The following is a 144,179-nucleotide window of genomic DNA, read 5'->3' as shown; positions in this document are numbered from 1 at the left end:
TAGCCAGAAACCGGTCCTAGGATGCTTGATTCCGGTCCAGGGAAGACATGGCTTGGCAGTTCGGGCTGGACTGTTCCCATGAGGCACAGGGTCAAGACTGATTTGCATATGGCCATGTCTAAACTGGGGTGGTGTAGTGGGCAAAAGAACGATGGATTTAACCCAGATCTCTTGACTGGGGGAGAATGTCTGCATTGTCAGCATTCCGTCCATCATTTGTTTGTTGTAACATCAGATATATCTGCGACAAAAAGAACAGTGTGCAGAAAGACGCAAAAACTTGTGTTGATGGATTGCAACTGACATCTCGTAAATCTACACCTTCTGAAGAGCCCATGCAAATTGGAATTGTGCGTAGATGTTTGTCCCAAAAAAAAGAAATCAGAGAAGGAAGAATGTCTTATGTATTAACTACAGAAAAGCAGGACACCTTGTAAGAAAATGACCTCAACTGGAAGCAGACGAGAACGACCAACCTTAATTACCAGCATGGGTGGCTCCCCTGTTATAGGGGAGGAGCATCACCCCACTGGTCAGTGGCAGGTGATAAAAAAAAAAATGATTAAAAATACGATTTATTATAATTTTATTTTTTGCTGGCATTGCCGAGTAGCCTGAGTGTAGGTAGGGCTGGGTGGGGCCATCGTCTTTCACAATAGTAGCAGGCTGAGCAGGGAGGATGAGAGTTGCACATTGTCAGTGCGCATGTCTGTTTGGCCGGCTCCCAGACATTGTCTGAGCGGCAAACCAGGCCGCTCAGACCAATTCTGGCACTGCTGTCATGCTAGGTGTAGCATGAGAGCAGTGCCAGATTGGGTGGGAAGTCTGGGAGCTTTGTGCAGTGCGAGCGAGGAATAAGCTGGACTCTGGCAGTGGCAGAGCCAGGTAAGTCCTTTTTTTATTATAGATTATGCCCCCCCCGCATTGCCCCACCACTTGGTTTTGGTAGTAGCCATTACTGATTACCAGCCTAAGGTTGGGTGATTCATCGTTAAGAGGGTTTACTGAGAGTGAAGCCCTCTTTTTGTTAAAAGGCATGCTAGCTGCTCCTTCTCTCCTACTTCAATGTTAGCAGGCTGGTTTATGGACACGCAAGTTGCAAAGCAATATGATAATCTTACAAGACGAAAGATTAAACCCAAACCCTTTAAACGTCAAAAAAGCATGTTTTTGCCCTGTGGCTCGATGTGTAAATAGACATTAGAGTGGCTACCAAATTAAGACACTGTGAAATAATTAGTTTAGATGTGACACTTCCAACTTTCCACTTTGTCTTTGGCACTTCTAGGTTACGCTAATATAACCCAGTAATAGATTGGAAATATTCTAAAATGCAGGTCACCTCAGAAGATTGCAAGAATCTTTGCTTCCCAACAGATTTGTCCATATAAATACATCCCTTACCGGGTTTCTTCCTAATTTTGAATACTAATGAACTGGACAGTACTATTCCGAAAGCTAATATAGAATTCAAGGATGTATTCATTGGGAAGATGCTGATTCCTTGCCTCCACGTAGTGAATATGATTGTGCAATAGAATTAGTTCCAAATTCCAAAATCCCACATGGCCCGATTATATGAGTTGCCTGTGAAAGAAGATGAACATTAAAACATATATTGATGCGACCAAAAAAATGATTACGGTAGTAATGTTTGAGAGGGCGCACATCAAAGACAGTTAGTATGATCGGATTGGGTATACAGTAATAATTGTCAAAAAATGATAATTTAAAGAGCAAGATCAGTTTATGGTGCCACTCGGGATAAGAAAGCACCCTACTACCTAGGTGCTAGAATACACAGATCATGCAAGGCAATCCCCGTGATGAACAAAGTTTAGACAAAGATATCCCAGCACTCCAAAATAACAGTTGTTGTTCGTATTGGTTATTAGCCACAAAAGCAGAGAACAAAATATTATCAGTAAGAAACTGGCTACAGAACAGATTAGGTCCTCACAGTAATATATGACAAAGAATAATTTAATTAAGAATTTTACATGAAAAGGAAAGTCGCAATCCTAAGCACAAATCAGAGTTCCCTAATACATTTGGTTCTAATCATCAGTTCGTAGAGTAGAGACTCATAGTCTCCAAATCTTGATCCAAATGGATGACAGCCGACACGTGTTTCGTCACGTATAGTGACTTCCTCAGGGCTGTAGAAAAAATATCAAGATCTTATTTGACTGAACAGGATATGTGTTGCGATTTATATATTTTAATTTTTAATTATTTCAAATGGTTAAAAAGTTGTTGTGATAAAGAATAAAAATTGCGGAATAAAGAATGGGAAAAGGAGAAAAAGTACTAACGGAGAGCAGAAAAAGAAAGTAGTGTATGTTACTCCAAACGAAGGAAAGGGCAGTGAAGAAAAGTTTTATTTATCCCATCACCATACCAAGTGTTAAAGAGTCAGTCATTGAGCAAGAATAGCTAAGACAAAGTCCGAATGCCCCAAATACGGCATAGGTACTGACCTTTTCTTGTCAGTCTTGAAACGGTTTGAATATCAGTTATGCATTTAAGCTTGTGCCAATGATGTTTCGATTATTTAATTTTCAAAACCGCGCTCACGAATTCAAAAAGATTCTATAAAAAGATGTGAAAGAGAGCAAAATTAAGAATAGGCAACGGACAGAAAATCTTTTTTTTATTTATTATATATGCTTAACAGAAAAGTTTTGGACGCTTAATAGATAAGGTAAATACCCGTAATTGTTACCCGTGTAATTGTGGGAAAGTGATGTGTAAACCACGAAAAATGGTCCTGATATGTGTACAGCTTACGTTGAGGAATAACAAGTCTCCAACAATTGGTCTAATAAAAAACAATAAGAAACATTAGAAAATAGTATCACTTGAAAGGAAACCTGTGTTGGTCCGAAGGCGTATAAAATATCAAATACTATACCTAATGTTTAGGAAAGGTTGACCATATTTCAAATTGTTGTAACCCAGGGTACTCGGCTATACTGTCTGTGGTAATTGGTCGTTGTGACGATCTTCGTATGGTCTTCTAAATAGTGGTCCCTAAATAGTAAGACAAATAATCAAATAGTCTTGTGTTTCGTTAATTTGTTTGGTTAAGGAAGTGCTGTATTGTTAAATGACCTCAGGAAGGTGAGATCCCCAAACGATATATCCATTTGAGTTAAAATAAGATGTTAATGCCTTCTTACTTAGTATGATTACTAGCTCCGCCATGATAAGTGAAGTCGGAGGACCGGCTATAGTAAGCCCTGAAAGGAATAGATCAAAAAGACACGTGTTTTAAAGTTCAAGAAGGTAATTAGTCTCGAGAGGACATATCAGGCCAAACGTAACTTAATTACAAAAAAATACAATCCATGATTTTTATAGAGATGAACGTAAAGATAGGAAGCAATTGCCAAAATCTAAATGAAAATAGCCATGTTTTTTCAAGTATCTGCGGTTTAAAGTATTTCGCGCAAACATTGTGAAGATGGATGTTTAAAGACTCAAAGAGGTAATTGAACTTAAGGAAAGAAGATTCACAACTATATTTGTGTCTGAGTTTAAGAAAAACAAATAGCGATATAGCCTCCTGAGGCATAACATTACGAGCAGATATTAGTCCTGAAATAAGCTAGTTCCCCTTGACTCGGTCGTTGTAAAAAGCCATTTTATATGACAGCATGGAGAATTACTGAAAGCGAGTAACAAATGTCACCATAGGTAAAGTATGTTGCGACGTGATCATCCCACTAAAAGGACGATCATTGGGGTTTTTACACGAGAGCAGAGACTTACCGCGTGATATAGTTGGTGGTAACCGAAAATTGGACTCCCGTGTTTTCTTCACAACGATAGACAGTTACTGAGCGAGTGGTTGTTTCTTTTATGCGCAAATAAGGTGGCGTAGAAAACCCGGAAATGCTTAGAAACAAATGGGCAATAGTCAGTTTCTCTATGATTGGCCGATTTTTGTTAGAGTGTTGACGATTGGCTACACCGAGAAAAACAAGGCAGCCATCTTGAAAAGGTAAAAGTGCCCTCGTATTCCAAATAGGAATATGTCATACTATACTGGGTCAAGTTATATAAAATCCCACAAAATATAATTTAGAAGAAATTAAGATAAGGTATTCTGGTGATTGTGTAGCAGAGAAAATTTCTATTTGGATATAATATAAAGTATGATCAGTTCGACACAGATGCCATATTACAGTCACCTTCTCTATATGGGCCAATTATAGTAAGAGTATTGGTCTATGGCTGCAACGGAGGAGCGTGGCAGCCATCTTTAAAGAGTAGAAAGGCTCTCGTTTCCCGAATAAGAATAGACCTTTCAGTATTTAAGTGTTCTCCAAAATCATAGTTTAGTTTTTCGATTTCTGAGAAATAGTTAGAAATCGTTATCTGTTAGTTAAAGAAGAATTCGTATTTGAGTAACATACGAAATAATATCAATCCACCACCAATATTTATAAGGTGTGTACAATAGAAACAAAGTAAACACAGAGAAGAGCATGAGAAGAAATTAGAAAAGGTAAGTAGGCGAGAAAGACAAAAGAAGAGTAAAGGAGCTTGTCTGATGCGTGTACAGCACAAGGATAAGTACTGTGTACAAAAAATATTTTACACAACTGTACATCTTAAAAACATTTCATTCATTTGACAGGATAAACATGATACATAGTATGTAACCTCAGAGTAATTGTTAATCGTAGTTACAAAAAGGAGATCAGCATGTTGACATCATAGTCAAGGTTGTTTGGCGAAGTAGGAAACCAAGGGGAACAAACTCTTAAAACATATTTGTTTCGACAAAAGTACATATTCCTTATTACGAAGTGATGGTAAATTGAGGTGTGTTACCAACGGAAACGTATCTCAAGTAAATGATTAAGCAAGGAAAACGTGTAACTCTTTGTCGAAATTGATACCCATTTCCACCGCTCGTAATTTAATAATCCATTGGGTCTCTGTTCTTCTCAGGTTTAGAGTCCTATCACCACCCCTTGGACCAGTCATAGTGTGGGAAATTCCATGGAACCTAACTTTTGCCATCTCTGCTGACGTATGGTTGTGATTGAAATGTACTGCAAGTGGGTAACTACACAGATTATTGCGTATTGCCCTGAAATGTTCTTGAATTCTAATCCTAAATGGGCGAATTGTGCTGCCCACATAGATTAGCCCACAACAACAGATGATACAGTGTACCACAAAGTTGGTATTACAATTTATAAATTGTTTTATGCCATATTTTACTGTGGTGTTGTATTGGAAATCAGTTGTTCTATTGGCTGCAAACTGGCACATGTTGCAGTTAGCACATCTATAGAAGCCAGTAGGTTTAGAAGGTAGCCAAGTGATTTCTTTCTTTTTAGGAGGCAAGTAGCTAGGACAGAGAAGTTCTCTTAGGGTGGTACCTCTTCGATGAGATATCATAGGATTACTGGCCACATGCTTTTCTATTGCTTTATCTAATTTTAAGATATGCCAGTGCTTCCGAAGAATGTTGTAAATTTGGTGACTGTGTGTGTTATAATCTGTCACCATAGCAATTTTGCGTTCCCCGTTTTTGTTTTTTTCTTTCCGTCCTGCTGATAGTAATTTCGATCTTGGTATTTTTTGTACTTTGTTTTTAGCACGATCCAGGGGAGTCCTGGAATATCCCCTGTTTTCAAATCTGTGTTGTAAGTTATCCAGTTCTGTCAGGAATATCCAGACCAAGTACAGGTTGGCATATGAAGGTGATTTTCGCCTTCATATGCCAACCTGTACATGGGCCATTTTGAGCAGAACCATCTATGGAAACTGCCAGACACACGTCTTACAGAACACTTAGTTTATTGGGGTCGTTATATAGACGACATCTTTATTCTTTGGTCTGGTAGTGATGAACATCTCTCAGACTTATTAACACATCTCAATGACAACATTTACAACCTTAAATTTACATATAAGATCAGTAAACGAGAAATAGAATTTTTGGATGTAATTCTGTATGTAAAGGAGAACAAAATCATCTCAAGGATATTCAGGAAACCAACAACCTGCAATGCGGTACTACACGCTAGCAGTGCACACCCTAAATCTCAAATTAATTCTATCCCTATGGGAGAAATGACTAGATTAAAGAGAAACTGTAGTGAGGGATCAGTATTCCTGACAGAACTGGATAACTTACAACACAGATTTGAAAACAGGGGATATTCCAGGACAACCCTGGATCGTGCTAAAAACAAAGTACAAAAAATACCAAGATCGAAATTACTATCAGCAGGACGGAAAGAAAAAAACAAAAACGGGGAACGCAAAATTGCTATGGTGACAGATTATAACACACACAGTCACCAAATTTACAACATTCTTCGGAAGGACTGGCATATCTTAAAATTAGATAAAGCAATAGAAAAGCATGTGGCCAGTAATCCTATGATATCTCATCGAAGAGGTACCACCCTAAGAGAACTTCTCTGTCCTAGCTACTTGCCTCCTAAAAAGAAAGAAATCACTTGGCTACCTTCTAAACCTACTGGCTTCTATAGATGTGCAACATGTGCCAGTTTGCAGCCAATAAAACAACTGATTTCCAATACAACACCACAGTAAAATATGGCATAAAACAATTTATAAATTGTAATACCAACTTTGTGGTATACTGTATCATCTGTTGTTGTGGGCTAATCTATGTGGGCAGCACAATTCGCCCATTTAGGATTAGAATTCAAGAACATTTCAGGGCAATACGCAATAATCTGTGTAGTTACCCACTTGCGGTACATTTCAATCACAACCATACGTCAGCAGAGATGGCAAAAATTAGGTTCCATGGAATTTCCCACACTATGACTGGTCCAAGGGGTGGTGATAGAACTCTAATCCTGAGAAGAACAGAGACCCAATGGATTATTAAATTACGAGCGGTGGAAATGGGTATCAATTTCAACAAAGAGTTACACGTTTTCCTTGCTTAATCATTTACTAGAGATACGTTTCCGTTGGTAACACACCTCAATTTACCATCACTTCGTAATAAGGAATATGTACTTTTGTCGAAACAAATATGTTTTAAGAGTTTGTTACCCTTGGTTTCCTACTTCGCCAAACAACCTTGACTATGATGTCAACATGCTGATCTCCTTTTTGTAACTACGATTAACAATTACTCTGAGGTTACATACTATGTATCATGTTTATCCTGTCAAATGAATGAAATGTTTTTAAGATGTACAGTTGTGCAAAATATTTTTTGTACACAGTACTTATCCTTGTGCTGTACACGCATCAGACAAGCTCCTTTACTCTTTTTTGTCTTTCTCTCCTACTTACCTTTTCTAATTTCTTCTCATGCTCTTCTCTGTGTTTACTTTGTTTCTATTGTACACAACCTATAAATATTGGTGGTGGATTGATATTATTTCGTATGTTACTCAAATACGAATTCTTCTTTAACTAACAGATAACGATTTCTAACTATTTCTCAGAAATCGAAAAACTAAACAATGATTTTGGAGAACACTTAAATACTGAAAGGTCTATTCTTATTCGGGAAACGAGATCCTTTCTACTCTTTAAAGATGGCTGCCACGCTCCTCCGTTGCAGCCATAGACTAATACTCTTACTGTAATTGGCCCATATAGAGAAGGTGACTGTAATATGGCATCTGTGTCGAACTGATCATACTTTATATTATATCCAAATAGAAATTTTCTCTGCTACACAATCACCAGAATACCTTATCTTAATTGCTTCTAAATTATATTTCATGGGATTTTATATAACTTGACCCAGTATAGTATGACGTATTCCTATTTGGAATACGAGGGCACTTTTACCTTTTCAAGATGGCTGCCTTGTTTTTCTCGGTGTAGCCAATCGTCAACACTCTAACAAAAATCGGCCAATCATAGAGAAACTGACTATTGCCCATTTGTTTCTAAGCATTTCCGGGTTTTCTACGCCACCTTATTTGCGCATAAAAGAAACAACCACTCGCTCAGTAACTGTCTATCGTTGTGAAGAAAACACGGGAGTCACATTTTCGGTTACCACCAACTATATCACGCGGTAAGTCTCTGCTCTCGTGTAAAAACCCCAATGATCGTCCTTTTAGTGGGATGATCACGTCGCAACATACTTTACCTATGGTGACATTTGTTACTCGCTTTCAGTAATTCTCCATGCTGTCATATAAAATGGCTTTTTACAACGACCGAGTCAAGGGGAACTAGCTTATTTCAGGACTAATATCTGCTCGTAATGTTATGCCTCAGGAGGCTATATCGATATTTGTTTTTCTTAAACTCAGACACAAATATAGTTGTGAATCTTCTTTCCTTAAGTTCAATTACCTCTTTGAGTCTTTAAACATCCATCTTCACAATATTAGCGCGTAATACTTTAAACCGCAGATTTTGGCAATTGCTTCCTATCTTTACGTTCATCTCTATAAAAATCATGGATTGTATGTTTTTATAATTAAGTTACGTTTGGCCTGATATGTCCTCTCGAGACTAATTACCTTCTTGAACTTTAAAACACGTGTCTTTTTGATCTATTCCTTTCAGGGTTTGCTATAGCCGGTCCTCCGACTTCACTTATCATGGCGGAGCCAGTAATCATACTAAGTAAGAAGGCATTAACATCTTATTTGAACTCAAATGGATATATCGTTTGGGGATCTCACCTTCCTGAGGACATTTAACAATACAGCACTTCCTTAACCAAACAAATTAACGAAACACAAGACTATTTGATTATTTGTCTTACTATTTAGGGACCACTATTTAGAAGACCATACGAAGATCGTCACAACGACCAATTACCACAGACAGTATAGCCGAGTACCCTGGGTTACAACAATTTGAAATATGGTCAACCTTTCCTAAACATTAGGTATAGTATTTGATATTTTATACGCCTTCGGACCAACACAGGTTTCCTTTCAAGTGATACTATTTTCTAATGTTTCTTATTGTTTTTTATTAGAACAATTGTTGGAGACTTGTTATTCCTCAACGTAAGCTGTACACATATCAGGACCATTTTTCGTGGTTTAAACATCACTTTCCCACAATTACACGGGTAACAATTACGGGTATTTACCTTATCTATTAAGCGTCCAAAACTTTTCTGTTAAGCATATATAATAAATAAAAAAAAGATTTTCTGTCCGTTGCCTATTCTTAATTTTGCTCTCTTTCACATCTTTTTATAGAATCTTTTTGAATTCGTGAGCGCGGTTTTGAAAATTAAATAATCGAAACATCATTGGCACAAGCTTAAATGCATGACTGATATTCAAACCGTTTCAAGACTGACAAGAAAAGGTCAGTACCTATGCCGTATTTGGGGCATTCGGACTTTGTCTTAGCTATTCTTGCTCAATGACTGACTCTTTAACACTTGGTATGGTGATGGGATAAATAAAACTTTTCTTCACTGCCCTTTCCTTCGTTTGGAGTAACATACATTACTTTCTTTTTCTGCTCTCCGTTAGTACTTTTTCTCCTTTTCCCATTCTTTATTCCGCAATTTTTATTCTTTATCACAACAACTTTTTAACCATTTGAAATAATTAAAAATTAAAATATATAAATCGCAACACATATCCTATTCAGTTAAATAAGATCTTGATATTTTTTCTACAGCCCTGAGGAAGTCACTATACGTGACGAAACACGTGTCGGCTGTCATCCATTTGGATCAAGATTTGGAGACTATGAGTCTCTACTCTACGAACTGATGATTAGAACCAAATGTATTAGGGAACTCTGATTTGTGCTTACGATTGCGACTTTCCTTTTCATGTAAAATTCTCAATTAAATTATTCTTTGTCATATATTACTGTGAGGACCTAATCTGTTCTGTAGCCAGTTTCTTACTGATAATATTTTGTTCTCTGCTTTTGTGGCTAATAACCAATACGAACAACAACTGTGATTTTGGAGTGCTGGGATATCTTTGTCTAAACTATATATTGATGAGACTTAAGCTACAGCTTCCCAGTAGGGTGTCAGTATTAAGCAGTTCCACATCCTATGTTAAAATTCAGCCTCTGCGATAGAACTTCTGGGGCATGTCTCTTTTCATGGGTGAATATCTTAGGCAATTTGTGGGGAGGTAGAAAGGTTTGGTGTGGATAGTTTAATTGCACTAAATTCAAGTGTGCATTTCTGGATACCTCAGCCAGATAAGCTGTGGTCTCAGACCATTCCTCCTCCACATGTTCTCTACCACCTTATACTCCCAATTTCTGCATAATTGTGATTAAAGACTGGTATTTAGGTTCTGAAAGCAGTTTATGTAGTATCAAACCAGCCCTGTTAACTGAACCCAATAATACCAGGGCAACCAACGTTTTTTGTCAGTTTTGGCTCGGCTATACCCATCTACCATGTTAATATGGCAGCCATAGTTAGCTGCCCATAGGATAGAAATTGATCAACAGGTATAATGTAATCTATTCTAACAACTACAAAGGTTTTAAGAACCCATATACGTAGCCCTCATCGTTTGAAGGCCACTGTTTGGCCATATTTCCTTATCAACTACTAAGGCCACTTTCGCAAATGAATGCATGCACCATAGAGACTCCCCCCTTCTCCTTTTATGTATCTATTCCAAAACTATTGAGCTGCTTACAACAATCAGTGGAAAGCACAGAATTATCTTTTTTCTTAGGAGTATTCTCCATAACGTGTCCTGGTGTACTTCAGCATTTAGATATTGAAACTCTTGTGTGGGATCTGGAGTTGACCACTTAGCTATTTGTTGCATTTGAGTGGCTAGGTAATACAATTCATAGCCTGGTGATCCCAGCCCTTCATTCTAGAGTGAGAGGTGCATTTTATCAAGCAGTACTCTGTGCCTTCCCTCATTTTAAGTCAATCCTGCTGGTAATTTATCCAGTTTGATAAACAAACATCTAGGGAATGCATATTTGAATCCTAAGGGGTCCATTACGATTGCGGGCTGATCGCCACTGCCAGGCCGGCGGTGGCAATCCACCCGCCAAATGTCCCTGGTTCACCCCCGTCCACAGTATGGCGAGGGGCACCGCGGCAGACGGAAAGACCATCCGCCGCTTTTCCGCCGGTCGGATTGCCGGCCGGGCGGAAAAGGGACTCAATATGGTGGCGGTGCCTTGCAGGCACCGCCATCCATATTATGATGCTTGCCTTTCCATGGTGGAGACTCTGCCATGGAAAAGCATGCGGAGATGGGCATTGGGGGCACGTTGTGGGCCCCCGGGGGTGGTGGGTGGTTGCACTGGGGGGTACCCATGAAACCCCCCTTCATAGGCATACACAAAGTGGCAGGCACCGCATGGTGCCTGTCACGTTATCTACCCTGGTGATAAATGATGGGGATACCTAGTAGGACTGTCACAGATACTTTTACAAATTAACTCAATTATAAAATATATGAAAGATGCAAAGAAATATTCACCAACGGGGGACGGCTGGTGGCGGGGGCTGGTCACAGCACGTATTTAGTCAACCCCAATAAAACTGCTCAGCTGTCCCAGCTATCATCAAAGTCAGTTTCAGCTGTGTCTGTCACCAGAAAACTCAAGCCATAGAGTCTCAAGATTGGCAGACCACCCCATCTTCTTTCAGGATCTCTGGTTAAAAGAGATCTGAGTACAATAAGTTACAGTATCATTTCCAAGATCATGGGTGTCACCGCTGGGCCCATCTGGAGGGGGATCTTCAGATCATCTCTGTTCTCTTCATTTATCAATCGACTTCCTCATAAATCGTTGACATTTAAAGCCCCGGTTTCATTAAGTGCTTCTACTGCTGCTACTGCTGTAGCCCTGTCTACCATTTTCTGCATATCAAAGGCATGCCTGTACTTAAAGCTTTCCTTGGTTGAAACCTAGCCATGCTCTGTCACGGTGTTGTCGCTTCAGCAGATCTGTACTGTTTGCTAGTTTCTCTGTCCATCCCCATACCACCCACACATTGGTGAACAAGTGGAACTAACAATTTAGCAGAGAAATAACAATATATATTTGCGTTGCAGCTATTAGATTCATTTTTTAACTTCCTGAAAAATGTCTCTGTTGTATAGTATGGGAAGATAAATATACTATCTGATCACGCGTACATGGTCCATCTCATGTAGCTATCTGTTGTGACAGTTCAGTTATTTAGCAATTTGGGTGGTGGTACCACAGCTTTGCGTGCCTTTTTAACTGAAAAGAACTTTGATGCTACTACTTTGCTCAGCTGTTCTTCCAGAAATAGCTCTATGCACATACCTACTGTTCGAATACAAATGTTGCTTCTCTTTGCCACACCTTCAGCATCTTCTGCCAAGCATGTCAGCATTCTTCAGTCTTTCTTTGAAATTGTAGAGCTCTTCAGACAAAGGGAGTGCTAGGTTGCTCAGTTTGGGCTTCTCCATCTTAGACTGTTAATTTTGCTCACTCTAAACCATGCACAATTGTTCAATATACTTTCCTTTGCGTGTTTTTGCCACTACATCTCAGATCTAATGTATAGCATAAGCCTGGCATGTGACAGTGGCAAAGTGTGCAGTTCTTGTACTGAGAGAATCCAACCCTTTATAATTCAATCTTTTTCTCACTGGCAACTTTAGAGAGTATAAACACACAACAAAGATGTTGCACACCAGTCTCACATGTGTAAAGCCTAGATTTTAAATTGTGTTCTATGTGCATGGGACTGACCTCTTTCTGTTGCGTTCAGAGTTGCCTACCTCTTTGTGTGTCCCTTTTTATCACATGTTTTTAATTTGCGCAAAGATGATCCAATTATCTTTCTCCTTCTCTGATGTGGGGGGGTCAGCCTGTTACTTCTTTTATCACTGCCAACCCCTCACTGAGGTATATCTGTGCCCTTGGTTATTCACCTTTTAAGTCCTAATTGACTACCTTTCACACAGTATAACTTAGCATCAGTGTCTGCTGTAGCCTTCCATGACAGAGTCGGATCGCCATCACCAATAGGATGGTATGGAAAGGTGGGTGGGAGCAGATGCACTCGCAATGCTTTACTTGACTTTACAAAGCATGCAATTACCATGCATGCCTTTTGCACGCAGCCTTTAAACCGCAGATGCCTTTAGCACGCATGCCTTTAGTAAGTATATGTAAAGTATGTAAATCTCATATATGTATATATATATATATATATATTCACTGAAAAAACCATAGGTTTCAGGCACGTTATAGTTAGGAATTAGCATTTAAAAAACCTTAGAAATTCACTGAAAAAACCATAGGTTTCAGGGGCGTTCTAGTTAGCTGGACTTTTCACTCGTACAAAACCATTGAAATTCCCCCGTTATAGTTAGTTCAGCTAACTATAACTCGCGCGCCCGCAATGCACTGCTGATGACGTCACATATTACATCACTCATGACATGGTCAGTGACATCACTCATGACATCACTGATGACATCCCAAATGACATCACTGATGACATCATCCAGTGAATGTGTGTTTTTCTGAAAATTACATATGTTTTATATATGCATATCTCAAGGTCGATGGAAGAATAAATGGGTATATAAGTGTCTAAATGGATGATTTGTTTTTGAAAAATTGATTGTATAACTGACTGATTAATTGTATCTTAGTGAATACATGGCTTAGTGAGTAATGTTTAAATGTGTAAATATCTGTATCAGTCTCTTACTTTGTGTATAAGTGGCTGCATGGGTTGGTGAGTAGCTACATGAGTGTCTATATAGGTTATTAGGTGGTTTTTTGAGTATCAGTATGAGTGTCTGAGTGTCTGTATGGTTCGGTGGGGGTATTACGTAGTGCATAGGTGCATGAATGAGTGACTCACTGTTGGTATGTGTTGAAGACAGCATGTGTGCAGGACTGTATGGGTGGATGAGTGTGTGCATGGGTGTGTTAGTGAGTGATAGACTGTCTCAATATTGTCTTTATGAGTAACTAGTATATGTGACTATTGGTGTATATAAGTGAGTATATGTGAGAGTGAGAGATTGAAAGAGTTCCTGTATGAATAAGTATGTGTTTCTATAAGTGAGTGTTTAAAAGACTAAGTATGTGTAAGTTTCTACAGAAGTAAGCGTGGTGGTGTGTGTATAACTGTATATGCAAGTAAATGGATGTTTGATTCTTTATTAGCATTAGTGACTATGTGTGTGAGTAACTCTATGGATGAGTGGCGTTGTGTAACAGGATGTATAGGTGTGTGAGTACATATGATGAGTGAGTACATGTATGAGTGACTGTATAGGACTGTTGGTGAATGAGTGGATGTGTATGTGGATCTTAGAATTACTGAATAGGTTGTTGTAACTGGTATTGTTATGTCCATTGTTTTGAACATTGTAGTTTCTATTTTTGAATGTGTGTATCAAAGGTTATATTAGGGGAAGAGAAGGTCTGCCACTCTATCACAAGGATGATGACATCAGTGATGTCATTAGTGATGTCATTTGAGATGTCATCAGTGATGTCATGAGTGATGTCACTGACCATGTCATGAGTGATGTAATATGTGACGTCATCAGCAGTGCATTGCGGGCGCGCGAGTTATAGTTAGCTGAACTAACTATAACGGGGGAATTTCAATGGTTTTGTACGAGTGAAAAGTCCAGCTAACTATAACGCCCCTGAAACCTATGGTTTTTTCAGTGAATTTCTAAGATTTTTTAAATGCTAATTCCTAACTACAACGTGCCTGAAACCTATGGTTTTTTCAGTGAATTTCCAAGGTTTTTTAAATGCTAATTTCTAACTATGCCTACAGAGATACGACATGTGAAGAAAGAAGAAAAAACGCACAGAAAGAAAAAAAAGAAATGCAGAAAGAAGCAACAGAAGTCCTCAAAGACAAAGAAAAGTGCAGGAAGAAGGATAACGTGCAGAAAGAACAAACAGAAGAGCAGAAAGAAGCCTTGTTGCAAAATCACCCTGTACCCTCAACTTTTTCAGACGGATACTGGTGGTAACTGAGTCTGACTAACCAGTCCTAGAGCCAGTGCTATGTTAAAAGACACTCAGAATACAGTGAAAACACCTACATACACTAGGGAACACTATGGGTTGGGGTCCCCCTGTGATCAGCATGACCTCCTCTGTAAGCCCCTAGTATATAATAGGGCAGGGGATTAAAACTACCTCCTAAAACGTGCCACAGGGCGTGTTTTCACACGTCACCTCAGGCCCCGTCCCCTCTCTTCCCCACTGTGTAAACACACCCTGTGACCATTTAAGTTGGGAGATTAAGTCCCCTTGAATCCTGAGGGTCCCTACGGTCCAACTAGACCACTAGGTACCTCCAGTAAGCGCCACAGAGCTGCGTTGCAGAGAGATGTAAAAAGGGGCACGGCCTAGACCACCTCTCTGCAACGCAGCGGAGTGGTGCGTACTGGAAGCACCTGGTGGGCTAGTTGGCCCCCAGGGTCCCTCAGGATTGAAGGGGAATTATTTCCCCAACTTAAAACGTGCCACAGGGCTTGTTTGCACACGTTAACTCAGGCCCCGTCCCCTCCCTTCACCACTGTGTAAACACGCCCTGTGGCCGTTTTTAGTTGGGAGATTAAGTTCATTTGAATCCTGAGGGTCCCTAGGGTCCAACTAGCCCACTAGGTACCTCCAGTATGCGCCATCGAGCTGCGTTGCAGAGAGGTGTAAAAAGTGGCAAAGCCTGGACCACCTCTCTGCAACGCAGCTCAGTGGCGCTTACTGGAAGCACCTGGTGGGCTAGTTAGCCCCCAGGGGCACTCAGGATTGAAGGGGAATTATTTCCCCAGCTTAAAACGCGCCACAGGGCTTGTTTGCACATGTTAACTCAGGCCCCGTCCCCTCCCTTCACCACTGTGTAAACATGCCCTGTGGCTGTTTTTTAAGTTGGGAGATTAAGTCCCCTTGAATCCTGAGGATCCCTAGGGGCAAAATAGCCCACTAGGTACGTCCAGTAAGCGCCATTGCAGAGAGGTGTAAAAAGGGGCACGGCATGCACCACCTCTCTGCAACGCAGAGCAGTGGCACTTACTGGAAGCACCTGGTGGGCTAGTTGGCCCCCAGGGTCCCTCAGGATTGAAAGGGAATTATTTCCCCAATTTAAAACGCGCCACAGGGCGTGTTTGCACACGTCACCTCAGGCCCCGTCCCCTCCCTTCACCACTGTATAAACGCGCCCTGTGGCCGTTCTAAGTTGAGAGATTAAGTCCCCTTGAATCCTAAGGGTCCCTAGGGTCAAACTAGCCCACTAGGTACCTCCAGTAAGCGCCACAGAGCTGCGTTGCATAGAGGTGTAAAAAGGGGCGTGGCCTCAGAACACCTGTCTGCAACGCAGCTCCCTGGCGCACACTGGAGATACCTGTTGGGCTAGTTGGCCCTCAGGGACCCTCAGTATTGAAGGGGAATTAATTTCCCAACTTACAACTGGCCAGGGGGCGCGTTTGCAGAGTGCTGCAAGGAGGGGGCGTGGCCTCCAGCGCAATGCCGCTATTTTTAAAAAAAAATTATTTTAAGAAGGAGGGCTGTGTGGCCCCCCTTCTTTTCTAATTTACTGGCCCTGGGGACCCCATCCCCCAGGGCCTGCACCCTAATTTTTTTTGTTGAAAAAAATAAATTTGGCCCTCCTAAGGCCTTAATCGGCCCCGGGGACCCCAACCGCCGGGTCATAGCCTTTTTTTTATTTAAATTCTTTAGAAGGGGGCTGCGTTGCCCCCCTCCTCAGGTCACTTATGGCTCCGGGGACCCAATCCCCCGGGGCCGGCCTTTGTTTTTTATTATTTTAAAATTATATATATTTATAGAAACACCTAGGACATGCTGGACAAACCGTATGTACCTATCACCATGACAATTTGCGTGATATTCATTAAAAGGCGACTATGCATAGAATGAATCCACATGGAATGTATTTACACCGCTAGTGAAGCTCTGACGTGTCTGACGCCCTACCGTGCTTAATCCCGGCGCCCCCGCCGGTGGGTACTCTCCAAGTAGACACCCTTGTCGTTTATTTATACAAACATGGGTAGCTATTGACGGGCACATTTACTATACACGCACACCAAGCCATTCAAAGGGGATTCAACAAAAATTCGACCAAACTATGCAAGAAACCCCCCTCACGGTTAATAAAAAACACATCCACCGCCGGATGTGTAATACTTTTTATTTTACTCGAAAGGAGACGAACCTCACTTGAGAGTCACAGCGTGCTCCTGGCTGAGCCCAATGCTGTGTTACACCCACCAGTGCCCGCCGATTGCCTCACACCTCTGTGTTGTATTCCACCAGCTAGTGCGTATGCTATGACACTCTCTAGCCCATGTGCACTGTAACACCACCCCGTGAATATGTCATGCCACACTTGCCTTCGCACGGGTTATATTGCCCCATCTAACGTGCCTTCCTCGATGCCTATGTTATAACGCACAGTGCTATGCCATACATATTACAATCTGGGATCCATATCTTTGTCACAGTGCATATGCAACGTTACACTCCCCAGCACATATTTTATATTACAACTTTAGAGACTAGTTATGTTACACAACACTGCCCTGTGCCTATTACACTCGCATATCTCATAGCACGCGCTAGTGCCTGTGCTATCTCGCGCTCTCCAATGAATCTGTCATTGCGCAGAATGTATTGCATATTATATTTCACGCCCCGGTTCATCTTAATTCACACTTTTTGGTGCATAGTTTATACCATATACTACATCTAGTTTTCATTTTCAATCGTGCTCTCAGGACTATGTTCTATATAACACTGCGTCCACCTACCCTTTTCACGGGCATTACATTTTGCGATGGGGGTGGAGGGTCAGGGGGTGTTTCTGCCAAGTGAGCCCGGAGTCACAGTCACAAACGTCCTCTTCTTCCTGAATAAAAGTGAGATTATGCTGCATACTTGTTCATATTGTAAGTAGTTCGCACAGACACACATTTTAAAAACAATAAAGTTCCTAATACCCACCTTCTCTGAACAGTTAGCTTGCTGCTCCATCCACCTCCTCCCTATCCTCTGTTGTCTGAATCCATAGACTAGCCTCCTCCCTCCTGCCATGCATGGTCTGATGTGCTGCCACTGCCCTCCATTTAGCATGATGTACCAGTCCACTCCTCCTGCCCTCCATTGCCCAATTATATGGCCCATCATTGACCTCCTGCTTAGCCTCTGTGCTTAGCTTGCTGCCCCTATTCTCCTCCCCCTGCCCTCCGTTGTCTTTGTGCTTGCCCCTGCTCCATCCTTTTTGCCCACTATGTTCCATGGACCTGCCACTCCTATCTACTCTGAGTGTTCTGTTGAGCTGCCACTCCCCTCCCACCTGCCTAGCATTGTCAGATGACTGTAACCTGTCCCTGCCACCTCCACCCTGCCTGTCCACATGCCATGCCCCTATCCCCTTCCTCCTGTCCTCCATGGTCCATTTTACTGCCACACCCTTCTGCCCTCCCTGATCTGTTGTGCTGCAACTGCTCCTCCTGCCTGCCCCGTGCGGTCTGTTGTGAGGCCCCTTCCCCTGAACTCTCTTGTCTGTGCCCAGGTCCTGACCCTCCCTTCTATCCTCCATGGTCCTTTGTGCATGCCCCTGCACCCTCCTTCTTGCCCATCATAGCCATTGTGCTGCCACTAACCCTCCCGCTTGCCATGCATGGTCTTCTGTGCTGCCATGGCCCCTCCCACCTTCCCTGTGTGGTCAGCTAGCTGCCCCTGACCCCCTCCCACCTTCCCTCCATGGTCTGTTTGTATGCCACCATAGTCTCATTGTTGCTCTCCATGGCGTGTCTTGTTTCTAGTGCCCATCCTGCCTGACCTCCATGGTCATCTTGCTGCTCCTGCACTGCCACCTTGCCCCCAGCCCTATGTTTCCATGTGTAGACCCCCTATTCCCTCCCTACTGGCTTGTCTGTTCCATTGTAATACCCCTGATCCGTCCCTCCTGCCCTTTATGGTCTGTTATGCTGCAGCTTTCTCTCCTGTCTGTCCATTATGGTCTGCTAGCTACCATTGCCTCTTTCCCATCAGTTCTCTGTTGTCCATGTGCATGGTCCTGTCCCCTCCCTATTGCTTTCTATGGATTGTTGTGCTGCACTCCCGTCCCGCATGCGCTGTGTGGTGTATTGTGCTGCTGCAAACCCTGATGCCTGCCCTGTAGGGTCAGTTTGGTGCACCTCTCCATGTCCCTCCTGTCCTCTGTTATCCGAGTCCGTGTCCCTACCTCAATTCCTCCTGCCTACCATGATTCAATGTACCATACTTGCGAACATTTTGAACTTGGTAAGAGGGAGATTTTGAAAAAATGGTCAACTGGATAAAAAAACATAAAGATTACAAATAATTTAAAAGTTCTTTGTCGCTATATGAAAACTCAGAAAATATGTCCTCATTTTAGTTTTTTAGAGCACTAACCATAATTTTGATGCAAATAAGACCCTCTCATATATGTAATTTCTAAAGGAAATACTCTAGGTATTACAGTTTTGATTACATCAAGATGACGTCAGGCGTTCCACACTTTTGTAATAAATATAGAATGTTAGCAATCTAGTTGTTCATTGGGATACTGTTGAGAGGCAGAGGCCAGGGGCACGGATTCTGAAAATTGAAGGCAGGTAGGAGAGTGCAGAGGCAACAATTTGACCAGACTGGGCAGGCAGGAAGGGCAGTGGCAGCACAACAGACTATGGAGGGCAGTGAAAAGGGGGGCAGGGGCAACAAACCAACAATACACCACTTGATTAAATGTTGCACCATGGCGAGAGGATGTGGTGTTACTTCCAGAGCTGCAGACTTTGCAACTGGGGAACCAGGTTGGAGTTTCTGCTTCAGCTCAACATTCTGTGATTGTGTTCAAATCACTTAATCTCCCCATGTCTACAACCAAAATGAATTTGATCTTGTGTGATGTAACCAATGCTCATGTAAAGCATTCCAATACCTGACAAGTCTGCACAATATAAAACTGCAAATACACAAAAAATAAGTGTTTTGCACACTTCTGTCATTGGGCTACATGTGGGCTACATCTGGGTGATATTTGTGCTGCATTTAGGCTCTTTTGTGTCTGGTGGCCATCTTGGGAGATTTATTTGTTATGAAGTTTCCTAATTTCCACATTTACTGCAGTCTCCTCAGTAGGAAATGCTTTCAGTTTTTTACTTTGATTTCATCAAGAAGGTATTCAGGTATGTCACACATTTGCCATAAATTCTGAATGTTAGCACTCTAGTTGCTCATTAGAACACTGTAGTAAAGCTACTGCTCACCACGGAAGTCTGCTGCTGGTATTAAAAGTGCATGTTTCAGTCTGCATATCAGAATTTTTTAATGAAATAGAAGAGGATTTGAGAAGTCACTCAAAATGTGCCCTAATTTTTCTTTCTTCAGCACTAATCATAATTTCTATGGCAAAATGAATCCCCTCATTGTGTTCCTTTTTAAATTAAATGTTTTAAGTGTTACCAGTTTATTCCAATCAAGATGGCTTCAGGTGCGCCATACTTTTGTCATAAGTAAGACAGTAAGCGCTCTAGTTGTTCTTAAGAACACTCTGGGACATTCTGTCATTAGGCTATACTTGGGCTACATCTGGGTGATATTTGGGCTACATTTGGGCTCTTTTGTCTCTGGTGGCCATCTTGGGAGATTTATTTGTTATGAAGTTTCCTAATTTCCTCATTTACTGCAGTCTCCTCAGTGGGTATACTTTCAGTTTTTTATTTTGGTTCCATCAAGAAGGCATTCAGATGTGTCACACATTTGCCATAAATTCTGAATGTTAGCACTCTAGTTGCTCATTAGATCACTGTAGTAAAACTACTGCTCACCAGGCAAGTCTGCTGCTGGTATTCAAAGTGCATGTTTCAGTCTGCATGTCAGAATTTGTTAATGAAATAGAAGAGGATTTGAGAAGTCAAAATGTGCCCTCATTTTTCTTTCTGCAGAACTAATCATAATTTCTATGGCAAAATGAACCCCCTCATTTTGTTCCTTTGTAAATTAAATGTTTTAAGTGTTACCACTTTATTCCAATCAAGATGGCTTCAGGTGTGCCATACGTTTGTCATAAGTAAGACTGTTAGCGCTCTAGTTGTTCGTTAGAACACTCTGGGACATTCTGTCATTGTGCTATACTTGGGCTACATCTGGGTGATATTTGGGCTACATTTGGTCTCTTTTGTCTCTGGTGGCCATCTTGGGAGATTTATTTGTTATGAAGTTTCCTAATTTCCTCATTTACTGCAGCCTCCTCAGTAGGAAATTCTTTCACTTTTTTACTTGGTTCCATCAAGAAGGCATTCAGATGTGTCACACATTTGCCATAAATTCTGAATGTTAGCACTCTAGTTGCTCATTAGATCACTGTAGTAAAGCTACTGCTCACCAGGGAAGCCTGCTGCTGGCATTCAAAGTGCATGTTTCAGTCTGCATGTCAGAATCTTTAATGAAATAGAAGAGGATTTGAGAAGTCAAAATGTGCCCTAATTTTTCTTTCTGCAGCACTAATCATAATTTCTATGGCAAAATGAACCCCCTCATTTTGTTCCTTTTTAAATTAAATGTTTTAAGAATTACCACTTTATTCCAACCAAGATGGCTTCAGGTGTGCCATACGTTTGTCATAAGTAGGACTGTAAGCGCTCTAGTTGTTCTTTAGAACACTCTGGGAAGCTGCAGTAGAACACAAAGGAATCAACTGACAGTCTCTGCCCTTGTTGGATGTACATGTTTTACTGATAATGTCAGACTTCATTGTCACATGACTGAGAAAGATAATGTGAATTTACAGAAAATATGCTCTCAGTTAGCTTATAGATCACCTTCCAAACCTCTGTGGGAAAAGCATGAGAAAATAGTTTTCTCTCAAACATGATTCATGATATCACAGCAGAAGGCTTTTTCACATGCTAAAATCACCTTAGAACACACCACAATTCCTAAAATGAGTATGGTACCATCAACAAATGATTTATAATGTAACTAAAGTCTTAAAACCTTCTATTAACTGCAATGCTTTTTAATGAGGTGCTATCATGTATATTGGTCCCAAGATGGCTGCCAACACTTCTTGGATGAAGTGCTGACAGCCAATCAGATCTCACGATGAGATGTGTGGTTAGGCTCCGCCCAGATATATATGTGATTTTACTTTTGATTTTCTCAGGAATTACTGAACGGATTTACACCATTTAAGCAAAAGGCACATGCCTGACCTGAGGACTACCTCTTTGCCAAATTTCAAGTAATTCTGTTCAGCCGTTCGGGCTGTACCTTCGACTAAAGGTCCTATGGGAAAATGCATGGGGAAATCGCGTTTTGGGACCCCCCTTTTTTCTCAGCCCCCGCTTGACGAATCACCCCGAGACTTTCAGGGTAGGAGCTGAGCGGAGCGCCCCATTAGTTTTGAAACTTTCACGAAGATAAGTCAACCGGCGCCAAAGTTATTCAAAATAGAATTTTCAGATTTCCTATGGGAACTTGGTCCTAACTATAACTATCTACTGGCAACCGCCAGTAGATTATATATATATATATATTTATATATATATATATATATATATATATATATATATATATATATATATATATATATATATATATATATATATATATATCCAACATCGATGGCCGCTTCAACTCGAGCCACTTAACGATGGCGGGCCGTGAAGGGATAGCGAGACCCTAATATTCCAAATCTGCATTGCTAAAAATTCCAACAGGAAAAAACAACGCTTCACGGCACCCAGTGCTTTTAAGGCAGAGTTTAATTAGGCCACACAAACTCTACGCGTTTCGGGAAACTCGGTCCCTTGATCACGAGTAAACGGACATAGTCAAAAATACCAATAAGTAACGATGCATCACGTGACATGGTTTGTGATTCAAAAACAGTGAAAACAGACTGCACCGCGGAGTAACGGCATCACCAGAGACTTCTAGTTTGAATAACATTAATATTCCTCATTGCTAACACAAAAGTGCATAAATAAAGCAATTTTAAACGAGTGTATAGTGTGCAAAAAGTGACCCCATGAGATTTCATAATTCATTATGCCAATCCGATTTCTCAACTTAATTTTTTCTTATTGAATACGAACAAACTTTATCAGCAGTCCATTAAAACACAGTGGTTTTTTTTCACCTACAAGTGCTGAAAAGGTACAGTTCTGTTTAGTTAAATAACAAAGTCCCCTGTTATTCGACTAATTGTATCATGATTCACGACCCAGTTGGGTTTGTGAATAGTCAGAAAAACCGCCCAAGTGGGCATAAGAAAAACCAGATTAACATTGCTTCTTACGTTTAAACGGAGGCAAACGATAAGAAAAGAACAGGTGGGGTAGCCACATATTTCAAATCTGTAGCCCCAGTGGGCAGATTGTTACAGACTTCCAATTGGATAGATTGTAGAAAACTCTAAACTACAGTCTATTCTTCTCGTCACAAACGTGAATGTCAGAACTGCTCCTTTTCTTCTGGGGTTATTAGTGCACATCTCTCTGTTTCATGAATGGGTAACAATCTGTAAAGAATACACACAAGATAAAAACAGTGTCACGACTTCAGTTACAAATTATGGTTTAAGAAACATATAAAACAACACAACTTGGCATACCCAGTAATGTATCCGGAGGAAAAGAAGGGAAGAAGGGGAGGGAGGAGGGGGAGGGGAAAGGGTGAGGACAAAAGGGTAAGGGAGGGGGGGAAAAGCCAATAGGGAGGAACCCCGGCAGGGACGGTGGGAGGCTATTAGATTTCACACTTATTCATTTCATTAATTGTGGTTCTAACGGGCCTCTAACTACCTTGGTTCAGTTTTAGCCTAAATGGACTGCTAATTCCTCGTCAATGTTATGGCCTCGAGGTTTGACTGTTTGGTATTGAATGATCATGCGAGACTCAAGTCGTCTCAGCTCAAGGACTCTGTTTCCACCCCTCTCACGCAAGGGGACCGTGTCAAGAACACAAAAAGAGAGTAAACTGGTGTTTTGGTTGTGTTCGGCTTTAAAATGTCTAGCCACAGGATATTGCCTGTCATTCTTTGTTATAGCTCTCAGGTGTTCAAGTACTCTCTTTTTGGCAGGGTGAATAGTACTGCCTATGTAGTATTTATTGCACGGGCATTTAAGTGCATATACTGCATGGTCGGTATTGCATGAGACGTGTTTGGTTATCCGAAAGGGTTTGGTATTTTCTGACAGAGTTACCACCTTGCAGTTGTTACTGAACTTGCAAGCTTTGCATTTACGGCAGGTAAAGAAGCCCTGAACAGGATTGCTAGTTCTTGGCGGTTATATATATATATATATCCAAACAAAGACTCTTTAGCCTTCCAAAGCTGGTAACGCACTCCGAGCCAATAGACTTTCAAAAAAATGCTTTATTCCACCATGCTGACAAACCGGTTTCGGTCTTCGCGACCTTTTTCAATGTCAGAGTCCATTTGCCATTCATCTCTTAAATACACGGATGTTAAACGACATAGAAAGAAGATTTCAGTGTTTAAATAAATAGACATAGAAGAAGGGCCACTGTGCCTCTAAATTGTAACATAGTAGCCATCTTAAAGTCGCTCTTAACTAGTAATCATATTATAGGTCCAGAATTAATTTGCTGGTTATTTCGACCAAGAAAAGAAATAATCATTCACATGGTGTTGTTATCCACTCTCATTGTGACATCTGAATTATGATTATTGTTGTAATGACAACTTTATAAATACCTTATGAAAATAATTGTAGTTATTAAGCCCTGAATGGGCTATGACGTTTTGTCTTACTATTTTCTTTACGGTCGAACCATATAATAGAATGTGATTCAGAAAACATCATCATGTATTGTGTTTAGAAAATGGAAGAGGACAACATGGAAGACAATAAAGTAACTCTACAGTATCATAACAAATCAAATTGAAATAATAAAAAATCGGCGTCCCATCAACTATTTCAGTTCATTTAAGTAGATAAAATACAATATATAGTTGTTCCCATCCATGTTCTGTAATGGCTTGATATTTGTTATATGTTACACATAGGGGGAAACTATTGTAGAAACAAATACTAATTAAAAAGAAACAGAAAAGGAGGAGGAAGGGTTTGGAGAGAAACGCAGTTACTGAAGTTTGTGAAGTTGTTAAAGTTCTTAAAGTTTTTAAACTTTTTAAAGTTTTCAAAGTTTTTAAAGTCTTTAAACCAGAAAACTGCCCAGATAAATATTCCTTTTACTACATTAACCTATGTGTACCCACAGTTCCTCTTCACTGTTTAGACCAGCGGGTGCCATAGTTCTCAATTCTAGAATATATCTAGATTCTAGCTGGCGTAGTGTTTTAACCCTATCGCCCCCTCTTTGTCTTACTGGAATTTGGTCAAGGCAGAAATAACTTAGTTTGCGGCTGTCACTTTGGTGATGTAAAGCAAAGTGTCGTGCAACTGGATAGTTTTTGTCGTTATTAGTAATTGCACGCATGTTCTCCAACACTCTCTTTTTTGCGGGATGTACCGTGCTCCCAATATATAGCAAGTTGCAAGGGCAACTCAGACAGTATACTACGAAGTCTGAGTTGCAATTTAGAAATTTCAGGATTAATTTTTCAGTTGGTCTACCTGGGACCTTATATCCTTTAGTTTTCTTGCTGTTCTTGCAAGCTTTGCATTTGAGACAGGGGAAAAACCCTTTGATTTCATTTCTGCCTTTCTTGGTCTTGTCGAAGTGACTGTGTACTAATAGGTCCTGTAGAGACGTGTTCCTCCTATATGTAATACTGGGATACTGGGGCAGTTGTTTTCCTATGGTCATATCTGCCTGCAGAATTCTCCAATGTCGGTTAATAATTTGACGAATTTGAGAAGAATTTTTCAAAAACATCAAAATTAACCGGGTTGTATCATCCTGTTTCTCATCGTGTTTTGCGGCTAACAACAGATTCCTCTCTTTTTCGTCTGCTCTTTTTTCTGCCGCTTTCAATGTTTTAGTTGGATAACCTCTTGCACTAAAGCGCTTGATGGCTTCTTTCTTTGAGTTTATGTCTAGTGTGCTATTTCGTTTAATCCTTAATAGCTCCCCATAGGGGATACTATTCACTAGACATCTAGGATGTTGACTGGTAAAATGCAGGGTGGCATTACCTGCGGTGGTTTTCCGGTATAACTTAGTCATTAATTGCCCCTCACTAACATATACCAGTAGATCTAGAAAGGCCACTTGTGAGTCGCTCATATTACTGGTGAAGTGCAGGTTATAGATGTTATGATTCAGGAGATCTAGATATGTGAGGAATTCTTGTTGTGACCCTTTCCAGACGATAAAAATATCGTCAATGTACCTGGTCCAGACGGTGATCTTATTCATCCCAAAAAAAAAAAATATATATATATATATATATATATATATATATATATATATATTCACTTAAAAAACCATAGGTTTCACACAAGTTATAGTTAGCTGTACATTTCACTCGTAAAAAACCAATGAAATTCCACGTTATAGTTAGATCAGGTAACTATAACTTGCGCGCCCACAATAAACTGCTGATGACGTCACATATTACATCACTTATGACATGGTCAGTGACATCACTCATGACATCAATGATGACATCTGAAATGACACATTGTGCATTGCGGTCGCGCAAGTTATAGTTACCTGATCTAACTATAACGTGGAATTTCATTGGTTTTTTACGAGTGAAATGTACAGCTAACTATAACTTGTGTGAAACCTATGGTTTTTTAAGTGAATTTGCAAGGTTTTTTAAATGCTAATTCCTAACTATAACGTGTGTGAAACCTATGGTTTTTTCAGTGAATTTGTACGGTTTTTTAAATGCTAAGTTATGTATTTATTTTTCATTTTTGCGCGCACAGTGCGCTTCGCGCACTGTGCGCACGCTGTGGGCACTCGGTGTGCTTCGCGCACCGAGAGCCCACGTTGCGCATTTCGTACCGTGCACACCTCGCCGTACGCGTACAGTAAGCTTACCGTACGCGCACTCCGCGATTTTTTTTTTAAATTATTAAATTTATTTTTCATACTTTTTGGTCCTTCGTGAACCCCCTGACGAACGCTAGGGGGTCTGTAACTCTCTTCGTTGCCCCCTTTTCATGTTATCAACCTTTGTTTTTCAGTGCGAGAGACAGAAAATGGCGGCCGATACTTTCTGATTTCGACCGATTCGAATGTTTACAGTCATGTAACCACCAATCAGAATTGAGCTCGCGCACGGCACCGTACGCGTACGGTAAGCTTACCGTAAGCGCACGGAGCGCGCCTATAGATATATATATTGATTTAAATGCTATTTTCTCAGGACCTACTGAACAGATTTACACCAGACCTGCAAAAGGCACATCCCTGACCTAAGGACTACCTCTCTGCCCAATTTCAAATAATTCTGTTCAGCCGTTCGGGCTGTAGCTCGGACTAAAGGTCCTATAGGAAAATGCATGGGGAAAACGCGTTTTGGGACCCCCCTTTCTTCTCAGCCCCCGCTTGACAAATCCCCCCGAGACTTTCAGGGTAGGAGCGGAGCGTAGCGCCCCATTAGTTTTGAAAAATTTGCGAGGATTCGTCAACCGGCGCCAAAGTTATTCCAAATAGAATGTTGCGGATTTCCTATGGAAACACGGTCCTAACTATAACTATCTACTGGCGACCGCCAGTAGATAATATATATATATATATATATATATATATATATATATATATATATATATATATATATATATATATATATATATATGAAAATCCACAGTCCTGTCCCATCTACTTCACTGAGAGGGGATTCAAGGCAGGTACGGACCACAGAGAAATCTCAACAGACTCCAAAGACGGTTTCACAGTTCCTTTTATTGCATATATCACCACAAAGTGAAACAGACGAGTGTCCGCCCCAGACGCGGTTCGAACGCACACGGCGATCTTGATCACATGGCGCGCCCGTGACGACTAACTACTAAAATACTCAATGTGACTAATCAAAACAATGGACTGGTCAGAAGTCAGTGCATGGATACAGATAACAGACTCTTAACTGTGGCTGTTGATTGGAAAACAGACTAAAATGCATAATTCACTCGCAAGGTACGCACATAAAACACATAAATACATAAATTATATTGATGCAAAATATCAATAGGTCTGCCCACGGTAAAAATAGGTCAATGTTAAAAGGAGAATATAAAATCATTTTATGTACAGTGTTTTCTCCCAGATAAAAACATGTATGTATACACATAGAGTAAAAATGATGTCAAAACACAGTTTCAGGGAAATTCATGGTCAATAGCAGGAATTGATAAAGTGCGATTTACCAAACAATTTTATATCTTCATAATCCATTACCAAAAATCTATTTGAACTAACTAAATAGGCATACTAAACAGAATTGAAAAGCATCAAAAATGCAATAAGTATAATTAGTGCGAACAAGGAGTGAAAACATTGCATTAATTTATCCAAAACACATGTGCCAAATGTGCAAATAGTGCCCCAAAAATTATTTCATCATCCTATATACACTAGTATATAAAAAGAAGTGTAGTGGGACTGTGCAAAAGGTGCAAATATGCTAAAGAAAAACAACCAATAGGTTGTAATCAATGTACCAGTGCTGAATGAAATAAAGTGACAGTGCCAGAATATCCAGTACAGATACATTCAGTCATAGACGTAAATACACAATGCATTTACTTGATATATTGACACAAGACAGTAAAACTTGTAGAAGATGTAAACAATGTATAGATGAGAGGAAGAGACAATGAGTCAAAGATACACAAGTAGGTCATGTAGCACCAAAGACAAAGTAAGACCATATATAGATGACAATGCTATAGAAAGTTGTGTAAGTCCTTACTTGTGTTAAGCCCGTTGGGCATCTTGGTGTCGAGAGTCATGATGAAAAAAGACTCTAACTGTTGCAGCTTCCTTTCTCTATTGCCCCCTCGAATGAAAGTAGGGACCACCCCAATCACAGAATATTGCAACTCACTGACTTTGTTCTGGTGACTAGCTTTAAAATGCCGGGCGACTGGGTAGTTGGGGTCAGAATTGATTATGGCTCGCAAGTGCTGTAAAATCCTGTTGAACACAGGAAGTTTGGTGCTGCCTATGTACTTGAGGTGACACGTGCATTCCAGTAAATATACTGCGTACTCAGTATGGCATATATAATGTTCAGTTAACAGCATCGGAATAACAGTGAAAGCTGTTAGGTATTCTGACATGTTGACCCCAAATTTACAGGCCCGGCAAGATGAACATTTTTTTTTAAAAAACAGATTTTGAAAGCCAGGTGGATTTCAATATCAATTCAGGGCTGGATTTAACCAGAGCATCCCTCATAGAGGGTGCTCTCCTGAACGTAATGGCAGGAAGTGACGGCAGAAGAGATTTTAATGTTAAATCCGTGAGCACTATAGGCCAATGTGCGTATATGATCTTGCAGATTTGCTTTTCCTGCTTGCTAAATGTAGTTATTAGTCTGATCGGTTGTGTCTCAATGTTCTCATCATCAGATAAAGGCTGGTCTTCCATATCAAGATTGCGTTCACTTTTGTTTTTTAAGTAGAACTCACGTGGTTGGGAATTAGCCATGTCCAAGGCTATTTGTAAATCATGTTGCCTGTACCCGCATGCCAGGAAGCGATCAAGGGCCTCTGATTGACACTGTTTCAGATCAGATTCAAGACTGCAGATATGGCGTAGGCAAAGAAACTCGCCATACGGTATACTGCGTATTAAGTGCAGGGGATGAGAGCTAGTGACGTGTAATGTAGAGTTCCCAGTGGTACTCTTCCTGTGTAATTTGGATTGAATGCTGTTCTCACAGATATACACTTCCACGTCAAAATATTCTACCCTCTGTTCACTCACGGTAGCAGTAAAGTGCAGATTAAGGTGATTGTCATTAATAGATGTTATCAATTGTAATGCTGATTGCTTAGTGCCATCCCATACAATGAATACATAATATTTGATATGGGTGTCCCAGATATGTTTGTGGAGTGTTTTGAGGACGTGCTCCTCCCACCATCCCACCAGTAAACAGACGTAGCTGGGAGAGAAGCACGCCCCCATTGCCTCCCCTCTCAATTGTCGATACACCATTGTTTTAAACAGGAACACATTGTTATTGAGGCACAGGTCAATCATGGTAAGCAGCATACAATTATGATCATGCTAACACATAGCTTGATCACTAAGAAAGTGTTTAACCACTACAAGTCCATCAGTGTGATGGATGATAGTGTAGATAGAAGCTATGTCCATAGCAATTAACAAGTAGTCAGGATGCCACTCAACTTCAGTAAGTTTTCGCAAGAAATCTCCTGTATCCTTGATGAAGGAGGGCAGGCTGGTCATGTGCGCCTGGAGAAAAAAAATCTACGTACTTAAACACCGGTTCTAGGACACTGTTCCTGGCCGAGATGATAGGTCTGCCAATGACAGGGGATGACCCCTTGTGCACTTTTGGAATAAAGTATAGAATCGGAGTTGTAGGATGGTCGTTCCTCAAAAAATTATACTCATTTAGATAAAAGACCTTGTCTCTTCCATTGCTGGAGATATTTAAAGACTTTGTCTTTCACAGAGTTCAAGTGTAGGCAGGAAACTGTGCGATAACAGCTGGTATCAGAGAGATGGCGTTGTGCTTCAGATAGATAGTCAGTCTTGGGCCATAAAACAATATTGCCTCCCTTATCTGCACTACTCACAATGACCTCATGTTTGTCACAAAGTTTTTTCATATGAGCCCAATAATTTCTCATGCGATAGCTGAGATGATGGCGTTTAGAATTCACAGAGGTATTTAGTTGTTTCAAGTCCTCAATGACCATTTCACTAAAAACATCTACAGAGTCCTTAGGCATGAGTGGATATAAAGAAGGAGGACGAAAAGGACTCGAGGCTGTCACTCCTTTATTGATATTTTCAATGCAATGGACATACTCTCATTATTAGCAGTATAGCTCAATAAATCCTCTTTGGCTAGGGAATGTAGCAACTGAATAGTTGATAAGTTGCTGACTTGCAAATTGCCAATGACAGTGGTAGCTGTGCCCAAATCAGTAGTTTTTACCAGTGGTTTATTCAATTGAAAAAACTTCCTTAATTTTAACTTACGAATGAACTTATATATATCCATCCGCGATTGCTTCTAAGAAAAATGTGATTCTGGACAAAATGTAAGACCGAGAGTTAACAATTGCAGTTCTGCTTTTGTGAGTATAGTATCCGTGAGGTTAATGATGGTATTATCCTCCTGTTCACTCATTTTCTCCATTTTCTTGCTGCTCTTCCCCTGTTTGATGTGCCTGATACGTTGCCGGCATCTCTCCCTCCGGCATTGGCACCTGCTGTTTGTGCTTTGTTTTGGGGGTTGCGTGAGCGTAATGTTTGACGCCTGTCCATGGTTAAAAAATTCAACTCCTCTGCTGGAGTATAACTTGTTTCAACCCTGGATTGTGTTATAGAGGTCGACGCTCTGGTATCGTTAGAATTACTGTTAGATGTAAGAGAGTTTAAGTCCAATTCATCATGCATGACGCTGTTGCCCTCAGAGGTAGATGGTTGAGCACTGGGCAATTTGTTTGGTAGCGCTTGTCTCTTTACGTTGTTGAATTTCCAGGAAAAGGTAAACACCCTTCTTGATGCATAGTCATCCTGGTACCGGGCAAATTTGAGGACTTTTTGGGTCTTTATAGTGTCTTCATGTTTTTAGGTCTCGCGACCTGCGTTGCACTGCGCAGCAGTGCTCGCACAGGCGAGAGTCCTTTTGTCCGGGGTTCAGAAATGGACCCTGGAATCGCACACACTCGTGCGTGTGCGATTCCTTTTGTGCTCCGCAATTGGCCTTAGCGTGCGTTTTTTTCTAAAAGACTGCACGCAATTGACCAGAGGCGGGCGCATAGCTCCGCCCATGGCCTATTGGTGTCTATTACGCGCTTGGTGCGCGTAATAGACACCAATAGGCCATGGCTCGCAGCGGCGCGCGCGCGTGCACCACTCGCGGGCTTCTTTTTTATTTCAAGCGGAAGTGAAAGCGAACGCTTTCCCTGCCGCTTGTTAATTTTCTTTTGGCAATTTCAGCTCTGCGTTTTTTACCTTGTATAGTTGCAAGGCTTCAAGTCCCAGAATGCCAACAGGCTCCATGATCTACTCATAAGGCAACGTGAGACCTTTGTAATGTCTTCCTGTAGGTAAGTAAAGCTTTAAAAAATAAAAAGTGCACGCTCAAAAACGCTGATTTTGTCTGCTTTACTGACCTATAGTCTCATAGGCTTATGGGATGTTCCAGACAGGCCTGTTTTCTCACAAAATTTCTCTGCAAGTCCTGGTTTTCCGTGAGGAGAAACAGTACAAAGGTGTTCATTTATTTTGGTGCAGAATTAATTAGCCCCATTAGCAATCAATTTATTTAGGACTGATAATATTGTGTGTAAAAGTTAGATGTAATTACCTGTGGTACGTATTAACTGTCTTTCCTATGTTTGAGGTATCAGTCAAGTCTTTGTGTCCGTTAGTTGATGCACAATTCTAGTCTTACTTCTGTGTTTGTGGGCTGCCCGGTTTTTGGTTTACCCTACCATGCGGTCTTTTGAAATCTCGGCCGCGTTTCCAGGATTAGGATTTTTGATTTACCCCTCTCCATTTTATAACGGGTATTTCTCTTTAGGTCGTGTGCTCCTTGTACGGAAAGGCCTCCTAGCACCAAACACCGCTCATAAATCCTTTGTGTGATATACATGAATTCCGAGGAACGAGGCCTGCTTGCATTTGAGACCCTTGGCTGACATGCTTCAGGTTCTAAACAGTAACAAGTCTGTGCGGTGGATGGGGGCAGGAGGGTGGGTGGTCGGAAGCACTCGCAGTATCGACAGGACTGCTGCAGCCCTGCCGCATTCCCCAGACAGCCTATGGAATGTCACAGCAGGCCAGACGGCTTCTGCCTTGCATTTCTCGGAAGCATTGCGTAGTTGTTTTTATTCCTTCGCTGCCAGATCGCCATCTTGGCTGTACAGCCTGCGCCATCTGAGGATTCCTTCACGGGTGTCTTGTGACGGTGCCCGGGCCAGTGCTTGTTTGTTGAAGAGCTCTGAACCGTCTCCCCTCGTGCACTGCTCGGGGCCGTTGGAGAGGGTCAGGAACCTTGCTTGCCATAATTCTGTGCTAATAAAATGGATTACGTCTGTCGGAAGTATTACAGGAATGTGGCGAGGAAATGTGCTGTTCTGTACAAATCGCCTACTTCTTGCAGTAACTCATCAAAGGAAGTCTCCGTGACACACTGGCAGCTCCTCGTACGTCCTTCAAAATGTTTAGCGCGTTGCAAAATAAGGGGAAGTTTCAGCTCCGAGTCATCTCTACTCGCCTCTTGACCAGGGGGCCTGGTCCCTATAGTTTGCCCACTTCCGTTCTGACTCACGTTTACAGGCTCTCCAGCTTTACATGTGATACCACTCTCGGGCTATCCTTTTCTACTACTCTGCGTGGCTCTGTCCTGTGCGTTTACCGCCCTCCTCCTGTAAGTTACCCCCAAGCAGTGCTTTAAAAGGTCCGGTACTGCCCGGTACGTAGTATTTTAAGAGGGAGAGTACTGGCACTTCTCAAGAGAGACATAATACTTCTAATGTGAGAGTACCGGCACTTCTCAGAAACGAGCAGGCACTCTGCACTTTTATTTTTACATTTCAAGCACAGCCCTCAAACTGCCATTGTGACGTCGCCGGGTAAAACAAGCCGCCTCATTTTTGGTGGCTGGCCTCACCGCTCTTAGCGAGTACTTCCTCTCGCGAGTGATAGTCTTGTATAGCACCAAGAAGTCCACGGGGTGAGCGTGCACTGTACAGTAAGCGGTTTTACTTCTTGCTTCTTATTTGTATTTTTTTCTCTTCCTGGTAGGGGTGTGGCTTGAGACGATTCCTCCTCGGAGTGGTTTGTGAAGTTATGCTGTCTGGATTAATGGCTAAGGATAGCGGGAGGCCTTTCCAGGTGCCCACGACAGGAGACTCCCTTAATGAGTACATGCTGGAAGGTGATAATTGGGAGGTGTGCATGAGTGCGTGCGTGCGTGCTGGAGTGAAGCCTTTGATGTGCAGCTGTCCTTGCACGGAGACCGACCCTGGGCTTTGTCCAGACTCTGGCCTGGCCGAGCTCCAGCACTGATCATCCGCTGCCCATGGGCTGACGAGGCTGCAGTGTTTGTCTTAGTAACCATAGCAGTGGTAAAATAAACCGCCCTATGAGCAGTTAAGGAATGGGTGGGAATGAACGAGCGATGTCACCTGAGACCCCTCCCCCCTTTCGCAGCCCTGATGGGATCCAGTGCTAAGACTTGCACAGCTCTCTTTTTTTAATGTCGCGTCAGGCTTACTGAAATAATTGACTGTATCTGCTTAGCTACAAAACAAGGACTCGTTGGGGCTAAGTCATACTTTCTGACTGGACTGAAAACGCGTTACCTGATTCCCTTAAGTTGTGTGTGGTTGTGTTTGTGTGTGTGTGTGTGTGTGTGTGTGTATCTGGTTGTGTGTGTGGTTGTGTGTGTGGTTGTGTGTGTGTGTGCTTGTGGTTGTGTGTGTGGTTGTGTGTGTGGTTGTGTGTGAGGGTGGTTGGGTGTGGTTGTGTGTGTGTTGTGTGTGTGGTTGTAGTTGTGTGTGTGTGGTTGTGTGTGTGGGTGTGTGGTTATGTGTGTGTGTGTGTGTGTGTGTGTGTGTGTGGTTGTGTGTGTTTGTGTGTGTGGTTGTGTGGTTGTGTGTGTGGTTGTGTTGTATGTGTGGTTGTGTGTGTGTGGTGGTGTGTGTGGTTGTGTGTGTGGTTGTGTGTGTGGTTGTGTGGTTGGGTGTGTGGTTGTGTGTGTGGTTGTGTGTGTGTGTGGTTGTGTGTGTGGTTGTGTCTGTGGTGTTGTGTTTGTGGTTGTGTGTGTGGTTGTGTGTGGTTGTGTGTATGTGTGGTTGTGTGTGTGGTTGTGTGTGTGGTTGTGTGTGTGTGGTTGTGTGTGTGTGGTTGTGGTTGTGTGTGTGGTTGTGTGTGTGGTTGTGTGTGTGTGGTGTTGTGTTTGTGTGTGTGGTTGTATGTGGTTGTGTGTGTGTGGTTGTGTGTGTGGTTGTGTGTGTGTGTGGTTGTGTGTGTGTGGCTGTGTGTGTGGTTGTATGTGTGGTTGTGTGGTTGTGGTTGTGTAAGTGGTTGTGTGTGTGGTTGTGTGTGTGTGTGGTGTGCATGTTGTGTGTGTGTGTGGTTGTGTGTGTAGTTGTGTGTGTGTTGTGTTTGTGGTTGTGTGTGCGGTTGTGTGTGTGGTTGAGTGTGTGTGTGGTTGAGTGTGTGGTTGAGTGTGTGGTTGTGTGTGTGGTTGTGTGTGTGGTTGTGTGTGTGGTTGTGGTGGTTATGTGTATGGGTGTGGTGGTCATGTGTGTGTGTGGTTGTGTATGTGTGGTTGTGGTTGTGTGTGTGGGTGTTGTGTGTGTAGTTGTGTATGCGGTTGTGTGTGTGTGGTTGTGGGTGTGGTTGTGGGTGTGGTTGTGTGTGTGGTTGGGTGTGGACTTGTGATTACACATCACATAATTACACTGTATTCAATACAACATAAATCCACTCCACATACCACTCAGTACTACATAATTGCACATCACATAATTACTCTCTACTTAATGCAAGATAAATACACTCCACACAATACCACTCTGTGCCACATAATAACACAACACATAATTACACTGTACTCAATGCAACATAAATACACACCTTTCACTCAAGTTCGTGCTATATAAAAAAAAAAACAATTGCAATGCAATAGGTCTCACATTACTGAATCTTTGAGCTGCTATTGGTGTTGCATTATTATTAGCAATGCCAACAGCTCAAACTTTAATAATGCGAGACCTATTGCATTGAAAATGCTTGTTTTAATTTGATGTCAATATCAGCATGACCTTTGGAAACCCAATCCTTCTGATCACATTCTTTGAGTGCGGCAATTACCTGATCAATCTCTTTAAGAATGCTGTTTCAATCAATCTCGGCATATTTTATGAGGATGTTGACCATATTCATAGATGCCTGGAGGTTATTGGCCGCCCATTCAGAGAGCATATATGGGTGAGGGTTTTCGAAAGTGGGCGCAATCAACACGCGCAACCCCCGTGGTACTCTCCCAGCATCGCAGTACTTTTTCTCCCACCATTTCGTGAGTTCATTTTTTTTTTACTTTTCCAAATGTCTCAATAGAATTTTGATGTCATTTGTGTTTGTACTGCCGATCTGACATACTGTTTCCGTGCTGGCAACAAGTACATTTAAAAATAACACCTCGGCTGCACTCTCCCGGTCACGCAGCTCATGGGTTGACATTGGAGTGGTATAAATGAAGTAACAAGCGGAACCAAATTGTAATGAATGTTTGTGTGGAAATAATGAATCTCCCAACCCGTTGATGCAAATTACAGTAACGTTGCGCCTTACCAGTGGTAGTCCCCGGCGCCAGAAGTACTCCGACTACACAAAGTCCAACAACCAGCAGCTAGTAACACGGAGATTAACAGGAAATGTTTGATGTGCAACGTGGCGTGGCCAGCTTACTCTTCCGAGTTAATTTGAGTCGCTTACGTGATATTTGGCTGAACAAAGCCATGCCACTTTCCTGGGAGACGGTCTGTAATCCAGAGTCAGCCGACTTCCAGAATGATTTTAATGAAAATCCACAGTCCTGTCCCACCTACTGCACTGAGGGGGGATTCAAAGCAGGTACGGACCACAGAGAATATCCACAGACTCCAAAGACGGTTTCGCAGTTCTTTTTATTGCGTATATCACCACAAAGTGAAACAGACAAGTGTCCGCCCCAGACGTGTTTCGATCACACACGGTGATCTTGATCACATGGTGAGCCCGTGACGACTAACTACTAAAATACTCAATGTGACCAATCAAAACAATGGACTGGTCAGAAGTCAGTGCATGGATACAGATAACAGACTCTTAACTGTGGCTGTTGATTGTAAAACAGACTAAAATTCCTAAGATATATATATTGTAGGTAGGTGACTGTATATACTATACGAAAGTGAGGTATATTGTGTACAGAGTCCAGTGGAACCCCAAAGGTAGGCAGAGGTAACGTTAGATAGCACCTCAAACTCTATTTGTGGTAGTGTGGTCGGGCAGTAAGGCAGTATCAGAGGACAGTGTTAAGCATTTGTTGTACACACTCAGTCAGCAAATGAATTCATGCACTCAAAAGACTGAACTTCAGACCAATTGTTTTTGTATAAAAATATTCTTTTAGTTATTTTATTTTCTAGAACCAAGCAAGCCTGGCACAGGTAAGCAATAAGTACTTTACAGTAGTGATGCAATTGAAATACAGTTTGAATGATAATTGTATATGCTCTTTGATTTGATTTACAGTATGGATGCAGAGAAATGCAATACTTAGTAAATGCAGTACATAGACTTGAATAGACTTTTTTAGTAAAATAGCAGGTAAGTAACTTTTGAAATTACTAGGCTTACACAGAGTAGTATATCCAGATACTACTCTGGGACATTTCCTGAACACAGGTAAGTAAAATCGTTTTTGTTAGATTATGCAATTTTAAACAATTTCTTTAGTTTCTCAAACTCCAAACTTAGAAACTTTTCAGAGAAAAGCAGTCAATGTTTTTTTATGGGGGAAAATAGGGTTTTCGTTTTGGAGGTAAGTAATCGGTCTTTGGAGTTGAGGTTCTGGGATTAGAACATGGGTTCCCCCAGGGTCAAGGATGCACTCTTGTTACACCCTCAGCGGCACTAGGGCGACCAATTGCAGAGTGCTGAGGCCCAATGTTATCCAATGTGGGATAGGGGGCCTCCGGTTGGTGGCTGCTGGCTAGCAGGCCACTGGGTTGTGGGAGCAAAGCTCCTGGACTTTAGCTCAGGGCAAATGGGGAAACAAAGTAGCACCAAAGTGTGAGACCGGCCTCGTGGCGTGGGCCCTCCCGACCAGCGAGCCACCCTGCAACCGCACCGTTCCCCGATGTCACAGACTTCTGGCCACCATGGCCCAACATCGCGATGGCCGGCCAGACCCCAACACGCATGCCCGGCCGAGGGAGAGAGAAACCCCCAAGCCAGACCGGAAGGCGCCGTCCCTGTCACACCTCTGGTCTCTTCCCCAAGGAAGGTTTCGATCGGCCACCAGGCCCCCGGTGAGCGGGTGCCTCGCCTGCTGGGTGTCTGGAGTCCCTCCCGGACCCACCTGAACAGATCAAAGGGCCAAGCGACAGGAAGTCCCGACACACCGCCCCCAGGCACCAAGACCCCTCTCGGCGAGGACTCCGGACTTCAAAGAGGAGGGAGAGTATAACAAGGGGTGCTGAAGGGACGGGAGGCAGAGAAGACCTGGACTGGCGAGAGCCTGCTGACCTGGTCACGGCTCGATCGCTCCCCGAACTCTGAACCATCTGAGCCCTGCTGACGCTGTCGCGGCTCCCCGAACTCTGAACCATCTGAGCCCTGCTGACACTGTCGCGGCTCCCCGAACTCTGAACCATCTGAGCCCTGCTGACGCTGTCGCGGCTCCCCGAACTCTGAACCATCTGAGCCCTGCTGACGCTGTCGCGGCTCCCCGAACTCCGAACCACCTGTGCCTGCTGAGTGACTCGCGGCACTCTCCTCCAAGAGAATCGGCAGAGATTGCCGAGAGAAGCAACATCCCCCAGCTCGAGGATTGAGAGCTGTGCGCAGGCTACTCCGCAGAGACACTGACTCAAAGACTGTCCCGCTACCCCCATACCCCCATCACGAGATCGCCGCTGATTGTGGCACTGTACCTACATTTTGGATCATAAAGATTCCTTACGTCTACAATAAAGTACACGGTCTTACGAAGAACTACTGTGTGGTGTCCCTCTGTCAGAGAGTGCAAGCGCAGTGTGTGCGATCCTAGGTACGAGACCCTTCCAGGAAGGGACTCCCCGCCCTTCCTCGGCCTAACTCTGGGAGAGGTGGGTCAACGGGTGGTCAGGAACGTATTCCGAAGCCCCCCCGGAAAACGCCTTCCAACATTTGGTGGCAGACGACGGGATCCGAGCCGACACCTAGAGATCGTGCAGTCAACGACTAACGCACTACCGGAAAGAAATGGAAGGAGAAACCTCCCTAGGTGCCGCAGGTACCAACACAAGCACGACATTCCGAGAGGACCAGTTGGAATATTATACGCACCAAGAACTAAAACAATTCTGCAAAGACCTTGGAATCGCTACCACTGGATTAAGCACGAAAGAGGATTTCCAGGGAGCCTTGAAGACCTGGGTCGAGGCCGGAGCTTTCCGGGCACAAACAGAAGGAGAGCCGCCAAACGAACCACGAAGCATCCCGGGGAGGAGCAGCGCCCCAGAGGGGGGCCTATCCCCGGAGGAGCTAGCGGACCGAGAAAGAGGCCGCAACCACGAACTAGAGCTAGCAAAACTGAAAATCGAGGGAGAACTAAAACTGGCCGAGAAGAAACTGGCAGTAGAACAATTACGCCTACAAGGAGAACTCGAGGAGAAGAAGCGACAGAAAGAGCACGAAGAAAGGAAACTCCAACTAGAACACGAACGCAGCCTGAAGGAGATCGAGCTCAAGGCTAAAAGTGAGGAGGCCAGATCCTCGGGAACTCAACCCCTCTCCTCCGTCGTGGAAACAAAGGTCCACATCCCCAAGGATGTGGTGAAAGAATATTACAAGAACTGTGGTAAATTTAATTACCTAGACTTAATTTATGCGGTAAAATTCAATAAGAATAACTCAGTAAAAATAAGAGGCAGAATCCGTGGTATTTGAGGTTTTAAAATGGGTTTATTCCTTACAAAGGAATTGGTTCGAACCAGGCAATCGGGTTCCGTCACCACGAAGGTTCGGGAAGGGATAGAGCAATACTTTATTGACAGGTTATCATATATATAGTAAATGCATTACAGTGAAGACATATGCAGAAGGCGTGACAGCTGAGAAGAGAGATAAGAATACACATACGTAATGAAAAGGAGTTACAATAGGCGTGCATGAGGGCATGTACTAGAAACGTCATTATGATGATGACACAAGTGGGTGGATCCATAAGAGAATCCTGCAAAATCAGCAGAAATACTTGGCAGAGATGCGCGCACAGTAGCATGACGTGTGATTGACGTGTAACTGGAGGGTGAAGGGGACTTGACATTTAGCCCTACATGAGGAGACAGAAGTCTGGGATGTCAGAACAACCTAATCCCAAATCGTATCTAATATCTTGTGTTTAAGGAACTGTATTATCTGGAAGGAAAGGTCTCTCAGGCAGAGGCTATCCTATACTAACTACTAGTGCGTGTATAAGCGTCTAAGTGTCTACATGAGATGCGAGGGGGCATGGGCCTACCATGGCAACAGAAGCCATGAATTACTTGCACGGAGACAGTAAGGCCGGGCCCTTTGCTCTGTAGCTGGAAGGATGTTTACCTAAACTACTAGACAGGAATGCATTTCTCGAGGAGCGGAGCAGATAACTTGAAGGCTGAATACAGTCTTTGGCAGGCAACAGGCCGGGCCAGGCACCGTTAGCCGCGCAGGAAGTAAGACAAAGGTCATGGATACAGATACAGGTCCAGGCTGGAGCATTCAGAGGCAGAAGGCAGGAAAAGCTCGATGGCAGAATTCAGGGCCTACCTTGCCAGAGCTGGAAAACGTGAAAAGTATACCATATAAAGACGGTGGCAAGGCATACTTAGGAACGGAATATTCGACCCATTCATGGCGGATCTGAAAGAGGACATGTTGACGTTGGACACATATGTATTTGCGTCTTCATAGCTTGAAGTGGAGGGAACATACATGTACTTGTAGCATGTACATGGAGCCGTTGGGGTCTAAGATAGGGGACACAATCGATCATAAAAATTCATATTTCCTCATTCCCTCCTTGTCCCCTACGGACCCTTCATGAGATATCGATCCTCAGGAATCCATCAATCTGTTCATGTAACATCATTTGCTCTTCTTTCTTCTTCCGGGATTTTGAACGAGAACTTGAACGTGGAATACATGATGTGGCACACAGGCCGCAAATCGCTGGTCCACATTGTAGACACAGGCAGCAACTGAATACTATGAGAAGGCCAATACCTAGGAAGGATAGGACTTTCCATCCCCAGGCTGACAACACGCTCCAGAACCAACCGGACCATGTCCAGGTGCCTGGATTCTGATGTATCTGGCTTGCAATCTTATGAAGACGAGTTATGGCTTTATATACGGATGGCGCGTTTTCTGGAATGAAAACACAACAACTTGATCCGATGACTCTACAGGCTCCGCCCCTATCGGCCAGGATGACGTCAAGGACAAGACGATTTTGGAGAACAACAATCCGCATCGCAGACTGCTCCTCTGTTAAGTTGCCTAGGGCAGAGGTAGTTTCATTCACTACTGCTTCAAGGGTTCTGGTTAATCTGCGTATCAGTTTACTATTAGAGACAACACCTATGTAGGGAAAGAGACCTTTATTGAAGTCTGTATATTGTTCCCATGCTGTTTCAGTGTAGTCGACAATCGGGAGATCTCTCTGGGGTCTATTGTGTACTAGATGGGTATTTCTATGGTAGTCAGGAGGGGCTAGGAAAACAGGTGGCAGAAGGAATGCAATGTAACAGGTACCATCCCAATCTAGAGGTAAGCGTATATATGCGGTATGACCACAAATGAAGTAGGAATGACGGGAAGCTCTAAATGTAGACTTGCCTTTATCACTGAATTCGATCACAGTGGTACATTTACTATGACCCAGGTGTACTGAACCATTCTTTCTTACACATAATTCACCTTTGACTGGTAATACGGACATAGCAGGCAAGACTAGTGCAGCTTCGGATTCAACATTCAGAATCATGAGGTTAAGTGTAAAGTTACCTAATCCATATACTTCATTTTCTAGGTCAGTTCCTGTCCTTTTGGGAAGTCCCTCCTTGTTAGGGTAACAGGCTTTAAGCAAAACTAAGTTCAGGTTTCCCCATACCCAGTTGCTCTGGTAAACTACAGTATTTGAATCTAAAGAATTAATCAAACTAAACCATGCGCCACAGGAACCATTGTGTGTGAATGGATACGGAAAGAGGGGCAGAACTCCCTTGTATTTCTGATAGGGAGGGAGTCGGCCACATATCCAACAATTAGTAGCATTGCTGGCCTGATGGGAGTGATGTAACATACTAATGAATGTGTTGTTGCGCAGCGCAAGTCTGTAGGGCAACTCATGTGAAGGTAATTCGCTAAAAGAATGTTCGGCAGTAACATTGTAAGCAGAATGAGCACGCTTGAAAATAGGATAGTATATGTGCAACAGTATACTTGCAGCAATAATCAGAAGATTTAGAAAAAACATAATCAACAATGTCACTATACAGTGACTATGAAGTGATTTACAATATGCACGTTTCTTGAGCTGTTTCTGTCTATCTCTCTCTCGATTTCGGTCTAGAAGATACATGTCAGAGACTAATTTAACCGATTCACCTAGGAGAGGACTTAAACAATCAAATTGTCTGACTTGCTAGACCTTAGTTTCAGTTTATAGTCCTGGGAAGCAGTTTTCTCGACCAGGGGGAGTTTTGAATCAGTCTGTGGAGGGGGGCAGGGCTGAGAGTTCAAATCAGAAGGTAGTCCATGAAATTTCTTATGTGGCTCGAGTGTAGCCAACCCTTGCGACCCTCGACCTTCACTGCTGTCCTCGTGGTCAGAAGTACTAATTTCGGCGTTTGCCAGCGAGGCTCCAGTGTGCTCCTCCTGTCGAAATTTCTTATAAAAACAAAATCTCCGGGAACCACTTCATGGGGCTTCACCTCGGTGTTGTCGGGAAAGGCTGCAGCTACCTGTGAACGGCAAGATTGTAGTGCAGACATCAAGGAAGCAAGGTAATCTGTCAGCATATTACAATCAACATCAGTGATTTTACGAGGTATAGGCGTCCCCCACATATTTGGTGGCCTACCGAAGACCACCTCGTACGGGGATAGCCCTGTTCGAGAATGTGCTATCATTCTCATGTAAAATAGTGCAACTGGTAAGGCTACTATCCAGTCGACGCCTTTCTCTCTACAGATTTTAGAAAGTCGAATTTTTAGAGTCTGGTTATGACGTTCCACGAGACCTGCTGCCTCGGGATGCCGGACACAGTGGAATTTCCATTGATAGCCTAACAGGAGTGAAATGTGTTTCATTAGCTCGGATGAGAACGGTTGGCCATTATCTGAGTACACGATACGGGGCAAACCATACCGTGGGAAGAATTCACGAACCAGCTGCTTGGCAGTGGTCGGGGCAGTGTAATCTGAGACTGGATATGCTTCTGTCCAACGGGAAAGAGCGCATACAACTACGAGGACATATTTGAATCCTCGACATCGTTCCATCTGGATATAATCCATCTGGAGGACTTCAAAAGGGTGATCAGGAGGTTGAAATCCACCTTGCTCTACAGGAACGCCTTTACCTGGGTTGAACTGACAACAAATCATGCAAGTACGGACTTTCTGTTTGGCTGCAGCTCGTAAGTGTTTATTAAACCAAATGTTTTGAATACTGTCTAACATAGCTTTCTCTCCTAGATGTGCTGGACTATGTATTGTGTTAATGATAACTTGAACCATTGAGTCGGGGAGAAACCATGTAGATTTTCCCTTCGTCATCCATCCCTGATCTGTTTGGATCCCTCCTAGTTCAGTCCATTTCTTGATTTCCTCTGGCGTAGCATGTGTCTGTATGTCAATTACATCAAGGGCGGGATCCCTAACTGTCATGCAGTGTGTCGAGGTCGGAACTATTGTCTTTGTCAAGTCAGTTGCATGAGTTCGATTCTGTGCTGTTTGCTTAGCTGTTCGGTCTGCTAGGTCGTTACCCTGGGAAATGATATCGGTGACTTTTGTATGGGCCTTGCACTTCATGATAGATATCGAAGTAGGCAGATGTATTGCATCTAACAGAGCTTGAATGAGGGGACCGTGTTGAATGTTGGCACCGTGAGAAGTCAAATAACCTCTCTCTCGCCAAAGGACTCCGAAGTCGTGTACAACTCCGAATGCATAACGTGAATCTGTGTATATGTTAACTCTCTTATTTTTGGCTTGAATACAGGCTTGTGTCAGAGCGATGAGCTCTGCTGCTTGAGCTGACAATGTGTCAATACAATTCGTTTCAATAACTTCGGTGTCTGTCGTGACTGCGTAAGCGGCCACTAATTCTCCTGTACTTGTTCTCATGCATGAACCATCCACATAAAGTGTCAGGTCTGGATCTGATAATGGAACATCTGTCAAGTCTTGTCTGGGTTTCGTCGTAATAGTAATGACTTCAATGCAATCATGTGCCAATGGGTCTGTTCCACTTAATGGCAAAAGTGTGGCAGGATTTAATGTACTACAGCGTCTGATTTCTATGTGTGGCTGAAACAATGTTAATTCGTAACCTGTCAGTCGTGCTATAGTCAAGTGCTGAGTCTGAGTTCTGTTTAAAAGAACTTCCACGGAGTGTGGAACTTGCACTGTCAATTGATGTCCTAATACTATGGAATCGCTTTGTCTGATCGCTAAAGCTGTCGCTGCGACTGATTTCAGGCATGTAGGCAGAGCCTGAGCTACTGGATCTAATGTGCTAGAAAAGTAAGCACACGGCTTGTGTGAACCTGCTTGTTCCTGAGTGAGTACTGACAAGGCAGTACCTTCGCGTTCTGTAACAAAGAGTGTAAAAGGCTTACTGTAACATGGTGTCGCTAAAACAGGTGCTTGACATAAGGCTTCCTTTAAGTCTTCAAAAGCTTGTGTATGTGCCTGAGTCCAAGGGAGGACAGTCGAAGTCGCTGCCTCCTGGGTTGTCAACTGAATGAGTGGCTTTACTAGAAATGCATATTGGGGAATCCATTGTCTACAGTACGAAGTGAGACCTATGAAGGCCCGCACCTCCTTTTGTGTCTTGGGTGGTGGCATGTTTACAATTAACTGGATGCGATCAGGTGTGAGCTGTCTTCCCCCCTTGGACAGCAAGTGCCCAAGGTACACAACTTGCTGAACACAGAATTGCAGCTTCGAAGGGGACACCTTGTGCCCCTTGTCGGCCAGAAAATGTAAAACCGTCAGTGATGCTTTTTCACATTCGGGTTCACTTCGGGCGGTGATTAGCAGATCATCGACATACTGAAGCAGGGCAGTGTTAACAGGCATGTGGATACTGTCAAGTTGTCTTTTCAGTGCTTGGCTGTAGATGCTGGGGCTTTCTGTAAATCCTTGAGGTGCGCGTGCAAATTTAAAGCTTCGTCCATTTAAACTAAATCCGAACAAATATTGGCTTTCCGGATCGATTGGGACGCTAAAGAAGGCGTTCTTGAGGTCAATTACAGTAAAGAACGTTGCTTCTGAATCAATAGCTGTCAATAATGAAGAGATATCTGGAACCACGGGGTACTGTGGTACAATGCATTTATTCAATTCGCGCAGATCAATAATCAATCGATAAACTGGAGGTCCATTTGGATCAGTTCGTTTAAGAATTGGAATAATAGGAGAATTACACACATTGGAGTCGGTTTCCACAACCACTCCTTGTGCAATGAGCTCGTCAATGATTTGCAGCAAAGCCACTACAGCATCTGGAGGTAACTTGTATTGTCGAATTCGTGGTAATACCACTCCTGCTTTGAGTGTGACTCGATATGGTGTAATGTGCATACAACCTACATCAGTGGGGCCTTGTGCCCATAAATGTGCAGGGACATTCTGTAACCGGTGATCCATGTCTCTAAATACATAGTGACCTTTAAAGTCACGCAAAAATAGTCGTACCCCCTCCGAGGAACAACATATTACAGCTCCTAGAGCTTTCAGTGTCTTTATACCTAACAAGTTTTCTGGGCATGATTTTGTAAGCAATAGATCTGTAGTCCGTGTCAATGGACCAACTGCAAGAGGCAGAGGTTGCGATACTTCGTTAACAATAGGCTGTCCTGAAAATCCAAGGGAAACATTTTGTGAGCCTGAGAGGGGTGCCCCTGGAACCTCGTCGTGACTTATAGTTGTTCTGCTTGCCCCTGTATCAATTAAAAACTTTCTGTCTTTCCCTAATACTTGACTATGTACATAAGGACCCTCTTGATCTACGGGAACCTCAATAAGGGGTAAGCCAACTTCCCTCTCTAGGCTGTTTCATGTGTATCGCTGATAATCGGGATAGTCATTTTGTGCATACTGGTACATCTGTTGTGTCGTGTTTTGTGTTGCGGCAATAGGCTGTGACTGTGGTACCGCTACGGTCTGTTGTGCAGCTTGCATAGGCTGTACATTCTGGGGTACTTGTTGTTGGATCTGATCCTGTCTGGGCGGACGTGGTCTCTCCTTGGTTTTACCCGTAGAGATATTATGTTTCAGAACCGCACAATCGTTTATATAATGACCTGGCTGTTTACAATAGTTGCATGTCCCTTTAACAGGAACCGCTGAATTGTTGGACTGTGTCGCACGCTTTTTATGACTGTCAGCTGGAACTGACTGGGCGACGAGCATTTTCATTTTCGTGTCTTTCATACGTCTTTGTTCGTGTTCTTGTTCTTCTCTAATTCTATTCTGGTGGTACTGTAACATTTGTAACATTTGTGACGGGGTATTAGCTTGCCAAGAGCTCTCTACTTTCAATACTCTGTTCTTAACCTGAGGCAAGGAATTTTCAACTAGTTTCGTTACAAAAAGATGTGGATATGAATCGCTACTTGCTTTCAGGCCGCTATTAATACCAAAACATTTTTCAAATCGGGAATAAAAATCACTAGTGTCTTCATCGGGTTTCTGTTTGCAAGCTGATATTGCTCCCCAGTCTTCCTTTTTCGTAGTTAATAAACGTGGCAATGCTTGTACTAATAATCCTGGTAATGCTTTAGTTTTTTCTCCAAGCCCTAGGCCTGCAGTTCGGGCATTTTCTTCGTTTTCTAATGCTGTCCAATCAATCTTTTGTTCTCCCACCTCCCACTCTTTTTCTTTGAGTTTCTCGTAAATACCGGCAGGCAATAATACTTTCAATATTTTCATAATGTCAGGATAGGTATAATCACCCATGAGTAACATGTCTTTTATTTCACGGTGAAAACCTGCTGGATCTCTGTCATGGCTGGGCACTAATTTTTTCATTTCCAATAGTTCTATTTTAGTTATAGGCGTGTACACGAACACGCGTCTAAAAGTATTATCATCATTTCTAACTGGGTGCACTTCGCGTAAGGGATTCTGTCTGTCTATGTAATACGTCTTTCTTTCCATGGAGGGAGCTGGATCATGTTCTGGACACAGAAAGGCACTATATCTGTGTCGATATTCTAGAATTACTTTAATTAGATCGGTACCTAGACCTCTCCATTTATTCATGAGTAGTTCTATCAGTATATCAGGTAGGGGACCAGGATCGGAGTGTTGGCCTTTATATAATATAAGGAGATGTTGTATCATGTATATACCAGCTAAACGCTGTTCGTCTGGTGAAAGATTCAAAAACGTATGTACTAGGGCGTCATCACTATATTTATCAGAACTGTCAGCCCATTGTACTGCTGACCTGGCTAATTCTTGTTCATCCATAGAATCGAGTACATGGTACCCCATTCGTTCTTGAAGTATTTTATCAGTAGCCTGAAACAAATGTTCAGGGGTCTTTGGGTTTGACATAGCTGCTTGAAAAATTCTCTTACTTTCTGGACGTATCGGACGTATTGTATTATTGAAGGATCTTCCTTTTCCTACATAAGCTATCATTTCTCTAGCTGGTAATTGTAATTGTCCTGTTGTCATTTCTAGCTGTTCCTCATCGCCTGAGGACTCAGTTTTATCTGCATCTGTTTCTCTTTCAGGCTGTTCTTTTTCACATATTTGTTCTACTTTTTTCCTGATCCTTCGGTACATACTTTCTATACTATTCTGTTTATCATGTTTTCCGTCTGCTATATTCTGGCCCCATTTGTTAAGGGCTCTCATTTCTTCCGCGTCTACACCTGGCCTATCTCTGTGTCTTATCAGGCAGTTTATAAAAAAGCGTAACAACAGTTTCTGCGTGTCCACTTTCTGGTATGCCATGGCCTCGCCAATACTTTCAGGACCTTGCCCTGTTTGGACAAAGTGATATATTTTGTCTAGATGTTCAATCATTCCTGGTAATATCATTAAATAGTTCGCAACTCGTCGTAGACGTACTGATGATAGCATCATTCTGTCGTCTTTACCTGGTACTGGATCATATCTACAATCTGTAAGAGGCTCTTTAAATATGTCATAATTCGCTGTTTGAGGTGTACGTTGGTGTGCTAGATCCCTATAAGTCAATCGACGCACTGATGGCGGCGTATGAAAACTTCCTGTCGCACCTCCTGAGGTGCTAGGTCCAAAAGGATTCGTTGGGTGTAAGGTAGGAAGAATAGATGCAGGGAGAAGTGAAGGAACGGGCGGAAGATTTGGAACGGACTGAGGAGTATGTTGCTGCGGAAGTGGGGACAGATTTTCTCGGGGTCGAGCGCCATTAGCAGGTGGTGTGCGTGGCGGCGGAGGGTTAACATATTCGGGGGCTACATCATCTAAATAGGAAGAAAGGAAAATGTCCTTTGCAGTCTTGGGGTGCACTTTAGTCGGAAGCAATGGAGGTGGCAGATCTTTCGGTACTTCCAGGGTGGCCTTAGGTAAACCCTCGGCCAGAAGAGGATACATACCATTCATAAGAGTGTTTCGTTGTCTGTCTACTTGTTCGGCTTTTGCTCGGATACCTTCCTCAATTAATACATTTTCTCGGGCTTTGTCTGAATCCTCCCTACTTTTCTCTTCTTTTCTGAGCGCTTTCTCTGTGCGTCTATGCGATTCTTTACGCCATAATTCAATGGCATCTTTCTGTGACTGTCTGGCTTTCTTTTTCCATAATGCTTCTTCTACTCTCATGATGCAATCTGCATCCCATGTCCCAGTAGTGGGCCATCTCTGATTCTCTGCTAAATCCTTGGTGTAGTCTACCCACAATTCGAGATATAATACGGCATCTAGGCCATGTTTATGGTACATAAAGTACCCTGGAGTGTCCCTAGGTGGAATGGGAACGGCTTCCTCGAGTATCCCTTTTCTAGTTTTTATCTGTCTCAGTTTCGAGAATAACGGCATCTTAACCTTACTACTTGGTTCTTACTCGGACTTGAACACAATTAGTACAATAGACACAGTAATGAAGATCGAACAATCACTCATACCACGACATTTAAAACATATTAAAACATTTTAAAACGAACAATAATAATTAGAATAAAACTAGCTAACTGCATAATACTAGATGTACTGCTAAACAGCACAAATACACTGCTGAAACAGTGCAGACCAGGTCTGTGTACCCAAACCCGTCTTGACCGGCACAAACCAATGTGCACGTCTAGATGCGTCCCCAGCAACGGTACTCACCGGGAAGCACGGAACGGAACAGAAGGCCTCGGAAGTCTGGACTGGACTAGACCAAACTGGACTGGACTCGACTCGTGACTTAGATACTTCGGACTTCGGAATCTGGTGGGCCTCTGTATACCTCGGATCTTGCTCTCTCAGCTAGGCTCTGGTCGGGATCCTCCACACTCCTCACCGCCTCGTCTGGGTGTTGATCGCAGCCTCAGTCACCCCCGTTGGCCTGAGGGAGATACAGGAAATCCTGCGGGTACGCGTAGTTGTCCGTCCGGCTGTGGCAGGAGACCGGGTCTGCAACGCACCTCCGGCGCGTGGGGTGTGAGAGGTGTCCCTGTTCGGGCGCCAATTATGTGGTAAATTTAATGACCTAGACTTAATTTATGCGGTAAAATTCAATAAGAATAACTCAGTAAAAATAAGAGGCAGAATCCGTGGTATTGAGGTTTTAAAATGGGTTTATTCCTTACAAAGGAATTGGTTCGAACCAGGCAATCGGGTTCCGTCACCACGAAGGTTCGGGAAGGGATAGAGCAATACTTTATTGACAGGTTATCATATATATAGTAAATGCATTACAGTGAAGACATATGCAGAAGGCGTGACAGCTGAGAAGAGAGATAAGAATACACATACGTAATGAAAAGGCGTTACAATAGGCGTGCATGAGGGCATGTACTAGAAACGTCATTATGATGATGACACAAGTGGGTGGATCCATAAGAGAATCCTGCAAAATCAGCAGAAATACTTGGCAGAGATGCGCGCACAGTAGCATGACGTGTGATTGACGTGTAACTGGAGGGTGAAGGGGACTTGACATTTAGCCCTACATGAGGAGACAGAAGTCTGGGATGTCAGAACAACCTAATCCCAAATCGTATCTAATATCTTGTGTTTAAGGAACTGTATTATCTGGAAGGAAAGGTCTCTCAGGCAGAGGCTATCCTATACTAACTACTAGTGCGTGTATAAGCGTCTAAGTGTCTACATGAGATGCGAGGGGGCATGGGCCTACCATGGCAACAGAAGCCATGAATTACTTGCACGGAGACAGTAAGGCCGGGCCCTTTGCTCTGTAGCTGGAAGGATGTTTACCTAAACTACTAGACAGGAATGCATTTCTCGAGGAGCGGAGCAGATAACTTGAAGGCTGAATACAGTCTTTGGCAGGAAACAGGCCGGGCCAGGCACCGTTAGCCGCACAGGAAGTAAGACAAAGGTCATGGATACAGATACAGGTCCAGGCTGGAGCATTCAGAGGCAGAAGGCAGGAAAAGCTCGATGGCAGAATTCAGGGCCTACCTTGCCAGAGCTGGAAAACGTGAAAAGTATACCATATAAAGACGGTGGCAAGGCATACTTAGGAACGGAATATTCGACCCATTCATGGCGGATCTGAAAGAGGACATGTTGACGTTGGACACATATGTATTTGCGTCTTCATAGCTTGAAGTGGAGGGAACATACATGTACTTGTAGCATGTACATGGAGCCGTTGGGGTCTAAGATAGGGGACACAATCGATCATAAAAATTCATATTTCCTCAGAACGACGACATCCAGCAATGGTTCAAGGCCTACGAAGTTGCCATGACCTCCCACCGAGTCCCGCAGAAAGACTGGGGGGCTGGATTGTGGGGCTGGTTCCTGAGCGAGGGGAGAGATACCCTGCTAGACCTGCCCTCCATGGTACTGAACTCCTACAGTCACATGAAAGAGGCCCTAGTAGCCAGATATGGGCTCACCCCTGAAATGTACCGGCAAAGGTTTCGAGACTGCAAAAAGATACCCGGTACCACATGGGTGGAGTACGTGAACTTTTACAGCCGGGCCTTGGACGGGTGGATCAAGGGCAGCAAGGTCTCCACCTATGAGGAGCTGTTCGACCTAATCGCGTGGGAACACTTGTCCGCCAATTGCTTTGTGGAGTTACGCCAGCACCTCCTGGACAGCAAGCTCACTGACCCTCGAAAACTGGCCATCGAGGCTGACCGATGGGTGAACACCCGGGCCTCACGGGGTCCCGTGGGAGACTACGGTCGCCACAGTCAAGGACTCCGACCAGCACCGGGCCACCGGGGAGGTCGGGACCCCGAGTGAGGATCACCTGTTTCCGCTGCCAACAGACCGGACACTATGCCAGTGACCCTCAGTGTCCCATGTACCAACGACCCGCCACGACAACCCCTCCGGCCTGACAAATGGCCTCCGTAGCCCTGGGAGAAGAGATGGAAGACCCCGAAGAATGGGAGCCAGCCGCCATGGCCCTGGTCTCCCTAGGGGACCGGGAGATGGTCCCCGGAACACCCCTGCCCGCCAACACGAAGAAGTACCGACAGCAGGTGACGGTCAACGGTCACCGCGTCGAGGGCCTCCGTGACACTGGGGCGAGTGTCACAGCGGTCCACTGCCACCTGGTCTCCGAAGACCAGATCCTGCCCGACGCCTTTTGTCCAGTCATATCGTCGGACAATTCCGACAGCCTATGCCGGATGGCCCTGGTCCCCTTCGAATGGGGGGGAGTCACCGGCAAGTTGAGGGTGGCAGTCCGAACCTCCCAGCCCGTAGACTGCCTCCTGGGCAACGACGTTCAGAGTTCCCCGTGGGGACAAGTGGAACGAAGAGCCCATCTAGAAATGATGGGCCTACCCGAATGGGTTTGCGCCACCACGCGCTCTATGACTCTCAGATTGCCTTCCTCCGAGGGAGGTGAGGCCATCCCGCTGAAGACAGTCGCCGTCCCCGAGGTCCGGGACGCACTACCCGAGCCTGACGACCCTCTTCCGGAAGAAGCAACCATTCCCGATGACGGGTCGGTGCATCCAGATCCCGAACCACTGACCGAGCTCGGGGACCTGCCCGAGATGGCCCAGTGGCACTGCGAGGGAGGTCCCTCCCGAGAAGAATTCTGCCAGGGACAAGCCACCTGCCTTTCCCTCATTGGACCCCGACAGCAGGCCGAGGCCCAAGCAGCAGGCGACCAGTCCGGAACCCACTGGGTATACTGGGAAAACGGCCTCCTGTACAGCGAACAGAAGTCGGCCGAGTTGGGATCGGCCCGAGTACTGGTGGTACCCCTGCGCTTCCGAAGTCTCCTCCTGGGCCTGGCCCATGATGTACCCCTGGCCGGACACTTAGGCCAAGATAAGACCTACCAGCGACTCGTTACCCACTTCTATTGGCCCAAGATGCGAGCAAATGTGGAGGCCCACTGCAAGTCATGCCTCACGTGCCAGGCCAGCGGAAAGAGTGGGGGGAAGCGCAAGGCTCCACTACAACCCTTCCCCGTTGTTAGTACCCCTTTTGAGCGGGTGGGAATCAACATCGTGGGACCCCTGGATCCCAAGACCGCCCAGGGCCACCGGTTCATTCTCGTCCTGGTGGACCATGCCACCCGCTACCCTGAAGCCATTCCCCTCCGCACCGTGACGGCCCCCGTGGTAGGCCGGGCCTTGATGGGGATCTTCTCCCGCGTGGGGTTCCCTCGCGAACTCGTGAGTGATCGTGGCACGAACTTCATCTCCAAATACATGAGGTCCCTATGGCAGCAGTGCGGGGTATCATACAAGTTCACCACCCCCTACCATCCCCAAGGGAATGGCCTAGTCGAGCGATTTAACAGGACCCTGAAAGGGATGATCATGGGCCTCGAAGAACCCCTACGCCAGAGATGTGATGTCCTCCTCCCTTGCCTCCTGTTCGCCTACCGAGAGGTTCCCCAAAAATCTCTGGGGTTCAGCCCGTTCGAACTACTGTACGGACACCCCATCCGGGGACCCCTGAGCCTGGTCAAGGAGGGTTGGGAAACGACTCTCCGGGGGACCCCTCCTGATGTGTTCCGATACATCCTGGCGCTCCGCAACCAGACCCGGAAATTCCGAGAACTCGCAGAGACAAACCTCGAGGCTAGCCAGGAAGAGATGAAGCGCTGGTATGACCAGAATGCCACGCTGGTCGAGTTTCAGCCGGGCCAACAAGTCTGGGTCATGGCCCCGGTGAAACCCTGCGCCCTCCAAGACAAATGGACTGGTCCCTTCAAGGTGGTCGAGCGGAGGAGCCAAGTCACCTATCTAGTCGATGTGCAGTCCCCGCGGAACCCCCTCCGGGTTCTCCACGTGAACCGCCTCAAACCCCACTTTGTGAGGACGGAGTTGAGTTTGCTCCTGGCCACCGACGATGGGACTGAAGATGACACCGAGCCCCTTCCAGACCCCCTGGGTGCTAAAGAGACCGATGGCTCCGTGGAGGGGGTGAGACTGTCAACCACCCTCACCTCCCAACAGTCCGACGACTGCCGCCGGCTACTAAGGCAGTTCACGGACCTCTTCTCCCTAACCCCTGGGGTCACCGACTGGTGTGTCCACGACGTAAACACCGGCGACAGCCCGCCAGTGAGACACCGAGCCTACCGGGTCCCTGATCGGGTCCGAACCTGCATCCAGACCGAGGTAGCTAAGATGTTGTCCCTCGGGGTGATTGAACCCTCCGACAGCCCCTGGGCCAGCCCGGTAGTCCTGGTCCCGAAAGCGGCGGCCCCTGGTGTCGCCCCCGAGCTGAGATTTTGTGTGGACTACCGAGAACTCAATGCGGTCACACGAGCGGACGCTCACCCTATCCCCCTGCCGACGAGCTCATCGACCGCCTCGGGGCTGCTCGCTACCTCAGCACCTTCGACCTGACCTGCGGATACTGGCAGATTGCACTCACTGAGGGAGCCAAGGAGCGCTCCGCCTTCTCCACCCCGGATGGGCACTACCGCTTTAGGGTGATGCCGTTTGGAATGAAGAATGCCCCGGCCACCTTCCAGCGACTGGTGAACAGGGTCCTGTCCGGACTAGAGGGGTTCAGCACAGCGTACCTCGACGATATAGCAGTATTCAGCTCCCAATGGACCGAGCACCTCCAGCACCTCCGACAAGTCCTGCTGGCTCTGCGCCAGGCCGGCCTCACCATCAAAGCCAGCAAATGTCAAATTGGACAAGGCTCCGTAATCTATCTGGGGCACCAGGTGGGAAGCGGGCAGGTCGCCCCCCTCCAGCTGAAGATCGACGCCATCCTGTCCTGGGAACCCCCAACGACCCAAACGGAAGTCCGGGCCTTCCTGGGCCTCACCGGTTACTACCGGAGGTTTATTAAGAACTATGGCAGCATCGCAGGCCCCCTCACAGAGCTAACCTCCAAGAAACACCCGAAGAAAATACAATGGACTCCCCCGTGCCAAAAAGCGTTAGACGCCTTGAAAGCCGCTATATGTACTGCTCCGGTACTCAAGGCCCCCGACTACTCTCAGGAGTTTGGACCGCCTCGGAACACGGCATCGGGGCAGTCCTCTCACAGTTCAACGACAAGGGCGTAGATCAGCCCATAGCCTTCATCAGCCGAAGGTTGCTACCTCGAGAACAGCGGTGGAGCATCATTGAAAGAGAGACCTTCGCAGTAGTCTGGGCCCTCAAAAAGCTACGACCCTACTTGTTCGGAACACACTTCCCAGTTCAAACAGATCACCGACCCTTGCGGTGGTTGATGCAGATGCGAGAAGAAAACCCCAAGCTGCTACGCTGGTCAATGTCCCTCCAGGGGATGGATTTCACTGTGGAGCACCGCCCCGGGACGGACCACGCCAACGCAGACGGCCTGTCCCGATTCTTCCGCTTCAGCGAGGAGAACCCCCAAGTGGATGGGTAGTTCTCCCCACCTTTCAGCTGGGGGGGACACGTGTGAGACCGGCCTCATGGCGTGGGCCCTCCCGACCAGCGAGCCACCCTGCAACCGCACCGATCCCCGATGTCACAGACTTCCGGCCACCATGGCCCAACATCCCGATGGCCGGCCAGACCCCAACACGCATGCCCGGCGGAGGGAGAGAGAAACCCCCCAAGCCAGACCGGGAGGCGCCGTCCCTGTCACACCTCTGGTCTCTTCCCCAAGGAAGGTTTCGATCAGCCACCAGGCCCCCGGTGAGCGGGCGCCTCGCCTGCTGGGTGTCTGTAGTCCCTCCCGGACCCACCTGAACAGATCAAAGGGCCAAGCGTCAGGAAGTCCCGACACACCGCCCCCAGGCACCAAGACCCCTCTCTGCGAGAACTCCGGACTTCAAAGAGGAGGGGGAGTATAACAATGGGTGCTGAAGGGACGGGAGGCAGAGAAGACCTGGACTGACGAGAGCCTGCAGACCTGGTCGCGGCTCGATCGCTCCCCGAACTGAAGAACGCTCCCTGAACTCTGAACCATCTGAGCCCTGCTGACGCTGTCGCGGCTCCCCGAACTCTGAACCATCTGAGCCCTGCTGATGCTGTCGCGGCTCCCCGAACTCTGAACCATCTGAGCCCTGCTGACTCTGTCGCGGCTCCCCGAACTCTGAACCATCTGAGCCCTGCTGACGCTGTCGAGGCTCCCCGAACTCCGAACCACCTGTGCCTGCTGAGTGACTCGCGGCACTCTCCTCCAAGGGAATCGGCAGAGATTGCCGAGAGAAGCAACATCCCCCAGCTCGAAGATTGAGAGCTGTGCGCAGGCTACTCCGCAGAGACACTGACTCAAAGACTGTCCCGCTACCCCCATACCCCCATCACGAGATCGCCGCTGATTGTGGCACTGTACCTACATTTCGGATCATAATGATCCCTTACGTCTACGATAAAGTATACGGTCGTACGAAGAACTACTGTGTGGTGTCCCTCTGTCAGAGTGCAAGCGCAGTGTGTGCGATCCTAGGTACGAGACCCTTCCAGGAAGGGCCTCCCCGCCCTTGCTCGGCCAAACTCTGGGAGAGGTGGGTCAACGGGTGGTCAGGAACGTATTCCGAAGCCCCCCCGGAGAACGCCTTCCAACGCAAAGGTACACCCTCAGCGGCACTAGGGCGGCGGGTGCAGGGTGCTGTTTTGACGTCCTGTATGTTTCAATGGAGAACCTCCGGTTTGTAAAAGCGCTGCAGGCAGGGAGATGAAGGTCTTCTGGGTGCGACCACCATTTCAAAAGGTAAGTTGGGAAATTAGGGGTTGGTTAGGCACCGTCGGTTTGGGCACACAAGACCGTGGGGCATCGGGTGCAGGGGTGCCTTTTGGGGTCGGATCTTCTTACCAGCTCCTGGTCGCAGTTAGGGGGGCCTTCTGGATTTAGGTTACAGGAGTCGGCTGGAGGCTTGAGACAGGTCAAGGGTCACCAGATCTCAGGTCAGGATCGCTTGGCGGATCGCCTTGTGGTGTTTGCCCGCTCAAGCTCATGCCGTGGACGCGGGTGCAGAGTGGGGGGAATTTGCGGTGTCCGGCCGGAGCCAGAGGGTGCAATTGAACAAATCCGGTGTTCACAGGAGAAGCAGTCTTTGAAAGTGAAGACAGGCAGGTCCTCCGGGGTTTTAGAGGTTGCTGGCTGCAGGCACACCGGGATTTCGCAGGAGCAGGTTCGAGGGGGAGACAGGCCAGTAGGGCTGAGGCCAAGTCAGTGGGCGTCTTACTCTTGTTAGCTGCTGCACGGCTGTTCAGTCATTCTTCTTCTTTTCTTCTTGTGTCTTGTCTGGATCTGAGGAAGCAAAGTTCAGGGGTGCCCCTAAATACTAGATTTAGGGACATTACAGGTAGGTAAAAGGCAGGGACCAATGGGTCCCTTCCCTGAGGTGGGTACACCCCTATTATGCCACCCTCCAGTGGGAGGGGGGCATGTGCCTGTCCCTGGTTGGCTGAGCCCCCCCATGTCCAAGATGGTGTGGACTGAGAGTTGTGCTTCACCTCGCCTCCCCCACCTGAGGGGTGGAGTTGGCAGAGGTGGGCACACCTTTCTTCCTCACTTGTTTTTCCTGCCATTTCTCCCGCCCAAGGTGGGGGACAGAACCAGTGGGGACCCGTTGCTGAAAGCAACGATTGGCCTGGGGAAGCTCACAAAGGCGGCAAGCCTTTCAAGCTTCCCCCTTGTGAACCCTGCTCATCCCTGGGGAGGAGCCTTGGCACCTCGTCCCAGGATGTGCATTGTTTCAGGCCCCAGAGAGCGGCAGGCTCTCGACCCAGGGGTCCAGAAACATGTCTGGTGGTAGCAGCTGAAAGCAGCCACTCAGCCTGGACACTAGTGGTAGGTTAGTTTTCAGATGGCGCCTCTAAGATGCCCTCTGTGGAAATTTTTCATTCAATCCCACACTGGCATCAGTTTGGGTTAAATGTGCTGAGAAGTTTGATACCAAACTTCTCAGTTTTCAATGTAGCCATTATGGGGCTGTGGAGTTCGTAATGACAAACTCCCAGCACCATATTCTCTTAATGGCAGCACTGCACTTACAATGTCTAAGAATGGACTTAGACACTGCAGGGGCACAGGGCTCATGAACCTGTACCCTCATCACTGGTATAGTGCACTCAGCTAGAGTGGTGACTGACCTATGCCAGGGCAGTGGGTTGTAGGCATGGCACACAGAGATGTGTGCCATGTCGACTCTTCACTTTGTTCGGCACCAAAACACGCAGCCTGAAAAGGCAGTGTGTGTGTGTGTAAAGGTACAAGGCCTCTAAGGGTGGCACAATAAGTGCTGCAGCCCTTAGAGGCCTTCTCTGGTCACAGTGCACTGGGTACCTGTGGTACCATTTACCAGGGGCTGACCTGTGGCTAGAGATGCCAATTGGGTCTGTTTTGGGGAAAGAACACAGGCCCTGGGAACCTGATTGGCGGGAACCCAGGGCACATCAAGTCAAAATGCATCAGTAGTCTGGCAAAAAGTGTGGGGGGGGGTGTTACTGTAACAGAAAATCACACACACATATATATTCAGTTACTAACCCATGTATTAAGTAACACACTTTTAATTACTCACTTAAACAGAAAGTCAGACAGCTACTAAATCCTCCATCCAGACAGTTATATATCCACTCACTCCAATACAGATTGGTATATATATATAATACATATTTAAATTTCAAACTAAACTACATTCACTGGATGATGTCATCAGTGATGTCATCAGTGATGTCATTTGAGATGTCATTAGTGATGTCATCAGTGATGTCACTCACCATGTCGTGAATGATGCAATATGTGACATCATCAGCAGTGTATTGCGGGCGCGCGAGTTATAGTTAGCAGAAGTAAGTATAACAGAAGAATTTCTATTGTTTTGTATGAGTGAAATGGCCAGCTAACTATATCACCCCTGAAACCTGTGTTTTTTTTCTGTCAATTTCTAAGGTTTTTTAAATGCTAATTTCTATCTATAATGTCTCTGAAACCTATGGTTTTTTTCAGTGAATTTCAAAGGTTTGTTAAATGCTAATTTTTAAGTGTGATAGTAGTTATACCTATTTTTTTGTACTGATTTTCCACATTTTTTTAACTGGTCATTTATAAATATTTTATTCATTAAATAACATTATATATTTTTCTGAAAATTGGAAAAAAAACATTTAAAAAAAATTCAAACTGAAATATTGATTACTTTTTTTGTTTTCATTTTTTATTTTAATATATTTATATTATTTTCTTTAAAAAAATGCTTTTTCCAAACCTTTCTCTGATTCGCGCACTAAAAACGTACACATTACGGTGGGAGCGCGGATTCTAGCCGCTATTTTAGAAAAGTCGTGAAGGATCTGCGTACAGTGTGCGACGGCTGTGTGTTTTTCAGTTACATCATATACATTAAATATTACGTGATGTGCGCGATTGGTATGCGACCAGTTCGCACTCCTGCTCCCGCGCATTCGCGACGCATGTGCATTACAGTACGAGATGCTTGCGCTGTGGCAGGTCCCGCGTGATGTCATATACATGCTTGGGTGCGCAACTCCCGCAAAAAAATGTTATGTTCCAAAATTATATGTATGTGTCTTTAATATACATGTTAGGGCAAGAGATTATCTAAGATAGTCATAAAAATAACATATTTGTACTTATAATAAACTTATATTATTTTTAAATATATTTTCGCGAAGTCGGGTGCGTGCATCGTGAGTGCAGAGAACCAGGTCAGCAGAGGTGCTGTAGAGTCAGAGAAACCAGGTCAGCAGAGCCGTTGTAGAGCCAGAGAACCAGGTCAGCAGAGCTGCTCTAGAACCAGAGACCCAGGTCAGCAAAGCTGCTCTAGAGCCAGAGACCCAGGTCAGCAGAGCTGCTCTAGAGACCGAGAACCAGGCCAGCAGAGCTGCTGTACAGCCAGAGAAACCAGGTCAGCAGAGCTGCTTTAGAGAGAGAGAACCAGGTCAGCAGAACTGTTTAGAGCCAGAGAACCAGGTCAGCAGAGCTGCTTTACAGCCAGAGAACCAGGTCAGCAGAGCTGCTTTAGAGCCACAGAACAAGACCAGCAGAGCTGCTCTAGAGGCAGAGAACCAGGTCAGCAGAACTGCTTTAGAGCCAGAGAACCAGGTCAGCAGAGCTCTTTAGAGGGAGATAACCAGGTCAACAGAGCTGCTTTAGAGCCAGAGAACCAGGTCAGCAGAGCTGCTCTAGAGCCAGAGAACCAGGAAACAGAGCTGCTTTAGAGCCATAGAACCAGGTCAGCAGATCTGCTTTAGAGCCAGAGAACCAGGTCAGCAGAGCTGCTCTAGAGGCAGAGAACCAGGTCAGCAGAGCTGCTCTAGAGCCGGAGAACCACGTCAGCAGAGCTGCTCTAGAGGCAGAGAACCAGGTCAGCAGAGCTGCTCTAGAGCCAGAGAACCAGGTCAGCAGAGCTGATATAGAGGGAGAGAACCAGGTCAGCAGAGCTGCTTTAGAGCCAGAGAACCAGGTCAGAAGAGCTGCTCTAGAGCCAGAGAACCATGTCAGCAGAGCTGCTTTAGAGCCAGAGACCCAAGTCAGCAGAGCTGCTCTAGAGGCCGAGAACCAGGTCAGCAGAGCTGCTGTAGAGCCAGAGAAACCAGTTCAGCAGAGCTGCTCTAGAGCCAGAGAACCAGGTCAGCAGAGCTGCTGTAGAGCCAGAGAAACCAGGTCAGTAGAGCTGCTTTAGAGGGAGAGAACCAGGTCAGCAGGTCTGCTTTAGAGCCAAGGGACCAGGTCAGCAGAGCTGCTCTAGAGCCAGAGAACCTGGTCAGCAGAACTGCTTTAGAGCCATAGAACCGGGTCAGCAGAGCTGCTTTAGAGCCAGAGAACCAGGTCAGCAGAGCTGTTGTAGAGCCAGAGAACCAGGTCAGCAGAGCTGCTCTAGAGCCAAAGAACTAGCTCAGCAGAGCTGCTCTAGAGCCAGAAAACCAGGCCAGCAGAGCTGCTGTAGAGCCAGAGAAACCAGGTCAGCAGAGCTGCTTTAGAGGGAGAGAACCAGGTCAGCAGAGCTGCTTTAGAGCCAGAGAACTAGGCCAGCAGAGCTGCTTTAGAGCCAGAGAACCAGGTCAGCAGAGCTGCTTTAGAGCCTGAGAACCAGGTCAGCAGAGCTGCTTTAGAGCCAGAGAACCAAGTCAGCAGAGCTGCTTTAGAGCCATAGAACAAGGTCAGCAGAGCTGCTTTAGAGCCAGAGAACCAGGTCAGCAGAGCTGCTCTAGAGCCTAAGAACCAGGTCAGCAGAGCTGCTCTAGAGCCAGAGAACCAGGTCAGCAGAGCTGCTGTAGAGCCAGAGAAACCAGGTCAGTAGAGCTGCTTTAGAGGGAGAGAACCATGTCAGCAGAGCTGCTCCAGAGGAGAGAACCAGGTCAGCAGAGCTGCTCTAGAGCCAGAGAACCATGTCAGCAGAACTGCTTTAGAGCCAGAGAACCAGGTCAGCAGAGCTGTTGTAGAGCCAGAGAACCAGATCAGCAGAGCTGCTCTGTAGCCTAATACCTAGGTGAGCAGAGCTGCTCTAGAGCCAGAGAACCAGGTCAGCAGACCTGCTGTAGAGCCAGAGAAACCACGTCAGGAGAGCTGCTTTAGAGGGAGAGAATATGGTCAGCAAAGCTGATTTAGAGCCAGAGAACCAGGTCAGCAGAGCTGCTCTGGCTGACACTGACTGACTGACACTGACTGACTGACACTGACAGATTGACACTGACTGACACTGATTGACTGATACTGACTGACACTGACACTGACTGACACTGATTGACTGACACTGACTGACTGACACTGACAGATTGACACTGACTGACACTGATTGACTGATACTGACTGACACTGACTGACAGTGATTGACTGACACTGACTGACTGACAGTGACTGACACTGATTGACCGACACTGATTGACTGACACTGACTGACACTGATTGACTGACACTGACTGACTGACAGTGACTGACACTGATTGACTGACACTGGCTGACTGACACTGACTGACCGACACTGACTGACTGACACTGACCGACACTGATTAACTGACACTGACTGACTGACACTGACTGACACTGGCACTGATTGACTGAAACTGACGGACTGACTGACACTGACTGACTGACACTGACTGACTGACACTGACTGACTACTCTCTACTACTCTACTACTCACTCTCTACTACTCTCTCTACTACTCACTCTCTACTACTCACTCTCTACTACTATCTACTACTCACTCTCTACTACTCTACTACTCTCTACTACTCACTCTCTACTACTCACTCTATACTACTCTCTACTATTCACTCTCTACTACTCACTCTCTACTACTCTACTACTCTCTCTCTACTACTCACTCTCTACTACTCACTCTCTACTACTCTCTACTACTCACTACTACTCTCTACTATTACTCTCTACTACTCACTCTCTACTACTCACTCTCTAATACTCTCTACTACTCACTCTACTACTCTCTACCAATCACTCTCTACTACTCTACTACTCACTCTCTACTATTCTCTCTCTACTACTCTCTCTCTACTACTCACTTTCTACTACTCACTCTACTACTCTCTACTACTCACTCTCTACTACTCACTCTCTACTATTCACTCTCCACTATTCACTCTCTACTACTCACTCTCTACTACTCGCTCTCTACTACTCTCTCTCTACTACTCACACTCTACTACTCTCTACAACTCACTCTCTACTACTCACTCTCTACTATTTACTCTCTACTACTCACTCTCTACTACTCACTCTCTACTACTCTCTACTACTCACTCTATACTACTCACTCTCTACAACTCTCTACTACTCACTCTCTACTAGTCTCTACTATTCACTCTCTACTACTCACTCTCTACTACACTACTCTCTACTACTCTCTCTACTACTCACTCTCTACTACTCACTCTCTACTACTCACTCTACTACTCTCTATTACTCTTTACCACTCACTCTCTACTACTCTACTACTCACTCTACTACTCTCTACTACTCACTCTCTACTACTCTCTCTCTACTACTCACTCTCTACTACTCTCTACTACTCACTCTTTACTACTCACTCTCTACTACTCACTCTCTACAACTCTCTGCTTCTCACTCTACACTACTCACTCTACTAATCGCTCTCAACTACTCTCTATTACTCACTCTATTACTCACTCTCTACTACTCTACTACTCTCTACTACTCTCTCTACTTCTCACTCTCTACTACTCTCTACTACTCTCTATTACTCACTATCTACTACACACTCTCTACTACTTGCTCTCTACTACTCGCTCTCTACTACTCTACTACTCACTCTACTACTCACTCTCTGCTACTCTCTACTACTCGCTCTCTACTACTCCACTACTCTCTACTACTCACTCTCTACTATTCTCTCTCTGCTACTCTCTCTCTACTACTCACTTTCTACTACTCACTCTACTACTCTCTACTACTCACTCTCTACTACTCTACTACTCTCTACTACTCTCTCTCTACTACTCACTCTCTACTACTCACTCTCTACTTCTCTCTACTACTCACTCTCTACTACTCTCTCTCTACTACTCACTCTCTACTACTCACTCTCTACTACTCTCTACTACTCACTCTCTACTACTCTCTCTACTACTACTCTCTACTAATCTGTACTACTCCCTCTCTACTACTCACTCTACTGCTCACTCTACTACTCACTCTCTACTACTCTCTACTACTCACTCTCAACTACTCTCTCTCTACTGCTCTCTACTACTCACTTTACTACTCACTCTCTACTACTCTTTGTCTGCTACTCACTCTCTACTACTTACTCTCTCCTACTCTCTACTACTCCCTCTCTACTACACACTCTCTACTACTTTCTATTACTCTCTACTACTCACTCTACTACTCACTCTCTACTATTCTCTACTAACTCTCTGCTACTCACTCTTTACTACTCACTCTACTACTCACTCTCTGCTACTCTCTCTACTCTTCTCTACTACTCTCTACTACTCACTCTCTACTCTCTATTACTCACTCTCCACTCTCTACCTCTCTACCTCACTCTACCTCTCTCTCTACTACTCTCTACCTCTCTACCTCTACACCTCTACCTCTACACCTCTACCTCTCTACCTCTCTCTACACGCACATATATATATGCATATATATGCATATGCATTTATATATATATGTATGTGTGTGTATATATATATACATACATATATAAACATATATATAATCTGTATATCTATATAAATACAAATATAAATGCATGCATACATATACATATATGCGTACATATGCATGTTATGTACATGAAAGTTTGAAAAACACTAATACAAGCAAAGCTAAAAAGCCACCTAATTACAAACAGAATTGCTTTAACTTAAACGAGGGCGAGACCTATTGCATTTTCAATGCTTGTTTACTTGGTTCCATCAAGACGGCATTCAGATGTATCACACATTTGCCATACATTCTGAATGGTAGCACTCTAGTTGCTCATTGGATCAGGGTAGTAAAGCTACTGCTCACCAGGGAAGTCTGCTGCTGGTATTCAAAGTGCATGTTTCAGTCTGCATGTCAGAATGTTTTAATGAAATAGAAGAGGATTTGAGAAGTCAAAATGTGCACTCATTTTCCTTTCAGCAGCATTAATCATATTTTCTATGGCAAAATGAACCCCCTCATTTTGTTCCTTTGCAAATTAAATGTTGTAAGTGTTACCACTTTATTCCAATCAAGATGGATTCAGGTGTGCCATACTTTTCTCATAAGTAAGACTGTTAGCACTCTAGTTGTTATTTAGAACACTCTGGGACATTTTGTCATTGGGCTATACTTGGGCTACATCTGGGTGATATTTGTGCTACATTTGGGCTCTTTTGTCTCTGGTGGCCATTTTGAGAGACTTATTTGTTATGAAGTTTCCTAATTTCCTCATTTACTACAGTCTCCTCAGTAGGAAATACTTTCAGTTTTTTACTTTGATTCCATCAAGAAGGCATTCAGATGTGTCACACATTTGCCATAAATTCGGAATGTTAGCACTGTAGTTGCTTATTAGATCACTGTAGTAAAGCTACTGCTCACCAGGGAAGTCTGCTGCTGGTATTGAAAGTGCATGTTTCAGTCTGCATGTCAGAATTTTGTAATGAAATAGAAGAGGATTTGAGAAGTCAATCAAAATGTGCCCTAATTTATCTTTTTTCAGCACTAATCATAATTGCTATGGCAAAATGAACCCCCTCATTGTGTTCCTTTTAAATTAAACTACTGACTCTCTACTACTCACTCGCTACTACTCTCTACTACTCACTCTCTACTACTCACTCTCTACTACTCACTCTCTACTACTCTCTACTACTCTCTACTACTCACTCTACTACTCTCTACTACTTTCTGCCACTCACTCTCTACTACTCTACTACTCACTCTCTACTACTCTCTCTACAAATCACTCTCTACTACTCACTCTACTACTCTCTACTACTCTATCTCTACTACTCACTCTCTACTACTCTCTACTACTCGCTCTCTACTACTCTCTACTACTCACTCTCCACTACTCAGTCTCTACTACTCTCTACTCTCTCTACTACTCACTCTCTACTACTCTCTCTGCTACTCACTATCTACTACTCTCTACTACTCACTCTCTAATACTCACTCTCTACTACTCTCTTCTACTCAGTCTCCACTACTCCACTACCCTCTCTACTCTTCACTCTCTACTACTCACTCTTTACTACTCACTCTCTACTACTCACTCTCTATTACTCACTCTCTACTACACTCTACTACTCACTCTACTACTCACTCCCTACTACTCTCTACTACTCACTCTCTACTACTCACTCTCTACTACTTTCTACCACTCACTCTCCACTACTCGGTCTCTACTACTCTCTACTGTCTCTACTACTCACTCTCTACTACTCTCTACTACTCACTCTACTACTCTCTACTACTCTCTGCCACTCACTCTCTACTACTCTACTACTCACTCTCTACTACTCTCTCTACTAATCACTCTCTACTACTCACTCTACTACTCTCTCTCTACTACTCACTCTCTACTACTCTCTACTACTCGCTCTCTACTACTCTCTACTACTCACTCTCCACTACTCAGTCTCTACTACTCTCTACTCTCTCTACTACTCACTCTCTACTTCTCTCTCTGCTACTCACTATCTACTACTCTCTACTACTCACTCTCTAATACTCACTCTCTACTACTCTCTTCTACTCAGTCTCCACTACTCCACTACCCTCTCTACTCTTCACTCTCTACTACTCACTCTTTACTACTCACTCTCTACTACTCACTCTCTATTACTCACTCTCTACTACTCTCTACTACTCACTCTACTACTCACTCCCTACTACTCTCTATTACTCACTCTCTACTACTCACTCTCTACTACTTTCTACCACTCACTCTCCACTACTCGGTCTCTACTACTCTCTACTGTCTCTACTACTCACTCCCTACTACTCTCTACTACTCAATCTACTACTCTCTACTACTCTCTGCCACTCACTCTCTACTACTCTACTACTCACTCTCTACTACTCTCTCTCTACTAATCACTCTCTACTACTCACTCTACTACTCTCTACTACTCTCTCTACTACTCACTCTCTACTACTCTCTACTACTCACTCTCTACTACTCGCTCCCTACTACTCTCTACCACTCACTCTCCACTACTCAGTCTCTACTACTCTCTACTCTCTCTACTACTCTCTCTGCTACTCACTATCTACTACTCTCTACTACTCACTCTCTAATACTCACTCTCTACTACTCTCTTCTACTCAGTCTCCACTACTTCACTACCCTCTCTACTCACTCTCTACTATTCACTCTCTACTACTCTCTACTACTCACTCTTTACTACTCCCTCTCTACTACTCACTCTCTATTACTCACTCTCTACTACTCTCTACTACTCACTCTACTACTCACTCCCTACTACTCTCTACTACTCACTCTCCACTCCTCCACTAACCACTACTACTCACTCTCTACTACTCACTCTCCACTACTCCCTACTACTCTCTCTCTACTACTCACTCTCTACTACTCACTCTCTACTACTCTCTCTCTCTACTACTCACTCTCTACTACTCTCTACTACTCTCTACTACTCACACTACTACTCACTCTCTACTGCTTTCTACTACTCCCTCTACTACTCACTCTCTACTACTCTCTCTCTGCTACTCACTCACTACTACTCACTCTCTACTACTCTCCACTACTCACTCTGCTACTCACTCTCTACTACTCACTCTCTACTACTCTCTACTACTCACTCTACTACTCACTCTCTACTACTCACTCTCTACTATGTTCTACTACTCCCTCTACTACTCCCTCTCTACTACTCACTCTCTGCCACTCACTCTCTACTATGTTCTACTACTCCCTCTACTACTCACTCTCTACTACTCACTCTCTGCCACTCACTCTCTACTTCTCACTCTCTACTACTCTCTACTACTCACTCTCTACTACTCTCTACTACTCACTCTACTACACTCTACTACTCACTCTCTACTACTCACTCTACTATTCTCTACTACTCACTCTCTGCTACTCTCTCTACTATTCACTCTCTACTCTCTATTACTCATCCTCTACTCTCTACCTCTCTCTACTTCTCTCTCTACTACTCTCTACCTCTCTACCTCTCTACCTCTACCTCTCTATCTCTACATCTCTACCTCTCTACCTCTCTCTACACGCACACATATGCACATATATGTAAGCCAAGATCCTCCTTTTGTATCCTCAATCAATTGCAGGGTGGCGCGAGACCGGCGGAGCAAAACCGGCACTTCAATATTTATCAAAACGGAATCCCACTCGCGCTCTCGGATGGCAATTGGCAATTAGACAACGAACTTCAATCCAAACAAAAGGGAGTTTATTCACTTCATAAACTCGCCGTGACGCGTTTCGCCACTGTCGTGGCATGTTGCATATGCATTTATAAACATATATATAATCTACATATCAATATAAATACAAATATAAATGCATGCATACATATACATATATGCATACATATGCATGTTATGTACATGAAAGTTTGAAAGCTAAAAAGCCACCTAATTACAAACAGAATTGCTTTAACTTGAACGAGGGCGAGACCTATTGCATTTTCAATGCTTGTTTACCTGGTTCCATCAAGAAGGCATTCAGATGTATCACACATTTGCCATAAATTCTGAATGGTAGCACTCTAGTTGCTCATTAGATCACTGTAGTAAAGCTACTGCTCACCAGGGAAGTCTGCTGCTGGTATTCAAAGTGCATGTTTCAGTCTGCATGTCAGAATGTTTTAATGAAATAGAAGAGGATTTGAGAAGTCAAAATGTGCCCTAATTTTTCTTTCTGCAGCACTAATCATAATTTCTGTGGCAAAATGAACCCCCTCATTTTGTTCCTTTGCAAATTAAATGTTTTAAGAGTTACTACTTTATTCCAACCAAGATGGCTTCAGGTGTGCCATACGTTTGTCATAAGTAGGACTGTTAGTGCTCTAGTTGTTCTTTAGAACACTCTGGGAAGCTGCAGTAGAACACAAAGGAATCAACTGACAGTCTCTGCCCTTGTTGGATGTACATGTTTTACTGAGAATGTCAGACTTCATTCTCACATGACTGAGAAAGATAATGTGAATTTACAGAAAATATGCTCTCAGGTTAGCTTATAGATCACCTTTCAAACCTCTGTGGGGAAAGCATGAGAAAGTATTTTTCTCTCAAACATGATTAATGATATCCCAGCAGAAGGCTTTTTCACATGGTAAAATCACCTTAGAACACACCAGAATTCCTAAAATGAGTATGATACCATCAACAAATGATTTATAATGTAACTAAAGTCTTTAAACCTTCTATTAACTGCAATGCTTTTTATTGAGGTGCTATCATGTATATTGGTCCCAAGATGGCTGCCAACACTTCTTGGATGAAGTGCTGACAGCCAATCAGATCTCACGATGAGATGTGTGGTTAGGCTCCGCCCAGATATATATGTGATTTTGATTTTGATTTTCTCAGGAACTACTGAACAGATTGACACCATTTAAGCAAAAGGCACGAGTCTGAACTGAGGACTACCTCTTTGCCAAATTTGGTGTAATTCCGTTCAGCAGTTCGGGCTGTAGCTGCGGCTAAAGGTCCTATGGGAAATTGCATGGGGAAAACACATTTTGGGACCCCCCTTTTTTCTCGGCCACCGCTACACGAATCATCCCGAGACTTTCAGGATAGAAGCGGACCGGAGCTGGCCAAATGTTTTGAAAATTTTGCGAAGATTGGTCAATCAGCGCCAAAGTTATTGGGAATAGAATGTTGCTGATTTCCTATGAAAAATAGGTCCTAACTATAACTACCTACTGGCGACCACCAGTAGGTAATATATATATATATATATATATATATATATTCACTTAAAAAACCATAGGTTTCACACAGGTTATAGTTAGGTGGACATTTCACTCGTAAAAAACCAATGAAATTCCCCCGTTATAGTTAGTTCAGATAACTATAACTCGCGCGCCCGCAATCCACTGCTCATGACGTCACATATTACATCACTCATGACATGGTCAGTGGCATCACTCATGACATCACTGATGACATCATCCTTGTGATAGAGTGGCGGTCGCGCGAGTTATAGTTATCTGAACTAACTATAACGGGGGAATTTCATTGGTTTTTTACGAGTGAAATGTCCACCTAACTATAACCTGTGTGAAACCTATGGTTTTCTAAGTGAATTTGCAAGGTTTTTTAAATGCTAATTCCTAACTATAACGTGTGTGAAACCTATGGTTTTTTAAGTGAATTTGTACGGTTTTTTAAATGCTAAGTTATGTATTTATTAATATATATATATTTTTTAAGGTTTTTCATCGTGCGCGCACCGTGCGCGCATGGTGCACTTCGCGCACCGTGCGCGTGCTTTGGGCTCACGGTGCGCTGCACGCAACGTGCAACGTGCCCGCACCGTGCGCGCACCCCGCGATTTTTATCAAAAAATATAAAATGTTTATTTCACCCATGGGGATCTTTCTGTGACCCCCTGACAAAGGCTAGGGGGTCAGGAACTCTCTTCCCTGCCCCCTTTTCACGTTTTCCACCTTTTTTCCCCCTTTCCTTTTCAGTGCGAGAGACAAAATGGCGGCCGACACTTCCTGGTTTCGACCGATTGGAATGTTGACTGACAACTAACAACCAATCAGAATTTCGCTCGCGCACCGCACCGTGCGCGCTTATAGGTATTTATATGCTTTTAAATGCTATTTTCTCAGGAAATACTGGACAGATTGACACAAGACCTGCACAAAGGCACTTCCCTGACCTGAGGACTACCTCTTTGCCAAATTTCAAGTAATTCTGTTCAGCCGTTCGGGCTGTACCTTCGACTAAAGGTCCTATGGAAAAATGCATGGGGAAAACGCGTTTTGGGACCCCCCTTTTTTCTCGGCCCCCGCTTGACGAATCGCCCCGAGACTTTCAGGGTAGGAGCTGAGCGGAGCGCCCCATTAGTTTTGAAAATTTCGCGAAGATTCGTCAACCGGCGCCAAAGTTATTCAAAATAGAATTTTGAGATTTCCTATGGAAACACGGTCCTAACTATAACTATCTACTGGCGACCGCCAGTAGATAATATATATATATATATATATACACACACACACCTACACATATATATATACATATATATACATATACAAAGAACTCCGCCTTAAGTATCCAACTTGTTCGGAAAGACGAAAACGGACCCAGTCTTTTGTGCAAAAATGTTCTTTATTCCTTAGGAGTCCCACACACCGCCATGACGCGTTTCGGCCTCAAAAAGGCCTTGATCACATGACGCTATAGTGAAAAGCTATTGGTTTTTAAAGTGAAACAAACACAGTGCAATAATCACGTGATAGGCGGGTCAATAGACATGAAAAAGATCTTTGCATGGCAGCACTTCATATCGTGAAAATCCACATAACTTTACTCTCAATTCATACGGACAGAGAACAGACGGTAATTTAGGAAGACCGTATTCAAATGAATACAATTGTTAAATTTAACAAAAGGTAAAATCAACATCCCATGATTGTTAAAGGCGAACAATATCACAACATAATGTTGTATGATGTGCAAATTCCACAAGTGTGCAAATTTAGAGCTAATACAACAGCATTGCATAATCCTATATATAATATATAATGATTTAAAGCCCTAGTGGGCAAATTGCGCAACTGTGCACATTCAAAACTAGTATAGCAGATTTCCACAAACCAGTAAAAAATGGCTCGCAACCCCTATGGGCAAGTTGTGCAAATGTGCAAAATACAGAGCGACTAAAGCAGCTTTATATAATACAGTACAATGATAAATTGTGCAATCTCTAATTGATGTCTTAGCCTTCCCTTAGCAAGTATTGATCAGGAAGAAAAAAATGTAAACATATTTCATGTGCAAATTACGCAAGGGTGCAAATTATTTTCGCCATACTAAACCCTGTTACTGAAAGCAAGGTTTACTGAAAAGTATAAGTTGTGTCAGAATTCAGTTCTGCAAAGGTTTCTTTCATTAGGAGTTCCAGTCCTACCCCAGTCAATGTGCCTAGGTCATTGCCACCACAGTGCACAATCATGAGGTGAGGAGCATGGGAATCCAGAATGGATTTAACCAACGGCAGCAACTGATGAAACTTTAACCCACTCTGGCCAAACCAAGTAATCTGCACATTTGGCAAACCCAAGTCTCTGTCAATACCTCTCTTTTTTGCAGTCTCTTTAGCCCAATAGATATAGCTGTGGCCCGCAAGCCATACTCTAAGCATTTTGAGGTGAAGGAGCAATAGCAGTCAGGAGAAGGCTCGAGCTGAATAAGGTAGTTTTCCAAATAAAAATCAGTAAAAATGGGTGTATTTTTATTAAAGATATATTTCATTGGATGCTGTCAGCATGAAAGTGAATAAAATTAGGTAGTGTGTTGGATGCATTAGCAATAAGTCTTATTATTGCCTGTTGTTTAAGGAAAGAAATGTAATACAGACATTGATATGCTTTTGAACCTGTGGAGTAAAGCACACTTGCTGTATGTTATTTGGAAGCAGCATGTTCTTTCTAGAACTTGTGAACTCGTGACCTACTGGTTGCACTGGGTTGCTAGGTACACTGAGGTAAGAGTGTATTGGGGGGAAGGGTGTTAAAGAGACAGACATTTTTTAAAAGTGGAGGAGTGATGATACAAATTTAAGTAATGGCAAGATGTAATTTCCAACTCAGGACTATGTAATAAACTGTTGTGTAGTATTGAAATTTAAAAAAAAGAAAGCTAGTTATAGGTTTGAACTCCCGTTTATCTTGTTTGGAGGCAATTATTCTGGAAACTCACTAGAAAATATGAGTCTAAAAAGTACACAAATAAACCTCTACTGTTAAATCTACTGTAGAATATGTCTATTTATATATATATATATATATATATATATATATATATATATATATATATATATATATATATATATATATATATATATATATATATATATATATATATATATATGTTTTACACTTTGTATAAACCACGTGCTTTTTATGAATACCGACGTCCTCTCGATGACTTCGGTAGTCGCAAATAAATTGTTTTGTGAGAAGGTGCCTTTCCTCTAAATTGATCATAGAAAGAAAAGTTAAATTAATATTCTACTACATATTTAGAGCTAAACTTTATTTAAAAATTGTCTTTAAGTATATTTTTCAGTCGGAGAAATACAGTTACTAATGACAGAATCTCCACTGTAAATGCAACAATGTTGTGCCAACTTACAAAATTGTTAAAAATAAAAACAGTTATTAATGTATTTTTTGATAAAGTCTTATGAAATCAAAAAAAAGTGGTTTATTACATAAATATAATACACTCTATCCAATTACAAAAAGAAAGTAAGAAAATCTTAAATGCTCACTTACAGAAAAATGGACATTACAATTAAGAAATAGAATTTGAAAAAACCTTAGAAATTGAAAAAAACCAACGGATACAGGAACGTTATAGTTAACAATTAGCATTTTTAAAAACCTTAGAAATTCACTGATTAACTGACACTGATTGACTGACACTGACTGACACTGGCACTGATTGACTGAAACTGACGGACTGACTGACACTGACTGACTGACACTGACTGACTGACACTGACTGACTACTCACTACAACTCTACTACTCACTCTCTACTACTATCTACTACTCACTCTCTACTACTCTACTACTCTCTACTACTCTCTACTACTCACTCTCTACTACTCACTCTATACTACTCTCTACTATTCACTCTCTACTACTCACTCTCTACTACTCTACTACTCTCTCTCTACTACTCACTCTCTACTACTCACTCTCTACTACTCTACTACTCACTACTACTCTCTACTATTACTCTCTACTACTCACTCTCTACTACTCACTCTCTAATACTCTCTACTACTCACTCTACTACTCTCTACCAATCACTCTCTACTACTCTACTACTCACTCTCTACTATTCTCTCTCTACTACTCTCTCGTTACTACTCACTTTCTACTACTCACTCTACTACTCTCTACTACTCACTCTCTACTATTCACTCTCCACTACTCACTCTCTACTACTCACTCTCTACTACTCGCTCTCTACTACTCTCTCTCTACTACTCACACTCTACTACTCTCTACAACTCACTCTCTACTACTCACTCTCTACTATTTACTCTCTACTACTCACTCTCTACTACTCACTCTCTACTACTCTCTACTACTCACTCTATACTACTCGCTCTCTACTACTCTCTACTACTCACTCTCTACTAGTCTCTACTATTCACTCTCTACTACTCACTCTCTACTACACTACTCTCTACTACTCTCTCTACTACTCACTCTCTACTACTCACTCTACTACTCTCTATTACTCTTTACCACTCACTCTCTACTACTCTACTACTCACTCTACTACTCTCTACTGCTCACTCTCTACTACTCTCTCTCTACTACTCACTCTCTACTACTCTCTACTACTCACTCTTTACTACTCACTCTCTACTACTCATTCTCTACTACTCTCTGCTTCTCACTCTCCACTACTCACTCTACTACTCGCTCTCAACTACTCTCTATTACTCACTCTATTACTCACTCTCTACTACTCTACTACTCTCTACTACTCTCTCTACTTCTCACTCTCTACTACTCTCTCTCTACTACTCTCTACTACTCACTCTCTACTACTTGCTCTCTACTACTCGATCTCTACTACTCTCTACTACTCACTCTACTACTCACTCTCTACTACTCTCTACTACTCGCTCTCTACTACTCCACTACTCTCTACTACTCACTCTCTGCTATTCTCTCTCTACTACTCTCTCTCTACTACTCACTCTCTACTACTCTACTACTCTCTACTACTCTCTCTCTACTACTCACTCTCTACTACTCACTCTCTACTACTCTCTACTACTCACTCTCTACTACTCTCTCTCTACTACTCACTCTCTACTACTCACTCTCTACTACTCACTCTCTACTACTCTCTACTACTCACTCTCTACTACTCTCTCTACTACTACTCTCTACGAATCTGTACTACTCCCTCTCTACTACTCACTCTACTGCTCACTCTACTACTCACTCTCTACTACTCCCTCTCTACTACTCTCTACTACTCACTCTCAACTACTCTCTCTCTACTACTCTCTACTACTCACTCTACTACTCACTCTCTACTACTCTTTGTCTGCTACTCACTCTCTACTACTTACTCTCTCCTACTCTCTACTACTCCCTCCCTACTACACACTCTCTACTACTTTCTATTACTCACTCTACTACTCACTCTCTACTATTCTCTACTAACTCTCTGCTACTCACTCTTTACTACTCACTCTACTACTCACTCTCTGCTACTCTCTCTACTCTTCTCTACTACTCTCTACTACTCACTCTCTACTCTCTATTACTCACTCTACACTCTCTACCTCTCTACCTCACTCTACCTCTCTCTCTACTACTCTCTACCTCTCTACCTCTCTACCTCTACACCTCTACCTCTACACCTCTACCTCTCTACCTCTCTCTACACGCACATATATATATGCATATATATGCATATGCATTTATATATATGTATGTGTGTGTATATATATATACATACATATATAAACATATATATAATCTGTATATCTATATAAATACAAATATAAATGCATGCATACATATACATATATGCGTACATATGCATGTTATGTACATGAAAGTTTGAAAAACACTAATACAAGCAAAGCTAAAAAGCCACCTAATTACAAACAGAATTGCTTTAACTTAAACGAGGGCGAGACCTATTGCATTTTCAATGCTTGTTTACTTGGTTCCATCAAGACGGCATTCAGATGTATCACACATTTGCCATACATTCTGAATGGTAGCACTCTAGTTGCTCATTAGATCAGGGTAGTAAAGCTACTGCTCACCAGGGAAGTCTGCTGCTGGTATTCAAAGTGCATGTTTCAGTCTGCATGTCAGAATGTTTTAATGAAATAGAAGAGGATTTGAGAAGTCAAAATGTGCACTCATTTTCCTTTCTGCAGCATTAATCATATTTTCTATGGCAAAATGAACCCCCTCATTTTGTTCCTTTGCAAATTAAATGTTGTAAGTGTTACCACTTTATTCCAATCAAGATGGATTCAGGTGTGCCATACTTTTCTCATAAGTAAGACTGTTAGCACTCTAGTTGTTATTTAGAACACTCTGGGACATTTTGTCATTGGGCTATACTTGGGCTACATCTGGGTGATATTTGTGCTACATTTGGGCTCTTTTGTCTCTGGTGGCCATTCTGGGAGACTTATTTGTTATGAAGTTTCCTAATTTCCTCATTTACTACAGTCTCCTCAGTAGGAAATACTTTCAGTTTTTTACTTTGATTCCATCAAGAAGGCACTCAGATGTGTCACACATTTGCCATAAATTCGGAATGTTAGCACTGTAGTTGCTTATTAGATCACTGTAGTAAAGCTACTGCTCACCAGGGAAGTCTGCTGCTGGTATTGAAAGTGCATGTTTCAGTCTGCATGTCAGAATTTTGTAATGAAATAGAAGAGGATTTGAGAAGTCAATCAAAATGTGCCCTAATTTATCTTTTTTCAGCACTAATCATAATTTCTATGGCAAAATGAACCCCCTCATTGTGTTCCTTTTAAATTAAACTACTGACTCTCTACTACTCACTCGCTACTACTCTCTACTACTCACTCTCTACTACTCACTCTCTACTACTCTCTACTACTCTCTACTACTCACACTCTACTACTCTCTACTACTTTCTGCCACTCACTCTCTACTACTCTACTACTCACTCTCTACTACTCTCTCTACTAATCACTCTCTACTACTCACTCTACTACTCTCTACTACTCTCTCTCTACTACTCACTCTCTACTACTCTCTACTACTCGCTCTCTACTACTCTCTACTACTCAGTCTCCACTACTCAGTCTCTACTACTCTCTACTCTCTCTACTACTCACTCTCTACTACTCTCTCTGCTACTCACTATCTACTACTCTCTACTACTCACTCTCTAATACTCACTCTCTACTACTCTCTTCTACTCAGTCTCCACTACTCCACTACCCTCTCTACTCTTCACTCTCTACTACTCACTCTTTACTACTCACTCTCTACTACTCACTCTCTATTACTCACTCTCTACTACTCTCTACTACTCACTCTACTACTCTCTACTACTCACTCTCTACTACTCACTCTCTACTACTCACTCTCTACTACTTTCTACCACTCACTCTCCACTACTCGAACTCTACTACTCTCTACTGTCTCTACTACTCACTCTCTACTACTCTCTACTACTCACTCTACTACTCTCTACTACTCTCTGCCACTCACTCTCTACTACTCTACTACTCACTCTCTACTACTCTCTCTACTAATCACTCTCTACTACTCACTCTACTACTCTCTCTCTACTACTCACTCTCTACTACTCTCTACTACTCGCTCTCTACTACTCTCTACTACTCACTCTCCGCTACTCAGTCTCTACTACTCTCTACTCTCTCTACTACTCACTCTCTACTACTCTCTCTGCTACTCACTATCTACTACTCTCTACTACTCACTCTCTAATACTCACTCTCTACTACTCTCTTCTACTCAGTCTCCACTACTCCACTACCCTCTCTACTCTTCACTCTCTACTACTCACTCTTTACTACTCACTCTCTACTACTCACTCTCTATTACTCACTCTCTACTACTCTCTACTACTCACTCTACTACTCACTCCCTACTACACTCTACTACTCACTCTCTACTACTTTCTACCACTCACTCTCCACTACTCGGTCTCTACTACTCTCTACTGTCTCTACTACTCACTCTCTACTACTCTCTACTACTCACTCTACTACTCTCTACTACTCTCTGCCACTCACTCTCTACTACTCACTCTCTACTACTCTCTCTCTACTAATCTCTCTCTACTACTCACTCTACTACTCTCTACTACTCTCTCTCTACTACTCACTCTCTACTACTCTCTACTACACACTCTCTACTACTCGCTCACTACTACTCTCTACCACTCACTCTCCACTACTCAGTCTCTACTACTCTCTACTCTCTCTACTACTCACTCTCTACTCCTCTCTCTGCTACTCACTATCTACTACTCTCTACTACTCACTCTTCAATACTCACTCTCTACTACTCTCTTCTACTCAGTCTCCACTACTCCACTACCCTCTCTACTCACTCTCTACTATTCACTCTCTACTACTCTCTACTACTCACTCTTTACTACTCGCTCTCTACTACTCACTCTCTATTACTCACTCTCTACTACTCTCTACTACTCACTCTACTACTCACTCCCTACTACTCTCTACTACTCACTCTCCACTCCTCCACTAACCTCTACTACTCACTCTCTACTACTCACTCTCCACTACTCACTCTCCACTACTCCCTACTACTCTCTCTCTACTACTCACTCTCTACTAATCACTCTCTACTACTCACTCTCTACTACTCTCTACTACTCTCTACTACTCACACTACTACTCACTCTCTACTGCTTTCTACTACTCCCTCTACTACTCACTCTCTACTTCTCTCTCTCTGCTACTCACTCACTACTACTCACTCTCTACTACTCTCTACTACTCACTCTGCTACTCACTCTCTACTACTCACTCTCTACTACTCTCTACTACTCACTCTACTACTCACTCTCTACTACTCACTCTCTACTACGTTCTACTACTCCCTCTACTACTCACTCTCTACTACTCACTCTCTGCTACTCACTCTCTACTTCTCACTCTCTACTACTCTCTACTACTCACTCTCTACTACTCTCTACTACTCACTCTACTACACTCTACTACTCACTCTCTACTACTCACTCTACTATTCTCTACTACTCACTCTCTGCTACTCTCTCTACTACTCTCTACTACTCTCTACTATTCACTCTCTACTCTCTATTACTCATCCTCTACTCTCTACCTCTCTCTACCTCTCTCTCTACTACTCTCTACCTCTCTACCTCTCTACCTCTACCTCTCTATCTCTACACCTCTACCTCTCTCTACACGCACACATATGCACATATATATATGCATATATATGCATATGCATTTATAAACATATATATAATCTACATATCAATATAAATACAAATATAATTGCATGCATACATATACATATATGCATACATATGCATGTTATGTACATGAAAGTTTGAAAGCTAAAAAGCCACCTAATTACAAACAGAATTGCTTTAACTTGAACGAGGGCGAGACCTATTGCATTTTCAATGCTTGTTTACCTGGTTCCATCAAGAAGGCATTCAGATGTATCACACATTTGCCATAAATTCTGAATGGTAGCACTCTAGTTGCTCATTAGATCACTGTAGTAAAGCTACTGCTCACCAGGGAAGTCTGCTGCTGGTATTCAAAGTGCATGTTTCAGTCTGCATGTCAGAATTTTTTAATGAAATAGAAGAGGATTTGAGAAGTCAAAATGTGCACTAATTTTTCTTTCTGCAGCACTAATCATAATTTCTATGGCAAAATGAACCCCCTCATTTTGTTCCTTTGCAAATTAAATGTTTTAAGAGTTACTACTTTATTCCAACCAAGATGGCTTCAGGTGTGCCATACGTTTGTCATAAGTAGGACTGTTAGTGCTCTAGTTGTTCTTTAGAACACTCTGGGAAGCTGCAGTAGAACACAAAGGAATCAACTGACAGTCTCTGCCCTTGTTGGATGTACATGTTTTACTGAGAATGTCAGACTTCATTCTCACATGACTGAGAAAGATAATGTGAATTTACAGAAAATATGCTCTCAGGTTAGCTTATAGATCACCTTTCAAACCTCTGTGGGGAAAGCATGAGAAAGTATTTTTCTCTCAAACATGATTAATGATATCCCAGCAGAAGGCTTTTTCACATGGTAAAATCACCTTAGAACACACCAGAATTCCTAAAATGAGTATGATACCATCAACAAATGATTTATAATTTAACTAAAGTCTTTAAACCTTCTATTAACTGCAATGCTTTTTAATGAGGTGCTATCATGTATATTGGTCCCAAGATGGCTGCCAACACTTCTTGGATGAAGTGCTGACAGCCAATCAGATCTCACGATGAGATGTGTGGTTAGGCTCCGCCCAGATATATATGTGATTTTGATTTTGATTTTCTCAGGAACTACTGAACAGATTGACACCATTTAAGCAAAAGGCACGAGTCTGAACTGAGGACTACCTCTTTGCCAAATTTGGTGTAATTCCGTTCAGCAGTTCGGGCTGTAGCTGCGGCTAAAGGTCCTATGGGAAATTGCATGGGGAAAACACATTTTGGGACCCCCCTTTTATCTCGGCCACCGCTACACGAATCATCCCGAGACTTTCAGGATAAAAGCGGACCGGAGCTGGCCAAATGTTTTGAAAATTTTGCGAAGATTGGTCAATCAGCGCCAAAGTTATTGGGAATAGAATGTTGCGGATTTCCTATGAAAAATAGGTCCTAACTATAACTACCTACTGGCGACCACCAGTAGGTAATATATATATATATATATATATTCACTTAAAAAACCATAGGTTTCACACAGGTTATAGTTAGGTGGACATTTCACTCGTAAAAAACCAATGAAATTCCCCCGTTATAGTTAGTTCAGATAACTATAACTCGCGCGCCCGCAATCCACTGCTCATGACGTCACATATTACATCACTCATGACATGGTCAGTGGCATCACTCATGACATCACTGATGACATCATCCTTGTGAAAGAGTGGCGGTCGCGCGAGTTATAGTTATCTGAACTAACTATAACGGGGGAATTTCATTGGTTTTTTACGAGTGAAATGTCCACCTAACTATAACCTGTGTGAAACCTATGGTTTTCTAAGTGAATTTGCAAGGTTTTTTAAATGCTAATTCCTAACTATAACGTGTGTGAAACCTATGGTTTTTTAAGTGAATTTGTACGGTTTTTTAAATGCTAAGTTATGTATTTATTAATATATATATATTTTGTAAGGTTTTTCATCGTGCGCGCACCGTGCGCGTGCTTTGGGCTCACAGTGCGCTGCACGCAACGTGCAACGTGCCCGCACCGTGCGCGCACCCCGCGATTTTTATCAAAAAATATAAAATGTTTATTTCACACATGGGGATCTTTCTGTGACCCCCTGACAAAGGCTAGGGGGTCAGGAACTCTCTTCCCTGCCCCCTTTTCACGTTTTCCACCTTTTTTCCCCCTTTCCTTTTCAGTGCGAGAGACAAAATGGCGGCCGACACTTCCTGGTTTCGACCGATTCGAATGTTGACTGACAACTAACAACCAATCAGAATTTCGCTCGCGCACCGCACCGTGCGCGCACGGTGCGCGCGTATAGGTATTTATATGCTTTTAAATGCTATTTTCTCAGGAAATACTGGATAGATTGACACAAGACCTGCAAAAGGCACTTCCCTGACCTGAGGACTACCTCTTTGCCAAATTTCAAGTAATTCTGTTCAGCCGTTCGGGCTGTACCTTCGACTAAAGGTCCTATGGAAAAATGCATGGGGAAAACGCGTTTTGGGACCCCCCTTTTTTCTCGGCCCCCGCTTGACGAATCGCCCCGAGACTTTCAGGGTAGGAGCTGAGCGGAGCGCCCCATTAGTTTTGAAAATTTCGCGAAGATTCGTCAACCGGTGCCAAAGTTATTCAAAATAGAATTTTGAGATTTCCTATGGAAACACGGTCCTAACTATAACTATCTACTGGCGACCGCCAGTAGATATTATATATATATATATATATATATACACACACACCTACACATATATATATACATATATATACATATACAAAGAACTCCGCCTTAAGTATCCAACTTGTTCGGAAAGACGAAAACGGACCCAGTCTTTTGTGCAAAAATGTTCTTTATTCCTTAGGAGTCCCACACACCGCCATGACGCGTTTCGGCCTCAAGAAGGCCTTGATCACATGACGCTATAGTGAAAAGCTATTGGTTTTTAAAGTGAAACAAACACAGTGCAATAATCACGTGATAGGCGGGTCAATAGACATGAAAAAGATCTTTGCATGGCAGCACTTCATATCGTGAAAATCCACATAACTTTACTCTCAATTCATATGGACAGAGAACAGACGGTAATTTAGGAAGACCGTATTCAAATGAATACAATTGTTAAATTTAACAAAAGGTAAAATCAACATCCCATGATTGTTAAAGGCGAACAATATCACAACATAATGTTGTATGATGTGCAAATTCCGCAAGTGTGCAAATTTAGAGCTAATACAACAGCATTGCATAATCCTATATATAATATATAATGATTTAAAGCCCTAGTGGGCAAATTGCGCAACTGTGCACATTCAAAACTAGTATAGCAGTTTTCCACAAACCAGTAAAAAATGGCTCGCAACCCCTATGGGCAAGTTGTGCAAATGTGCAAAATACAGAGCGACTAAAGCAGCTTTATATAATACAGTACAATGATAAATTGTGCAATCTCTAATTGATGTCTTAGCCTTCCCTTAGCAAGTATTGATCAGGAAGAAAAAAATGTAAACATATTTCATGTGCAAATTACGCAAGAGTGCAAATTATTTTCGCCATACTAAACCCTGTTACTGAAAGCAAGATTTACTGAAAAGTATAAGTTGTGTCAGAATTCAGTTCTGCAAAGGTTTCTTTCATTAGGAGTTCCAGTCCTACCCCAGTCAATGTGCCTAGGTCATTGCCACCACAGTGCACAATCATGAGGTGAGGAGCATGGGAATCCAGAATGGATTTAACCAAAGGCAGCAACTGATGAAACTTTAACCCTCTCTGGCCAAACCAAGTAATCTGCACATTTGGCAAACCCAAGTCTCTGTCAATACCTCTCTTTTTTGCAGTCTCTTTAGCCCAATAGATATAGCTGTGGCCCGCAAGCCATACTCTAAGCATTTTGAGGTGAAGGAGCAATAGCAGTCAGGAGAAGGCTCGAGCTGAATAAGGTAGTTTTCCAAATAAAAATCAGTAAAAATGGGTGTATTTTTATTAAAGATATATTTCATTGGATGCTGTCAGCATGAAAGTGAATAAAATTAGGTAGTGTGTTGGATGCATTAGCAATAAGTCTTATTATTGCCTGTTGTTTAAAGAAAGAAATGTAATACAGACATTGATATGCTTTTGAACCTGTGGAGTAAAGCACACCTGCTGTATATTATTTGGAAGCAGCATGTTCTTTCTAGAACTTGTGAACTCGTGACCTACTGGTTGCACTGGGTTGCTAGGTACACTGAGGTAAGAGTGTATTGGGGGAAGGGTGTTAAAGAGGCAGACATTTTTTAAAGTGGAGGAGTGATGATACAAATTTAAGTAATGGCAAGATGTAATTTCCAACTCAGGACTATGTAATAAACTGTTGTGTAGTATTGAAATTTAAAAAAAAGAAAGCTAGTTACAGGTTTGAACTCCCGTTTATCTTGTTTGGAGGCAATTATTCTGGAAACTCACTAGAAAATATGAGTCTAAAAAGTACACAAATAAACCTCTACTATTAAATCTACTGTAGAATATGTCTATTTATATATATATATATATATATATATATATATATGTTTTACACTTTGTATAAACCACGTGCTTTTTATGAATACCGACGTCCTCTCGATGACTTCGGTAGTCGCAAATAAATTGTTTTGTGAGAAGGTGCCTTTCCTCTAAATTGATCATAGAAAGAAAAGTTAAATTAATATTCTACTACATATTTAGAGCTAAACTTTATTTAAAAATTGTCTTTAAGTATATTTTTCAGTCGGAGAAATACAGTTACTAATGACAGAATCTCCACTGTAAATGCAACAATGTTGTGCCAACTTACAAAATTGTTAAAAATAAAAACAGTTATTAATGTATTTTTTGATAAAGTCTTATGAAATCAAAAAAAAGTGGTTTATTACATAAATATAATACACTCTATCCAATTACAAAAAGAAAGTAAGAAAATCTTAAATGCTCACTTACAGAAAAATGGACATTACAATTAAGAAATAGAATTTGAAAAAACCTTAGAAATTGAAAAAAACCAACGGATACAGGAACGTTATAGTTAACAATTAGCATTTTTAAAAACCTTAGAAATTCACTGATTAACTGACACTGATTGACTGACACTGACTGACACTGGCACTGATTGACTGAAACTGACGGACTGACTGACACTGACTGACTGACACACACTGACTGACTGACACTGACTGACTACTCTCTACAACTCTACTACTCACTCTCTACTACTATCTACTACTCACTCTCTACTACTCTACTACTCTCTACTACTCTCTACTACTCACTCTCTACTACTCACTCTATACTACTCTCTACTATTCACTCTCTACTACTCACTCTCTACTACTCTACTACTTTCTCTCTACTACTCACTCTCTACTACTCACTCTCTACTACTCTACTACTCACTACTACTCTCTACTATTACTCTCTACTACTCACTCTCTACTACTCACTCTCTAATACTCTCTACTACTCACTCTACTACTCTCTACCAATCACTCTCTACTACTCTACTACTCACTCTCTACTATTCTCTCTCTACTACTCTCTCTCTACTACTCACTTTCTACTACTCACTCTACTACTCTCTACTACTCACTCTCTACTATTCACTCTCCACTACTCACTCTCTACTACTCACTCTCTACTACTCGCTCTCTACTACTCTCTCTCTACTACTCACACTCTACTACTCTCTACAACTCACTCTCTACTACTCACTCTCTACTATTTACTCTCTACTACTCACTCTCTACTACTCACTCTCTACTACTCTCTACTACTCACTCTATACTACTCGCTCTCTACTACTCTCTACTACTCACTCTCTACTAGTCTCTACTATTCACTCTCTACTACTCACTCTCTACTACACTACTCTCTACTACTCTCTCTACTACTCACTCTCTACTACTCACTCTACTACTCTCTATTACTCTTTACCACTCACTCTCTACTACTCTACTACTCACTCTACTACTCTCTACTACTCACTCTCTACTACTCTCTCTCTACTACTCACTCTCTACTACTCTCTACTACTCACTCTTTACTACTCACTCTCTACTACTCATTCTCTACTACTCTCTGCTTCTCACTCTCCACTACTCACTCTACTACTCGCTCTCAACTACTCTCTATTACTCACTCTATTACTCACTCTCTACTACTCTACTACTCTCTACTACTCTCTCTACTTCTCACTCTCTACTACTCTCTCTCTACTACTCTCTACTACTCACTCTCTACTACTTGCTCTCTACTACTCGATCTCTACTACTCTCTACTACTCACTCTACTACTCACTCTCTACTACTCTCTACTACTCGCTCTCTACTACTCCACTACTCTCTACTACTCACTCTCTGCTATTCTCTCTCTACTACTCTCTCTCTACTACTCACTCTCTACTACTCTACTACTCTCTACTACTCTCTCTCTACTACTCACTCTCTACTACTCACTCTCTACTACTCTCTACTACTCACTCTCTACTACTCTCTCTCTACTACTCACTCTCTACTACTCACTCTCTACTACTCACTCTCTACTACTCACTCTCTACTACTCTCTCTACTACTACTCTCTACGAATCTGTACTACTCCCTCTCTACTACTCACTCTACTGCTCACTCTACTACTCACTCTCTACTACTCCCTCTCTACTACTCTCTACTACTCACTCTCAACTACTCTCTCTCTACTACTCTCTACTACTCACTCTACTACTCACTCTCTACTACTCTTTGTCTGCTACTCACTCTCTACTACTTACTCTCTCCTACTCTCTACTACTCCCTCCCTACTACACACTCTCTACTACTTTCTATTACTCACTCTACTACTCACTCTCTACTATTCTCTACTAACTCTCTGCTACTCACTCTTTACTACTCACTCTACTACTCACTCTCTGCTACTCTCTCTACTCTTCTCTACTACTCTCTACTACTCACTCTCTACTCTCTATTACTCACTCTACACTCTCTACCTCTCTACCTCACTCTACCTCTCTCTCTACTACTCTCTACCTCTCTACCTCTCTACCTCTACACCTCTACCTCTACACCTCTACCTCTCTACCTCTCTCTACACGCACATATATATATGCATATATATGCATATGCATTTATATATATGTATGTGTGTGTATATATATATACATACATATATAAACATATATATAATCTGTATATCTATATAAATACAAATATAAATGCATGCATACATATACATATATGCGTACATATGCATGTTATGTACATGAAAGTTTGAAAAACACTAATACAAGCAAAGCTAAAAAGCCACCTAATTACAAACAGAATTGCTTTAACTTAAACGAGGGCGAGACCTATTGCATTTTCAATGCTTGTTTACTTGGTTCCATCAAGACGGCATTCAGATGTATCACACATTTGCCATACATTCTGAATGGTAGCACTCTAGTTGCTCATTAGATCAGGGTAGTAAAGCTACTGCTCACCAGGGAAGTCTGCTGCTGGTATTCAAAGTGCATGTTTCAGTCTGCATGTCAGAATGTTTTAATGAAATAGAAGAGGATTTGAGAAGTCAAAATGTGCACTCATTTTCCTTTCTGCAGCATTAATCATATTTTCTATGGCAAAATGAACCCCCTCATTTTGTTCCTTTGCAAATTAAATGTTGTAAGTGTTACCACTTTATTCCAATCAAGATGGATTCAGGTGTGCCATACTTTTCTCATAAGTAAGACTGTTAGCACTCTAGTTGTTATTTAGAACACTCTGGGACATTTTGTCATTGGGCTATACTTGGGCTACATCTGGGTGATATTTGTGCTACATTTGGGCTCTTTTGTCTCTGGTGGCCATTCTGGGAGACTTATTTGTTATGAAGTTTCCTAATTTCCTCATTTACTACAGTCTCCTCAGTAGGAAATACTTTCAGTTTTTTACTTTGATTCCATCAAGAAGGCACTCAGATGTGTCACACATTTGCCATAAATTCGGAATGTTAGCACTGTAGTTGCTTATTAGATCACTGTAGTAAAGCTACTGCTCACCAGGGAAGTCTGCTGCTGGTATTGAAAGTGCATGTTTCAGTCTGCATGTCAGAATTTTGTAATGAAATAGAAGAGGATTTGAGAAGTCAATCAAAATGTGCCCTAATTTATCTTTTTTCAGCACTAATCATAATTTCTATGGCAAAATGAACCCCCTCATTGTGTTCCTTTTAAATTAAACTACTGACTCTCTACTACTCACTCGCTACTACTCTCTACTACTCACTCTCTACTACTCACTCTCTACTACTCTCTACTACTCTCTACTACTCACTCTACTACTCTCTACTACTTTCTGCCACTCACTCTCTACTACTCTACTACTCACTCTCTACTACTCTCTCTACTAATCACTCTCTACTACTCACTCTACTACTCTCTACTACTCTCTCTCTACTACTCACTCTCTACTACTCTCTACTACTCGCTCTCTACTACTCTCTACTACTCAGTCTCCACTACTCAGTCTCTACTACTCTCTACTCTCTCTACTACTCACTCTCTACTACTCTCTCTGCTACTCACTATCTACTACTCTCTACTACTCACTCTCTAATACTCACTCTCTACTACTCTCTTCTACTCAGTCTCCACTACTCCACTACCCTCTCTACTCTTCACTCTCTACTACTCACTCTTTACTACTCACTCTCTACTACTCACTCTCTATTACTCACTCTCTACTACTCTCTACTACTCACTCTACTACTCTCTACTACTCACTCTCTACTACTCACTCTCTACTACTCACTCTCTACTACTTTCTACCACTCACTCTCCACTACTCGGTCTCTACTACTCTCTACTGTCTCTACTACTCACTCTCTACTACTCTCTACTACTCACTCTACTACTCTCTACTACTCTCTGCCACTCACTCTCTACTACTCTACTACTCACTCTCTACTACTCTCTCTACTAATCACTCTCTACTACTCACTCTACTACTCTCTCTCTACTACTCACTCTCTACTACTCTCTACTACTCGCTCTCTACTACTCTCTACTACTCACTCTCCGCTACTCAGTCTCTACTACTCTCTACTCTCTCTACTACTCACTCTCTACTACTCACTCTCTACTACTCTCTCTGCTACTCACTATCTACTACTCTCTACTACTCACTCTCTAATACTCACTCTCTACTACTCTCTTCTACTCAGTCTCCACTACTCCACTACCCTCTCTACTCTTCACTCTCTACTACTCACTCTTTACTACTCACTCTCTACTACTCACTCTCTATTACTCACTCTCTACTACTCTCTACTACTCACTCTACTACTCACTCCCTACTACACTCTACTACTCACTCTCTACTACTTTCTACCACTCACTCTCCACTACTCGGTCTCTACTACTCTCTACTGTCTCTACTACTCACTCTCTACTACTCTCTACTACTCACTCTACTACTCTCTACTACTCTCTGCCACTCACTCTCTACTACTCTACTACTCACTCTCTACTACTCTCTCTCTACTAATCACTCTCTACTACTCACTCTACTACTCTCTACTACTCTCTCTCTACTACTCACTCTCTACTACTCTCTACTACTCACTCTCTACTACTCGCTCTCTACTACTCTCTACCACTCACTCTCCACTACTCAGTCTCTACTACTCTCTACTCTCTCTACTACTCACTCTCTACTCCTCTCTCTGCTACTCACTATCTACTACTCTCTACTACTCACTCTTCAATACTCACTCTCTACTACTCTCTTCTACTCAGTCTCCACTACTCCACTACCCTCTCTACTCACTCTCTACTATTCACTCTCTACTACTCTCTACTACTCACTCTTTACTACTCGCTCTCTACTACTCACTCTCTATTACTCACTCTCTACTACTCTCTACTACTCACTCTACTACTCACTCCCTACTACTCTCTACTACTCACTCTCCACTCCTCCACTAACCTCTACTACTCACTCTCTACTACTCACTCTCCACTACTCCCTACTACTCTCTCTCTACTACTCACTCTCTACTAATCACTCTCTACTACTCACTCTCTACTACTCTCTACTACTCTCTACTACTCACACTACTACTCACTCTCTACTGCTTTCTACTACTCCCTCTACTACTCACTCTCTACTACTCTCTCTCTGCTACTCACTCACTACTACTCACTCTCTACTACTCTCTACTACTCACTCTGCTACTCACTCTCTACTACTCACTCTCTACTACTCTCTACTACTCACTCTACTACTCACTCTCTACTACTCACTCTCTACTACGTTCTACTACTCCCTCTACTACTCACTCTCTACTACTCACTCTCTGCTACTCACTCTCTACTTCTCACTCTCTACTACTCTCTACTACTCACTCTCTACTACTCTCTACTACTCACTCTACTACACTCTACTACTCACTCTCTACTACTCACTCTACTATTCTCTACTACTCACTCTCTGCTACTCTCTCTACTACTCTCTACTACTCTCTACTATTCACTCTCTACTCTCTATTACTCATCCTCTACTCTCTACCTCTCTCTACCTCTCTCTCTACTACTCTCTACCTCTCTACCTCTCTACCTCTACCTCTCTATCTCTACTCCTCTACCTCTCTCTACACGCACACATATGCACATATATATATGCATATATATGCATATGCATTTATAAACATATATATAATCTACATATCAATATAAATACAAATATAAATGCATGCATACATATACATATATGCATACATATGCATGTTATGTACATGAAAGTTTGAAAGCTAAAAAGCCACCTAATTACAAACAGAATTGCTTTAACTTGAACGAGGGCGAGACCTATTGCATTTTCAATGCTTGTTTACCTGGTTCCATCAAGAAGGCATTCAGATGTATCACACATTTGCCATAAATTCTGAATGGTAGCACTCTAGTTGCTCATTAGATCACTGTAGTAAAGCTACTGCTCACCAGGGAAGTCTGCTGCTGGTATTCAAAGTGCATGTTTCAGTCTGCATGTCAGAATTTTTTAATGAAATAGAAGAGGATTTGAGAAGTCAAAATGTGCACTAATTTTTCTTTCTGCAGCACTAATCATAATTTCTATGGCAAAATGAACCCCCTCATTTTGTTCCTTTGCAAATTAAATGTTTTAAGAGTTACTACTTTATTCCAACCAAGATGGCTTCAGGTGTGCCATACGTTTGTCATAAGTAGGACTGTTAGTGCGCTAGTTGTTCTTTAGAACACTCTGGGAAGCTGCAGTAGAACACAAAGGAATCAACTGACAGTCTCTGCCCTTGTTGGATGTACATGTTTTACTGAGAATGTCAGACTTCATTCTCACATGACTGAGAAAGATAATGTGAATTTACAGAAAATATGCTCTCAGGTTAGCTTATAGATCACCTTTCAAACTTCTGTGGGGAAAGCATGAGAAAGTATTTTTCTCTCAAACATGATTAATGATATCCCAGCAGAAGGCTTTTTCACATGGTAAAATCACCTTAGAACACACCAGAATTCCTAAAATGAGTATGATACCATCAACAAATGATTTATAATGTAACTAAAGTCTTTAAACCTTCTATTAACTGCAATGCTTTTTAATGAGGTGCTATCATGTATATTGGTCCCAAGATGGCTGCCAACACTTCTTGGATGAAGTGCTGACAGCCAATCAGATCTCACGATGAGATGTGTGGTTAGGCTCCGCCCAGATATATATGTGATTTTGATTTTGATTTTCTCAGGAACTACTGAACAGATTGACACCATTTAAGCAAAAGGCACGAGTCTGAACTGAGGACTACCTCTTTGCCAAATTTGGTGTAATTCCGTTCAGCAGTTCGGGCTGTAGCTGCGGCTAAAGGTCCTATGGGAAATTGCATGGGGAAAACACATTTTGGGACCCCCCTTTTATCTCGGCCACCGCTACACGAATCATCCCGAGACTTTCAGGATAAAAGCGGACCGGAGCTGGCCAAATGTTTTGAAAATTTTGCGAAGATTGGTCAATCAGCGCCAAAGTTATTGGGAATAGAATGTTGCGGATTTCCTATGAAAAATAGGTCCTAACTATAACTACCTACTGGCGACCACCAGTAGGTAATATATATATATATATATATATTCACTTAAAAAACCATAGGTTTCACACAGGTTATAGTTAGGTGGACATTTCACTCGTAAAAAACCAATGAAATTCCCCCGTTATAGTTAGTTCAGATAACTATTACTCGCGCGCCCGCAATCCACTGCTCATGACGTCACATATTACATCACTCATGACATGGTCAGTGGCATCACTCATGACATCACTGATGACATCATCCTTGTGAAAGAGTGGCGGTCGCGCGAGTTATAGTTATCTGAACTAACTATAACGGGGGAATTTCATTGGTTTTTTACGAGTGAAATGTCCACCTAACTATAACCTGTGTGAAACCTATGGTTTTCTAAGTGAATTTGCAAGGTTTTTTAAATGCTAATTCCTAACTATAACGTGTGTGAAACCTATGGTTTTTTAAGTGAATTTGTACGGTTTTTTAAATGCTAAGTTATGTATTTATTAATATATATATATTTTGTAAGGTTTTTCATCGTGCGCGCACCGTGCGCGTGCTTTGGGCTCACAGTGCGCTGCACGCAACGTGCAACGTGCCCGCACCGTGCGCGCACCCCGCGATTTTTATCAAAAAATATAAAATGTTTATTTCACCCATGGGGATCTTTCTGTGACCCCCTGACAAAGGCTAGGGGGTCAGGAACTCTCTTCCCTGCCCCCTTTTCACGTTTTCCACCTTTTTTCCCCCTTTCCTTTTCAGTGCGAGAGACAAAATGGCGGCCGACACTTCCTGGTTTCGACCGATTCGAATGTTGACTGACAACTAACAACCAATCAGAATTTCGCTCGCGCACCGCACCGTGCGCGCACGGTGCGCGCGTATAGGTATTTATATGCTTTTAAATGCTATTTTCTCAGGAAATACTGGACAGATTGACACAAGACCTGCAAAAGGCACTTCCCTGACCTGAGGACTACCTCTTTGCCAAATTTCAAGTAATTCTGTTCAGCCGTTCGGGCTGTACCTTCGACTAAAGGTCCTATGGAAAAATGCATGGGGAAAACGCGTTTTGGGACCCCCCTTTTTTCTCGGCCCCCGCTTGACGAATCACCCCGAGACTTTCAGGGTAGGAGCTGAGTGGAGCGCCCCATTAGTTTTGAAAATTTCGCGAAGATTCGTCAACCGGCGCCAAAGTTATTCAAAATAGAATTTTGAGATTTCCTATGGAAACACGGTCCTAACTATAACTATCTACTGGCGACCGCCAGTAGATATTATATATATATATATATATATATACACACACACCTACACATATATATATACATATATATACATATACAAAGAACTCCGCCTTAAGTATCCAACTTGTTCGGAAAGACGAAAACGGACCCAGTCTTTTGTGCAAAAATGTTCTTTATTCCTTAGGAGTCCCACACACCGCCATGACGCGTTTCGGCCTCAAGAAGGCCTTGATCACATGACGCTATAGTGAAAAGCTATTGGTTTTTAAAGTGAAACAAACACAGTGCAATAATCACGTGATAGGCGGGTCAATAGACATGAAAAAGATCTTTGCATGGCAGCACTTCATATCGTGAAAATCCACATAACTTTACTCTCAATTCATATGGACAGAGAACAGACGGTAATTTAGGAAGACCGTATTCAAATGAATACAATTGTTAAATTTAACAAAAGGTAAAATCAACATCCCATGATTGTTAAAGGCGAACAATATCACAACATAATGTTGTATGATGTGCAAATTCCGCAAGTGTGCAAATTTAGAGCTAATACAACAGCATTGCATAATCCTATATATAATATATAATGATTTAAAGCCCTAGTGGGCAAATTGCGCAACTGTGCACATTCAAAACTAGTATAGCAGTTTTCCACAAACCAGTAAAAAATGGCTCGCAACCCCTATGGGCAAGTTGTGCAAATGTGCAAAATACAGAGCGACTAAAGCAGCTTTATATAATACAGTACAATGATAAATTGTGCAATCTCTAATTGATGTCTTAGCCTTCCCTTAGCAAGTATTGATCAGGAAGAAAAAAATGTAAACATATTTCATGTGCAAATTACGCAAGAGTGCAAATTATTTTCGCCATACTAAACCCTGTTACTGAAAGCAAGATTTACTGAAAAGTATAAGTTGTGTCAGAATTCAGTTCTGCAAAGGTTTCTTTCATTAGGAGTTCCAGTCCTACCCCAGTCAATGTGCCTAGGTCATTGCCACCACAGTGCACAATCATGAGGTGAGGAGCATGGGAATCCAGAATGGATTTAACCAAAGGCAGCAACTGATGAAACTTTAACCCTCTCTGGCCAAACCAAGTAATCTGCACATTTGGCAAACCCAAGTCTCTGTCAATACCTCTCTTTTTTGCAGTCTCTTTAGCCCAATAGATATAGCTGTGGCCCGCAAGCCATACTCTAAGCATTTTGAGGTGAAGGAGCAATAGCAGTCAGGAGAAGGCTCGAGCTGAATAAGGTAGTTTTCCAAATAAAAATCAGTAAAAATGGGTGTATTTTTATTAAAGATATATTTCATTGGATGCTGTCAGCATGAAAGTGAATAAAATTAGGTAGTGTGTTGGATGCATTAGCAATAAGTCTTATTATTGCCTGTTGTTTAAAGAAAGAAATGTAATACAGACATTGATATGCTTTTGAACCTGTGGAGTAAAGCACACCTGCTGTATATTATTTGGAAGCAGCATGTTCTTTCTAGAACTTGTGAACTCGTGACCTACTGGTTGCACTGGGTTGCTAGGTACACTGAGGTAAGAGTGTATTGGGGGAAGGGTGTTAAAGAGGCAGACATTTTTTAAAGTGGAGGAGTGATGATACAAATTTAAGTAATGGCAAGATGTAATTTCCAACTCAGGACTATGTAATAAACTGTTGTGTAGTATTGAAATTTAAAAAAAAGAAAGCTAGTTACAGGTTTGAACTCCCGTTTATCTTGTTTGGAGGCAATTATTCTGGAAACTCACTAGAAAATATGAGTCTAAAAAGTACACAAATAAACCTCTACTATTAAATCTACTGTAGAATATGTCTATTTATATATATATATATATATATATATATATATATATATATATATATATGTTTTACACTTTGTATAAACCACGTGCTTTTTATGAATACCGACGTCCTCTCGATGACTTCGGTAGTCGCAAATAAATTGTTTTGTGAGAAGGTGCCTTTCCTCTAAATTGATCATAGAAAGAAAAGTTAAATTAATATTCTACTACATATTTAGAGCTAAACTTTATTTAAAAATTGTCTTTAAGTATATTTTTCAGTCGGAGAAATACAGTTACTAATGACAGAATCTCCACTGTAAATGCAACAATGTTGTGCCAACTTACAAAATTGTTAAAAATAAAAACAGTTATTAATGTATTTTTTGATAAAGTCTTATGAAATCAAAAAAAAGTGGTTTATTACATAAATATAATACACTCTATCCAATTACAAAAAGAAAGTAAGAAAATCTTAAATGCTCACTTACAGAAAAATGGACATTACAATTAAGAAATAGAATTTGAAAAAACCTTAGAAATTGAAAAAAACCAACGGATACAGGAACGTTATAGTTAACAATTAGCATTTTTAAAAACCTTAGAAATTCACTGATTAACTGACACTGATTGACTGACACTGACTGACACTGGCACTGATTGACTGAAACTGACGGACTGACTGACACTGACTGACTGACACTGACTGACTGACACTGACTGACTACTCTCTACAACTCTACTACTCACTCTCTACTACTATCTACTACTCACTCTCTACTACTCTACTACTCTCTACTACTCTCTACTACTCACTCTCTACTACTCACTCTATACTACTCTCTACTATTCACTCTCTACTACTCACTCTCTACTACTCTACTACTTTCTCTCTACTACTCACTCTCTACTACTCACTCTCTACTACTCTACTACTCACTACTACTCTCTACTATTACTCTCTACTACTCACTCTCTACTACTCACTCTCTAATACTCTCTACTACTCACTCTACTACTCTCTACCAATCACTCTCTACTACTCTACTACTCACTCTCTACTATTCTCTCTCTACTACTCTCTCTCTACTACTCACTTTCTACTACTCACTCTACTACTCTCTACTACTCACTCTCTACTATTCACTCTCCACTACTCACTCTCTACTACTCACTCTCTACTACTCGCTCTCTACTACTCTCTCTCTACTACTCACACTCTACTACTCTCTACAACTCACTCTCTACTACTCACTCTCTACTATTTACTCTCTACTACTCACTCTCTACTACTCACTCTCTACTACTCTCTACTACTCACTCTATACTACTCGCTCTCTACTACTCTCTACTACTCACTCTCTACTAGTCTCTACTATTCACTCTCTACTACTCACTCTCTACTACACTACTCTCTACTACTCTCTCTACTACTCACTCTCTACTACTCACTCTACTACTCTCTATTACTCTTTACCACTCACTCTCTACTACTCTACTACTCACTCTACTACTCTCTACTACTCACTCTCTACTACTCTCTCTCTACTACTCACTCTCTACTACTCTCTACTACTCACTCTTTACTACTCACTCTCTACTACTCATTCTCTACTACTCTCTGCTTCTCACTCTCCACTACTCACTCTACTACTCGCTCTCAACTACTCTCTATTACTCACTCTATTACTCACTCTCTACTACTCTACTACTCTCTACTACTCTCTCTACTTCTCACTCTCTACTACTCTCTCTCTACTACTCTCTACTACTCACTCTCTACTACTTGCTCTCTACTACTCGATCTCTACTACTCTCTACTACTCACTCTACTACTCACTCTCTACTACTCTCTACTACTCGCTCTCTACTACTCCACTACTCTCTACTACTCACTCTCTGCTATTCTCTCTCTACTACTCTCTCTCTACTACTCACTCTCTACTACTCTACTACTCTCTACTACTCTCTCTCTACTACTCTCTCTCTACTACTCACTCTCTACTACTCACTCTCTACTACTCTCTACTACTCACTCTCTACTACTCTCTCTCTACTACTCACTCTCTACTACTCACTCTCTACTACTCACTCTCTACTACTCACTCTCTACTACTCTCTCTACTACTACTCTCTACGAATCTGTACTACTCCCTCTCTACTACTCACTCTACTGCTCACTCTACTACTCACTCTCTACTACTCCCTCTCTACTACTCTCTACTACTCACTCTCAACTACTCTCTCTCTACTACTCTCTACTACTCACTCTACTACTCACTCTCTACTACTCTTTGTCTGCTACTCACTCTCTACTACTTACTCTCTCCTACTCTCTACTACTCCCTCCCTACTACACACTCTCTACTACTTTCTATTACTCACTCTACTACTCACTCTCTACTATTCTCTACTAACTCTCTGCTACTCACTCTTTACTACTCACTCTACTACTCACTCTCTGCTACTCTCTCTACTCTTCTCTACTACTCTCTACTACTCACTCTCTACTCTCTATTACTCACTCTACACTCTCTACCTCTCTACCTCACTCTACCTCTCTCTCTACTACTCTCTACCTCTCTACCTCTCTACCTCTACACCTCTACCTCTACACCTCTACCTCTCTACCTCTCTCTACACGCACATATATATATGCATATATATGCATATGCATTTATATATATGTATGTGTGTGTATATATATATACATACATATATAAACATATATATAATCTGTATATCTATATAAATACAAATATAAATGCATGCATACATATACATATATGCGTACATATGCATGTTATGTACATGAAAGTTTGAAAAACACTAATACAAGCAAAGCTAAAAAGCCACCTAATTACAAACAGAATTGCTTTAACTTAAACGAGGGCGAGACCTATTGCATTTTCAATGCTTGTTTACTTGGTTCCATCAAGACGGCATTCAGATGTATCACACATTTGCCATACATTCTGAATGGTAGCACTCTAGTTGCTCATTAGATCAGGGTAGTAAAGCTACTGCTCACCAGGGAAGTCTGCTGCTGGTATTCAAAGTGCATGTTTCAGTCTGCATGTCAGAATGTTTTAATGAAATAGAAGAGGATTTGAGAAGTCAAAATGTGCACTCATTTTCCTTTCTGCAGCATTAATCATATTTTCTATGGCAAAATGAACCCCCTCATTTTGTTCCTTTGCAAATTAAATGTTGTAAGTGTTACCACTTTATTCCAATCAAGATGGATTCAGGTGTGCCATACTTTTCTCATAAGTAAGACTGTTAGCACTCTAGTTGTTATTTAGAACACTCTGGGACATTTTGTCATTGGGCTATACTTGGGCTACATCTGGGTGATATTTGTGCTACATTTGGGCTCTTTTGTCTCTGGTGGCCATTCTGGGAGACTTATTTGTTATGAAGTTTCCTAATTTCCTCATTTACTACAGTCTCCTCAGTAGGAAATACTTTCAGTTTTTTACTTTGATTCCATCAAGAAGGCACTCAGATGTGTCACACATTTGCCATAAATTCGGAATGTTAGCACTGTAGTTGCTTATTAGATCACTGTAGTAAAGCTACTGCTCACCAGGGAAGTCTGCTGCTGGTATTGAAAGTGCATGTTTCAGTCTGCATGTCAGAATTTTGTAATGAAATAGAAGAGGATTTGAGAAGTCAATCAAAATGTGCCCTAATTTATCTTTTTTCAGCACTAATCATAATTTCTATGGCAAAATGAACCCCCTCATTGTGTTCCTTTTAAATTAAACTACTGACTCTCTACTACTCACTCGCTACTACTCTCTACTACTCACTCTCTACTACTCACTCTCTACTACTCTCTACTACTCTCTACTACTCACTCTACTACTCTCTACTACTTTCTGCCACTCACTCTCTACTACTCTACTACTCACTCTCTACTACTCTCTCTACTAATCACTCTCTACTACTCACTCTACTACTCTCTACTACTCTCTCTCTACTACTCACTCTCTACTACTCTCTACTACTCGCTCTCTACTACTCTCTACTACTCAGTCTCCACTACTCAGTCTCTACTACTCTCTACTCTCTCTACTACTCACTCTCTACTACTCTCTCTGCTACTCACTATCTACTACTCTCTACTACTCACTCTCTAATACTCACTCTCTACTACTCTCTTCTACTCAGTCTCCACTACTCCACTACCCTCTCTACTCTTCACTCTCTACTACTCACTCTTTACTACTCACTCTCTACTACTCACTCTCTATTACTCACTCTCTACTACTCTCTACTACTCACTCTACTACTCTCTACTACTCACTCTCTACTACTCACTCTCTACTACTCACTCTCTACTACTTTCTACCACTCACTCTCCACTACTCGGTCTCTACTACTCTCTACTGTCTCTACTACTCACTCTCTACTACTCTCTACTACTCACTCTACTACTCTCTACTACTCTCTGCCACTCACTCTCTACTACTCTACTACTCACTCTCTACTACTCTCTCTACTAATCACTCTCTACTACTCACTCTACTACTCTCTCTCTACTACTCACTCTCTACTACTCTCTACTACTCGCTCTCTACTACTCTCTACTACTCACTCTCCGCTACTCAGTCTCTACTACTCTCTACTCTCTCTACTACTCACTCTCTACTACTCACTCTCTACTACTCTCTCTGCTACTCACTATCTACTACTCTCTACTACTCACTCTCTAATACTCACTCTCTACTACTCTCTTCTACTCAGTCTCCACTACTCCACTACCCTCTCTACTCTTCACTCTCTACTACTCACTCTTTACTACTCACTCTCTACTACTCACTCTCTATTACTCACTCTCTACTACTCTCTACTACTCACTCTACTACTCTCTACTACTCACTCTCTACTACTCACTCTCTACTACTCACTCTCTACTACTTTCTACCACTCACTCTCCACTACTCGGTCTCTACTACTCTCTACTGTCTCTACTACTCACTCTCTACTACTCTCTACTACTCACTCTACTACTCTCTACTACTCTCTGCCACTCACTCTCTACTACTCTACTACTCACTCTCTACTACTCTCTCTACTAATCACTCTCTACTACTCACTCTACTACTCTCTCTCTACTACTCACTCTCTACTACTCTCTACTACTCGCTCTCTACTACTCTCTACTACTCACTCTCCGCTACTCAGTCTCTACTACTCTCTACTCTCTCTACTACTCACTCTCTACTACTCACTCTCTACTACTCTCTCTGCTACTCACTATCTACTACTCTCTACTACTCACTCTCTAATACTCACTCTCTACTACTCTCTTCTACTCAGTCTCCACTACTCCACTACCCTCTCTACTCTTCACTCTCTACTACTCACTCTTTACTACTCACTCTCTACTACTCACTCTCTATTACTCACTCTCTACTACTCTCTACTACTCACTCTACTACTCACTCCCTACTACACTCTACTACTCACTCTCTACTACTTTCTACCACTCACTCTCCACTACTCGGTCTCTACTACTCTCTACTGTCTCTACTACTCACTCTCTACTACTCTCTACTACTCACTCTACTACTCTCTACTACTCTCTGCCACTCACTCTCTACTACTCTACTACTCACTCTCTACTACTCTCTCTCTACTAATCACTCTCTACTACTCACTCTACTACTCTCTACTACTCTCTCTCTACTACTCACTCTCTACTACTCTCTACTACTCACTCTCTACTACTCGCTCTCTACTACTCTCTACCACTCACTCTCCACTACTCAGTCTCTACTACTCTCTACTCTCTCTACTACTCACTCTCTACTCCTCTCTCTGCTACTCACTATCTACTACTCTCTACTACTCACTCTTCAATACTCACTCTCTACTACTCTCTTCTACTCAGTCTCCACTACTCCACTACCCTCTCTACTCACTCTCTACTATTCACTCTCTACTACTCTCTACTACTCACTCTTTACTACTCGCTCTCTACTACTCACTCTCTATTACTCACTCTCTACTACTCTCTACTACTCACTCTACTACTCACTCCCTACTACTCTCTACTACTCACTCTCCACTCCTCCACTAACCTCTACTACTCACTCTCTACTACTCACTCTCCACTACTCCCTACTACTCTCTCTCTACTACTCACTCTCTACTAATCACTCTCTACTACTCACTCTCTACTACTCTCTACTACTCTCTACTACTCACACTACTACTCACTCTCTACTGCTTTCTACTACTCCCTCTACTACTCACTCTCTACTACTCTCTCTCTGCTACTCACTCACTACTACTCACTCTCTACTACTCTCTACTACTCACTCTGCTACTCACTCTCTACTACTCACTCTCTACTACTCTCTACTACTCACTCTACTACTCACTCTCTACTACTCACTCTCTACTACGTTCTACTACTCCCTCTACTACTCACTCTCTACTACTCACTCTCTGCTACTCACTCTCTACTTCTCACTCTCTACTACTCTCTACTACTCACTCTCTACTACTCTCTACTACTCACTCTACTACACTCTACTACTCACTCTCTACTACTCACTCTACTATTCTCTACTACTCACTCTCTGCTACTCTCTCTACTACTCTCTACTACTCTCTACTATTCACTCTCTACTCTCTATTACTCATCCTCTACTCTCTACCTCTCTCTACCTCTCTCTCTACTACTCTCTACCTCTCTACCTCTCTACCTCTACCTCTCTATCTCTACTCCTCTACCTCTCTCTACACGCACACATATGCACATATATATATGCATATATATGCATATGCATTTATAAACATATATATAATCTACATATCAATATAAATACAAATATAAATGCATGCATACATATACATATATGCATACATATGCATGTTATGTACATGAAAGTTTGAAAGCTAAAAAGCCACCTAATTACAAACAGAATTGCTTTAACTTGAACGAGGGCGAGACCTATTGCATTTTCAATGCTTGTTTACCTGGTTCCATCAAGAAGGCATTCAGATGTATCACACATTTGCCATAAATTCTGAATGGTAGCACTCTAGTTGCTCATTAGATCACTGTAGTAAAGCTACTGCTCACCAGGGAAGTCTGCTGCTGGTATTCAAAGTGCATGTTTCAGTCTGCATGTCAGAATTTTTTAATGAAATAGAAGAGGATTTGAGAAGTCAAAATGTGCACTAATTTTTCTTTCTGCAGCACTAATCATAATTTCTATGGCAAAATGAACCCCCTCATTTTGTTCCTTTGCAAATTAAATGTTTTAAGAGTTACTACTTTATTCCAACCAAGATGGCTTCAGGTGTGCCATACGTTTGTCATAAGTAGGACTGTTAGTGCGCTAGTTGTTCTTTAGAACACTCTGGGAAGCTGCAGTAGAACACAAAGGAATCAACTGACAGTCTCTGCCCTTGTTGGATGTACATGTTTTACTGAGAATGTCAGACTTCATTCTCACATGACTGAGAAAGATAATGTGAATTTACAGAAAATATGCTCTCAGGTTAGCTTATAGATCACCTTTCAAACTTCTGTGGGGAAAGCATGAGAAAGTATTTTTCTCTCAAACATGATTAATGATATCCCAGCAGAAGGCTTTTTCACATGGTAAAATCACCTTAGAACACACCAGAATTCCTAAAATGAGTATGATACCATCAACAAATGATTTATAATGTAACTAAAGTCTTTAAACCTTCTATTAACTGCAATGCTTTTTAATGAGGTGCTATCATGTATATTGGTCCCAAGATGGCTGCCAACACTTCTTGGATGAAGTGCTGACAGCCAATCAGATCTCACGATGAGATGTGTGGTTAGGCTCCGCCCAGATATATATGTGATTTTGATTTTGATTTTCTCAGGAACTACTGAACAGATTGACACCATTTAAGCAAAAGGCACGAGTCTGAACTGAGGACTACCTCTTTGCCAAATTTGGTGTAATTCCGTTCAGCAGTTCGGGCTGTAGCTGCGGCTAAAGGTCCTATGGGAAATTGCATGGGGAAAACACATTTTGGGACCCCCCTTTTATCTCGGCCACCGCTACACGAATCATCCCGAGACTTTCAGGATAAAAGCGGACCGGAGCTGGCCAAATGTTTTGAAAATTTTGCGAAGATTGGTCAATCAGCGCCAAAGTTATTGGGAATAGAATGTTGCGGATTTCCTATGAAAAATAGGTCCTAACTATAACTACCTACTGGCGACCACCAGTAGGTAATATATATATATATATATATATTCACTTAAAAAACCATAGGTTTCACACAGGTTATAGTTAGGTGGACATTTCACTCGTAAAAAACCAATGAAATTCCCCCGTTATAGTTAGTTCAGATAACTATAACTCGCGCGCCCGCAATCCACTGCTCATGACGTCACATATTACATCACTCATGACATGGTCAGTGGCATCACTCATGACATCACTGATGACATCATCCTTGTGAAAGAGTGGCGGTCGCGCGAGTTATAGTTATCTGAACTAACTATAACGGGGGAATTTCATTGGTTTTTTACGAGTGAAATGTCCACCTAACTGTAACCTGTGTGAAACCTATGGTTTTCTAAGTGAATTTGCAAGGTTTTTTAAATGCTAATTCCTAACTATAACGTGTGTGAAACCTATGGTTTTTTAAGTGAATTTGTACGGTTTTTTAAATGCTAAGTTATGTATTTATTAATATATATATATTTTGTAAGGTTTTTCATCGTGCGCGCACCGTGCGCGTGCTTTGGGCTCACAGTGCGCTGCACGCAACGTGCAACGTGCCCGCACCGTGCGCGCACCCCGCGATTTTTATCAAAAAATATAAAATGTTTATTTCACCCATGGGGATCTTTCTGTGACCCCCTGACAAAGGCTAGGGGGTCAGGAACTCTCTTCCCTGCCCCCTTTTCACGTTTTCCACCTTTTTTCCCCCTTTCCTTTTCAGTGCGAGAGACAAAATGGCGGCCGACACTTCCTGGTTTCGACCGATTCGAATGTTGACTGACAACTAACAACCAATCAGAATTTCGCTCGCGCACCGCACCGTGCGCGCACGGTGCGCGCGTATAGGTATTTATATGCTTTTAAATGCTATTTTCTCAGGAAATACTGGACAGATTGACACAAGACCTGCAAAAGGCACTTCCCTGACCTGAGGACTACCTCTTTGCCAAATTTCAAGTAATTCTGTTCAGCCGTTCGGGCTGTACCTTCGACTAAAGGTCCTATGGAAAAATGCATGGGGAAAACGCGTTTTGGGACCCCCCTTTTTTCTCGGCCCCCGCTTGACGAATCACCCCGAGACTTTCAGGGTAGGAGCTGAGTGGAGCGCCCCATTAGTTTTGAAAATTTCGCGAAGATTCGTCAACCGGCGCCAAAGTTATTCAAAATAGAATTTTGAGATTTCCTATGGAAACACGGTCCTAACTATAACTATCTACTGGCGACCGCCAGTAGATATTATATATATATATATATATATATACACACACACCTACACATATATATATACATATATATACATATACAAAGAACTCCGCCTTAAGTATCCAACTTGTTCGGAAAGACGAAAACGGACCCAGTCTTTTGTGCAAAAATGTTCTTTATTCCTTAGGAGTCCCACACACCGCCATGACGCGTTTCGGCCTCAAGAAGGCCTTGATCACATGACGCTATAGTGAAAAGCTATTGGTTTTTAAAGTGAAACAAACACAGTGCAATAATCACGTGATAGGCGGGTCAATAGACATGAAAAAGATCTTTGCATGGCAGCACTTCATATCGTGAAAATCCACATAACTTTACTCTCAATTCATATGGACAGAGAACAGACGGTAATTTAGGAAGACCGTATTCAAATGAATACAATTGTTAAATTTAACAAAAGGTAAAATCAACATCCCATGATTGTTAAAGGCGAACAATATCACAACATAATGTTGTATGATGTGCAAATTCCGCAAGTGTGCAAATTTAGAGCTAATACAACAGCATTGCATAATCCTATATATAATATATAATGATTTAAAGCCCTAGTGGGCAAATTGCGCAACTGTGCACATTCAAAACTAGTATAGCAGTTTTCCACAAACCAGTAAAAAATGGCTCGCAACCCCTATGGGCAAGTTGTGCAAATGTGCAAAATACAGAGCGACTAAAGCAGCTTTATATAATACAGTACAATGATAAATTGTGCAATCTCTAATTGATGTCTTAGCCTTCCCTTAGCAAGTATTGATCAGGAAGAAAAAAATGTAAACATATTTCATGTGCAAATTACGCAAGAGTGCAAATTATTTTCGCCATACTAAACCCTGTTACTGAAAGCAAGATTTACTGAAAAGTATAAGTTGTGTCAGAATTCAGTTCTGCAAAGGTTTCTTTCATTAGGAGTTCCAGTCCTACCCCAGTCAATGTGCCTAGGTCATTGCCACCACAGTGCACAATCATGAGGTGAGGAGCATGGGAATCCAGAATGGATTTAACCAAAGGCAGCAACTGATGAAACTTTAACCCTCTCTGGCCAAACCAAGTAATCTGCACATTTGGCAAACCCAAGTCTCTGTCAATACCTCTCTTTTTTGCAGTCTCTTTAGCCCAATAGATATAGCTGTGGCCCGCAAGCCATACTCTAAGCATTTTGAGGTGAAGGAGCAATAGCAGTCAGGAGAAGGCTCGAGCTGAATAAGGTAGTTTTCCAAATAAAAATCAGTAAAAATGGGTGTATTTTTATTAAAGATATATTTCATTGGATGCTGTCAGCATGAAAGTGAATAAAATTAGGTAGTGTGTTGGATGCATTAGCAATAAGTCTTATTATTGCCTGTTGTTTAAAGAAAGAAATGTAATACAGACATTGATATGCTTTTGAACCTGTGGAGTAAAGCACACCTGCTGTATATTATTTGGAAGCAGCATGTTCTTTCTAGAACTTGTGAACTCGTGACCTACTGGTTGCACTGGGTTGCTAGGTACACTGAGGTAAGAGTGTATTGGGGGAAGGGTGTTAAAGAGGCAGACATTTTTTAAAGTGGAGGAGTGATGATACAAATTTAAGTAATGGCAAGATGTAATTTCCAACTCAGGACTATGTAATAAACTGTTGTGTAGTATTGAAATTTAAAAAAAAGAAAGCTAGTTACAGGTTTGAACTCCCGTTTATCTTGTTTGGAGGCAATTATTCTGGAAACTCACTAGAAAATATGAGTCTAAAAAGTACACAAATAAACCTCTACTATTAAATCTACTGTAGAATATGTCTATTTATATATATATATATATATATATATATATATATATATATGTTTTACACTTTGTATAAACCACGTGCTTTTTATGAATACCGACGTCCTCTCGATGACTTCGGTAGTCGCAAATAAATTGTTTTGTGAGAAGGTGCCTTTCCTCTAAATTGATCATAGAAAGAAAAGTTAAATTAATATTCTACTACATATTTAGAGCTAAACTTTATTTAAAAATTGTCTTTAAGTATATTTTTCAGTCGGAGAAATACAGTTACTAATGACAGAATCTCCACTGTAAATGCAACAATGTTGTGCCAACTTACAAAATTGTTAAAAATAAAAACAGTTATTAATGTATTTTTTGATAAAGTCTTATGAAATCAAAAAAAAGTGGTTTATTACATAAATATAATACACTCTATCCAATTACAAAAAGAAAGTAAGAAAATCTTAAATGCTCACTTACAGAAAAATGGACATTACAATTAAGAAATAGAATTTGAAAAAACCTTAGAAATTGAAAAAAACCAACGGATACAGGAACGTTATAGTTAACAATTAGCATTTTTAAAAACCTTAGAAATTCACTGATTAACTGACACTGATTGACTGACACTGACTGACACTGGCACTGATTGACTGAAACTGACGGACTGACTGACACTGACTGACTGACACTGACTGACTGACACTGACTGACTACTCTCTACAACTCTACTACTCACTCTCTACTACTATCTACTACTCACTCTCTACTACTCTACTACTCTCTACTACTCTCTACTACTCACTCTCTACTACTCACTCTATACTACTCTCTACTATTCACTCTCTACTACTCACTCTCTACTACTCTACTACTTTCTCTCTACTACTCACTCTCTACTACTCACTCTCTACTACTCTACTACTCACTACTACTCTCTACTATTACTCTCTACTACTCACTCTCTACTACTCACTCTCTAATACTCTCTACTACTCACTCTACTACTCTCTACCAATCACTCTCTACTACTCTACTACTCACTCTCTACTATTCTCTCTCTACTACTCTCTCTCTACTACTCACTTTCTACTACTCACTCTACTACTCTCTACTACTCACTCTCTACTATTCACTCTCCACTACTCACTCTCTACTACTCACTCTCTACTACTCGCTCTCTACTACTCTCTCTCTACTACTCACACTCTACTACTCTCTACAACTCACTCTCTACTACTCACTCTCTACTATTTACTCTCTACTACTCACTCTCTACTACTCACTCTCTACTACTCTCTACTACTCACTCTATACTACTCGCTCTCTACTACTCTCTACTACTCACTCTCTACTAGTCTCTACTATTCACTCTCTACTACTCACTCTCTACTACACTACTCTCTACTACTCTCTCTACTACTCACTCTCTACTACTCACTCTACTACTCTCTATTACTCTTTACCACTCACTCTCTACTACTCTACTACTCACTCTACTACTCTCTACTACTCACTCTCTACTACTCTCTCTCTACTACTCACTCTCTACTACTCTCTACTACTCACTCTTTACTACTCACTCTCTACTACTCATTCTCTACTACTCTCTGCTTCTCACTCTCCACTACTCACTCTACTACTCGCTCTCAACTACTCTCTATTACTCACTCTATTACTCACTCTCTACTACTCTACTACTCTCTACTACTCTCTCTACTTCTCACTCTCTACTACTCTCTCTCTACTACTCTCTACTACTCACTCTCTACTACTTGCTCTCTACTACTCGATCTCTACTACTCTCTACTACTCACTCTACTACTCACTCTCTACTACTCTCTACTACTCGCTCTCTACTACTCCACTACTCTCTACTACTCACTCTCTGCTATTCTCTCTCTACTACTCTCTCTCTACTACTCACTCTCTACTACTCTACTACTCTCTACTACTCTCTCTCTACTACTCACTCTCTACTACTCACTCTCTACTACTCTCTACTACTCACTCTCTACTACTCTCTCTCTACTACTCACTCTCTACTACTCACTCTCTACTACTCACTCTCTACTACTCACTCTCTACTACTCTCTCTACTACTACTCTCTACGAATCTGTACTACTCCCTCTCTACTACTCACTCTACTGCTCACTCTACTACTCACTCTCTACTACTCCCTCTCTACTACTCTCTACTACTCACTCTCAACTACTCTCTCTCTACTACTCTCTACTACTCACTCTACTACTCACTCTCTACTACTCTTTGTCTGCTACTCACTCTCTACTACTTACTCTCTCCTACTCTCTACTACTCCCTCCCTACTACACACTCTCTACTACTTTCTATTACTCACTCTACTACTCACTCTCTACTATTCTCTACTAACTCTCTGCTACTCACTCTTTACTACTCACTCTACTACTCACTCTCTGCTACTCTCTCTACTCTTCTCTACTACTCTCTACTACTCACTCTCTACTCTCTATTACTCACTCTACACTCTCTACCTCTCTACCTCACTCTACCTCTCTCTCTACTACTCTCTACCTCTCTACCTCTCTACCTCTACACCTCTACCTCTACACCTCTACCTCTCTACCTCTCTCTACACGCACATATATATATGCATATATATGCATATGCATTTATATATATGTATGTGTGTGTATATATATATACATACATATATAAACATATATATAATCTGTATATCTATATAAATACAAATATAAATGCATGCATACATATACATATATGCGTACATATGCATGTTATGTACATGAAAGTTTGAAAAACACTAATACAAGCAAAGCTAAAAAGCCACCTAATTACAAACAGAATTGCTTTAACTTAAACGAGGGCGAGACCTATTGCATTTTCAATGCTTGTTTACTTGGTTCCATCAAGACGGCATTCAGATGTATCACACATTTGCCATACATTCTGAATGGTAGCACTCTAGTTGCTCATTAGATCAGGGTAGTAAAGCTACTGCTCACCAGGGAAGTCTGCTGCTGGTATTCAAAGTGCATGTTTCAGTCTGCATGTCAGAATGTTTTAATGAAATAGAAGAGGATTTGAGAAGTCAAAATGTGCACTCATTTTCCTTTCTGCAGCATTAATCATATTTTCTATGGCAAAATGAACCCCCTCATTTTGTTCCTTTGCAAATTAAATGTTGTAAGTGTTACCACTTTATTCCAATCAAGATGGATTCAGGTGTGCCATACTTTTCTCATAAGTAAGACTGTTAGCACTCTAGTTGTTATTTAGAACACTCTGGGACATTTTGTCATTGGGCTATACTTGGGCTACATCTGGGTGATATTTGTGCTACATTTGGGCTCTTTTGTCTCTGGTGGCCATTCTGGGAGACTTATTTGTTATGAAGTTTCCTAATTTCCTCATTTACTACAGTCTCCTCAGTAGGAAATACTTTCAGTTTTTTACTTTGATTCCATCAAGAAGGCACTCAGATGTGTCACACATTTGCCATAAATTCGGAATGTTAGCACTGTAGTTGCTTATTAGATCACTGTAGTAAAGCTACTGCTCACCAGGGAAGTCTGCTGCTGGTATTGAAAGTGCATGTTTCAGTCTGCATGTCAGAATTTTGTAATGAAATAGAAGAGGATTTGAGAAGTCAATCAAAATGTGCCCTAATTTATCTTTTTTCAGCACTAATCATAATTTCTATGGCAAAATGAACCCCCTCATTGTGTTCCTTTTAAATTAAACTACTGACTCTCTACTACTCACTCGCTACTACTCTCTACTACTCACTCTCTACTACTCACTCTCTACTACTCTCTACTACTCTCTACTACTCACTCTACTACTCTCTACTACTTTCTGCCACTCACTCTCTACTACTCTACTACTCACTCTCTACTACTCTCTCTACTAATCACTCTCTACTACTCACTCTACTACTCTCTACTACTCTCTCTCTACTACTCACTCTCTACTACTCTCTACTACTCGCTCTCTACTACTCTCTACTACTCAGTCTCCACTACTCAGTCTCTACTACTCTCTACTCTCTCTACTACTCACTCTCTACTACTCTCTCTGCTACTCACTATCTACTACTCTCTACTACTCACTCTCTAATACTCACTCTCTACTACTCTCTTCTACTCAGTCTCCACTACTCCACTACCCTCTCTACTCTTCACTCTCTACTACTCACTCTTTACTACTCACTCTCTACTACTCACTCTCTATTACTCACTCTCTACTACTCTCTACTACTCACTCTACTACTCTCTACTACTCACTCTCTACTACTCACTCTCTACTACTCACTCTCTACTACTTTCTACCACTCACTCTCCACTACTCGGTCTCTACTACTCTCTACTGTCTCTACTACTCACTCTCTACTACTCTCTACTACTCACTCTACTACTCTCTACTACTCTCTGCCACTCACTCTCTACTACTCTACTACTCACTCTCTACTACTCTCTCTACTAATCACTCTCTACTACTCACTCTACTACTCTCTCTCTACTACTCACTCTCTACTACTCTCTACTACTCGCTCTCTACTACTCTCTACTACTCACTCTCCGCTACTCAGTCTCTACTACTCTCTACTCTCTCTACTACTCACTCTCTACTACTCACTCTCTACTACTCTCTCTGCTACTCACTATCTACTACTCTCTACTACTCACTCTCTAATACTCACTCTCTACTACTCTCTTCTACTCAGTCTCCACTACTCCACTACCCTCTCTACTCTTCACTCTCTACTACTCACTCTTTACTACTCACTCTCTACTACTCACTCTCTATTACTCACTCTCTACTACTCTCTACTACTCACTCTACTACTCACTCCCTACTACACTCTACTACTCACTCTCTACTACTTTCTACCACTCACTCTCCACTACTCGGTCTCTACTACTCTCTACTGTCTCTACTACTCACTCTCTACTACTCTCTACTACTCACTCTACTACTCTCTACTACTCTCTGCCACTCACTCTCTACTACTCTACTACTCACTCTCTACTACTCTCTCTCTACTAATCACTCTCTACTACTCACTCTACTACTCTCTACTACTCTCTCTCTACTACTCACTCTCTACTACTCTCTACTACTCACTCTCTACTACTCGCTCTCTACTACTCTCTACCACTCACTCTCCACTACTCAGTCTCTACTACTCTCTACTCTCTCTACTACTCACTCTCTACTCCTCTCTCTGCTACTCACTATCTACTACTCTCTACTACTCACTCTTCAATACTCACTCTCTACTACTCTCTTCTACTCAGTCTCCACTACTCCACTACCCTCTCTACTCACTCTCTACTATTCACTCTCTACTACTCTCTACTACTCACTCTTTACTACTCGCTCTCTACTACTCACTCTCTATTACTCACTCTCTACTACTCTCTACTACTCACTCTACTACTCACTCCCTACTACTCTCTACTACTCACTCTCCACTCCTCCACTAACCTCTACTACTCACTCTCTACTACTCACTCTCCACTACTCCCTACTACTCTCTCTCTACTACTCACTCTCTACTAATCACTCTCTACTACTCACTCTCTACTACTCTCTACTACTCTCTACTACTCACACTACTACTCACTCTCTACTGCTTTCTACTACTCCCTCTACTACTCACTCTCTACTACTCTCTCTCTGCTACTCACTCACTACTACTCACTCTCTACTACTCTCTACTACTCACTCTGCTACTCACTCTCTACTACTCACTCTCTACTACTCTCTACTACTCACTCTACTACTCACTCTCTACTACTCACTCTCTACTACGTTCTACTACTCCCTCTACTACTCACTCTCTACTACTCACTCTCTGCTACTCACTCTCTACTTCTCACTCTCTACTACTCTCTACTACTCACTCTCTACTACTCTCTACTACTCACTCTACTACACTCTACTACTCACTCTCTACTACTCACTCTACTATTCTCTACTACTCACTCTCTGCTACTCTCTCTACTACTCTCTACTACTCTCTACTATTCACTCTCTACTCTCTATTACTCATCCTCTACTCTCTACCTCTCTCTACCTCTCTCTCTACTACTCTCTACCTCTCTACCTCTCTACCTCTACCTCTCTATCTCTACTCCTCTACCTCTCTCTACACGCACACATATGCACATATATATATGCATATATATGCATATGCATTTATAAACATATATATAATCTACATATCAATATAAATACAAATATAAATGCATGCATACATATACATATATGCATACATATGCATGTTATGTACATGAAAGTTTGAAAGCTAAAAAGCCACCTAATTACAAACAGAATTGCTTTAACTTGAACGAGGGCGAGACCTATTGCATTTTCAATGCTTGTTTACCTGGTTCCATCAAGAAGGCATTCAGATGTATCACACATTTGCCATAAATTCTGAATGGTAGCACTCTAGTTGCTCATTAGATCACTGTAGTAAAGCTACTGCTCACCAGGGAAGTCTGCTGCTGGTATTCAAAGTGCATGTTTCAGTCTGCATGTCAGAATTTTTTAATGAAATAGAAGAGGATTTGAGAAGTCAAAATGTGCACTAATTTTTCTTTCTGCAGCACTAATCATAATTTCTATGGCAAAATGAACCCCCTCATTTTGTTCCTTTGCAAATTAAATGTTTTAAGAGTTACTACTTTATTCCAACCAAGATGGCTTCAGGTGTGCCATACGTTTGTCATAAGTAGGACTGTTAGTGCGCTAGTTGTTCTTTAGAACACTCTGGGAAGCTGCAGTAGAACACAAAGGAATCAACTGACAGTCTCTGCCCTTGTTGGATGTACATGTTTTACTGAGAATGTCAGACTTCATTCTCACATGACTGAGAAAGATAATGTGAATTTACAGAAAATATGCTCTCAGGTTAGCTTATAGATCACCTTTCAAACTTCTGTGGGGAAAGCATGAGAAAGTATTTTTCTCTCAAACATGATTAATGATATCCCAGCAGAAGGCTTTTTCACATGGTAAAATCACCTTAGAACACACCAGAATTCCTAAAATGAGTATGATACCATCAACAAATGATTTATAATGTAACTAAAGTCTTTAAACCTTCTATTAACTGCAATGCTTTTTAATGAGGTGCTATCATGTATATTGGTCCCAAGATGGCTGCCAACACTTCTTGGATGAAGTGCTGACAGCCAATCAGATCTCACGATGAGATGTGTGGTTAGGCTCCGCCCAGATATATATGTGATTTTGATTTTGATTTTCTCAGGAACTACTGAACAGATTGACACCATTTAAGCAAAAGGCACGAGTCTGAACTGAGGACTACCTCTTTGCCAAATTTGGTGTAATTCCGTTCAGCAGTTCGGGCTGTAGCTGCGGCTAAAGGTCCTATGGGAAATTGCATGGGGAAAACACATTTTGGGACCCCCCTTTTATCTCGGCCACCGCTACACGAATCATCCCGAGACTTTCAGGATAAAAGCGGACCGGAGCTGGCCAAATGTTTTGAAAATTTTGCGAAGATTGGTCAATCAGCGCCAAAGTTATTGGGAATAGAATGTTGCGGATTTCCTATGAAAAATAGGTCCTAACTATAACTACCTACTGGCGACCACCAGTAGGTAATATATATATATATATATATATTCACTTAAAAAACCATAGGTTTCACACAGGTTATAGTTAGGTGGACATTTCACTCGTAAAAAACCAATGAAATTCCCCCGTTATAGTTAGTTCAGATAACTATAACTCGCGCGCCCGCAATCCACTGCTCATGACGTCACATATTACATCACTCATGACATGGTCAGTGGCATCACTCATGACATCACTGATGACATCATCCTTGTGAAAGAGTGGCGGTCGCGCGAGTTATAGTTATCTGAACTAACTATAACGGGGGAATTTCATTGGTTTTTTACGAGTGAAATGTCCACCTAACTATAACCTGTGTGAAACCTATGGTTTTCTAAGTGAATTTGCAAGGTTTTTTAAATGCTAATTCCTAACTATAACGTGTGTGAAACCTATGGTTTTTTAAGTGAATTTGTACGGTTTTTTAAATGCTAAGTTATGTATTTATTAATATATATATATTTTGTAAGGTTTTTCATCGTGCGCGCACCGTGCGCGTGCTTTGGGCTCACAGTGCGCTGCACGCAACGTGCAACGTGCCCGCACCGTGCGCGCACCCCGCGATTTTTATCAAAAAATATAAAATGTTTATTTCACCCATGGGGATCTTTCTGTGACCCCCTGACAAAGGCTAGGGGGTCAGGAACTCTCTTCCCTGCCCCCTTTTCACGTTTTCCACCTTTTTTCCCCCTTTCCTTTTCAGTGCGAGAGACAAAATGGCGGCCGACACTTCCTGGTTTCGACCGATTCGAATGTTGACTGACAACTAACAACCAATCAGAATTTCGCTCGCGCACCGCACCGTGCGCGCACGGTGCGCGCGTATAGGTATTTATATGCTTTTAAATGCTATTTTCTCAGGAAATACTGGACAGATTGACACAAGACCTGCAAAAGGCACTTCCCTGACCTGAGGACTACCTCTTTGCCAAATTTCAAGTAATTCTGTTCAGCCGTTCGGGCTGTACCTTCGACTAAAGGTCCTATGGAAAAATGCATGGGGAAAACGCGTTTTGGGACCCCCCTTTTTTCTCGGCCCCCGCTTGACGAATCACCCCGAGACTTTCAGGGTAGGAGCTGAGTGGAGCGCCCCATTAGTTTTGAAAATTTCGCGAAGATTCGTCAACCGGCGCCAAAGTTATTCAAAATAGAATTTTGAGATTTCCTATGGAAACACGGTCCTAACTATAACTATCTACTGGCGACCGCCAGTAGATATTATATATATATATATATATATATACACACACACCTACACATATATATATACATATATATACATATACAAAGAACTCCGCCTTAAGTATCCAACTTGTTCGGAAAGACGAAAACGGACCCAGTCTTTTGTGCAAAAATGTTCTTTATTCCTTAGGAGTCCCACACACCGCCATGACGCGTTTCGGCCTCAAGAAGGCCTTGATCACATGACGCTATAGTGAAAAGCTATTGGTTTTTAAAGTGAAACAAACACAGTGCAATAATCACGTGATAGGCGGGTCAATAGACATGAAAAAGATCTTTGCATGGCAGCACTTCATATCGTGAAAATCCACATAACTTTACTCTCAATTCATATGGACAGAGAACAGACGGTAATTTAGGAAGACCGTATTCAAATGAATACAATTGTTAAATTTAACAAAAGGTAAAATCAACATCCCATGATTGTTAAAGGCGAACAATATCACAACATAATGTTGTATGATGTGCAAATTCCGCAAGTGTGCAAATTTAGAGCTAATACAACAGCATTGCATAATCCTATATATAATATATAATGATTTAAAGCCCTAGTGGGCAAATTGCGCAACTGTGCACATTCAAAACTAGTATAGCAGTTTTCCACAAACCAGTAAAAAATGGCTCGCAACCCCTATGGGCAAGTTGTGCAAATGTGCAAAATACAGAGCGACTAAAGCAGCTTTATATAATACAGTACAATGATAAATTGTGCAATCTCTAATTGATGTCTTAGCCTTCCCTTAGCAAGTATTGATCAGGAAGAAAAAAATGTAAACATATTTCATGTGCAAATTACGCAAGAGTGCAAATTATTTTCGCCATACTAAACCCTGTTACTGAAAGCAAGATTTACTGAAAAGTATAAGTTGTGTCAGAATTCAGTTCTGCAAAGGTTTCTTTCATTAGGAGTTCCAGTCCTACCCCAGTCAATGTGCCTAGGTCATTGCCACCACAGTGCACAATCATGAGGTGAGGAGCATGGGAATCCAGAATGGATTTAACCAAAGGCAGCAACTGATGAAACTTTAACCCTCTCTGGCCAAACCAAGTAATCTGCACATTTGGCAAACCCAAGTCTCTGTCAATACCTCTCTTTTTTGCAGTCTCTTTAGCCCAATAGATATAGCTGTGGCCCGCAAGCCATACTCTAAGCATTTTGAGGTGAAGGAGCAATAGCAGTCAGGAGAAGGCTCGAGCTGAATAAGGTAGTTTTCCAAATAAAAATCAGTAAAAATGGGTGTATTTTTATTAAAGATATATTTCATTGGATGCTGTCAGCATGAAAGTGAATAAAATTAGGTAGTGTGTTGGATGCATTAGCAATAAGTCTTATTATTGCCTGTTGTTTAAAGAAAGAAATGTAATACAGACATTGATATGCTTTTGAACCTGTGGAGTAAAGCACACCTGCTGTATATTATTTGGAAGCAGCATGTTCTTTCTAGAACTTGTGAACTCGTGACCTACTGGTTGCACTGGGTTGCTAGGTACACTGAGGTAAGAGTGTATTGGGGGAAGGGTGTTAAAGAGGCAGACATTTTTTAAAGTGGAGGAGTGATGATACAAATTTAAGTAATGGCAAGATGTAATTTCCAACTCAGGACTATGTAATAAACTGTTGTGTAGTATTGAAATTTAAAAAAAAGAAAGCTAGTTACAGGTTTGAACTCCCGTTTATCTTGTTTGGAGGCAATTATTCTGGAAACTCACTAGAAAATATGAGTCTAAAAAGTACACAAATAAACCTCTACTATTAAATCTACTGTAGAATATGTCTATTTATATATATATATATATATATATATATATATATATATATATATATGTTTTACACTTTGTATAAACCACGTGCTTTTTATGAATACCGACGTCCTCTCGATGACTTCGGTAGTCGCAAATAAATTGTTTTGTGAGAAGGTGCCTTTCCTCTAAATTGATCATAGAAAGAAAAGTTAAATTAATATTCTACTACATATTTAGAGCTAAACTTTATTTAAAAATTGTCTTTAAGTATATTTTTCAGTCGGAGAAATACAGTTACTAATGACAGAATCTCCACTGTAAATGCAACAATGTTGTGCCAACTTACAAAATTGTTAAAAATAAAAACAGTTATTAATGTATTTTTTGATAAAGTCTTATGAAATCAAAAAAAAGTGGTTTATTACATAAATATAATACACTCTATCCAATTACAAAAAGAAAGTAAGAAAATCTTAAATGCTCACTTACAGAAAAATGGACATTACAATTAAGAAATAGAATTTGAAAAAACCTTAGAAATTGAAAAAAACCAACGGATACAGGAACGTTATAGTTAACAATTAGCATTTTTAAAAACCTTAGAAATTCACTGATTAACTGACACTGATTGACTGACACTGACTGACACTGGCACTGATTGACTGAAACTGACGGACTGACTGACACTGACTGACTGACACTGACTGACTGACACTGACTGACTACTCTCTACAACTCTACTACTCACTCTCTACTACTATCTACTACTCACTCTCTACTACTCTACTACTCTCTACTACTCTCTACTACTCACTCTCTACTACTCACTCTATACTACTCTCTACTATTCACTCTCTACTACTCACTCTCTACTACTCTACTACTTTCTCTCTACTACTCACTCTCTACTACTCACTCTCTACTACTCTACTACTCACTACTACTCTCTACTATTACTCTCTACTACTCACTCTCTACTACTCACTCTCTAATACTCTCTACTACTCACTCTACTACTCTCTACCAATCACTCTCTACTACTCTACTACTCACTCTCTACTATTCTCTCTCTACTACTCTCTCTCTACTACTCACTTTCTACTACTCACTCTACTACTCTCTACTACTCACTCTCTACTATTCACTCTCCACTACTCACTCTCTACTACTCACTCTCTACTACTCGCTCTCTACTACTCTCTCTCTACTACTCACACTCTACTACTCTCTACAACTCACTCTCTACTACTCACTCTCTACTATTTACTCTCTACTACTCACTCTCTACTACTCACTCTCTACTACTCTCTACTACTCACTCTATACTACTCGCTCTCTACTACTCTCTACTACTCACTCTCTACTAGTCTCTACTATTCACTCTCTACTACTCACTCTCTACTACACTACTCTCTACTACTCTCTCTACTACTCACTCTCTACTACTCACTCTACTACTCTCTATTACTCTTTACCACTCACTCTCTACTACTCTACTACTCACTCTACTACTCTCTACTACTCACTCTCTACTACTCTCTCTCTACTACTCACTCTCTACTACTCTCTACTACTCACTCTTTACTACTCACTCTCTACTACTCATTCTCTACTACTCTCTGCTTCTCACTCTCCACTACTCACTCTACTACTCGCTCTCAACTACTCTCTATTACTCACTCTATTACTCACTCTCTACTACTCTACTACTCTCTACTACTCTCTCTACTTCTCACTCTCTACTACTCTCTCTCTACTACTCTCTACTACTCACTCTCTACTACTTGCTCTCTACTACTCGATCTCTACTACTCTCTACTACTCACTCTACTACTCACTCTCTACTACTCTCTACTACTCGCTCTCTACTACTCCACTACTCTCTACTACTCACTCTCTGCTATTCTCTCTCTACTACTCTCTCTCTACTACTCACTCTCTACTACTCTACTACTCTCTACTACTCTCTCTCTACTACTCACTCTCTACTACTCACTCTCTACTACTCTCTACTACTCACTCTCTACTACTCTCTCTCTACTACTCACTCTCTACTACTCACTCTCTACTACTCACTCTCTACTACTCACTCTCTACTACTCTCTCTACTACTACTCTCTACAAATCTGTACTACTCCCTCTCTACTACTCACTCTACTGCTCACTCTACTACTCACTCTCAACTACTCCCTCTCTACTACTCTCTACTACTCACTCTCAACTACTCTCTCTCTACTACTCTCTACTACTCACTCTACTACTCACTCTCTACTACTCTTTGTCTGCTACTCACTCTCTACTACTTACTCTCTCCTACTCTCTACTACTCCCTCCCTACTACACACTCTCTACTACTTTCTATTACTCACTCTACTACTCACTCTCTACTATTCTCTACTAACTCTCTGCTACTCACTCTTTACTACTCACTCTACTACTCACTCTCTGCTACTCTCTCTACTCTTCTCTACTACTCTCTACTACTCACTCTCTACTCTCTATTACTCACTCTACACTCTCTACCTCTCTACCTCACTCTACCTCTCTCTCTACTACTCTCTACCTCTCTACCTCTCTACCTCTACACCTCTACCTCTACACCTCTACCTCTCTACCTCTCTCTACACGCACATATATATATGCATATATATGCATATGCATTTATATATATGTATGTGTGTGTATATATATATACATACATATATAAACATATATATAATCTGTATATCTATATAAATACAAATATAAATGCATGCATACATATACATATATGCGTACATATGCATGTTATGTACATGAAAGTTTGAAAAACACTAATACAAGCAAAGCTAAAAAGCCACCTAATTACAAACAGAATTGCTTTAACTTAAACGAGGGCGAGACCTATTGCATTTTCAATGCTTGTTTACTTGGTTCCATCAAGACGGCATTCAGATGTATCACACATTTGCCATACATTCTGAATGGTAGCACTCTAGTTGCTCATTAGATCAGGGTAGTAAAGCTACTGCTCACCAGGGAAGTCTGCTGCTGGTATTCAAAGTGCATGTTTCAGTCTGCATGTCAGAATGTTTTAATGAAATAGAAGAGGATTTGAGAAGTCAAAATGTGCACTCATTTTCCTTTCTGCAGCATTAATCATATTTTCTATGGCAAAATGAACCCCCTCATTTTGTTCCTTTGCAAATTAAATGTTGTAAGTGTTACCACTTTATTCCAATCAAGATGGATTCAGGTGTGCCATACTTTTCTCATAAGTAAGACTGTTAGCACTCTAGTTGTTATTTAGAACACTCTGGGACATTTTGTCATTGGGCTATACTTGGGCTACATCTGGGTGATATTTGTGCTACATTTGGGCTCTTTTGTCTCTGGTGGCCATTCTGGGAGACTTATTTGTTATGAAGTTTCCTAATTTCCTCATTTACTACAGTCTCCTCAGTAGGAAATACTTTCAGTTTTTTACTTTGATTCCATCAAGAAGGCACTCAGATGTGTCACACATTTGCCATAAATTCGGAATGTTAGCACTGTAGTTGCTTATTAGATCACTGTAGTAAAGCTACTGCTCACCAGGGAAGTCTGCTGCTGGTATTGAAAGTGCATGTTTCAGTCTGCATGTCAGAATTTTGTAATGAAATAGAAGAGGATTTGAGAAGTCAATCAAAATGTGCCCTAATTTATCTTTTTTCAGCACTAATCATAATTTCTATGGCAAAATGAACCCCCTCATTGTGTTCCTTTTAAATTAAACTACTGACTCTCTACTACTCACTCGCTACTACTCTCTACTACTCACTCTCTACTACTCACTCTCTACTACTCTCTACTACTCTCTACTACTCACTCTACTACTCTCTACTACTTTCTGCCACTCACTCTCTACTACTCTACTACTCACTCTCTACTACTCTCTCTACTAATCACTCTCTACTACTCACTCTACTACTCTCTACTACTCTCTCTCTACTACTCACTCTCTACTACTCTCTACTACTCGCTCTCTACTACTCTCTACTACTCAGTCTCCACTACTCAGTCTCTACTACTCTCTACTCTCTCTACTACTCACTCTCTACTACTCTCTCTGCTACTCACTATCTACTACTCTCTACTACTCACTCTCTAATACTCACTCTCTACTACTCTCTTCTACTCAGTCTCCACTACTCCACTACCCTCTCTACTCTTCACTCTCTACTACTCACTCTTTACTACTCACTCTCTACTACTCACTCTCTATTACTCACTCTCTACTACTCTCTACTACTCACTCTACTACTCTCTACTACTCACTCTCTACTACTCACTCTCTACTACTCACTCTCTACTACTTTCTACCACTCACTCTCCACTACTCGGTCTCTACTACTCTCTACTGTCTCTACTACTCACTCTCTACTACTCTCTACTACTCACTCTACTACTCTCTACTACTCTCTGCCACTCACTCTCTACTACTCTACTACTCACTCTCTACTACTCTCTCTACTAATCACTCTCTACTACTCACTCTACTACTCTCTCTCTACTACTCACTCTCTACTACTCTCTACTACTCGCTCTCTACTACTCTCTACTACTCACTCTCCGCTACTCAGTCTCTACTACTCTCTACTCTCTCTACTACTCACTCTCTACTACTCACTCTCTACTACTCTCTCTGCTACTCACTATCTACTACTCTCTACTATTCACTCTCTAATACTCACTCTCTACTACTCTCTTCTACTCAGTCTCCACTACTCCACTACCCTCTCTACTCTTCACTCTCTACTACTCACTCTTTACTACTCACTCTCTACTACTCACTCTCTATTACTCACTCTCTACTACTCTCTACTACTCACTCTACTACTCACTCCCTACTACACTCTACTACTCACTCTCTACTACTTTCTACCACTCACTCTCCACTACTCGGTCTCTACTACTCTCTACTGTCTCTACTACTCACTCTCTACTACTCTCTACTACTCACTCTACTACTCTCTACTACTCTCTGCCACTCACTCTCTACTACTCTACTACTCACTCTCTACTACTCTCTCTCTACTAATCACTCTCTACTACTCACTCTACTACTCTCTACTACTCTCTCTCTACTACTCACTCTCTACTACTCTCTACTACTCACTCTCTACTACTCGCTCTCTACTACTCTCTACCACTCACTCTCCACTACTCAGTCTCTACTACTCTCTACTCTCTCTACTACTCACTCTCTACTCCTCTCTCTGCTACTCACTATCTACTACTCTCTACTACTCACTCTTCAATACTCACTCTCTACTACTCTCTTCTACTCAGTCTCCACTACTCCACTACCCTCTCTACTCACTCTCTACTATTCACTCTCTACTACTCTCTACTACTCACTCTTTACTACTCGCTCTCTACTACTCACTCTCTATTACTCACTCTCTACTACTCTCTACTACTCACTCTACTACTCACTCCCTACTACTCTCTACTACTCACTCTCCACTCCTCCACTAACCTCTACTACTCACTCTCTACTACTGACTCTCCACTACTCCCTACTACTCTCTCTCTACTACTCACTCTCTACTAATCACTCTCTACTACTCACTCTCTACTACTCTCTACTACTCTCTACTACTCACACTACTACTCACTCTCTACTGCTTTCTACTACTCCCTCTACTACTCACTCTCTACTACTCTCTCTCTGCTACTCACTCACTACTACTCACTCTCTACTACTCTCTACTACTCACTCTGCTACTCACTCTCTACTACTCACTCTCTACTACTCTCTACTACTCACTCTACTACTCACTCTCTACTACTCACTCTCTACTACGTTCTACTACTCCCTCTACTACTCACTCTCTACTACTCACTCTCTGCTACTCACTCTCTACTTCTCACTCTCTACTACTCTCTACTACTCACTCTCTACTACTCTCTACTACTCACTCTACTACACTCTACTACTCACTCTCTACTACTCACTCTACTATTCTCTACTACTCACTCTCTGCTACTCTCTCTACTACTCTCTACTACTCTCTACTATTCACTCTCTACTCTCTATTACTCATCCTCTACTCTCTACCTCTCTCTACCTCTCTCTCTACTACTCTCTACCTCTCTACCTCTCTACCTCTACCTCTCTATCTCTACTCCTCTACCTCTCTCTACACGCACACATATGCACATATATATATGCATATATATGCATATGCATTTATAAACATATATATAATCTACATATCAATATAAATACAAATATAAATGCATGCATACATATACATATATGCATACATATGCATGTTATGTACATGAAAGTTTGAAAGCTAAAAAGCCACCTAATTACAAACAGAATTGCTTTAACTTGAACGAGGGCGAGACCTATTGCATTTTCAATGCTTGTTTACCTGGTTCCATCAAGAAGGCATTCAGATGTATCACACATTTGCCATAAATTCTGAATGGTAGCACTCTAGTTGCTCATTAGATCACTGTAGTAAAGCTACTGCTCACCAGGGAAGTCTGCTGCTGGTATTCAAAGTGCATGTTTCAGTCTGCATGTCAGAATTTTTTAATGAAATAGAAGAGGATTTGAGAAGTCAAAATGTGCACTAATTTTTCTTTCTGCAGCACTAATCATAATTTCTATGGCAAAATGAACCCCCTCATTTTGTTCCTTTGCAAATTAAATGTTTTAAGAGTTACTACTTTATTCCAACCAAGATGGCTTCAGGTGTGCCATACGTTTGTCATAAGTAGGACTGTTAGTGCGCTAGTTGTTCTTTAGAACACTCTGGGAAGCTGCAGTAGAACACAAAGGAATCAACTGACAGTCTCTGCCCTTGTTGGATGTACATGTTTTACTGAGAATGTCAGACTTCATTCTCACATGACTGAGAAAGATAATGTGAATTTACAGAAAATATGCTCTCAGGTTAGCTTATAGATCACCTTTCAAACTTCTGTGGGGAAAGCATGAGAAAGTATTTTTCTCTCAAACATGATTAATGATATCCCAGCAGAAGGCTTTTTCACATGGTAAAATCACCTTAGAACACACCAGAATTCCTAAAATGAGTATGATACCATCAACAAATGATTTATAATGTAACTAAAGTCTTTAAACCTTCTATTAACTGCAATGCTTTTTAATGAGGTGCTATCATGTATATTGGTCCCAAGATGGCTGCCAACACTTCTTGGATGAAGTGCTGACAGCCAATCAGATCTCACGATGAGATGTGTGGTTAGGCTCCGCCCAGATATATATGTGATTTTGATTTTGATTTTCTCAGGAACTACTGAACAGATTGACACCATTTAAGCAAAAGGCACGAGTCTGAACTGAGGACTACCTCTTTGCCAAATTTGGTGTAATTCCGTTCAGCAGTTCGGGCTGTAGCTGCGGCTAAAGGTCCTATGGGAAATTGCATGGGGAAAACACATTTTGGGACCCCCCTTTTATCTCGGCCACCGCTACACGAATCATCCCGAGACTTTCAGGATAAAAGCGGACCGGAGCTGGCCAAATGTTTTGAAAATTTTGCGAAGATTGGTCAATCAGCGCCAAAGTTATTGGGAATAGAATGTTGCGGATTTCCTATGAAAAATAGGTCCTAACTATAACTACCTACTGGCGACCACCAGTAGGTAATATATATATATATATATATATTCACTTAAAAAACCATAGGTTTCACACAGGTTATAGTTAGGTGGACATTTCACTCGTAAAAAACCAATGAAATTCCCCCGTTATAGTTAGTTCAGATAACTATAACTCGCGCGCCCGCAATCCACTGCTCATGACGTCACATATTACATCACTCATGACATGGTCAGTGGCATCACTCATGACATCACTGATGACATCATCCTTGTGAAAGAGTGGCGGTCGCGCGAGTTATAGTTATCTGAACTAACTATAACGGGGGAATTTCATTGGTTTTTTACGAGTGAAATGTCCACCTAACTATAACCTGTGTGAAACCTATGGTTTTCTAAGTGAATTTGCAAGGTTTTTTAAATGCTAATTCCTAACTATAACGTGTGTGAAACCTATGGTTTTTTAAGTGAATTTGTACGGTTTTTTAAATGCTAAGTTATGTATTTATTAATATATATATATTTTGTAAGGTTTTTCATCGTGCGCGCACCGTGCGCGTGCTTTGGGCTCACAGTGCGCTGCACGCAACGTGCAACGTGCCCGCACCGTGCGCGCACCCCGCGATTTTTATCAAAAAATATAAAATGTTTATTTCACCCATGGGGATCTTTCTGTGACCCCCTGACAAAGGCTAGGGGGTCAGGAACTCTCTTCCCTGCCCCCTTTTCACGTTTTCCACCTTTTTTCCCCCTTTCCTTTTCAGTGCGAGAGACAAAATGGCGGCCGACACTTCCTGGTTTCGACCGATTCGAATGTTGACTGACAACTAACAACCAATCAGAATTTCGCTCGCGCACCGCACCGTGCGCGCACGGTGCGCGCGTATAGGTATTTATATGCTTTTAAATGCTATTTTCTCAGGAAATACTGGACAGATTGACACAAGACCTGCAAAAGGCACTTCCCTGACCTGAGGACTACCTCTTTGCCAAATTTCAAGTAATTCTGTTCAGCCGTTCGGGCTGTACCTTCGACTAAAGGTCCTATGGAAAAATGCATGGGGAAAACGCGTTTTGGGACCCCCCTTTTTTCTCGGCCCCCGCTTGACGAATCACCCCGAGACTTTCAGGGTAGGAGCTGAGTGGAGCGCCCCATTAGTTTTGAAAATTTCGCGAAGATTCGTCAACCGGCGCCAAAGTTATTCAAAATAGAATTTTGAGATTTACTATGGAAACACGGTCCTAACTATAACTATCTACTGGCGACCGCCAGTAGATATTATATATATATATATATATATATACACACACACCTACACATATATATATACATATATATACATATACAAAGAACTCCGCCTTAAGTATCCAACTTGTTCGGAAAGACGAAAACGGACCCAGTCTTTTGTGCAAAAATGTTCTTTATTCCTTAGGAGTCCCACACACCGCCATGACGCGTTTCGGCCTCAAGAAGGCCTTGATCACATGACGCTATAGTGAAAAGCTATTGGTTTTTAAAGTGAAACAAACACAGTGCAATAATCACGTGATAGGCGGGTCAATAGACATGAAAAAGATCTTTGCATGGCAGCACTTCATATCGTGAAAATCCACATAACTTTACTCTCAATTCATATGGACAGAGAACAGACGGTAATTTAGGAAGACCGTATTCAAATGAATACAATTGTTAAATTTAACAAAAGGTAAAATCAACATCCCATGATTGTTAAAGGCGAACAATATCACAACATAATGTTGTATGATGTGCAAATTCCGCAAGTGTGCAAATTTAGAGCTAATACAACAGCATTGCATAATCCTATATATAATATATAATGATTTAAAGCCCTAGTGGGCAAATTGCGCAACTGTGCACATTCAAAACTAGTATAGCAGTTTTCCACAAACCAGTAAAAAATGGCTCGCAACCCCTATGGGCAAGTTGTGCAAATGTGCAAAATACAGAGCGACTAAAGCAGCTTTATATAATACAGTACAATGATAAATTGTGCAATCTCTAATTGATGTCTTAGCCTTCCCTTAGCAAGTATTGATCAGGAAGAAAAAAATGTAAACATATTTCATGTGCAAATTACGCAAGAGTGCAAATTATTTTCGCCATACTAAACCCTGTTACTGAAAGCAAGATTTACTGAAAAGTATAAGTTGTGTCAGAATTCAGTTCTGCAAAGGTTTCTTTCATTAGGAGTTCCAGTCCTACCCCAGTCAATGTGCCTAGGTCATTGCCACCACAGTGCACAATCATGAGGTGAGGAGCATGGGAATCCAGAATGGATTTAACCAAAGGCAGCAACTGATGAAACTTTAACCCTCTCTGGCCAAACCAAGTAATCTGCACATTTGGCAAACCCAAGTCTCTGTCAATACCTCTCTTTTTTGCAGTCTCTTTAGCCCAATAGATATAGCTGTGGCCCGCAAGCCATACTCTAAGCATTTTGAGGTGAAGGAGCAATAGCAGTCAGGAGAAGGCTCGAGCTGAATAAGGTAGTTTTCCAAATAAAAATCAGTAAAAATGGGTGTATTTTTATTAAAGATATATTTCATTGGATGCTGTCAGCATGAAAGTGAATAAAATTAGGTAGTGTGTTGGATGCATTAGCAATAAGTCTTATTATTGCCTGTTGTTTAAAGAAAGAAATGTAATACAGACATTGATATGCTTTTGAACCTGTGGAGTAAAGCACACCTGCTGTATATTATTTGGAAGCAGCATGTTCTTTCTAGAACTTGTGAACTCGTGACCTACTGGTTGCACTGGGTTGCTAGGTACACTGAGGTAAGAGTGTATTGGGGGAAGGGTGTTAAAGAGGCAGACATTTTTTAAAGTGGAGGAGTGATGATACAAATTTAAGTAATGGCAAGATGTAATTTCCAACTCAGGACTATGTAATAAACTGTTGTGTAGTATTGAAATTTAAAAAAAAGAAATCTAGTTACAGGTTTGAACTCCCGTTTATCTTGTTTGGAGGCAATTATTCTGGAAACTCACTAGAAAATATGAGTCTAAAAAGTACACAAATAAACCTCTACTGTTAAATCTACTGTAGAATATGTCTATTTATATATATATATATATATATATATATATATGTTTTACACTTTGTATAAACCACGTGCTTTTCATGAATACCGACGTCCTCTCGATGACTTCGGTAGTCGCAAATAAATTGTTTTGTGAGAAGGTGCCTTTCCTCTAAATTGATCATAGAAAGAAAAGTTAAATTAATATTCTACTACATATTTAGAGCTAAACTTTATTTAAAAATTGTCTTTAAGTATATTTTTCAGTCGGAGAAATACAGTTACTAATGACAGAATCTCCACTGTAAATGCAACAATGTTGTGCCAACTTACAAAATTGTTAAAAATAAAAACAGTTATTAATGTCTTTTCTGATAAAGTCTTATGAAATCAAAAGAAAGTGGTTTATTACATAAATATAATACACTCTATCCAATTACAAAAAGAAAGTAAGAAAATCTTAAATGCTCACTTACAGAAAAATGGACATTACAATTAAGAAATAGAATTTGAAAAAACCTTAGAAATTGAAAAAAACCAAAGGGTACAGGAACGTTATAGTTAACAATTAGCATTTTTAAAAACCTTAGAAATTCACTGAAAAAAACAAAGGTTACAGGGATGTTATAGTTAGGAAATAGAATTAAATAAAACCTTGGAAATTCACTGAAAAAAACTAAAGGTTACATTGACATTATATTTAGGCTGACAATTCAATGCACTGCGTATGACCTCACATATTACATCACTCAAGAAATTGAAAAAACCAAAGGATACAGGAGCGTTATAGTTAACATTTAAAAAAACATTAGAAATTCACTGAAAAAACAAAGGTTACAGGGATGTTCTAGTCAGGAAATAGAATTAAATAAAACCTTAGAAATTCACTGAAAGAACTAAAGGTTACATTGAAGTTATAGTTAGGCTGACCCTTCAATGCACTGCTTATGACCTCACATATTACATCACTCATGACATGGTCAGTGACATCACTGATGACACCTCAAATTACATCACTGATGACATCCACAGAATCTCTGACGCAGCCACTTACACCCCATGTAACCATTCATACACCCTCTCCAACTTTCACACTACCATTCTTGAAACCATTGACACACCCATACCAGTACTTACATACCCACTCACTCATTCATAGGTCTATACAAGCATCCACTCACCCATAGAGCCACTCATACACCCACTCACTCACTAATACAGCCACTGACATATCCACCCATACAGCCATTCTTACACTGTCACTCGTAGAGCTATTCACACACCTACTTACTCACCCATAGAGTCAATCACACTGCCACTTACCTATATGGTTATTAACACACCCGCTCACTTATTCATATAGATACTAACACATACTTACTCACCTGTATAATCACTGACACAAGCACACACGCACCCATACAGCCATTTGCACACTCACTCACCCATACAGCCCCTCTCAAATGCACTCATGAACCCATACAGGCAGTGATTCACCCACTCACTTATCCATGCAGGGAGTCACACACCCCTCACCCACCCACACAGATACTCAGGCACCCATATATGTACTCATACAACCAATCAATAACCCACATAGGCACTCATGTACCTACTCACCAACCCATGCAGCCACTTATGCACCAACTGACAGACTGATACAGACATTCACACAGATTAGTCACTCACCCATACGTTCACTGAGACATGTATAATCACTTATACAGTCAGTCACACCCACTAAATCATCCATACAGGCACTCATACACCCACTCATTTATCAATACACCTTGGCATATATATTTAACACTGATAAACTTTTTAGAAACACTCACAGTCACCGGAAGATGTAAGCAGTGATGTCATCAGTGAGGTAATTTGAGATGTCATCAGTGATGTCAAGAGTGATGTCACTGACCATGTCATGAATGATGTAATATGTGAGGTCATAAGCAGTGCATTGCGGGGGCATGAGTTAATTGTTTGCGCAGGATATACCTCACTGCCCGTCTTTTTCTTGTATCTATTGGAGGTTGCTGCAACTTTAGTGGTTTTCCCACTTGGGTATTATTTGAGAAAATGTGTTCTAGAAATGATAGGAGCAAAGTAGCGGAAGACTTGTTTAAGAACCTCCATGCAGGTGTCTCAATTAACAAAGCAGTGAGTTCAGGCAGCAAACCGAATGAGGGTTTGAAAGCGAAATTCGTAAGACTAGAAAGATTAAGGAAGATCGAGATTTCTAAATGGTGGGACGGGGCAACACTGAAAGAATACATACGGCTAGAAAGAATCCCTAGGGGGTTACGTGCACAAATTTTCCCTACATATGATGACCTCGAAGATGACCTCCTTACCCTTTGGGAGAAGGAATTGATAGGTAATTCAATGCGTTTAATGAATATTCTGATTGAAAACGCAGATAGAAAAGTCATGAAAACAGCTGAAGAGGTTGACAACCTTGAAAAGGAAATCGCAGATCTCAAAATGGAAGATGTAGCCAAAAAGAACTATGCAATCTTAGAAGAGGTCTTGGGTAAATTTGAGGAAGATATCAAAGCACGCAAAGCCCATAAACTTAAAAGGGATGAAAAGGATTATATTAATGGTCGGGTATTTACTTTTGCCAAAAAGTTTGACAATTTGGTCAAACAAGACCTACAGAGAGTAGGTAGCAAAACCTCACTTTCAAGTAACATAAGTGTTGTTTCATCTGGCACTGTTTCAAGTGTGAGTGACGAAGTTCAAAATGAAGGGGCAACTGGGGAGAGCCCAGGTGGTTCTTTTTTACGCGAAATTCAAAGAATCAGGATGGGCAACAAAGAGCCAAATATCCTACCCAGAGAAGAACGTCGAGGACCAAGAGAGGTTCCAGGGGGGGAATCAGGTCCAAGAATGAGAGAAGGGATGCACACTCGGTCATGGAACAGGGGCAAGTAGCAACCTCGACATCAAACCCTGGTATTCAAGTGATAAACCTTTCAAATTTAATCTTGTCACAGGACATGGTGTCTGTTTTAGGCAAGGGGATGGGTTTTTGCCCTACCCCTAAATGTGATTTGACAAATGTTAAAATAGACCTGTATAAATTTGTACGCAATTTAAAATTGAAGAAGTTTTTTGGTACAGATTCTACTAATAAACCCAATGCATCAAACATGACGTTGAGTGTGGGCAATCAATCTATTCAGAACATCAGAGACACTGTGTTACTTTTATCTATCACAGAGAATGATGAGGATCCTGTGACAATGGGACAAGTATTGGAGGAACTAGAGCTTAGTACTGATGCTAGTATGGACAGTGGCCTAAAATCCAAATCTAGATGGACACCACAACTTCCCAGTGGTAACAACATTGAAGTTTTTCATAGAATTGTAATGGGTGAGCTGAATAAATTTGAGGACACTATAAGAAATAAAAGCGATAGTCAATATACCACCAATAATCTCACTAAAGGTGAACAAATGGCCCTCAAACTATTACGTTCTAACGATAAAATCATAATCAGAGAGGCCGATAAGGGAGGTAACATGGTTATAATGGAAAGATCTGACTATGAGGCTGAAATAGTGAGTCAACTTTCCAATGAGTCCTGTTATGTTAAACTGACTACTAATCCGATTTTTGATATAACGCGATTAGTCAATTCAGAACTCACCAAGTGGCACACTAAGGGCTTACTAAATGATGACGAACTCGTCTATTTAAGGATCGTTAAGCCCCGTTTCCCTTGCCTATACACGCTCCCAAAAATCCATAAAAATGCCACTAGACCACCGGGAAGACCGATTGTCTCTGGTATAGGAGGACCTATGGAAAGGATATCTGAATTTGTAGATCTTTTTCTGCAACCATATGTCCTTAACTTGGCCTCCTATATCAGAGATACTAAACATATTCTTAATGTATTAATGGATCTTACTTGGGATGCCTCTATGATACTAGTAACCCTAGACGTGGTGTCCTTGTACACGAATATCCAACATAAGCAGGGGTTGCAGGCACTTGAACACTTTTTGTACAAACGTCCGGTGGAACTGTTGGAACATTCGGATATGCTGATACACATGTCACAATTGATTTTGGAACACAATGTTTTTTTGTTTAACAATGAGTGGTACAGACAGAAGTGCGGAGTAGCAATGGGTTCTAAATTTGCACCGTCCCTGGCATGTTTGTTTATGGGGATGTTTGAGACGCTACACCTCTGGGGTTCTAATGGTGCCAAATGGCATGAATTCATAATCTACTATGGTAGGTATATAGATGACTGTCTTATTGTATGGACTGGTAATGAGTCACAGCTACAGGACTTCTTCGAATTTATGAATTTGAATTCATTCAACATGTCCTTTACTATGTCATCAAGTCGGGACAAAATAGTCTTTTTAGATACTGAGCTTTTCGTGGCAGATGAGAAAATCAATAGCAGACTTTACAGAAAAAGTACCTCCTGTAACTCCACCCTATTTGCCACTAGTGCGCACCCTAAGTCACAAGTAAACACCATACCCTATGGGGAAATGTTCAGGGCACGGAGAAACAACAGCAGGGAGGAAGACTTCCTTAGCTGTATTAATGATATGGAACAACGATTCCTGGAAAGAGGCTATAATAGGGACACTGTTACAAAAGCTAAACAAAGATCATTGAAATTATGTAGGAATGAAACTTTGAGACAAAAAACTAAAGCTAGAGCTAACAAGACCCAACATCTTAAGTTGGTAACGGATTATCATCCCAAGTCTCATAAGATCTACAATATCCTTAACAAACATTGGCACCTTTTAACTGCTGACCCGACATTAGGGGCTCATCTCAATAGTAAACCTGGTATTGTTTATAGGAGAGGAACGACTATTCGCAACATAATCAGTCCGAGCTATCCGAGAGGCACCAAAAATGAACACTCCTGGTTGCACAAACAGAATATAGGGTCCTTCAAATGTGGACACTGTAGCATGTGTAGATTTTCAGTCCATAATATCAAGGAATTTGAATATAATGGATCAGCAAAATATAAAATCTTTCAACACATAGACTGTTCAACCAAATTTGTGGTATATGCAATCCGTTGTAAATGTTTAAAGGTATACATTGGGAGTACCATTAGATGCCTTAAAGAAAGGATGTCTGAACATTTCAGAGCCCTCAAAAACGTTGACCTCAGATATCCCCTAGCAAATCATGCTAAAGAATGTGTAAGTCAAAAGGGGAGTTCCTCCTTCTCCTTTTCGTTCCATGGCATTGAAAATGTGTTGCCTGATAAACGAGGGGGTAATAGAGAACTTAGGGTCCGTCAATGTGAGGCAAAATGGATTCTAAAATTACGAGCCGTCGAACTAGGGCTCAACATTGATTCAGAGTTACAATATTTTTTGGGCTGTTAGACGGTCCGATAATATTACCCTTGAACTATCTTTTTGGATGGGCTGTTAATCTAAAGATGTAACCATGTATAGAAATGTTATGGGACTTGTGTTGTTTACTGACAGCTCTAAGAACTGTTTATTAGCCGTTGTCTCAACTATACATATGATTGATGTGACTGTCATGGCTGTTACCATCTACCTATTATGCAATGAAATTGTTAATGTATATAAACTGTTCTTCGCTCTTTGAATCTTCCTCTTAATAACATCTTGGTCTCACTGTGAGCCACTGATTAAGTATCTTTCCTCATTTTATGGCTTTTCCCTCCCTATACTCTCTTCTTCGTTATCCTAGCTATGGAAACCCAATCTCTATCCCTCAGACCTCACTGAGTCTATGTCCATTATGTAGCGGTTAGCTTCGAATCGCAACATGGTGCAAGAATTGGTCGTTGTTTTATTGTTTGTTTTTTGTTTTTTGTTTAATACTAAATACGGCAATCCTATTCAGGTTGCCGGTCAATTTTAACGTGAAGGGTCCTTTTAATCAAAACGTCGTGAACGAAATACAGTTTGACTTAGCAATCCGGGGACGTACACTTTTGTCCCGTTAAATAATGGCCCTTGATAATTATGGATCTAAGTTAACTATTTTTCGAAAATCATATAGTTGTTTAAATTGGACATTAACTTTATATGTTCAAGTCTCATTTAACACTTTTCCAAGATGGCGCGGGTAGGTTAGCGGCGGAATTAGTGTTTAAGGGTTTTAGTCCTCTTTTTATTTTTTTGGTAAAGCACTCACTTTGCATATAACACATAGACAGACATGGCGCCTTTGCAAAACGCCGATGGAGCATGGTGGAATACGACCATTCTCGGTGCCTCGAATATAGAGGTAAGAAAGGCATTTTACCGTGTATTAGACATATAATTCTTCTTGTTTTAAATTGGATGGCAAGGTCAGATATAGTATGTTCGGGCTTCCCGTTCGTTTAAATATGTTAAGTTACGACCGTACTCGGTGTTTTTAACATAGAGATAAATATGGCAGTTCAACTATTTGGTTAAATCTCATGCCTCTTGTTATTAATGGGTTGACTAGGACGGACTCAATATTGCTGAGCTGCCCGTAAGGTCATCCTTATCTCTTTTTACTTTTGTATGGTTTACGAACATTTCCTGTATTCGAATATCGTGATACGAAATTGCTGCTGCTATTATAAATTAGATGACTGTGAATTAAGAGGCTTTATTTAAATAAAAAATTGAGTTATGTACACATATGCCTTTCCCTGTTTTTCTTCTAATAGGCTACGAACACTTTCTGGTAAATTTTATCTAGTAGGGTCGGCTGGTATTACTGCGGCCACCCTAAACGTAAGGTCCGGGTAACTTTATTGAAATTCTGGAACTAGGGTGAGTGTTCTTTATTTTAATTTTTGTAGTTAGGTAGTTTTGGGTTGTATTTCCTTTGATACCTGGTGGAATTCTTTGCGTATTTTGGTGATTTTATTATCTCGGATGTCTGACACCATTTGTGGTGTTTTTCTCTCCTTTTGTCCCTCCTTTGTTCTTCACAACTGAGTGTTACTAAGGTGGTTTGGGTGTATTGATCACCATTCTTGTCACAGTTTGGTTCTTGATTCTTTTCGATCTCTACACTGACACGGGTTATCCTCCCCTGTTAGGTAAGGACTTCTTACTTATTTTGTTAGGAGGAATTTAACTAATGACTGTGCTGTATATTTGTTTATTACAGCCCTGAGGAAGTCTTATGGAATATTATCCTTAGACGAAACACGTGTTGGCTGTTCTTTTATGACCTGTTGAACCTGTCGAAACTGAAATAAATATTCTCTTCTGCAAAAGTCACATATGGACTTGGATTACTCTTTTGAATACTGAAGGCGCCTACGGTTTGAACAAGTCTCCTAAGGAGAAGTGTCTTGACTGTGATCACAGAGACTATAGAAAGAAGATACTGATTGGACAAGGCCTTTATTAATATACTTATCTGTGATCCGTATATAATTTCTATGAATTGAAATTGAAGCTGACGATATATTTAGTTTGCTCAGGGAACTACAAATGTTTTTTCACAGTGGCAATTGTTTACAATTGTAGGCAACAGCGTTGGGTGGTGGCTGTTTTGTTCCCTTTTGATGCAAGCCTTGTATTAATTTTTGTCTTTTTTACTGCCTTAATCACTAATTGTTTGCGCAGGATATACCTCACTGCCCGTCTTTTTCTTGTATCTATTGGAGGTTGCTGCAACTTTAGTGGTTTTCCCACTTGGGTATTATTTGAGAAAATGTGTTCTAGAAATGATAGGAGCAAAGTAGCGGAAGACTTGTTTAAGAACCTCCATGCAGGTGTCTCAATTAACAAAGCAGTGAGTTCAGGCAGCAAACCGAATGAGGGTTTGAAAGCGAAATTCGTAAGACTAGAAAGATTAAGGAAGATCGAGATTTCTAAATGGTGGGACGGGGCAACACTGAAAGAATACATACGGCTAGAAAGAATCCCTAGGGGGTTACGTGCACATATTTTCCCTACATATGATGACCTCGAAGATGACCTCCTTACCCTTTGGGAGAAGGAATTGATAGGTAATTCAATGTGTTTAATGAATATTCTGATTGAAAACGCAGATAGAAAAGTCATGAAAACAGCTGAAGAGGTTGACAACCTTGAAAAGGAAATCGCAGATCTCAAAATGGAAGATGTAGCCAAAAAGAACTATGCAATCTTAGAAGAGGTCTTGGGTAAATTTGAGGAAGATATCAAAGCACGCAAAGCCCATAAACTTAAAAGGGATGAAAAGGATTATATTAATGGTCGGGTATTTACTTTTGCCAAAAAGTTTGACAATTTGGTCAAACAAGACCTACAGAGAGTAGGTAGCAAAACCTCACTTTCAAGTAACATAAGTGTTGTTTCATCTGGCACTGTTTCAAGTGTGAGTGACGAAGTTCAAAATGAAGGGGCAACTGGGGAGAGCCCAGGTGGTTCTTTTTTACGCGAAATTCAAAGAATCAGGATGGGCAACAAAGAGCCAAATATCCTACCCAGAGAAGAACGTCGAGGACCAAGAGAGGTTCCAGGGGGGGAATCAGGTCCAAGAATGAGAGAAGGGATGCACACTCGGTCATGGAACAGGGGCAAGTAGCAACCTCGACATCAAACCCTGGTATTCAAGTGATAAACCTTTCAAATTTAATCTTGTCACAGGACATGGTGTCTGTTTTAGGCAAGGGGATGGGTTTTTGCCCTACCCCTAAATGTGATTTGACAAATGTTAAAATAGACCTGTATAAATTTGTACGCAATTTAAAATTGAAGAAGTTTTTTGGTACAGATTCTACTAATAAACCCAATGCATCAAACATGACGTTGAGTGTGGGCAATCAATCTATTCAGAACATCAGAGACACTGTGTTACTTTTATCTATCACAGAGAATGATGAGGATCCTGTGACAATGGGACAAGTATTGGAGGAACTAGAGCTTAGTACTGATGCTAGTATGGACAGTGGCCTAAAATCCAAATCTAGATGGACACCACAACTTCCCAGTGGTAACAACATTGAAGTTTTTCATAGAATTGTAATGGGTGAGCTGAATAAATTTGAGGACACTATAAGAAATAAAAGCGATAGTCAATATACCACCAATAATCTCACTAAAGGTGAACAAATGGCCCTCAAACTATTACGTTCTAACGATAAAATCATAATCAGAGAGGCCGATAAGGGAGGTAACATGGTTATAATGGAAAGATCTGACTATGAGGCTGAAATAGTGAGTCAACTTTCCAATGAGTCCTGTTATGTTAAACTGACTACTAATCCGATTTTTGATATAACGCGATTAGTCAATTCAGAACTCACCAAGTGGCACACTAAGGGCTTACTAAATGATGACGAACTCGTCTATTTAAGGATCGTTAAGCCCCGTTTCCCTTGCCTATACACGCTCCCAAAAATCCATAAAAATGCCACTAGACCACCGGGAAGACCGATTGTCTCTGGTATAGGAGGACCTATGGAAAGGATATCTGAATTTGTAGATCTTTTTCTGCAACCATATGTCCTTAACTTGGCCTCCTATATCAGAGATACTAAACATATTCTTAATGTATTAATGGATCTTACTTGGGATGCCTCTATGATACTAGTAACCCTAGACGTGGTGTCCTTGTACACGAATATCCAACATAAGCAGGGGTTGCAGGCACTTGAACACTTTTTGTACAAACGTCCGGTGGAACTGTTGGAACATTCGGATATGCTGATACACATGTCACAATTGATTTTGGAACACAATGTTTTTTTGTTTAACAATGAGTGGTACAGACAGAAGTGCGGAGTAGCAATGGGTTCTAAATTTGCACCGTCCCTGGCATGTTTGTTTATGGGGATGTTTGAGACGCTACACCTCTGGGGTTCTAATGGTGCCAAATGGCATGAATTCATAATCTACTATGGTAGGTATATAGATGACTGTCTTATTGTATGGACTGGTAATGAGTCACAGCTACAGGACTTCTTCGAATTTATGAATTTGAATTCATTCAACATGTCCTTTACTATGTCATCAAGTCGGGACAAAATAGTCTTTTTAGATACTGAGCTTTTCGTGGCAGATGAGAAAATCAATAGCAGACTTTACAGAAAAAGTACCTCCTGTAACTCCACCCTATTTGCCACTAGTGCGCACCCTAAGTCACAAGTAAACACCATACCCTATGGGGAAATGTTCAGGGCACGGAGAAACAACAGCAGGGAGGAAGACTTCCTTAGCTGTATTAATGATATGGAACAACGATTCCTGGAAAGAGGCTATAATAGGGACACTGTTACAAAAGCTAAACAAAGATCATTGAAATTATGTAGGAATGAAACTTTGAGACAAAAAACTAAAGCTAGAGCTAACAAGACCCAACATCTTAAGTTGGTAACGGATTATCATCCCAAGTCTCATAAGATCTACAATATCCTTAACAAACATTGGCACCTTTTAACTGCTGACCCGACATTAGGGGCTCATCTCAATAGTAAACCTGGTATTGTTTATAGGAGAGGAACGACTATTCGCAACATAATCAGTCCGAGCTATCCGAGAGGCACCAAAAATGAACACTCCTGGTTGCACAAACAGAATATAGGGTCCTTCAAATGTGGACACTGTAGCATGTGTAGATTTTCAGTCCATAATATCAAGGAATTTGAATATAATGGATCAGCAAAATATAAAATCTTTCAACACATAGACTGTTCAACCAAATTTGTGGTATATGCAATCCGTTGTAAATGTTTAAAGGTATACATTGGGAGTACCATTAGATGCCTTAAAGAAAGGATGTCTGAACATTTCAGAGCCCTCAAAAACGTTGACCTCAGATATCCCCTAGCAAATCATGCTAAAGAATGTGTAAGTCAAAAGGGGAGTTCCTCCTTCTCCTTTTCGTTCCATGGCATTGAAAATGTGTTGCCTGATAAACGAGGGGGTAATAGAGAACTTAGGGTCCGTCAATGTGAGGCAAAATGGATTCTAAAATTACGAGCCGTCGAACTAGGGCTCAACATTGATTCAGAGTTACAATATTTTTTGGGCTGTTAGACGGTCCGATAATATTACCCTTGAACTATCTTTTCGGATGGGCTGTTAATCTAAAGATGTAACCATGTATAGAAATGTTATGGGACTTGTGTTGTTTACTGACAGCTCTAAGAACTGTTTATTAGCCGTTGTCTCAACTATACATATGATTGATGTGACTGTCATGGCTGTTACCATCTACCTATTATGCAATGAAATTGTTAATGTATATTAACTGTTCTTCGCTCTTTGAATCTTCCTCTTAATAACATCTTGGTCTCACTGTGAGCCACTGATTAAGTATCTTTCCTCATTTTATGGCTTTTCCCTCCCTATACTCTCTTCTTCGTTATCCTAGCTATGGAAACCCAATCTCTATCCCTCAGACCTCACTGAGTCTATGTCCATTATGTAGCGGTTAGCTTCGAATCGCAACATGGTGCAAGAATTGGTCGTTGTTTTATTGTTTGTTTTTTGTTTTTTGTTTAATACTAAATACGGCAATCCTATTCAGGTTGCCGGTCAATTTTAACGTGAAGGGTCCTTTTAATCAAAACGTCGTGAACGAAATACAGTTTGACTTAGCAATCCGGGGACGTACACTTTTGTCCCGTTAAATAATGGCCCTTGATAATTATGGATCTAAGTTAACTATTTTTCGAAAATCATATAGTTGTTTAAATTGGACATTAACTTTATATGTTCAAGTCTCATTTAACACTTTTCCAAGATGGCGCGGGTAGGTTAGCGGCGGAATTAGTGTTTAAGGGTTTTAGTCCTCTTTTTATTTTTTTGGTAAAGCACTCACTTTGCATATAACACATAGACAGACATGGCGCCTTTGCAAAACGCCGATGGAGCATGGTGGAATACGACCATTCTCGGTGCCTCGAATATAGAGGTAAGAAAGGCATTTTACCGTGTATTAGACATATAATTCTTCTTGTTTTAAATTGGATGGCAAGGTCAGATATAGTATGTTCGGGCTTCCCGTTCGTTTAAATATGTTAAGTTACGACCGTACTCGGTGTTTTTAACATAGAGATAAATATGGCAGTTCAACTATTTGGTTAAATCTCATGCCTCTTGTTATTAATGGGTTGACTAGGACGGACTCAATATTGCTGAGCTGCCCGTAAGGTCATCCTTATCTCTTTTTACTTTTGTATGGTTTACGAACATTTCCTGTATTCGAATATCGTGATACGAAATTGCTGCTGCTATTATAAATTAGATGACTGTGAATTAAGAGGCTTTATTTAAATAAAAAATTGAGTTATGTACACATATGCCTTTCCCTGTTTTTCTTCTAATAGGCTACGAACACTTTCTGGTAAATTTTATCTAGTAGGGTCGGCTGGTATTACTGCGGCCACCCTAATCGTAAGGTCCGGGTAACTTTATTGAAATTCTGGAACTAGGGTGAGTGTTCTTTATTTTAATTTTTGTAGTTAGGTAGTTTTGGGTCGTATTTCCTTTGATACCTGGTGGAATTCTTTGCGTATTTTGGTGATTTTATTATCTCGGATGTCTGACACCATTTGTGGTGTTTTTCTCTCCTTTTGTCCCTCCTTTGTTCTTCACAACTGAGTGTTACTAAGGTGGTTTGGGTGTATTGATCACCATTCTTGTCACAGTTTGGTTCTTGATTCTTTTCGATCTCTACACTGACACGGGTTATCCTCCCCTGTTAGGTAAGGACTTCTTACTTATTTTGTTAGGAGGAATTTAACTAATGACTGTGCTGTATATTTGTTTATTACAGCCCTGAGGAAGTCTTATGGAATATTATCCTTAGACGAAACACGTGTTGGCTGTTCTTTTATGACCTGTTGAACCTGTCGAAACTGAAATAAATATTCTCTTCTGCAAAAGTCACATATGGACTTGGATTACTCTTTTGAATACTGAAGGCGCCTACGGTTTGAACAAGTCTCCTAAGGAGAAGTGTCTTGACTGTGATCACAGAGACTATAGAAAGAAGATACTGATTGGACAAGGCCTTTATTAATATACTTATCTGTGATCCGTATATAATTTCTATGAATTGAAATTGAAGCTGACGATATATTTAGTTTGCTCAGGGAACTACAAATGTTTTTTCACATGAGTTATAGTTAGCTCACCTAACTGTAACTGCTGAATTTCTCTGGTTTTGTATGAGTGAAATGTCAGCCTAACTATAACATCCCTGTAACCTTTGTTTTTTTCAGTGAATTTATATATATGTATATGTATGTATGTGTGTGTGGGTGAGTCAGTGGTTCTATGGGTTAGTGAGTGTGTGTGTGTGTAAGGGGCTGTATGGGTGAGTGAGTGTGTCTATGGCTGTGTCGGTGAGTGAATGGATAGTGTCAGTGGTATATGGGTGAGTAACCGCATATGTGAAAGGCAGTATATGTGAGTGTAGGACTATATGAGTGACTGTATGTGTGACTGAGTGATTGCGAGAGTGACCATATGGTGAGTGTGTGCTTGTGACTGTAAAGGTGAGTGAGTATGTGTTAGTATCTGTATGAATACATGAGTGGGTGGGTGTATAAGTGTATAGTGAGTAATGTCTGTGTGATTGACTCTATAGGTGAGTGGGTAGATGTGTCAGTAGCTCTATGAGTGACCATATGTGAGTTGCTGTATGGGTGTATGAGTGTATATATTAGTGGCTGTATTAGTGTGTGAGCTGGTGTGTGTGTGGCTGTATGGGTGACTGAGTGAATGTGTGTGCAGTCCTATGAATCAGTGCGTGGGTGTGTAAATACAGGTATGGGTGTGTCAATAGTTTTGAGAATGCTAGTGTGGAAGTTGTAGTGGGTGTATGAAAGGTTATATTGGGGTGTGAGTGGGTACATGTGAGACCGGCCTCATGGCGTGGGCCCTCCCGACCAGCAAAGCTACCCTGCAACCGCGCCGAACCTCAATGTCACAGACTTCCGGCCCCCGTGGCCCAACATTCCGAGGGCCGGCCAGATCCCCAACACGCATGCCCGGCCGAGGGAGAGCGAAACCCCCCAAACCAGACCGAGAGGCGCCGACCCTGTCACACCTCTGGTCTCTTCCCCAAGGGAGGTTTCGATCGACCACCAGGCCCCCGGTGAGCGGCCGCCTCCCCTGCTGGGTGTCTGGAGTCCCTCCCGGACCCACCTGAACAGATCAAAGGGCCGAGCGACAGGAAATCCCGACACACCGCCCCACAGGCACCAAGACCCCTCTCGGCGAGGACTCCGGACTTCAAAGAGGAGGGGGAGTATAACAAGGGGTGCTGAAGGGACGGGAGGCAGAAAAGACCTGGACTGACGAGAGCCTGCTGACCTGGTCGCGGCTCGATCGCTCCCCGAACCGAAGAACTCTGAGCCCTCTGAGCCCTGCTGACGCTGTCGCGGCTCCCCGAACTCTGAACCATCTGAGCCCTGCTGACGCCGTCGCGGCTCCCCGAACTACGAACCTCCGGTGCCTGCTGAGTGACTCGCGGCTCGCTCCTCCAAGAGAATCAGCAGAGATTGCCAAGAGAAGCAACATCCCCTCAGCTCGAGGATTGATAGCTATGCGCCGGATAGTCCGCAGAGACACTAATTCAAAGACTGTCCCGCTACCCCTCACCCCTCATCACGAGATCGCTGCCGCTTGTGGCACTAATTCTGCACCTGCCTTCCGGATCATAAAGATCCCTGACAATTAACGATAAAGCCTATTGTCTTGCAAGGAATTCCTGTGTGGTGTCCCTCTATCCGAAGAGAGTAAGTGCAGCGTGTGCGATCCTAGGTACGAGACCCTTCCAGGAAGGGCCTCCCCGCTCTTGCTCGGCCTAAACTCTGGGAAAGGTGGCCCTCCGGGTGGTCGGGAACGTATTCCGCAGCCTTCCCGGGGAACGCCTTCTAACATTTGGTGGCAGCGGTGGGATCCGAGCCAACACCTAGAGATCGTGCAGTGGACGGCTAACGCACTACCAAGAAGAAATGGAAGGAGAAACCTCCCTAGGTGCCGCAGGCACCAACCCGAGCACGACATTCCGAGAAGACCAGTTGGAATCTTATACGCACCGAGAACTGAAACAATTTTGCAAAGACCTTGGAATCGCTACCACCGGACTAAGCACGAAAGAGGACTTCCAGGAAGCATTAAAAACCTGGGTCGAGGCGGGAACTCCCCGGACACAAACAGAAGGAGAGCCGCCTAACGAACCACGAAGCACCCCGGGGAGGAACGGCGCCCCCGAGGGGGGCCTATCCCCAGAGGAACTAGCGGACCGAGAAAGAGGTCGCAACCACGAACTAGAACTTGCAAAATAAAAAATCGAAGGAGAACTAAAACTGGCCGAAAAGAAGCTGGCGGTAGAACAGTTACGCCTGCAAGGAGAACTTGAGGAAAAGAAACGACAAAGAGAACACGAAGAAAGAAAACTCCAACTAGAGCACGAACGTAGCCTGAAAGAGATCGAGCTCAAGGCTAAGAATGCGGAGGCCAGACCCTCGGAAACCCAACCCCTCTCCTCCTCTGTGGAACCAAAGGTCCACATCCCCAAGGATGTGGTGAAGGAATACTATAAGAACGACGACATCCAGCAATGGTTCAAAGCCTACGAAGTCGCCATGACCTCCCACCGAGTCCCGCAGAAAGACTGGGGGGCTGGGCTGTGGGGCAGGTTCCTGAGCGAGGGGAGAGATACCCTGCTGGACCTGCCCTCCACGGTGATGAACTCCTACAGTCACATGAAAGAGGCCCTAGTAGCCAGATATGGGCTCACCCCTGAAATGTACCGACAACGGTTTAGAGACTGCAAGAAGATACCCGGTACCACCTGGGTGGAATACGTGAACTTTTACAGCCGGGCCTTGAACTGCGCCAGCACCTTCTGGACAGCAAACTCACAGACCCTCAAAAAGTGGCCGTCCAGGCTGACATGTGGGTAAACACCTAGGCCTCCCGGGGTCCCGTGGGAGACTACGGTCGCCACTGTCAGGGACCCCCCCGCCAGAGGGGCGGAGGGAATCAAGGCCGGCCAAGGGAACTCCCGGGGGGATCCCCGCTCAGCCCCCCAGAGGACACCCTCGCCCTTTCCAGCTCCACCTCCGGCCAGCACCGGGCCACCGGGGAGGCCGGGGCCCCGAGTGAGGATCACATGTTTCCGCTGCCAACAGACCGGACACTACGCCAGCGACCCTCAAAGTCCCATGTACCAGCGAACCGCAACCACCACCCCGCCGGCTCGACAAATGGCCTCCGTAGCCCTGGGGGAAGAGATGGAAGACTCCGAAGAATGGGAACCAGCCGCCATGGCCTTGGTCTCCCTGGGGGACCGGGAGATGGTCCCCGGAACGTCCCTACGCGCCAACACGAGGAAGTACCGACAGCAGGTGACGGTCAACGGTCACCGCGTCGAGGGCCTCCAGGACACGGGGGCGAGTGTCACGGCGGTTCATTGTCACCTGGTCTCCGAAGATCAAATCCTGCCCGGCGCCTTTTGTGCCGTCATATCATCAGACAATTCCGAGAGCCTCTGCCGGATGGCCCTAGTTCCCTTCGAGTGTGGGGGAGTCACTGGCAAGTTAAAAGTGGCGGTCCGAACCTCCCAGCCCGTGGACTGCCTCCTGGGCAACGACCTTGAGAATTCCCCGTGGGGACAAGTGGAACGAAGAGCCCATCTCGAGATGATGGGCCTACCCGAATGGGTATGCGCCACCACGCGCTCAATGACTCTCAGAGTGCCTTCCTCTGAGGGGGGGAGGCCATGCCACGGAGCACCGCCACCATCCCCGAGGTCCCGGATGCGACACCCGAGGCTAACGACCCCCTTCCGGACGAAGCGACCGTTCCCGACGAGGGGTCCGTGCCTTCTGACCCCGAATCCCTGACCGAGCTCCGGGACCTGCTGGAAATGGCCCAGTGGCACGGCGAAGGAGGCCCCTCCCGAGAAGAATTCTGTCAAGAACAATCCACCTGCCCTTCCCTCATTGGACCCCGACAACAGGCCGAGGCCCAAGCAGCAGGCGACCGGACCGGCACCCACTGGGTGTACTGGGAAAACGGCCTCCTGTACAGCGAACAGAAGTCGGCCGAGTTGGGATCGGCCCAAGTACTGGTGGTACCCCGGCGCTTCCGAAGTCTCCTCCTGGGCCTGGCACATGATGTACCCCTGGCCGGACACTTGGGCCAAGATAAGACCTACCAGCAACTCGTCACCCACTTCTATTGGCCCAAGATGCGAGCGAATGTGGAGGCCCACTGCAAGTCCTGCCTCACGTGCCAGGCCAGCGGAAAGAGTGGGGGGAAGCGCAAGGCTCCGCTACAACCCTTCCCCGTCGTCAGTACTCCTTTTGAGCGGGTAGGCATCGACATCGTGGGACCGCTGGACCCCAAGACCGCCCGGGCCACCGGTTCATCCTCGTCCTGGTGGACCATGCCACCCGCTACCCCGAAGCCATCCCCCTCCACACCGTGACGGCCCCCGTGGTGGGCCGGGCCTTGATGGGGATCTTCTCCCGCGTGGGGTTCCCCCGCGGAGTCGTGAGTGATCAGGGTACGAACTTTATCTCCAGATACATGAGGTCCCTCTGGCAGCAGTGCGGAGTATCGTACAAGTTCACCACCCCGTACCACCCCCAAGGGAATGGCCTAGTCGAGCGCTTTAACAGGACACTGAAAGGGATGATCATGGGCCTCGAAGAACCTTTACGCCGAAGATGGGACGTCCTCCTCCCCTGCCTCCTGTTCGCCTACCGGGAGGTTCCACAAAAATCCCTGGGGTTCAGCCCATTCGAACTGCTATATGGACACCCCGTCCGGGGACCCCTGAGCCTGGTCAAGGAGGGTTGGGAAACGACTCCCCGGGGGACCCCTCCAGATGTGTTCCGATACATGTTGGCACTCCGCAACCAGACCCGGAAATTCCGAGAACTCGCAGAGGCGAACCTCGAGGATAGCCAGGAAGAGATGAAGCGCTGGTATGACCAGAATGCTACACTGGTCGAGTTTCAGCCGGGCCAACAAGTCTGGGTCATGGCCCCGGTGAAACCCTGCGCTCTCCAAGATAAATGGACTGGACCCTTCAAGGTGGTCGAGCGGAAGAGCCAAGTCACCTATCTCGTCGATGTGCAGTCCCCGCGGAACCCCCACCGGGTTCTCCACGTGAACCGCCTCAAACCCCACTTTGTAAGGACGGAGTTGAGTTTACTCCTGGCCACCGACGATGGGGCCGAAGAAAACACCGAGCCCCTTCCAGACCCCCTGGGGGCATTAGAGACCGATGGTTCTG

The sequence above is a fragment of the Triturus cristatus genome, chromosome 5_1 (genome assembly GCF_964204655.1).
Source record: "Triturus cristatus chromosome 5_1, aTriCri1.1, whole genome shotgun sequence".
Classification (NCBI taxonomy): Eukaryota; Metazoa; Chordata; class Amphibia; order Caudata; family Salamandridae; genus Triturus; species Triturus cristatus.
The sequence above is the reverse complement of the archived record's forward strand: the minus strand, read 5'-3'. Positions refer to the sequence as shown.